This window comes from Tamandua tetradactyla, chromosome 9, assembly GCF_023851605.1.
Source record: "Tamandua tetradactyla isolate mTamTet1 chromosome 9, mTamTet1.pri, whole genome shotgun sequence".
NCBI classification, from domain to species: domain Eukaryota; kingdom Metazoa; phylum Chordata; class Mammalia; order Pilosa; family Myrmecophagidae; genus Tamandua; species Tamandua tetradactyla.
The window spans coordinates 28,818,632-28,929,028 of NC_135335.1; the positions used below are offsets into that span (position 1 = coordinate 28,818,632).

At 46.1% G+C, this 110,397-nt stretch overlaps 2 protein-coding genes and 2 long non-coding RNA genes across 11 annotated transcripts; 2 read left to right on the forward strand and 2 right to left on the reverse strand.

The window, feature by feature from the left end:
- The first annotated feature begins 4,783 nt into the window (after window positions 1–4,783).
- Window positions 4,784–26,128, forward strand: CHST13 (carbohydrate sulfotransferase 13). The gene is made up of 3 exons (XM_077116304.1): window positions 4,784–4,880; window positions 18,640–18,722; window positions 24,289–26,128. Exons 1-3 carry the CDS (start codon window positions 4,784–4,786, stop codon window positions 25,129–25,131), a joined length of 1,023 nt encoding a protein of 340 aa, XP_076972419.1. The 3' UTR covers window positions 25,132–26,128.
- On the reverse strand, window positions 6,814–11,175 carry LOC143646888 (uncharacterized). Its single transcript, XR_013157711.1, has 3 exons — window positions 11,036–11,175; window positions 9,255–9,384; window positions 6,814–7,329 (listed from the first exon to the last, which is right to left on the reverse strand). It is a non-coding gene; the product is annotated as an uncharacterized LOC143646888 (long non-coding RNA).
- Window positions 26,129–29,842: 3,714 nt separating the features above from the next.
- On the reverse strand, window positions 29,843–50,380 carry C9H3orf22 (chromosome 9 C3orf22 homolog). 2 transcript variants are annotated; one of them, XM_077116307.1, is made up of 5 exons: window positions 50,289–50,380; window positions 43,184–43,318; window positions 39,615–39,746; window positions 37,315–37,426; window positions 29,843–29,958 (listed from the first exon to the last, which is right to left on the reverse strand). In XM_077116307.1, the coding sequence occupies exons 2-5, from the start codon at window positions 43,270–43,272 to the stop codon at window positions 29,923–29,925; spliced, it is 369 nt and encodes a 122-aa protein (XP_076972422.1). In that variant the 5' UTR covers window positions 43,273–43,318; window positions 50,289–50,380; the 3' UTR covers window positions 29,843–29,922. The 2 variants fall into 2 exon arrangements, with proteins under 2 accessions (XP_076972422.1, XP_076972420.1); XM_077116305.1 differs by lacking the exon at window positions 29,843–29,958 and having other exon boundaries at window positions 36,924–37,426.
- On the forward strand, window positions 49,937–73,051 carry LOC143646887 (uncharacterized). 7 transcript variants are annotated; one of them, XR_013157707.1, is made up of 4 exons: window positions 50,973–51,377; window positions 56,099–57,324; window positions 67,826–67,864; window positions 71,408–73,051. It is a non-coding gene; the product is annotated as an uncharacterized LOC143646887 (long non-coding RNA). The 7 variants fall into 7 exon arrangements; XR_013157708.1 differs by lacking the exons at window positions 67,826–67,864; window positions 71,408–73,051 and adding exons at window positions 64,832–65,229; window positions 67,169–67,815; XR_013157705.1 differs by lacking the exon at window positions 50,973–51,377 and adding an exon at window positions 49,937–50,692 and having other exon boundaries at window positions 67,826–73,051.
- Window positions 73,052–110,397: the final 37,346 nt, after the last annotated feature.

Sequence of the window (110,397 nt, forward strand, 5' to 3'; positions counted from 1 at the left end):
TTTTTTTTTAATACTGTTATTTTAAAAATTATTGACTTTATTGAAAAAGCAAGGAACAAAGCTTTGTTTAGAAAGAAAAATAATGTAATATTTTGGGGTATTATGGAGATAGATGCATGAGTAAGTTTTCCAAGGAACCAGGGAGGGAAACTGGGGGACCTTGGATAGGGGAGAGAAGGACGCTTTTCCCTATAAAACTCTTAGTACTGTTTGAATTTTGAGCCCACGTGCATGTACTAACTGGAAAAACAAAATAAATAAAATACAAAAGCAGTAAGGCATTGTCTTAGTTTGAAAGCTGCCAGAATGCAATATACCAGAACTGGAATGGCTTTTTAAAAGGGGAATTTAATAAGTTACAAGTTTACAGTTCTAAGCTAGAAAAATGCTCCAACTCATGCATCCAGGGAAAGATACCTTAATTTAAGGAACGCCAATGGGTAAGGAATCCCTCTGTCAGCTGGGTAGTCACGTGACTGGCATCTGCTCTCCCTACGGAGGTCCCTCACTTTGCTTCTCCGGGGCTGGCTTTCATTTCTTGCCTTTCCTTGGCTTTCTTCAGGTTCTGTCTTGCTTAACATCTCATGGTGACGTCTACTGGACTCCAGGTATCTCCAAACATCCGTGTCTCTGTTCTCCAAGTGCCAGCATCTGTGTCTGCTCTGCTCTAAAGTTCCTGCTGGCTCTCTCTCTGTCGGCTCTAAGGCTTCTGCTGTTTCTGGACTCTGTCCAAAATGTTTCCTGTTTTAAAGGTCCCTAATAAACTAATCAAGACCCACCAGGAATGGGTGGAGTCACATCTCCATCTAATCAATAGGTCACCCCCACAATTGGGCATGCCACATCTCTGTGGAGATAATTTAATCACAACGTTCTATGCTACATGATTGAATCAGGATTAACAAGAAACAGCTGAGCCCACAAGATTGAACCAGAATTAAAACATGACTTTTCTGGAGTACCTAAGACAGGCAGGTCTTTGGGCCACTTTCTCTGCCTCTCCTCCGTGTGTGAGCCTCCCTGGGCCTCAGGCTTCAGGCTTGATGTTGTCTGTCTGTCCAGCCTAAGTCAGGGTGCCTGACTTAGTTTCTCAGGTGGTTTGGAGCTGCACGTACCCCAGAAAAACATGTTCTTAGACTTAATCCATCTCTGTGGGTGTGGACCCACTGTAAGTAGGACGGTTTAATGAGGTTACTTCAGTTAGGGGTGGCCCACCCCGTCAGGATGGGTCTTAATTGTTTCATTGGAGTCCTTTAAAAGTAGAATAAAATTGAAACAGAGAGCAAGAAAGCCACAGGAAGCAAGAGCTGGAGGTCAGCAGAGCCCAGAAAAGAATGGAGAGGCCAGGAGGGGCCACCATATGACAAAGAAGCCCAGGACAAGGATTGCTGGCAACCAGCCCCAAGACACCACAACCTTCCAGGAGAAAGCACTGTTTTGATGATACCTTGATTTGGACATTCTTTTAGCTCCCAAACTATGAGCCAATAAATATCCATTGTTTAAGCTGATCCATTGCATGGTATATACTTGAGCAACTATGGAAACTAAATTGCCTACAGGGGCTCCTTCTGTCCTGGCACAGCCACTCCTCCTGGCATCAGCTAGTGTCTGTCACCCGTTAGCACAGCCCTGCCTGGCACCCCCAGTTCAGACCCCACAGGGGTCCTGTGGTAGTTAGATTCAGGTGTCAACTTGACCAGATGAAGGTGCCTAGTTCTGTTGCTGTGGCCATGAGACAATGGCGTGTGGACCTCATCTGTTGCTGATTACACCTGCAGTCGGCTAGGAGGCGTGCCTGCTGCAATGAATGATGTTTGATTTAATTGGCTGGTGCTTAAATGAGAGAGTGCAACGTAGCACAGCCCAAGAAGCTCAGCATACCTCATCTTAGCACTCTCAGCTCAGCCCAGGCCTTTGGAGATGCAACCCCAGGGAAAGATGTTGGAACCCAGAGGTCTGGAGAGAAGGCCAGCAGAGATCACCCTGTGCCTTCCCACATAAGAAAGAAATTCAGTTGAAAGTTAGCTGCCTTTCCTCTGAAGAACTAATGAAATAAATCCCCTTTTATTAAAAGCCAATCTGTCTCTAGTGTGTTGCATTCTGGCAGCTAGCAAACTAGAACAGGCCCCATCTCTGCTGGGTCACCAGCACCTCCAGCTGAATTTCCTGGGTCAGCCTGGTCCAAGTTTCCCCTCTCCCTCTCTCTCCGCCTTCTGTTCCCCCGACAGATACCTGTCTCCAAGCCTCTCCTGGTCCTCACTCCCTCCTCTCACCCCAGCGACTGCCCTAGCCTCTAACCTGGTCCCCTGCCTCCACCTGCTCCCTCCAGCCGGCACACAAGGCAGCAGCCAGAGGCATCGTTGCCCATCACTCATTGTCTCCAAACCTGCAGATGGCTGCTCAGTGTCCTTAAAATCAATCTCCAGCCCAGACTGCAAGGCCCTCAGAATCTGTACCTCCCTGACAGCCTCTCTAATTTCACCCACCACCTTTTTGCCCTCCTGGGGCCTTCTTTTCTGCTCCCTGAGCATGCTAATCTATTTCCACCTGCGTTTGCTGTTGAAACATGAACACAAATTCTTTGGCATTTCTCCAAGGGAGGCTGGGGTACAGCCTTTTGAATCTGGGCCAACCTAAGTGATGCAGTTGAAGGGAGCAGGCATGCGGGTGTGAAACTTCTGTGGGTAGGTCAGGAAAAGGCTGTGCACTGGGCTCCACAGGAGAAGTTTGACTACTCAGGGCCACCCTGCTAGAGAGGGCTCTGCATAGGTGCTCCAGGTCACAGCCCAGCTGAGCTCCCAGCCAGCCTGCAGCACTGACTACCCACTGCATAACAGGGCCCTCTGGGAAGCCCAGGTCAGTCCAGCTTCCTGATGATTGCGGCCGCAGCTGACATCCCATTGCAACCACATGAGACCCGCAGGAAAAGACCCTCCCCAATTCCTGAGCCACATATGAACGGCTGTTTTAAGCTACTAAATTTTAGGGCAATTTGTTACTCAATGGCAGCATCTGGAACACCCCCTAGCGTCTCGGCAATCAATGGCTGTGCCCGTGCCTGGACAGCCCCTCCCCCAGGTACCTGTGTGCCCGGTTCAGAGTGTCAGATGAAGACTTCATTGGGTTTCTTAGGGGCTTTCTAATCAAGGGAGTTTTGAATGTTGTCGTATGCTGTTAACGATTGTCTGCCCGTGTCCTGTCTGAAATACCATGGCTATTAGCTTTAATAAAGCTGGATACAGTTTGGTTTGGGGGATAAAAGGGGGGGCCCTTGGTACCTTTATCAATACACCCATCTCCCAGCCCTTTATCCTGCTTCATTTCCTTCATACCACCGTTTATCGCCTGACGTTATGTCTATTCCCATTTTCCACATCCCACCCCCACCCCCATCCATAATATAAACTCATGAACGTGGGGGGCCCCTTCTGTCTTGTTCTCTCCACTGGCGCCTCAGCACATGCTGAATGAATCGATCAGTGAACACCAGTCACAGTGAGGACAGGAGAAGGCAGAGGGCATCTTCTCAGGGAAGGTACTGAGGCCCCCACCCTCTGACCAAGCATCCACACTCCCCGCCCCCAAACCCAAGACCTTTCCCGTCAGCCTCCAGGACTGGGTCTTTCTCTTGCAAGCCCCAGTAGACATGGACAGACTCCGATGTTATTCTCCCCTTTGTCCACAGGGTGGCAGCCCAGTAAGTAGAGACCCAGACTGAGGATCCCAGGAGCAGAAACTGGTTCAGGGAATACAGATTTCCGGGAGACACAGAGATGCAGATTTAGATAAGACTGGGGTCCTGCTGGGGGCATAGCTGACCAGGAATCCCTGTGGGCAGGAGTCGGAAGGGAGCTGGAGGCCCCCAAAAGCTCTCAGAGGCAGTTGCCTCTAAAGCTAGGACAAAGAGCTTGGGGCTCTATCTGTGAGCCCTGGTTTCCCATTCAACTGCCATTTGGGTTCCAGCACCACCTTTGGGGCCATATCTTCAAGCCAGTAGAACTATTATTAATTTAATATTCTCCTCACATAGACATTTTAAAACCTACATAGACAGACTAGGAAGGAAGCTTTTATATCACCACTCTAACAGAAATTGGGTCACCTGCCACAAACAGGTGGCCTCATGAGATAAATAAAGGATGTCAAATATTTATGTGGCACTCGGGGTCAGGATTCAGGCAGGACCTGGAGACCCAAGCTGGAAAGTAAGCACCTCAGGGTGGGGGCGAGGAAGGGGCAATTTAAAAGCTTGATACTGGGTGTGGTGGGGTTTCTGAGGGAGTCACACCGGGGGACCACCTACCCCCACCCCAGCCTCCCTGGCTTATCTCAGACCAGTCCTTGGGCGTCTGGCATGTAAGGGAGCGCACAGAGAGGCGCACGCTAGGGCAAACTGAAGGCGGCAGGCCGATAGGACCGCCTGGCTCACCCTCGGCGGCGACGGGGCTCCCCACCCGCCCACCCAGGCTCCGCCCTGGGCGCCCTGGACGGCTGCCGCCCTCGATCGCGGGGGTGGCGCGGAGGAGAAGGGACGAGGCCCGCCCGCCCCACCGTCTGCCCTGCTCCCCGGTCCCCCGCGGGTCGCAGGGGCTCGTCGGGCAGACCTCCCCGGGCCGCCGCCGCCCCCCACCCCGGAAGCAGAGCCCTCGCCTCCACCACCCCCATTCCCCCCCGCGCCGCGCGCCTTGGTATGCGCCGCGGGGCGGGACGGGGCTGGGGCCCGGCGGTGCGGGACCCGACAGCAGCGGGACAGCCGGGCGGCGGCCACTCGGAGCCTGGCATGGGGAGGCGCTGCTGGCGGCGGCGCCTGTGGGTGGCCGCGTGTCTGGGCGCCGCGCTCCTGCTCCTGTGCTGCGCGCGCCGCGCAGTGCGCTCGGGTGAGTACCGCGCGGGCCGCCCTTCCACAGCGCACGGCTCTCGGCGCGGGGAAGCCCGGCTGGCACAGACCCGCAAACTGAGGATCGGTCAGCTCCGAGTGTGACTGGCCCGGGCGCGGGACTGGTACCCGGTCGACAACCCCGTTCCTAAACCCCTTCCCTGGATCCCTAAGACGGAGGGCAGAGGGTAGGGGCACCTCCTGTCTCCTCTGGGGCCCCAAGGAGTGAGGGGGGAGGGGTTAGGGGGAGCGGGTCGTTCGTGCGCCCATGCGGCTTCCGGACGCCCCCACCCCACCCCCAGGCCCCAGGGCCCCCGCAAGGGTCTTGCCCCCACCGCCACTCTCCATCGGGAGCTGGTCACCTAAGATCCCCCAGAGAGGCGACTATTGGGCCCTCCTGCACTTTGCCGGGAGACCCAGTGAGATGGGAGTGGTGGAGGGCATTCGGCGGCCCGGGGAAGGAAACCTCAGCTTACCTTCTCCCCTCTCCACCCACTGGCCCCCAGAAACCCCTGGTGTAAGGGGTCCACCCACGTGGGGGGGGAATTTCCACTCCTCCATCCCAGAGAGATGTCTACCTGTGCAGTGGGCACTGCTGCTTCCCACTTAGGTGCATGCTTTCCCACCCCCCCACCCCTGCCACCGCAGCCCTGCTCCACCTGATGCCCACTGGGAGGGACTTGGGAAAGGACGTGGAATAGCTGGGGAATCCGAGGCAGCAGACCAAGCCTAAGAGTTGAGGTAACTGCTGCCACCAGGCATGACGCTGAGTCTTCTCTTGCACCATTTCCTCAAACCCTACCACCAACCTCCAGGGTAGAGGGTGGGGAAGGAAAGCGGAGGTGGGGAGGAGGCTCGATTACTATTCTCTCCATTTCAAAAATGAGAAAACTGAGGCTGCAGGGCTTGGGGGACCGTTGAGGATGGCTAAAGCAGTGTTTCACAATCTGCTTTGTGGTTAAGGCACCCACCACAGCCAACATCCGGCCTCTAATGTCCCACTTGCCTTCTCTGTGGGGCTGGAGGGGAGTGTTGGGGTGGGGGTGGGGGTTCTGCTCTCCTCCCACCCCCAGCAGCAGAAGCTCTATGAGAATCCTCAGAGCCAGAGACCATGGCTTTCTCTGGGTGGCTGCAGCCCATACCCAGACCCCTTACTTGCCCATTGGGCCCCCGGATTGTTGGGCCAAAGGGGTTGTGGGGGAGAGACAGCATCAGGAGTCATTCTCAAGGCTTTGGGTTCCAAATTCCAGCTTTGCCTCGTGCCCACTGGGTGCCGCTGCCCCATCCCTTCCCTTCTCCGAATCTCGGCATTGCCATCCATAAAATGGGTACTCAGTGACTGCTCACAGTGTTTCTGGGCACATGAAATGAAATGGGATTCTTGGCAGAAACAGAAGAGCCTTTTCACCTGGCTGTCAGGATTAGGAGGGATGCTGAGCCCCCACCTGGGGTGAGGGGATTCCTTCTTCGGGTCCCCACCCAACCCTCCCTGGCTGCGTCTGGGGGGAAGGTCAGTGTTTGAACAAGAGGGGGCCTGGTTAGTGTCACTGGGGCTCTGCCTACTAGCTCTGCTCCTCACACGTCCCCTGCATGTGTGGACACAGGTGGCAAGACCTGGGAGCCTCCCCAAGCCCAGGGAGGGAGCTGCAGTTACTCTTTCATCCTCCCTGCACCCTATCTTTGAGCTTGCTGGCTGTCTTGGAGGGGGGTGTCCCTCCTGACTCATGGGGGCTCTCCTCGTGTGTTCGCTGAGCCAATGGGCTTCGTGGCATGGTCTGGGGTGTCTGTGACCCCAGGAGTCTTGGCATATGTGTCTGTGGCTCCTTACGCAAATGTTTGCCCAGTAACTGAGGCAGGTCAGGTATAGGTGTGAGCACAGGTGTGAGAGTCTGTGGGAGTGTGCACCTCTGGAAGTACCTGCCAGAGATGCTGTGACAAATACCACACACTGGTTGTGTTCAGTAAACAACAGGTATTTATCATCTCCGGTTTCGAGGCTGGAAGTCCAACAGCAAGGCAGGATCATGTTTCCTCCAAAGTTTGCAGCATCCTGGTACTTACTAGCCACGATTCTTGGGGATTCTTGGCTTGCATCTCCATCAAATCGTGATCTGCCTCACTCTCTGGTGCCTACTGACTTCTGTGTCCAATTTCCTCTCCTTGTAAGACTCACCATGGATTCAAGTTGGCCCCGTCTAAATAGGAGCTCGGGAGGGTCTGTTCACAAATGAGTCCACACCTTAACTGACAACTGCGACTTCAAAGGGCCCGATGTACAAATGGGTTCACACCTACAGGACCTCGGATGAAGGCTTGAAGGTGTCTTTTATTGGGAGCGTGGCTCTACTCCCAACCCCAGGCGATCTTCTCTGGAGCTGCTGTGTTTGAGCAGGGAGGTCTCTGAGGGTGTGTCTCCCTAGCCATGGAGCTCTCCTGCCCCTTCCTCCATCCTGGGTGTGAGAGAAGAGAAGCAAACCCAGGGCCTTGTCAGCTGGGGATCGTTCTCTATGGCCTCCCACTCTCACAGGGAGAGAGTCTGTGTACAGAAGGCAGAGCAGGTGCCAGGGCATGCGGCTGACATCCTGAGCAGGTAGCCTCCCCCCACCCACCCACAGCTTCCCTGCTCATGCCTAGCCTCGGCCACTGGGATCTGCGGTCTGAGAGGGGGACCCCTCCTTGGCACCTGCTTCCCTTCCCCTTATACTGGGATGGGCCTTTCTCCAAGCTATCCCACCAGAGCGCACATGTGTGCACACACACACACACACACACACACATTGCCATCTCTTAGAATCTTCTGCTCCTTCTAGACTCACTCTGACCCTTTCCCCATGGGCCTGCTTCCAGCCATCATAGCTTTGTGGGTAGCCTTGGACAAGGAAGGGTTAATCAAGCCAGCTCATCCAAGCCTAATCCTCCCTACTGCCCTTCCCCCCCCCCCCCCCCCCCCCACGAATTCTTCCTCCCAAGGGGCAGTTTTTAGGCCTGACTTCAGCAGCCTAAGTGAGGGGTGAGCTAATGATGCAGTTTCAGGCTTAGTGGCAGAGGGAAGGGAGACCTGTGGGCTGGAGAGGGCTTTTCCTGCCACACCCCAACCTCCTGGAGGAGGGTTCTGCTGCAGAGTACAGCCAACCTGGGAGCTGCCTCAACGGGCCCCTGGGCTTCCCTGAGAGTGTCCCCTGCAGCCATGGACCTGAGTCCAAAGGGGGCTGAAGGGGGATGGTTCATGGCCTCTGAAGGTCTCTGGCCTCGATATGTGGGCTCCGAGGTGTGGGACAAATTTCAGACCCTTGTCCCAGGCGAGCATGTCCAGAGCTGTTTCCTCCTTCTCCAAAGTGGGAGGCATTGCCACAGTCGGGCGGGGAACACCCACAGGACTGCATGTTCTCGCCTGGGGCGCCAGCTGCCCCAGGGGGGCTCAGAGACTCTGGACTGATGGGGTGTCTGGAGCAGCCCACCCTGACACCCCTCGGCCCCCAGCATGCCACCATCAATGCTGGCCGAGGGCCCAGGACCCTGGAGATGAGGAAGACACTGGGGGATGTGGGATTGCTTCCAGAACACCCTGGAATTGGGGACGGGGATGGGAGAATGTGGAAGTGGGTGCAGAGCTGTTCCCACCCCTCCACCCATCCTGCCGCATGGCTTCCCTCCTTTCTCCCCAGGCCACACCCCTACTCTTAGAGCCCAGCTCTTACTGGGAGAGGGTGATGTGTTTTCACTGAGGCCTTCTCCCACCAACTCCTCCCTGGTCTCCAGGGGGAAGGAGCCAGGAAGCTCAAGTGGGGACCCTGGCTCATGCTCACTCCCCTCCACCCCCCCCACCCCAGCACATCAGGGGCCCAGGGCCACCATAGACCACTGTCCAGGCGGTGTGCAGTGTTTGTGACACCCTGCAGTGAGGCAGTGTCACAGCCACACAGGCATCTTTAATTTTAAATGAAATGCCAGTATTTTGGTCCTATGCAGAATAAATGCAGAGATGTCCAGTGGCTATCAGCAAGCCAGGTTGCCGGGACTGAGGCAGCTCAGGGAGGCCTGAGACAGGCTTGACTTTGAAGCTGAGCAGGGACTCAGTGGCAGATGCCTCCAGTGCTGCAGCCAGGGGCCGTTGCAGTGGCAGCTGGAAGAGGCTGAGCTGAGCCCATTCCTGTGTCCACCGCCCCCTCTCAGAACTTTGCAACCAGCACAGGTTGACCTTCCTACCCTATAACCTTGTTTAGTGGAGTTCCAGTGCCCTGTCCTGTACAGCCTGGCTCCTTCCCTAATCCCAGCAAGTGAAAAGCCACTTGAAGACTGAGAAACATCCACAGACAACAGCTGTCAGGGCAGACAAACCCAACTCAAACTCGCTCAAGCCAGAAAGGCAACTTACCTGTGTAGACAACTTGAAAGTCCACATGAAGCCACCTTCAGGCAGGGATGGAACCAGGGGCTCTAAGCAGAAAAAGCTTAGACTTGGCTTTTTCTCTGCTGTGGTTTTACTCGCTACCAGTGTAACAATCCTATCCAAAAGAGAAACCATATTTACCAAAGTCCAGGTCAAAGTTCCAGCCAAAGTCCCAAGGATGCATCTCACTGACAGAGCCTGGGTCACCTGTGCCCACCTCTGAGCCAGTTGCTGTGGCGGGAAGGGGTAGAATGCTCTGATTGGCCGGGCTGGGTCACCTGTGCCTACCTCTGAGCCAGTTGCTGTGGCGGGAAGGGGTGGAATGTTCTGATTGGCCGGGCTGGGTCACCTGTGCCCACCTCTGAGCCAACTGCTGTGGCGGGAAGGGTGGAATGCTCTGATTGGCCGGGCTGGGTCACCTATGCCCACCTCTGAGCCAGTTGCTGTGGCGGGAAGGGGTAGAATGCTCTGATTGGCCGGGCTGGGTCACCTATGCCCACCTCTGAGCCAACTGCTGTGGCGGGAAGGGGTGGAATGCTCTGATTGGCCGGGCTGGGTCACCTATGCCCACCTCTGAGCCAGTTGCTGTGGCGGGAAGGGGTGGAATGCTCTGATTGGCCGGGCTGTGTCACCTGTGCCCACCTCTGAGCCAACTGCTGTGGCGGGAAGGGTGGAATGCTCTGATTGGCCGGGCTGGGTCACCCATGCCCACCTCTGAGCCAACTGCTGTGGCGGGAAGGGGTGGAATGCTCTGATTGGCCGGGCTGGGTCACCCATGCCCACCTCTGAGCCAACTGCTGTGGCGGGAAGGGGTGGAATGCTCTGATTGGCCGGGCTGGGTCACCTATGCCCACCTCTGAGCCAGTTGCTGTGGCGGGAAGGGGTAGAATGCTCTGATTGGCCGGGCTGGGTCACCTATGCCCACCTCTGAGCCAACTGCTGTGGCGGGAAGGGGTGGAATGCTCTGATTGGCCGGGCTGGGTCACCTATGCCCACCTCTGAGCCAGTTGCTGTGGCGGGAAGGGGTGGAATGCTCTGATTGGCCGGGCTGGGTCACCTGTGCCCACCTCTGAGCCAACTGCTGTGGCGGGAAGGGTGGAATGCTCTGATTGGCCGGGCTGGGTCACCCATGCCCACCTCTGAGCCAACTGCTGTGGCGGGAAGGGGTGGAATGCTCTGATTGGCCGAGCTGGGTCACCCATGCCCACCTCTGAGCCAGTTGCTGTGGCGGGAAGGGGTGGAATGCTCTGATTGGCCGGGCTGGGTCACCTATGCCCACCTCTGAGCCAACTGCTGTGGCGGGAAGGGGTGGAATGCTCTGATTGGCCGGGCTGGGTCACCTATGCCCACCTCTGAGCCAGTTGCTGTGGCGGGAAGGGGTGGAATGCTCTGATTGGCCGGGCTGGGTCACCTGTGCCCACCTCTGAGCCAACTGCTGTGGCGGGAAGGGTGGAATGCTCTGATTGGCCAGGCTGGGTCACCCATGCCCACCTCTGAGCCAACTGCTGTGGCGGGAAGGGGTGGAATGCTCTGATTGGCCGGGCTGGGTCACCTGTGCCCACCTCTGAGCCAACTGCTGTGGCGGGAAGGGTGGAATGCTGATTGGCCAGGCCTGGATCACATGCCTCTCCCAGTAGCCATGGGCATAGGGCAGCTTAACAGAACCACATGGACAAAGGGTAAAGGAGGTTTGCTCATCAAGTGAAATCCAATGGGGTTAGCAAAAGGGGAAGTGGCAGCTGTGGACCAAATCAATAGACACTCACCATGCTGCTGACCATCCTCAGGTATGGCGAGTAATGTCCAAAGCTCGGAGGTACCTGCAGCCTCCAGAGAATACTGTGAGAAAGCTGGCAAAATGGACAACCCACCAGAGTAGGAATCACTAATCCCATTTTGTGGAGAAAGAACCTGAGATCAAGAGAATGGAAATGACTTTGCTCAAGGTCACCCAGCTACGAATATCCCTTCTACTTTCCAGTGCAGGAGCATTTGAGTTGGGCTTTGAAAGTTGCATAGGAGTTTGCCAGGTGGGAAAACATGAAAAGAGAATGCGTGCAGAAGGAATGGCACAGACAAAAGCATGGGAGAGTGAAATGGCCTGGTGCATTAAGGGAAGTTCTGTGGGCAGAGCTCGGGGTTCATGAAAGGGAATAGTGGGGGTGAAGCCAGAGAGTTACTGTAAGTTGGGGCCCAATCATGAGTGGCCTTGAATGTCAGTCTAGAAGTTGGGGTGCTCTCCCTATGGCCATGGGGCCATCAGTGTTTAAAAGTATTCCTCAACTCTGGGTGAGGCACAGGGATTCATAGAAAAACAGATAGCTTCCTTACAGAGCTGACCTTCCACACTTCCAGGCAATCAGCCCACACTCAAACCAGATGATTTCAGCAGAAATAAATGCTGCGAGTAAACGAAAAGGAATGAGTGTGAACGATCACGGCATGGGGTGCTGTTTTAGGCTGTGACTGCAGAAGCCCTCTTTGTGGAGGACCTGGGAACGATGAGATGGGAACATTTACCCATGTAAAGGTTCCTGGGAAGCATATCCCGGGAAATGAGAGCAGTGCCCCAAGGTGGGACTGAGATGCAGGAAGGCCGGTGAGACGTGTAGGAGGGGTGGCTGGGTTCGGAATTTGCGATTAGCCTTTGGGAAGCCATTTGGATTTGGGGATCCCCAAGGTGGGAGGCAAGGATGGAAGGAGTGGAAACAGGAGGCTCCTCCGAGGTCCCCGGAGAGCCGATGGGGCTGGCCCTGGTGGGTATGGTGGCGGAGGCAGAAACGGTGGCATTCCGATGCATTCTGGAGGTACAGCCGACAGAACTGACACCCAAGAATGAGCCAGTCATTCCAGTAGGTTTGCAGAGTCAGCCAAGAGTGCATTCTCTCTACGCATAGAGGGATTGCTGCTTTCCTCCTGCCCGCACCCCCACCCCAAAATGTGGAATTACTTTTAATCTGTGAAGGTCTTTGGGCAGCCCAGTGGCCAGAAGGGAATGCCCTGAGCCTGGAGCACACAGGCCACCCGGGAGAGCCTCTTGGAGGAATGAATGTGCCAGAGAAGATCCCAGAGGCCACGCGGGGACCCATGCCCACCGCCCTGGCCCCGGTCTGGGAGGGGGGACCCCAGGAGCAGGCTCACCGTGGGCTCAGCGTCACCTGGACTGGCTGCTCACACCAGTCTGCTCTTGCATAACTGGGAGCAAGTAGAACTTATTAACCAGAAACCGTGTGTCGTAATCTTCGATCCCTAGGCTCGGGGGTCACCAAACAGCACCCTCCCCAGGTGGTGATGTTTCCAGTTGCCCACGAAAGGGCTGCTGCCTCTTCACCCCACGAGCAGCTGCACAGCCCTTTCTTTGGCCAGGGCTGGGCTGCCAAGAACAACTGATCACGCTTCTGTGTTTTATGCGTGGAGTTTCACCCACATCTTATTTGGCAGAAGGTTTGCAGCTGTCCAGTCCCTGAATCACGACTGGGTGTCCTTGAGCAGCTGGCTCTCCCCTCCCACCCCCGCCCAGGCCATCATTTCGGCATTGCTTACTCAACTGGAGGAGACCATCAGCTTGTGGGGTGCATTAAGGATAGATGGGGGAGGTTGGGGTGCAGGGCGAGCTCAGCACAAGCAGAGTGGGCACGCACGAAGCAGAAGGACATGGCACCAGTGGCCTGGGTTCCAGTCTGGTTCTGACACATGAAGAAAGCACTCAGCACAGTTCTAGGCACTGAGGAAGCTCCTGGAAGGGTTGCACCATCCCATCGAACCTGTGGGTCCCCAGGCAGCTCCTCCCACTCAGCAAAAGCCCTGTTTCCCCTTTTCTGGCTGCTTGGCTTGGCTAAAGAGCTTCCAGTCCTCACCTCAGAGGGCATCACGCCCACAGGGGCAGGAAACCCCAGGATGCGGGTTGGTGACCACGGCCAGCGAGCATGGGCCTTGTGGCATGGGCCCTTGGGCTCTCCCAGGCTGCCGGTGGCTCACCCCCATGCTGCACACCCAAGCTGCCTTGTTTGGGGCTATTTTAGAAGAGTTTGGGCTTCTGTCTTGTCTGTGGCTCTCAGATTCTGTGACTCTGCCCTTGTTTCCCCTCCATCTCCCTGTCCCCGTTTTCTCTCCTTCCATAACCTCCTGCTGTTTTTGTTTCCTCTTTTCAAAGCAGAAAGCCCCATAGGGTTTCCCATGTGGCCTCTCTAGACTGACCTCATTCTCCACGTCGGACGTAGGACCACTCCTTGGCAGAGCAGGCGGGGGTGGAGGAGGGGGTGCTGCCTGCATGGCCTCTCCTGGCCCATCTGTTCTTCAGTGGCCTTGACAGCAGGCCTGGCACCTGGAGCCCAGCGGAGAGGCTGGGGGGCAGAGGTCACAGGCCAAGAGGAGCTCGGGGTAAAGAGAGGTGGAGGCTGGAGTGAGCAGTGCGGCCATCCAGAGCGGGGGGCCAGGCTCCGGCACTCCCCCGCTGACCCTCCCGATCCTGCCTACCTGCCCTCTGTAGGCCTGCCCATCCCCCTGTCCTTCCCCAGGCCGAGTCTGTCCCTCTGGTCTGTGACTGCCCCAGGAGGCCTGCCATGGGCGGGGGTGGGGCTGGGCAGAGGCCACCAGCCCTGTAATCACAGCCGGCACAGGCTGCTATTCTGGGCCTCTCCCTGGTGCCCGCCTTCCGCCCACAGGACTCCGGGGGTCTGCTGCAGGCACCCCCATTTTTTGCAGGTTGTGGTCTGTCCAGGAAGCCCATGCGAAGGTTGGTGTTTCCAGAAGGCAGGGGGCCTCCATGTCCTGGGGCCCTGGGGTAGATACCAGTCTTCAGGCTTGCTTCTCAGTCACTAGGGGCTCCCTGCCTACAGACCTGAGCTCCTGTTCCTCAATCCCCCAGTCGCCCATCTCAGTGACCCTGGGCCAGCAGCCACAGCCCTCACAGCCTCCACATTCTCACCTGCAAAATGGGGAGAAGGAGTCCGTTCCCTCTTGGGGCTGTGGGATGGTGACTGTGCTAACGGGAACAGCTCAGCTAGCAGTGGCTGTTTCTATAATTTGGTCACTTGCAGGTGGCCAGACATGCCGGCCACCAGCCTGGGGCCTTGCCTGCACTTTGAGGGATCCGGCCAGCATGTCTGCTCACTTTCCGATGACAGTGGGCATTCCTGGAGCATGTCTTGCTGCCAAGAAGACGGCTGAGATCCCCAGACCCCATGTTTGGAGATTGGAGGTCTTCCTCCGTAGCCCTGCACAAGAGTCCTGAGCCCTGACCAGCCCTGACCTTGTTTCAGGAACACTGCCTGGAGTAGGAGGAAGGGGGCTAAGGGATGCAGGACGCCTGGGAGGTGTAGGCAGCAGGGGTCTGGAAAACGGGCAAGGCCAATCTGGCTGTCATTCATTCACTCACTCATTCATTCAGTCAACCTCTATTTATGAGAGCAGGAATGGAATCCAATTCTGGTGACCAGAAGCATCAGTGTTAGAAATGCAGGCTCTTAGGCACTCCCTGCCAGAGCTACTGGACCAGAAACTGGGGGTGTGGGACTCAACAATGTTCCTCAAAGGCCCCCAGGCAAGCTGAGGTCTAAGGACCACGGCTCCAGTTCAGTCTGCCCTCAGATCTGTTCCTCGAATGTCTGAAGTAGTTGGAAGGAAAACGCTTGGCTCCTTTACAATGCCTGTATTCCTCTTGGCAGCATTACAGACTCTCCATTCTGTTGAAAGCAAGGGCCAAGGGTTGGAGAAATATTCATCTTCTTATGAATATATTGTTTTTCTCACATATTCCTGAATGATTGAGTGTCTTCTTCTTAGGAATACTCTATATTCCTAGGAATTCAAGATAGAGTAAACTAGTCACTTGGATACATTTAAATGTGTAACTTAGATGTGCAAAAAACGTTCTCAGATATATTCTTTTTTGTTTGATTTATGAGATCAAACAAAAAAGATATTGAGATATGTAATTCTCATGCCATAAAATTCACTTTGAATGTGTACAATTCAGTGGGTTTTAGCATATTCATAAAATTGTGCAGTCATCACCACTGTATAATCCCAGGACATCTTCATTACCCCAAAAAAGGAACCCGATACCCATTAAGCAATCACTTCCCATCCCCTGTCTCCCCAGTCCCTGGAAACCTTTAATCTGCTTTCTGTCTCTATGGATTTACTTATTCTGGACATTTTGTATAAATGGAATCATACAGCACATGGCCTTCTGTGTCTGCCTTCTTTCTTGCAACATAATGTTTCCAAGGTTCATCCATGTTGTGGCATGTCAGAGAACTTCATTCTTTTTTATGGCTGAAAACTATCCCGTTATATGGATAGACCGCATTTTGTTTCTCCATTCATCAGGCGATGGGCTCTTGGGTTGTTTCCATGTTTTGGCATTGTGAATAATGCTATGAACGCTGGTGTACAAGTGTCTGTTTGAGGCCCTGTTTTCAATTCTCTGGGGTATAGATACCTAGGAGGGGAATTGCTGGGTCATGGGGTAACTCTGTGTTTAACTTTCTGAGGAACTGTCAAAAGGTTTTCCACAGCGGCTGCAGCAGCTTTTACATTCCCACAATGCCGAGTGTTCCAATGTCTTCGCATCCTCGTCGACACTTGTTATTGTCTGTCTTTTGCATTCGGGACAGCCTCATGGGGGTGAAGTGAAGAGTGGAAATCCTTTCTTGTGCTTGTTGGTCTTTTGTTTATCTTTTTGCGGAGAAACGTCTGTTTGAATCCTTTGCCCATTTTTAAAATGGGTTATCTTTTTATCGAGGTCTGTATACATTCTGGATACAAATCCCTTGTCCGCTATATGATTTGAAGATATTTTCTCCCAGTCTTTGGGTTATCTTTTCAACTTCTTGGTCGTGTCTGCATTAATTTCTTAGGGCTGCCCATAGCAAATTCCCATAAATTTACTGGCTTAAAACAACAGAAATTTCTTCTCACACAGTTCTGGAGGCTGAAGCCTGAAATGGAGGTGTCAGCAGGGTGGCAGGCCCTCTGGAGGCCCTGGGGGGAGACTCTGTTCCTTGTCCCTGGGGGCTGCTGGTTTTCCTTGGTGGTTTTGACTGTCACTCCCATCTCTGCCTTCGTTTTCACACTGCCTTTTCTTGTGTTTGTATAACCTCTCTCCACCTCACTGAGGCATTTAGGGCTCCACCTTGATAACTGAGGATTACTGATGAAAGACCTCATCTCATTTTGCATCTTTCCGAATAGGATGACCTCTGTGGGTCCCGGACATTAGGATCTGGATATATCTTGGGATTTATTGTCAGCCAACCACAGTGTCCTCTGAAGCATGGGCATTTTAATTTTGATGGAGTACAATTCGTCTGTTTTTTCCCTTTAGTCACTCGTGCTTTTGGTGTCACAGCTACAAAACCATTACCTGATCTGAGGTAATGAAGGTTTATGCCTCTATTTACTATCGAGAGTTTGGTGGTTTTAGCCCTTCCATTTAGGTCTTGGAGCCATTCTTTAGTGAATTTTTGTATATGGTGGCAGATAAGGGTCCAGCTTCATTCTTTAGCATGTGGATATCCAATTGTCTCAGCACCATTTGGTGAAAAGACTCTTCTCCCTCCAAGGCATTGCCTTGGCCTCCTTGTCAAAAATCAACTCACCATAAATGTAAGGATTTATTTCTGGACTCTCAATTCTGTTTCATTGATCTATGTGTCTAGCCTTATGCCATGCTGTCTTATTTACTGTAGCTTTGTACAATGTTTTGAAATCAGGAAATGTGAATCCTCTAAGTTTATTCTTTTTCAAGGTTGTTTTGGATATTCTGGATCCCTGTGAATTTCCATAAGAATTTTAGGATGAGTTGTCAATTTCTGCAAAAAAAGAAAGGAAAAGGCAGCTGGGGTTTTGATAAGGATTGTGTCATATCTATAAATAAATTTGGCAAGTATTGCCATCCTAACAATATTAAGTCTTCTTGTCCATGAACGTCCCATATTTAGGTCTTTCCATTCATTTAGGTCTTTGTTCATTTCTTTCAGCAATGTTTTGTAATTTCCAGTGTATGAGTCTTGCACTTCTTTTAAATTTATTCCTTAGGGTTTTATCCTTTTAGATGATATTGCAAATGGAATTGTTTTCTTAATTTCATTGTTGGATTGTTCATTGCTATTGTACAGTTATTTTGTATATTGATCTTGTATTTTGCAACCTTGCTGAACTTGTTTATCAACTTTAATAGAATTGTGTGTATGTGTGTGGATTTCTTAAGGTTTTCTATACACAAGATCATGTCATTTGCTAATAGAGATTGTTTTACTTCTTCCTTTCCAACTGCAGGCCTTTTGCTTCTTTTTCTTTCCTAAGTGCCCTGGATAGTATAATGTTGACTATAACTAGCAAGAGCAAACAGTCTTGTCTTATTCCTGGTCTTAGGGAGAAAGCTTTCAGTCTTCCCTTATTAAGTCTGATATTAGCTATAGAGTTTTTGTAGATGCCCTTTTATCAGGTCTCCTCTTTCATTTCTGGCTTTAGTAATTTGAGTCTTCTTTTTTATTTTCTTAGTCAATGTAGTTAAAGGTTTGTCAGCTTTGTTCATCTTTTCCAAGCTTTAGTTATAATTAATCCATAATTATGTTTAAAAATAAGTTCAAGGAGCATATGATAACGAAGTTAGCAATAGCTTCACTGTCTATATCACTAAGAATATTTTTATATTAATTGAATATATTCTGACAATATTCCTTAAAACAATTTTTGGGTAAAAGAATAAAGCAAGCAAACTGTTTTTTCAGCAGTTTTAGGGAAACTGGGAGTGTAGCAATGATAGGTACCACCTCTGCCTCTGCCTCTGGGGCTTCAAGTCCGGCAGACAGATAAACCTGCATTTACCATGAGGTGGCATCAGCGCTGGTGGGGAAGTCCAGGCAGCTGCAGGAGCCCACAGGGGGTCATTTCACCTGGTACACTGTCACCCCTGGAAGCCTGGCCGCAACATCTCCATGGCTGCCCGGACCTTTGTGGCTGCCCACATCGAGGATCTGGAGAGGCTGGACAGATGGACAGTCCAGAGCAGGGCTCCCTAGACATGAGGCTGCCAGGGGTGGGCATGAGAGAAGGGTGGTTAGAGGTGGCTAAGTTTTGGTGGTCAGGGTGCCACGTTCTCTCTCAGCCCCTCCTGCCTGGTGTCCCCAACTCTGGAGGGAAGGACATGGGGCAGGAGTGCCACTAAGGATCCTGTCCCCTGGGCTGTAGCTCTGGCCAGGGCACCCCACACTCCACCCAGGGCGCAGGAGGACACACAGGGAAATATGAATCCTGGGTGTGGGGCAGATGTGCCCGAGGTGAACTGGCCAAGCTCCCCTTTCCCTGCTTCCTGGCCAGTCTGTCTGATGTGCAGTGATGCCTCTCTCTTTGTGCCCCACAGCGTTTGAAAACAAGGACCTAGGCACCGGCTGGCTCAGCGGGAAAAGGCGGAGCCCACTGCAGACCCTCTATGACCTGGACCAGGTAGGTGGACAGCCTCTGTTCCCCCAGAGATGCCTCTCCCTACTCACAGCACAGGCAGCCCTCTGCACAGAAGCTCCCTCTGCAAACCCAGGCTCTGTCCAGCGTATAAATGCCTGGGACAGTGACAAGGACAAATCTTGGGGACAAATTAAGAGATCTGAAGTCTCCCTCTACCTCTCTACCTATCCGCCCACCCACCCGTCCACCCATCCATCCATCCATCCATCCATCTATTCAGTCATCATTTCATCCAATAATAGCTTGAGGCCATGTTCTGTGTCAGGCACTATTCTAGGTTTGGCAAATATAAAAGAGTTTACAACAAACCCTGTGCCTGCCCTCAGGAAGCTGACAGTCTAGCAGGAAGACAGACCCAGACTGTCATTAAATAATCCCTGAATTTTAGTGCCTGCTTCAATAGGAAAGTGTGCAAGAAGCCCCCGGTATTGCATTATTCGCAAGCAAAGTGATACCAGGTGGAACCACACACAGCCCCAAACACTCGCACACACATATACACACAAAGACACACAACTTACAGCTCAGAGAGCCACACGCATGTGGCTCACTACACAGCGGGCACACAGCAGCAGACAGCGTTTCTTAAGCACCTGCTGCATGCCCAGCTCTGCTAAGGCTGCTGAGAATCCCCAGTGATGGACAAGACAGCCAGGTCCCCACCCAGTGAAGCTGACAGGTCAGTGGGCAGAATGCTTTTTTTGTGGATATTCTTTTTCTGGCTGCAAAATGCTAAGCCTCCAGGGTCTTGCCACAAAACACCTTGCTGGACCTCAGGCTGTGGGGGGGCTGAGCTCCTCAGATGCCTCCAGAGCTGCAGGAACTCAGGGCCTTGCTGAGTCATGTCCCACCATGCCCCACACCTCTGTGTACCTGTGTGTGCTCTAAAAGAGAAGGTTGGGGTGCAACAAGAGCTCCAGTATGAAGGTCCTGGTTTAAATGGGAAGAGGAGACCCTCTCTGAGTAAGGGACATGGGAGCTGAGACCTGAAGAGGTAAAGAGGCAAAGGGCAGGGGCCAAGGGCTGCAAGCAGAGAGGCTAGCTTGTGCAAAAGGCCTGGCGATGAGGGGATGTCAGAAGGAGGTATGCCAGCTGAGTCTGGAGAGGTGAGCAGTTGCCCGGCAGGTATAGCAGAAACAGTAGGAAAGCACTGGATGCTTTTAAACCTGGGAGCAACACAGTCAGGCTCACACCTTGGAAAGCTCCCTCAGGGTGAGAGGTGGGGTTGGCTTACTGAAGCCCCAAGGGCTGAGCTGAAGGGGCGCCCAGAGCTCCTCTGGTTGCCAGAGGGAAGGTCATGGTTCAGAGAGGGTGGCTGGCTAGCCTTGGGCCACATAGAAAACCCAGGGCATTGCAACCCTGAGACTTGGGCTCTGCCTCGAGGCCACGCTCTCAGCAGGGCCCTGAGTTCAGGCAGCCCTGTAGGCATCTGAGGAGCTCAGCCCCCTCACAGCCTGGGGTCCAGTGAGGTGTTTGGTGGCAAGGTCCTGGAGGCTTAGCATTTTGTAGCCAGAAAAACAATATCCACAAAATAAGCATTCTGGCTCCATATAATCCAGCAATTCCACTCCAGAATATACCCAAAAGAACTGAAAGCAGAGACTCAAACAGACACTTGTATACCAATGTTCATAGCAGCATAATTCACAACAGCCCAAAGTGGAAGCAACCCAGATGTTCATCAGCAGATGAACAGAAAAACACAGTGTGGTTGCAGTGGGCTATTATTCAGCCATAAAAAGGAATGCAGTTCTGACTCTTGATGTAACATAGGTGAATCTTGAAAGTTGAGAGAAATAATTCAGATATAAAAGGATACACATTGTTTGATTCCACTTCTATGTTGAGATATCTAGAATAAACAGATTCATAGAAACAGAAAGTAGAATAGGGATTACAGGGGGTGGGGGATGGGAAGTTATTGCTTAATGGAATCAGAGCTTCTGTTTGGGATGACAGAAAATTTTGGTGACAGGTGGTGGTGAGGGTAGCACAACACTGTGCATGTAATTCATACCACCGAATTGTACAGTTAAAATTTCATGAAACATGAAATTTTGTGCCATGTGTTTTTGCAATAAGAAGCTGTTTGTTATTTAAGCTGCTTATCACATGCTCTTCAGTGAACGCATCAAACCCTTACAGCTGCTCTATGTGATGAGGACTGTTGCTACCCCCATTTTATAGATAAGGAAACTGAGGCACAGGCAGGTGCCTTGTGAGAGGACACAGTGCTTGTAGCAACTGGGGCTAGTTTAAGAGTCTAGGTAGCTAAATCCAGCCCCCTGGGAGAGACGAGAATTATAGCTGCTAGCTTGAAGCCCCAGACCAGGGGGCACCAACCCTGCTTCTGAGTTCTGGGGACCCGAGTTTGAGCCCATTTCCCTACTTAAGAGCTATGTAACCTTAGGCAACTTGCCTCCTCTGAGCTTCAGTTTTGTCATCTGGGGACAAAGATGAGGACAGGAGTGTCTGTATTGACATCCACAAGGCAGCAAGCAAGGAAAAAGCTGACCGAGGCTACTTTGGCCATTTAGACATTTCGCACGTACTGCTGAGATGTTCAGAGACCAGCAGCCCACGGTAAAACTGCCAGGCAGATGTCATCTAGGGTAGCACATGTCCTACCTTTGTGCCTGCCTTATCCTCCAGGGATTGACTTTTGTCAGATTTGTTACCTCATGGTGCAAAATAGCTGCCTGGGATCCAGCCATCATCTGCGCACAGGAGAGCATCCCAGGCAGCAAGGGAGATCTGGGTGTTTTGTTTTTTCCCTTCAGGAGCCCTACCTAAAGCCTGCCCACCCTAGATCCATCGTAGTAAAGGAAATGGCCATGACTGGCGTGGTCAAGAGCCGGCTACGGTGCATCACAAGGCAGGGCTCATGCCTTAGCACAGTCGGGCTCTGCTGGCAGAGAATGAGCAGGACTGGCAGTTGGGTGGACACCAATGTCCTCTGCCACAAGAGCATGGCAGATTGTCAAGACTCTGAAGCAAAACCTCGACTGGGGGCCCTAGCATGCAGTCGGTGCTCGATAAATGATGGCATTCCTTTCCCTTGCCTTACCTTCTCCTGGCATCTACATGGAGCTAGGCTTCCAAGTCCAAGCCCCACTGAGCTAGCCTTTCAGGGGTTGGGAATGGGATCTTCTGAATATCCCTCCGGTCCTCCCACATCCGTGGCTGAACTGGGCAGCTGCCCCCACAGTGAGATTTTGAAAAAGTTTACATAAGCACATAATAGAGTTTTTACAATAAGGGGACATCTCTCCACCATAGCCTCCCATTCTCCCAGAGACCATCAGGTCCGAGTGTCCTCTGAGACCTGCTCCATCCAGGGCAGGCACAGCCTACAGGCATGGGTATCTGTCTGTCTCCTGCTTTAGCTTTCTACTTTGGAAATTCAAATATATACAGAAGTAGAGAGAATAGTCTAATTAACCCCCATGTTCCCATCACTCAGTCTGAACAATTATCAACTCATGGCTAATCTTATTTCATCAGGATCTCTACCTCCCCCACCTGGATGGATTTTGAAGCAAATCACAGCCTTGTGAATTCTGTGACAATTTCCATATGGGTGTCTAAAAGAAAAGAGCTTCTCCTCCCATCCTTTCTGAAATATTTTTATTCCCTCCCCCACCTTTTTCAAACACAAAATTAAACCCTGGGAAGCATATTAAGCCATGTTCTGCCCTTTAGGTTTCCACATAATGTATCTAGGACGTATCTGGAAGACTACTGCAGGCACCAGAAGCCCCCCCACGCATGCATTTGCACACATGTGTACACACACTTGGGAATGCACACCCACACACACATTTATACATGCATGTGTGTGTACATGCAGGCACACTCGCACTGCACACACATGCGTGAGCATACTCACAGGCACTCACAGATAGGCACGTGTGCACACACATGTGCACACATGCTCACAAACACACAGACAGGTTCTCTCCACTGGCATCAAGCATTCTCACGGAGGCACTGAGCCTGGTGATCCACCACTTGAGGTGCTGCTTTGGGTTCTTCTGAAATGGAAACACTCTGAAGGCTTTTTTAAAAAAAATTCACTCTTTTAAAGTGTACAGTTGAGTATGTTTTGGCATATTCACAAGGTTGTGCAACCATCACCACTATCTAATTCCAGAACGTTTTCCTCACCCCAAAGGAAACCTTTCCAGACCCCTCCCCAGACCCCTGGCGACCATTAATCTAATTTCTGTTTCTATGGATTTGCCTAATCTGGGCATTTCCTATAAATGATATCCTATCATACAGTATTTGTCCAATTGTGTCTGGCTTCTTTCACTTAGCATAATGTTTTAGAAGTTCATGCATATTGTCATATGGATCAGAACTTCATTCCTTTTTACAGTGGAACACCATCCCCTCGGATGAATAGATCACATTTTGTTTATTCGCTCATCAGTTGCTGGACATTTGGGTTGTGTCCACCTTTTGGCTATTGTGAATAACACTGCTATGAACATTGGTATGCAAGTTTTTGTGTAAACATATGTTTTCACTTCTCTTGAGTAGATACTTAGGAGCACAATTCCTGCGTCATATGGTAATTCCATGTTTAACCATTTGAGGAATGACCAGTTTTCCAAAGCAGCTGTACCATGTTCCCTTCCCACCAGCAATGCATGAGGAGCCCAATTTCTCCACATACTCCACAACACTTGCCTGTCTTGCTTTATTATACACTGAGGCTTTTAATGAGATTTTGAGAAATCAAAATGCTTTCCCCTAAGAACTCTTAAGCAAAAATACCCCAGGGTGGGGGAAGGGTTATTCTTTGAAATGGGGACCCTGTTTTGGGCAGCTGGGGCTTGAAGAAAGGGGAGAGGGAAGCTTGGAGGCTATGGCTTGGGCTTCCCATGGCTGGGGTCCGTGGGGGGCAGCAGTTTCCTCTTAATGGTATCTAATTCAAAGGCTTAGCACAGTAAGTGCTTGATAAACACTGGTGGTTGCTATTTCACGGTGGAGTGACAAGCCCAGAGAGGGCAAATTTGCTGTGCAAGCACTGAGGTTAGAATCCATGGGGGAGGGGGGAGGGGAAGGTAGGCAGGGAGATGGGGGTGGGGGATTGAGTCCCAAAGGAACGTCCAGATTCATAAATAGAAAATGAGCTGATTTCACTATTGAGCAAAAAATATCCTGAATTCATGCAAGTAGTCAGGAAGCAGCTGTAAAGCTGCAGTGGATGTTTTGGAATGTTTATATGGAATTAAAGTGACAGTTGGAATACGCTGTCCGAATTTTAGTAAGCAGTCTCAAGCAGATATTTCTGTAGCTGCGCTGAACATACCCTGACATCCCGTCTCGCATGCTTCTTTCACTGGGCTTACTCTGGCCTTCCTAATTCTTGAAGCGGCTGCCCCGACAGGGTATCCAGCATGTTAGGGTTCATGACATGCCTCACGGAGGCCAGATTTTCAGTTTCCCCCAAACCCAGGTTCCCCGCCGCCCAGCCCCCGCGCCCACGGGGCCAGTGCCCTAGTGGGGCGCCCCTGACCCGAACCGCTGTCGCCCGCAGGGCCGGCGCTCTCCGCTGGCCGAAGTGCACCGGCAGCGGCGTGACCTGCTGCGCCGAGCCTGCAGCCGCCACACGCTCCGGCAGCGCCTACTGCAGCCCGAGGACCTGCGGCACGTGCTGGTGGACGACGCGCACGGCCTGCTCTACTGCTACGTGCCCAAGGTGGCGTGCACGAACTGGAAGCGCGTGCTGCTGGCCCTGAGCGGCAGCGCCAGCGGCGACCCGCGCGCCATCCCGGCGCACGAGGCGCACGCGCCGGGCCGCCTGCCCTCGCTGGCAGACTTCAGCCGGGCGGAGATCAACCGGCGCCTGCGCGCCTACCTGGCCTTCCTCTTCGTGCGCGAGCCCTTCGAGCGGCTGGCGTCCGCCTACCGCAACAAGTTCACGCGGCCCTACAACGCGGCCTTCCACCTGCGCTACGGCACCCGCATCGTCCGGCGCCTGCGGCCCCACGCGCGCCCCGAGGCGCTGGCGCGCGGCCACGACGTGCGCTTCGCGGAGTTCCTGGCCTACCTGCTGGACCCGCGCACGCGGCGCGAGGAGCCCTTTAACGAGCACTGGGAGCGCGCCCACGCGCTCTGTCACCCGTGCCGCCTGCGCTACCACGTGGTGGGCAAGTTCGAGACGCTGGCCGAGGACGCCGCCTTCGTGCTGGACCTGGCGGGCGCCCCGCACTTGCGCTTCCCTGCGCCGCCACAGTCCAAGGTGGCCGCAGCGCGTGACCAGGCTGCGCGCCTCTTTCGGGACATCAGCCCCTTCTACCAGCGGCGCCTCTTCGACCTCTACAAGATGGACTTCCTGCTCTTCAACTACTCCGCCCCTACCTACCTGCGGCTGCACTAGCTGGCCAGGGTGCTCAGAGGCCAGAGGGCCGGTGATGGCGAGCCAGACTGCTGGAGATTCTCCTTAAGCAGGTCAGGGGTGTGGTCAGTGTGCATTTCTGACAGGCCCCGAGATGAGATGGTAATGATGCAAATACTGCATCCTGGAAAACCCCTTGCGTTCGTTTACCAGGTCTGCCTGCCCTACCTGGGTCTGTCTCACACGGCAGGGTTTGGGTCCAGCTCACCGCAGCCTCCAGAGGCCTCACCTGAGTGCCTGTCCCCCACCCCACCTGTCCCTTGATGCCTGTTTCCTCTACCTGATCCAGCTGGCGGCCACCTCCCTGGGCCTTCTAGGTGGGCAGGGATTTGATAATCATTTTAATTAGATGATGAGGGAGGCTGTTTGTTTCTCAACTCTGATCTTGAACCTGAACTTGGTACAGCAGAGCTGAGCACAGAAGGCTTGGCTGGGGTGCAGCTTCTGGCCCATCCGAGAGTCCTCACCCGCCCTGGCAGGGACAGCCCAAGCCGAGTAGAGAAGTCCTGCTTTGGCTGGACTCCAGGGACACTGGGCCTGGCTCATATACAGCCATGAACTGCCCTCCAGCTGTGCCCTTCACCGAGCTGGACTGCCTCCTCCAGAGCGGCTGGCCCTGCCCAGACCCCACCCTTGGGTCTCAGACCGGCCGGGCTGCAGTGATCATGTGTGCCAGCAGAGCCCAGAGTGCAAAACAGTGACAGGTTTTCCAGGACCTTGGTGAGCTGGGGAGGTCACATTTTTAAAATCCATGTGTTTCATATGTATTTTCTGATTCTGTAAAATTTATCCCCTCTTGTGTCAGCTGCCCTGCACGTGGGGCAGTGTGATCTGGGGCAGCTAGCTGATCTGCACCTCGATTTCCCCGGCTGCGGGGTGGTAATAATGAACCAGGGTGGTCACAAAGGGCTGATGAGAGTGAAGGGAGAGCCTGGGTCACCTGCACAGCAGACTGCAGTCGTGGGGACACCCCCCTCGGGACAAACAACTTAGAGAAAACCTGACCTTTCATTCTGGCCTGGGCCAGGGAGTAAAGCCCAAAGGAGTCAGCCAACCCCCATGCCTGATACTCCCTTAGATCGTGTGTGTGTGTGTGTGTGTGTGTGTGTGTGTGTGTGTGTAAGAGAAGACAGGTTTGGAGTTTGTAGTCTACACCTCCAGATCCGTAGTTCCTGTCAACAGCCCCAGTCCAGTCAGGGGGTCATCGGCCTGCTTGGCTGGCCACTAGCTGTGGGAGTCCTTTGGGAGCTGGATGTCCCCTTAGTGACGAGTGGAACACAGGGTGTCCTTTCTCAGTTTCCATGGGTAATAAATTAAAATGCCATAATTTTGGAAATAACAGGCTTGAGGTTTTTGTTTTTGCAATTATGGTAACACATACAGAATCTAAAGTTTCCCATTTTAACCACTTTAAGTATTCAATTCAGTGGCATTAATTACATTCACAGTATTGGGCTACTGTCACCAGCACCCGTTAGCAGAGCTCTTTCAGCAGCCCAAGCAGAAACTCTGCACCCATGAAGCAATAACTCCCTCTTTTGCCTCACCCTTGGTGTTCTATATTCTGTCTCTGTGAATGGCCTGTTCTAGATGTTTCCTGTGAGTGCAATCACACACGCTCTGTCCTACAGTGTGATGTCAAGGTTCATCCATGTTGTCACATGCATCATAACATCATTCCTTTTTATAGCTAAATAATCATGCTTAAGTTTCTGAAAAACGAAAAGCAAGAACAAAACTGGGGAGAACAGCCCGGCAGGGATGAGGTCACATCCCAGATGGGGGTGCCCTTTGGGGAAACTGGTGAGCCAGGTCACAAAGGCTTGGTGGCCTGTGAGTGCTAGGCACGGCCAGGGACTGGCATCTCACTCATGATCCCTTGCCGGGCCTGCGCTCACGCAGTCCCCCAGGCTGCCAGGCTTTCCCCACCTGGTCCAGTGCTAAGGCCTGAAGCCTTCAGGATGTCCCTCTCTGACCTCCCTGCCAGCTCACCCTGCTGGTGAGGACCAGGGACCAGTTCTGCTGAACCTGGGAAGGGGTGGCTGCCCCTGGGCACCCCACAAGGCCTTGCCCCAGCCTCGGTTCTGTTCCCCCGTGGGGCCAGGCTAGAGGAGGTGGGCACTGGGGACCTGCTTGACACATCCTGGTGCCACCCAGGAGCCACTGTCTTTGTCCTGAGCTCCCTGGTCTTGCATACTCCCCAGAGGCAGCACACTTACTTACTATTGCATACCTCTGCCAGCTCAGTCATTACACACTCGGATGACACAAAGACCTTTGCTATCACCCACACTCTGACATGACCTATTTGCTGAAGTAGGACGTACACATCCAGATGTCACACCTCAGGTGCATCCCGGGGGCACCATCTGTATCACCCACTCAGTTGCCCCTTGTATGTTGCATGCACGCACACATTTCACACACTCATGAGAGCAGGAACTCTGCCGCCCCTCCCCCACGCACGTGGCCCTGCAGCCACTCAGAGGTCCTGCCTTCCTCTGCGCCCCCCTTCCCGTGCAGCCCGACATCCCCACCCCCAAACCAGTGCAGGGAGCTGGAGGGAGATGGGGCAGCTGGGTTCGCTTCATCCTCTTCTCTGTCCTTGGGGAATTCTGCCCGCGCGCTGTCTTCTGACCTGTGTCCTTTCTGGCTGGTGCCACAGTGTCTCTGTCCTCACGGATCACAGGCTGACTGCCCAGCCCCAGTAGCGGGGTCCCAGCTGGGTCACTGGGTGGCCTGAGAACAATAGGGTCACAGCCCACAGAGCTGGCTGAAAAGGGGTCTCTTCATTTGGCAGGTCCTTCAGGCCAAGATAAGTATTTGTAGAAAACTTTGCACAAATATATACCAAGCATAAACGTGTACCATTTTCTAAATGAATTTATGGCATGAACTGAATGTAACATAGCTTTTCCACAGTTGTCTTTTGTTTCCTAGATTTTCATTTTCTCAGAACTAGATAGCGTTCTGGTGACCGCCCAGGGATCTGGTTAAAGACTTGTTGAAAAATAAGTTTAAAAGTCCTTTTATAGTTCGATATTTTGTTGTCAGGAAAACAGTTCCTAGTTTCTTTTAGTTTTGCGGGGATTTTGTTTGTTTGTTTTATTTTTTCAGTTTTATTTTGTGACTTTTGTCCTTCAGACAGCTTCCTGGGGACGGATGTTCAAGGATTTAAAATTTGGCTAAAATAAATCCCGGGTTCTCTGTAAACAGCATGATTTCATGCGTCATTCAGTTTCATGATTTCAGCCAGAGTCTTCTGCAACTGGCCAAATGGACTCAGGGTAAAGGAATAGCCCAATACAGCGAAAATTGTTGGGTCACAAAAGCAGTATGAGAGCATGGCAAGCACCGGCTCTCAAGGGTTGTGACTTTTTCAGTGATACTGTAATTCCCCTGCAGCTCACTGTAACAAAGGCTGGACACCTGTGGCTTAAACAAGATGGTTTCTCTTACTCAGAGGAAGGTGGTTCAGGACCAATGGGGAGGCTGCTTCCTGGGGCCACTGAGCACCCAGGCTGCTTCTCTTTCGTTGCTCCTCCTCTCCGTGAGAACAAGCCACACTTTCACTTTCCAAGAGAGAGAATATCGGAAAGTTCCAGAGAATAAGGGCACCAGCCTCCTTGCAAAGAAGCCCATTGTGCTTTCTACATTTCATTTCCCCTCACTCCCCTCTGGCCACCACCTAGAGGATGCTATGTCCAGCTGCCTGGGAGGGTGGGAACCATAATCCAAACTAACTCATTTCCCTTCCTCATTAACCATTTCTAGGTAGGTGTGGTAGTTAGGTTCACGTGTCAACTTGGCCAGGTGAAGGTGCCTAGTTCTGTTGCTGTGGATATGAGCCAATGGTACATGAAGCTCATCTGTTGCTGATTACATCTGCAATCAGCTCGGAGGCGTGCCTGCTGCAATGAATGATGTTTGATTTAATTGGCTGGTGCTTAGATGAGAGAGCTCATGTAACACAGCCCAAGCAGCTCAGCATACCTCATCTCAGCACTCGCAGCTCAGCCCAGGCCTTTGAAGATGCAGAAAGGAATCACCCTGGGGAAAGTTGTTAGAACCCAGAGGCCTGGAGAGAAGGCCAGCAGAAATTGCCCTGTGCCTTCCCACATAAGAAAGAAATTCAGTTGAAAGTTAGTAGCCTTTCCTCTGAAGAACTAATGAAATAAATCCCCTTTTATTAAAAGCCAATCCATCTCTGGTGTGTTGCATTCCAGCAGCTAGCAAACTAGAACAGTAGGCTATTCTGACGGGCTTCCAGCTTCAGGCATCTGTAGGGACTCTGTTCCCTTGGGTTTCCTCTGGCCACCAGCACCTGCTTAGACTGAGCAGAGGGACACCCCTTGGGGGAAGCCCTCCCCAGTGTCTTATGGAAGTGGGTGCGTAGATACCCCAACTCTACCCCACAGGTAGAATAAGACCAAAGAGTGGTCTACGCTGTATCTCAGAATTCCCCCTTGGAGTTGCGCCCAAGTGCCCATGGCAGCAGCCAGCACATGGCACCCTCTCGGTTGGCTTCCTGCCCTTCCCTGTCCTCCTTTCCCTACCTCTCTTCAGTTGCTTCCTGGGCTCAGCTCCCTGATGACATACTTGCATGTGTGCCTTGTCCCCCACTTCTGGGGAGACCAGCCTGAGGGCAGAGATTGACCATAGCTTCATTAGAGACATGCTACTTTTCTTTCACTAGGCCCTAAGCAATGGGCAATCAGTTTCATTTTCATCCTCTACGGTCACAACGCTGCCGTGAATATTCTGGTACCCATGTCATCTTGCCAGCGAGCAGGACTGTCGAATAAATCCCTAGAAGAAGATCAAAGAATCAGAGGTCGCAGGTTTTACAGTCTTGTTAGATGTTGTCCCGTTGTTCTAAAAGGAGGGCGCTCCACTATAGGTCCATTCTACATCTAAGGGCTCCCTGCTCCAAAGGAAGAGTTCTGATTTTAACAAACAAAAGCATCCACGGTCCCAGCCCCAGAAGTCCCGGAAGGCTTCTGCCATATGCTGATATGTGTTTTACTGTCATTGTGTTCTCAGCAGGACAGCAAATCAGATACAGATGGCTTCCCTCGCACACCCAGCAAACAGGCCCCCTGTTGCTAGATGGGTCACTGCATGATCATTTTTAATGTTTACAGAATAATTTTTCATGAGGAATAGTGCTACCCTCCACCCACTGTCAAACACTTAGATTGTTTCTCATGTAGCAGAATTTAGCAAAGTATAGCTTCCTGAAAGGTTTATTGTCTTCTCTGAGGATATTATGCACTACAAGCTCTCAGCACAAGGCAGAGATCAATGGATATTCCTTTATTCCCCTTTATGGTATGTCTTTAAGATAAACTCTCAAGAGAGGGGTTATTAATTAAAGACCATGCACATTTTTACGACTTTGGACTTGGGAAACCAGTACAAACTTTGCGACAAACAGCGCAACTGGTTTTGCTCCCATGTGCTGGGATCACAGGAAATCCTACCCAACTCCTATGTTTTCCTTAGCACCCTGGGATCAGAGGCAGTGCTGGTGAGAATATGGGGCCAAAGGAGCTTTAGCCAGCTGCTCGTGAGAGTGCCAAGTGGACCACCACTCTGGAAAGCAATGTGGGGTTAGCAGACCCGGTGCCCATTCCGGAATTCTCGACCAGCTATTTGTCTCCTGGAGAAACGTGCCCATGCAACGGAGGACAGAAACACTTGGAGCAGCTTCATCCATAACAAAAAGTAGAAACGGCCCAAATGTCTGTTGGAAAGACAATGGATAAATGATAGTATATTTACAGTGTAATATTACATAGCTGTAAATAAACTTTCATTATTAGTCTCTGGAATTTCCTGTTGAGTAGAAAAAGAAAGTTGTACGTAGTATAATACAACCTTTTTAAAAAGCAAATATTGTATTGTTAAAAAATACTGGGGGAACCCAAATGTAAGAACCAGTACCATAAAACTTCTAGAAGAAAATGCAAGGAAACATCTTTAAGTTCTAATAATAGGAGGTAGCTTCTTACACTTTACACCTGAAGCACAAGAAATGAAATAAAAAATAGACAAATGGGAACCCCTTAAGATCCAGAGCTTCAGTGCCTCAAAGGACTTTGTCAGAAAGGTGAAGAGGCAGCCAACTCAAGGTTTGGAAACCACATATTAGATAAAGGCTTGGTATCCTGTTTACATAAAGAAATTATGCAGTTCAACGGTAAAAGAACAAACCCAACTATAAAATGGGTTAAAAATATGAATAGACACTTTTCTGAAGAGCAAGTACAGATGGCACAAAAGCACATGAAGAGATGCTCATTTTCTTTAGCTATAAGGGAAATGCAGATCAAGACTACAATGAGATACCACCTCACACCTGCTACTAAACAAACAGGAAATTACACATGTTGGTGAGGATGTGGAGATATTGGTACACTTATGCACTGCTTGTGGGAATGTATATTGGTGCAAGCCACTGTGGAAACAGTTCAGCAATTCTTCAGAAAACTAAATATCAAGTTGCCCTTCTTTGTTGCAATACCAGTACTCAGTATATATCCAGAAGAATCGAAAGCAGTGACATGAACAGACATTTGCACATCAGTGCTCACAGTGACACTTTTCACAATTGCTCAAAGATGGAAACAATCCAAGTGCCCATCAACAGAGTAGTGGATAAACAAGATGTGGTGTATACACATGATGGAATACCGCGCAGCAGTGAAAGGAAATGAGGTACTGAAGCATGTGTCAGTATGGATGAACCTTGAGGATATAAAGCTGAGTGAAATAAGCCAGACACAAAAGGACAGATCCTGCATAATTTCACTATTATGACTCTGGTAAAGGTGATCTCAGAGGTTACACTAGAATATAGCAGACCTACAGGTACAAAAAAGCTAGAGATGGGAAAAAGGCTACTAACGAAGTTGAACCTAAATGCAAGAGAAGGGATAGAAGTAGTGGTAACTAATTAGCAGGGTCATAAGTGACATCACCACACTGAAGGTGAATATGATTGAAATGGGACATACAGTGCCATGTGTCCCACTGATTAAATCTAGTTATAAATAAAATCTCACATGAACTATTTCAAAGGCTCCATATTGGACAAAGAGTCAATATTAGAGGGATATGGGGGAAAACTAAAAACGCATGCTATGGCCAATAGTTAACAGGAAGGCATCAACAGTACCACAGTACCACCAGGGACAACTAATTGGGGTAGGGAGGGACAACTGATCAGGGGTAGGTTTGATTTGATAGTTGGTGACACTGTTTGTCGGTTCTTTGATGCTATGGACCAATGAAAATTGTCTAAAATTAAAAGTACTGCTGATCGTACAACCAAGTGAGGATACCGTAAGACATGGCTTGTTTATTTTGGACATTATCCCTGATGCCCAATAGATGGAGGGAGCCAAAGGGTACAATGACTGAGAAGCAGAATGACAAACTGTGATACATGTATATGATGGGATATGGGGCAGTTACAAACGGAGGAATGTCAGGAGGTACGCAATGACCTGAATAAACCTAGGGACGATGTATTATGCAAAATAACCCAGAAACAAAAGAACAGATATGCTAAGGTCTCTTTCAGAAAACACTTATAAGAAAATTGGAGTCAGATTATAAACCCTTAAGAGCAACCAAACTTAGTCTGAAGTTGTAAATGTATTTCTAGATTCTGAGACACTGAGCTCAGCTGGTATGTTTATCAGCTGGTATTTCCCTGGAACTTTGAATAACTCTGTGACAGCTACAACCCAGAAAGGGAGTGCTACAGCTCTGAAAGTTAGCATGCCTACATACAATTACAGTTAAAGAAACTGAAACGGAGATCAGGCCTCAATTAGAGTTTAAAATGAAGCTAGGCTAACTGGGTGTAAGGTAAATCAGAATACACAGTAGAAGATGACAACGCATGCACTCTAGAGCTTCACCTACTGCATGGGACCAAAGGGAGAGAGGTTTATTATGTCTAAAACCTAATTTTTGGTAGCACATAATCTCAATCAGTCTGCAGTTGCTTCCAAGGAACCTCTTTTGTTGCTCAAAGGTTGCCCCTCTCAATCTAAGCCCAACTCTGCAAGGAAAATTATTACCCTCCCCACTGTTTGGGACATGACACTCAGTGGTGAAATGTCTCCCTGACAACATGGGGTGTGACTTCTAGGAATAAGTTTGTCCCTGGCACTGTAGGATGCACAATGCCTTCCTGACCAAAAGGGGAAAAAGAAGTGTAACAAAATATGGTATCAGTGGCTGGGAGAGTTCAAATGAAGTCACGAGGCTATTCTGGAGGTCACTCTCATGCAAGCTTCAGTTTCAGTTAGCTAGTGCTAATTGCCATGGTTTGCTAAACCCCAACCAACACCACTCCTGTTGACTCTTAAGAACATCTAGGACTTGAACTGAGACTACATCAGGATTTCATGCAAAGTTTGCTTTCCTGGAACCTATAACTCCTGGAAGGTTCCTAGGTCAGATCAATCCTGAAACCCAGAGATACCAGCCTTTCCAAGATTATCAATTGATTATATATCCCATCCTTTAGTGTTGATACACCTTCTTCAACATGAAAAAGTCAGAACAGGCATTGCCAAAAGATCCCTCTACATTTGGAGAGGGATAAGAGAAGAAGGAGGAGGTATAACGGAGAAAATGGGATTGAACAAAGGAGTAAGACTCCTGAATCACTATATTAATATTCCTTCTAGCCTCCAGTGTTTTGGAGCAGCTAGAGGGGAAAAAATCTGATGGTAGAATGGTAGCCCATGACAAACTCTGGGATCTGTTCTGTAACTACTTGAAGTGTGCTTTGAAAATTAACATCTTCAAGATGTTGCTTTTTTCCTTCATTGTTCTGTGTGTGTGTGTGTGTATATATATATATGTTATATTTTATAATAAAAATGTTTTAAAAGGGCGGGCCACAGTGGCTCAGCAGGCAAGAATGCTTGCCTGCCATGCCAGAGGACCCAGGTTCGATTTCCCGGTGTCTGCCCATGTAAAAAAAAAGTTTTAAAAAATGGGAGAGAGGGATGTGGTGGCCTCTGGGGGAAGCAGAGGGTTGAGCAGGTGGAAAACTCTTGGAAGAGTCTGCTTCCCAAGCTCACATCTCCATTCTTTATTATCCTGTGTCATACACACATATGTCACTGGATTCTTTTGCATGGATCAAATATTACATAATTCTCAACATTGGGGTAAAACTCCTTCAGGCCTAGGCAATCCAAATGGAGACAAGCCTGGCTCTGACCCCAAGAGGAGAGGACCCTGGGGCTGTCTGTGCCTCACAGAATGAGGAGCTGCCGCTGGGAGCTGGGCCTCCACCGTCACACACAGCGTCTGAGTCTGGGCTGCTGTGAGCCTGCTCCCCACCCAGGCCTCCGTGCTCTTCCTTGGAGAAGGGTGCTGGGGCCTCCAGGGGTCCTGTATCCTGGTGATCTTTTGCACCCAATTCCCAGGAGCACCAAGATGGCTTGAATTTTGCATGCCAATTTAGACATGTTTATTGTTCTTAATCCCCATTCCTGTGATGAGAACTCACTGTAAGTAAGACCTCTTGAAGATGTGTGACACAACTGAACGAGGAAGGGCTTAATCCAAACTACTAGAGGTACAAGAATAAATTCAGACAGAGACAGAGAGCCCAGGGGGAAGACAGAAGCCAAAATTCAACAAACCTGGAAGAGAAAGGAGAGGACATTGCCATGTGACACGAAAGCCAAGGAACCCCAAGGTTTGTTGGCAGCCAGAAGCTACTGACCCTAGGAAGATGCAAGCCTTCTAGCCTCAGAAGTGGTAAGCCAATAAATTCCTGTTGTTTGAACCAACCCATTGTATAGTGTTTGTCATAGCGGCTGTGAAAGTAAGATGTTTTCATTTGCTAAATGCTGCTGGAATGCAATATACCAGAAATGGAGCAGCTTTTAAAAAGGGAATTTATTAAATTGCAAGCTGACAGTTCTAAGTCCATAAAAATATCCAAACTAAGGCATCCAGGAAGAGATACCTTGACTCAAAAAAGGCTGAACTGTGAAGGCACGTGCCTGGCATCTGCTGGTCCTTTGGCTTCTGGTTTCGAATAACTTTCCTCAGGGGCTTTTTCTTTCTGCATCTCCAGATGTCTCTCTTTGTGTCAGCTCTGAAGGTTTTTCCAAAATGGTTTCCTTTTAAAGGACTCCAATAACATCCCACCTTGAATGAGTGGAGATGCATCTCCATGGAAACCATCTAATCAGCAGGTCCCACCCACAATTGGGTGGGTCCCATCTCCATGGAAATAACAATCAAAAAATCACACCCAACAGTTTTGAGTCAGGATTGAAGAACTTGGCTTTTCTGGGGTACACAACAGTTTCAAAACAGTACATAAGACAAGCACCATTGTGCACTGATTTCGGTGTCTGCCTTTTGCCAGCTGGGAACAGCTGTCCCCTTTACCTCCCCCAGGGCCAGGGTGGGGGCTCCTGTTCAACCCTCTAATCCCAACGGACCTCACATCCTCTACTTTCTGGGATAAGGCAGCTGCTTGTCCACCCCCTAAACACAGCTACCCACTATCCTCTCCAGAGTCCCCAATGCCCTCTCCTCCAGGCAAAGGAATACATTTAGTGTCCCAAATTGTATTTGCCCTACCCCAAGGCCCTCCAAGGTGACTTTCTATTCCCCTCTTTGTAGAACAAAGAGTAAACAAAAAAACTCTTAAATTTTCAGCAGGCGTTCTGCTACATGGTGTGCTTAGCATGCATTCCAGAGGGATCTAATTTCTAATTTTTCAGCAGGATATGAGTGTACCTGTTTTATCTCACACCACTTCCCTGTAAATTATTTGCTGCATTTGTAATGCATGAACCCTAGGGTATTATATCCATGTATTAACATTTTAGAAAGTGGTGTGCGTCCTCCTGGTCCTGTGCCCAGGCCCCTCATTCTCATTGCCAAAGGCAGCCTTTGTTACCTGTTGCTCACACACACACATGAACGCACACACATATATATACACATCCGCAGGTGTGTACACACACACACACACCATTTTCCAACTACACGAAACAGTAGTGAATTAGATATACGCTTCTGCTGCACTTTTAAAAAAAAAACCTGAATATATCTTTCTAGATTGTTCCATATCAGCACATAAAGAACTGCTCCTTCGTTTTAATAGTTACCTGGAATTTCAGGGTGTGGCTGCAGTAGGGGTTAAACAGCCCCTGTTAATGGCCTTTTTGGTGGTTTCCAATCTTTTGCTGTTTCCAACAGCACTGGAATGAGGATTATGGGTTGAATTGTGCCGCCCCACTCCCCACCCCCGAAATAGGCATGTTCAAGTCTCAACCCCTGGTCCTGTGAACGTGAGCTTTTTTGGAAATAGGGTCTTTGAAGTTGTAGTAATGTGAGGCCACACTGGATTAGGGTGAGCCCAAATCCCATATGACTGATGTCAGTATAAAGAGAAATTTGGACACACAGACAGATACCAGAAAAAAGGCCAAGTGAAGATGGAGTCAGGAGAGAAGGTCCTGAGGATACGGAGGCAGGGGCTGGCATGCAGCAGCTGCGAGCAAGCCAAGGGACTCCGAAGGTTGCCAGCAAACAACCTGAAGCTGGAGCAGGCAAGGAAAGTGTCTGCCCTTCAGGTTTTGGAGGGAACGTGCTGACACCTGGATTTCAGACTTCTGACCTCCAGAACCATGAGACGATTACTTCCTGTGGTTTTAAGCCACACGGTTTGTGGTTATTTGTACAGCAGCCCCAAGAACCTAAGTCACATATCTTTGTCCAAATATCTTTACTTACATGTGTGAGCATATCTTTGGGATACATTCCCAGGAGGGAGGTCCCCACTCTCTTTTAGCCCTCACACAAACCCTGCAAGATACAATTTTGTCGCCCATTCTGGGGATGAGAACGTGGGAAGGTCCCAAAAGGCAAACTGATGAGTCCAGCTGGATGTGGTGTTTGAACCTGGGTCTTGGGCGAACAGTTTATTAGTGGGTGCTGGTTCCTGGGGATCCCGATGGTTCCTAGTCTGAGACGGCCATAAAGCCTGGCCCCCTTGCCCTGCAGTGGAGTCCAAAGCAGGCCAAGGGTCTAGGAGTGGCCTCTGGAGGGTTCCAGCACCTCGTCCCTCGCAGGGCTTTGGGCGCTGGTGTGACGGAGGGGCAGTACCTGGGCTCCTTGCCCCGGGAATCGTTGACGCAGCAACTTCATCTCCCAAGGGCTGCTGGTTGGCGGAGGCAGGCAAGGACTCGGCAGCGCTGTGAAATCTGGAGACCCGAGCCTAAATGGGAGTCAAACAGAGCTTGCTGGCTGGCCCTCAGTAGTCCTGACCCTCTGAGGCCCTTCCGACCCGGGGCCTTAACCGGGATCTCTGCTCCAGCTGACCTCCCTCGGGCCCCACCCGCACAGAGCCTACTGCTGCCCAAGGATAACCCAATATCCGCAGGTCACCACCATCCACCCAGATGTCCGAGCAGAAATCTTGCAGGACCCCTCAATGCCTCCTAAGCCCCCATCTTCACATGGTCCCCGAGCCCTGCCGTCCCTAACCATATGCATCTGAGCGCCCGCTGGTAGGTGCTCCTCCCTAAATCACGGCCACCGCCCCACATGACCGTACACTCATGCACCTCTCCCTGGCCTGCAGACCACCTGCCCTAATCCGTCTTCTCTAACATAAATGCAGGTCGCGGGTCTGGTCTCCCCACCCTCCTGCTTCCCAGGCCTCAAAGCTGGCATTTAACCACCCTCAGTGCTCTAGGCCCCTGCCTTTCCCCTATCTCAGTCGTCCTGAGAAATAGCACTTCAAATTCCCCCAGTGGGTCAGTATTCTCTCACCTCAGGACATTTGCACATGCCGTCTCACCGCCTGGAGCATCTGCAAGGTCTCTGCTCCTCACCCCACCGCCATGCTTCCCTTTTCCTCCCCTTCCCTGAGCCAGTTTTTCTCTGTATGCCTCCCTTCTCCATTCTTACCTGCCCTGTCATGCCCCAGGTCTGTATCACCCTGGCCTCTGGCCCTCTGATAGGGGGAGAGGAGAGGACAGGGGTACACCTCTTCCCCTGCTCCCCACAGTCTTGTTACATAGCCGCATGCCCACTCCTGAGCTCACAGGTCTAGGGGTGGGAAACATACCCCAAGCCTTCTGGCCCTGGGCAAGCCATATTGCTGGGTCCTGGGTGCTGCCCTGCTCTTGCTTGGTTCCCTTTGCCTGCCTCTACCTCTGCACATCTACGTTCAAAGCCCTCTGAGGAACCCACTGCCTCCTACAGTCCCTATTGCATTTGCAAACAACCTGCTCAGCTGATCCCCTAGGCAAAAGTGGAATGAGATCCAGGGACTACCACCCAGCCTGGGCCCTCTGTCCCCACCCATTCCTCACTGCCTACCATGGAGAGGCCAGGAGGCCTGAGAGCAAGGCAGCAGGGCTGAGTGCATACCAGGTTTAAGTGTGCTTTCCAGTGTTGCCACGTGTGTGTCTGTGTTCCTGTCTGAGGTGTCTGCATCTGTTCGTGAGTTTATATTGTTTCTCTGGGTGCGCTTTTCAGACATGATCTTTGTGACTGTTCAAAGGTGTGTCATTCAACAATGGATATTAGCCAATGGGAATAGATAATGCCCTTAGCCCCCAGTTATGCCCAGTGTTAACTCTTTCCTTCCTAGATAATTGCAAAGTAAGGGGGTGGGGACCAAGGCAAGTAAGGTGGGGCGGGGGTACTATCAGAGGCTGGGGCTTTACCAAATTGTCAGTGGAAGGTCTTTAATTTGTTAGCAGTCGGTTTCACCATCCCAGTTTGCAATGACCGGATAACAGCCTTGATCTGAATCTCTGTTTCTTTATTTGTCTGTTTAGAAGTGAGCACATTTATCTGTATGTCTTTAGTTTCTGTGTGTGGGTCTTTCCAACTGTGTCTGGGTCCGGGTGCCTGAAGGCGTCTTGCCGTGTGCCCCACCCCAGCGTATGGGGCCGTGTGTGTGCATGTGGGCGTGCCTGGTGGAGGTGGGAGTCTGCTCGGTCCTTGGGACTCTCAGACTCTTCTCTGCCAGCGTTTCCACCATCAGTGCAGCACTATCATGGAGGCTGCCCCAAGGACCCCCAAACCCACTGGCTCTCCTTCCGCGCCTCTGACATGTGGAAGGAGTCCAGCTAAGCTCCTGCCCCTTCCAGGCCTGTTTCCCTACCTGGGCAACAAGGGGCCATTTTCACACGGGAGGCCCATGCATTCTCACCCAGAAGCTGCTCTGCCGTGGGAAACACCATTGCACCTTATCCCCAATCCTGGCCTCAGTTTCCTCGGCCCCCAAGTGGAACATGCTGAGAGGATGCTCTGCAGTTTGGACCAAAGGCCTGGCTGTGTGCGTGGTCTGGGGGAGGTGGGGGGAGACAGGGGTGGTGGCTCTCCCAACCCTGAGCCCAGAAGCCCTGGCCATGCTGCAGGGCCGGCCCCGCTCAACATGGGGGACTCACCCTCGGACTGGAATGGACCGTGTCGGCACCAGCATCTTCTGCAGGGGCAGCTGCTCCTTCAGCGAGCTGTGAATATTCAAGACCTCCCAGGGCTGCAGCAGCTTTGAGTTGGGTTCCATCAGCCACGTGAACCTACAACAGGCCCGTGGCTGGCACCATGGACGGCCTGCAGCCATCAGCCTCATAAACATGGCTCTCCTTCAACCGGGAATTTGTATCTGCCAGGGACCTTTCTAAGCGCTTTACAAATGTTAGCCCATATATCAGCTCACAACCATGGTGTGAAGCAGGTGTCGCTGCCCCCATGTTACAGATGAGGAAATTGAGGCACAGAGAGGTCAACGGCCTTGTCCAAGGTCACATGCTAGAAAGAGGTGGAGCTGGGCCTGAGCCCAGGCAAGTGACTCCAGAACTACACTCTGAGCCACTGCAAACAAATATCCTATCCCCGAGGGCCCCCAGAACCCCAAGTTTTAATCCAAAGGCCATATACCACAGAGCACCCATTAGTTACATCTGGCCTCATCACAATGGCTGCAGCATGGTGACAAGTTAAGGGTACAAGGCCATCCGTTGCACCTCTCAAGGTGAGGATGAGGACAGGTGTACATCCTGCCCAGCCGCAGGTGCACAGCTTGGAGGCGGTGGGCTCTGGGAGGTTTTGCTCACAGCAGCCTGGCCTGAGAGGTGCCTGGCACCCCTCCCCCGGTTGGCTTAGCTCCCCATTAAAGTGAAGGAGCAGAGTAGATCCCGGGCAGGGGAGGTTGCTGCGGGAGGATCAGGGTGCTTGGAGAGGGGCTGCCAGGGCAGTGGGGGCAGAAATAAGGGGTGCAGACATCTGCAAGGCCTGAGCTCTTCAGAGGCCTCATCAGAGCAGCAGCGATTGGCACCCAGGGCAGCCACTCAGTGTCCAGAGTTGACCCATGGGCTCCCAGGAATGAAGACGGCCACATTTATGCATCCATTCCAGCATGCTGCACACACATGGCCATGTCCAGGTCATGGCCCTGGGGAGCAACACTGCTATTTGGGGGGAGGGGGGGTGAGCATCAGAGGACAACTGCAAGGTCAAAGGACATGCATGTCTAAAGACCACAAAACTGAATTCCAGAAGAGGAGGACACTATAATGTGTCTCCAGGGAGACAAGATGCCCTACACCCTCACCCAGGCTCAGTGTGGTCAACCTTTCCCTTCCTGCCAACTGACTAGGTGGACAGTGGTTTTACTGGCATTTCCCTAGAGGCTTGATGAGGCAGACCCCTTCCAAGGGATTTCAGGCAGGAAGGGGTTGCCCATTCCTCCCTGGGGGGTGGATAGATGTTTATAAAAATACCCTGTCTTTCCTTACTGACCTTAGTAGTTCTCTGGATATGAGCCTTCAGTTAAGTGTGTGACTAATGTCTCATTCCACTCTGGGTCTTGCCTTCTCTCTTCCTTGGTGGCATCTTTTAATGAATGGAAATACTTGACTTGAATGGAATCAAATGTATCTGTCTCCTCTTGACAAGGCAGGCCTTCTATCTTGCCCAGGTGGGGTCTCTATATTGGCCAGGTGGGGCTTCTATTGACTAGGTGGGGCTCCACTCTTCACCAGGTGGGGCCTCTATATTGGCCAGGTGGGGCTTCTATTGACCAGGTGGAGCCTCTATATTGGCAAGGTGGGGGTTCTATCAAGCAGGTGGGGCTCCACTCTTCACCAGATAGGGCTTCTATATTGACAAGGTGGAGCTTCTATCCTAACCAGGTAAGGCTTCTATCATCAGGCAGTGTCTGGCGGGGGGCTCCAGGCTTGAGGAGATCCCCCACTTTGTCCCTGACTGTCCCCCCACCCCCACTCTATAGCTCTTTTGGTCCACTGCAGCACTCTACTCCCCACCTACTGCCCCCTGGCCTTCCCCTCCCTCTAAGCAGACATGCAGGAAGTGAGACCCCTCCAATGGAGTGACATTTTATCTAGGCCCATAGTACTTCACTACAAGGGGCAGGCTCCACTGTGGGCACCAGTTCCCGGTCCTGATAGGGCAAGGGGTTTTGTAACTGGGACACTGCCTGGCCTGTTGCTCTCTGCTGGTTCATAATCACTGGGAAGCTTTGCAACTACTGACACCAACCCAGACCAATTACATCTGATTCTTGGGGAGGGGTGGGTGGGTAGGTGTTTATAAAAATACTCTTCAAGTGGTTGGATGGGCAAGTTTGTTTTATATGTGTTTCCACAATTCAAAAAAGAATGAGCAACTAGAGACAATGACAATCAAATACAATACATGATTCTGGATGGAATCTAATAATGGAGGAGAAAATGCGCAGAAGAACATTATTGGGATATATTAAAAAATTGGAGTATAGACTGAAAACTTCATAACAATATTAAATTCTTAAAATTTGATCACTGTGCTTAAGGTGGTTAAATAAGTGAATATCCTTGTTTTTAGAAAATGGACATAGACTTATTAAATGTTCCAAGTAGTAAATGATGTAATCAACCTATTCTCAAATGTTTAGAAGCTAGATATATAGAGATGGATGGATGGATGGATGGATGGATGGGTAAATACAGATAGATTGGTGATAGATGGATAGGTAGATAGATAATTAGATAAAAGAAGGGAGGGAGAGAGGAAGGAAGGGAGGAAGGGAGAGAGAGAAAGAAAGAAGGAAGGAAGGAAGGAAAGAAAGAAAAATTATATGGCAAATGTGGCAAGATGTTGGGGGTGTGCTGGTTTGAGTCGGTTTGTACCCCAGAAAAGCCATGTTGTTCTAATCTGATCTTGTGGGGGCAGACCCATTGTGGGTGGGACCTTGTGATTAAGTTGTTTCCATGGAGATGTGACCCCGCCCACTTAAAGTGGGTCTTACTCAGCTTGCTGGAGTCCTTTCAGAGAGCCCCAGGAGAAGCCAGAAGGACCCGCAGGAGCTGAGGAGCCATTTTGAAACCTACCCAGGGGAGGACAACAGACGTCACCATGTGCCTTCCCATATGACAGAGGGGCCTGGATGCCAGCTGCCTTTCCTCTGAGAAGTTATCCTCTTGCTGATGCCTTAAACTTGGACATTTTCATGGCCTTGAGCTATAAATTTATAACCTAATAAATTTCCTTTATAAAAGCCAATCCATTTCTGGTATATTGCATTTCGGCAGCTTTAGCAAATGGAAACAGTGGGTATGGGTATCTGGGGGGAGGGGCTTTTTGAGTTCTCTATATGGGTTTTGTATTATTTTTGCAACTGTCCTGTAAGTTTGAAATTATTTTAATTTTATGAGACCAACTCCTCGGGTGAGTCCAATGAGAGAATCACTGTCCCAGGAAGAGGCAAGTTACAAGAGGCCCGGACTCACGGCATCCAGTCCAGACACAGAGAAGGCCCAGGAATCCCAGGCATCTATCTAGAGATCCCTCAACTTGGGTTGGGATGTGGGGGGTGGGGGGTTGGGAAAGAAGGCAGATCCCAGACTGTCAGCTGATTTCCCAGCAGAGAGACCTCCTCCCAGGTCCAGCCTATGTCCTGGGGGTACCAGTGAGTTCCGCGACCAGACTTGGCCATTGGGGGCTGGGTGTCTTGTACCTGTATGGAACCTTCTGGGCAAATCTCTCCTGAGCCTTGATCCTATCCTTCTTACACTGGTGATACTTCTTAGGGTTCTTGGAGTCCATCGAGGAAGGAAGCAAGGTTAAGCTCTGAGGCACCTTTCAGCCATGGCTAGGAAACAGGAGGAGGTGTATCAGAGCCCAGGAGATTTGCTCCCAGCTGAGCTGGAGGAAGTGGTGGGAGGGACCCATGCGTGGACCAGGACTGGGGCCAGTCAGTAGCCTCTCTCCAAACCAACCCCATGCTTGTCTGCAAAATGGGCAGAGCGGCGGGGACCTACCTCTCTCTCAGGGCAGTGTGAGGGCTGGGTAATGCTGGCCTGTGCCCAGTGCCCCCCCTCTCCTCCCCATCCCATTCTCCAGTTACACATGCACTTGTGTGTGCTTTTATGTGAGTTTATCCTGAGTCCATCACAAAAGGGAAGGTGTTTACCCTTCCCTTTTATCCCAAATTAGGACGGCATGACCCCCACCCACTCATCAGCATGCATGGTGGAAACGACCCCCTTCTCCCCCAAAGCGCAGCCCGGTAGTTTCTGGAACTCCATCCACCCTCTGCCTCCTTGCCTGGTCCTCAGCTCGTGCCCACCCCGGACCATGTCTCCAGTGTGCCAGCCAGGAGACAAAGCCAGACCACCACTGTCGCCCACCATGAGCAGATTCTCCCCATTGCTGGGCTCTGCTCTCCGTGGGGCCAGATCCCCAGGCCCACAGGACCACATGCTCAGCAACCTCAAGTCAAGGTTCCCCACCCCCACAATGGGAGCGTTCCCCACCCGCTAGCTCCAGTGGCCTTCTGTTGCCTGGGGCTTCCATGCAGGAGTTCTCTGTTGATACAACCACTGGCTTTGCTTGGAAGACCCTGCAGGACTGTGAGATGAGCTAGAGTCCAAGGTTCCGGTCGCTGAGCCCAGTGGACACCCAGGGAGCACCTCACTGGGAGGCCAGACATGAAGCCTGCTTCTTTTCCTCCCACCCACAAGGGCCCTGGAGACACTGCAGCGGGAGCTTGCAGTCGAGCACAGGGCTCTGTCCCAGGCTGGCATAAGAGGCCTCTTTGCTACCTGGGGCAGGGTGTTCAACCCTCGTGGCACCTAGGGGGCTTTAAAATATAGTCCAGGCCACATCAGGACCACAGGTGTGAACTTAGAGGGTGCCCAGGTGCTCCTTGGATGTGGGCAACCTGGGAAAACCAGGTCATTTCCACTGATGAGCCACAGCTGGCTGCCCTGCCCTGTGCCTGTGACTCCATCCCCCACCCCCAGCCCCTTCCTCATTTCCTGCTTGTTGCAAAGACCCTGAAGTCGGGGTGGGGGGTGTTGCCAATACTGAAAGTACCTGGATTTGCCCCTTGTGTAAGAGGCATTGCAATCCATCAGACAATCAAAATAATGATCTAAAAGCTTATATCTATCAAGAGCAACAGTAAAATAGCCACAATGACCCAAATTCTCTCTCTCATCCACAGGCGGAGTTTGTGTCCCCACTTCTCGGACCTGGGCGGGCCCTCAGACTTGCTTTGGTCATAGAAGGGAGTGGATGTCCCCTCTGTGACAACCCCAATCCAAGCCTCAGGGGGCCCAGCACGCGTTCACTCTTTTTTTGGAGCCCTGCCCAGCCTCTGCGTGCACAAGCCAGGGCAGGACAGGTGGGACCACCCCAGCCCAGCCAGCCCCAGTGGACCTGGCAGCTGACAGCAAATGCACGGTCCACTAGGAGTGACCCAGGTGGGCCCAGGCAGGGAAAGCACCCAGCTGGCCCACAGACTCGGGAGCACGAGCACACGGTGGTTTGGGACGGCTCCTTGTGAACACAGCATTATCTCGGCAATACAGAACTGCCACAGACACCACCCAGTGTTCTGATTCCTTGGGGTGGTGCTTTCGGTGATGTTAATTTTTATTTTGAAATAATTATAGATTCACAGGGAAATGGAAAGAAATGCACCTTTCCCCCAGCCTCTCTCAGTGGGAAAAACTCACATAACTTTAGACCAATGATCACAACTGTAAAATTGACATTGGTACAACCTAGAGAGCTATTCAGATGACATCGGTTATACATGCACTTGTGTGTGTGTGTGTGTGTGTGTGTGTGTGTGTGTGTGTGTGTGTGTCAGGCTCTGCAATTTTATCAGACGTAGCTTCAGGCAACCAGCACCTAGTTAAGATACTTAAATGTACCACCACCAAGAAACTTCTTCCTTCTGCTGCTAAACCCATCATCTCCTAATCTTAACCCCTGGCAACTCTTACTCTACTTTTGTCTCTGTGATTATGTTATTTTATGAATGTTTTATAAATAGAATCAGGTAGTATTTTAAGGTAAATACAATTTTATTATTTCTTTATTTTTTTATTCAAGAACTTATTTATATTTGTAGTACTAATTGGTGAGGCACATGGCTCTGCCTCTTTCAATATGACACTACTACTTAAACACCCACTAATGCATTACCATCACCTCTATCCATTCCCATACTTTTAAATTCAATCTTGTTAACTAGTCTGTACAGATCAGGTAGCCATTCCCCCTTCTCTAGCTTCTATCTCTCGCTCTCCTATATACCACATTCTTATAGTTTACATTATAGGTCTCTTGAGTTTACATTTCCCAGTAGGTTCCTATTCGCAAAATGGTACAGAATCTTTGTGTCTGGCTTATTTCACTCAACATTATGTCTTCATGTTTTAGCCACGTTGTCATGTGCTTCATTTCTTCTAACTGCCACATAATATTATCTCATAGGTATATACCACATTTTGTTTATTCATTCATCAGTCGATGGGTACTTGGATTGTTTCCATATTTTTGCAACTGTGAATAATGCTGCTATGAACGTTGGCGGGCAAATGTCTGTTTGTGTCACTGCTTTCAGCTCTTCTGGGTATATACTGAGTACTGGTGTTGCTGGGTACGTAGCCTTTTGAGATGGGCTTCTTGTACCCAGCATCATTTTCTTGAGATCCGTCCAAGTTGCTGTCTTCATCAGACCTTCGTTCCTTTTCATTGCTGAATAGTATTCCACCGTAAGTACCACAGTTTGTTTAGAAACAAACGTAGCCTATTGAAGGGCATTTGGCTGAATACCATTTTTTTTAGTGCTTACAAATAAAACTGCTGCACAATTCGTATGCAATGTCCTGCATGAAAATAAGTTTTCATTTGTCCAGGGTAAATGCCTGAAAGTACACTTGCTGGGTCAGAGGGTAAATCCATTTTAGTTTTAAGAGGAACTGCCAAGCTATTTTCCAGTCTGTACAATTTTACATGTTCACCAGCAGTATATGAGTGGCTCTGCATTTTTAATGTACCCCAGGTGAATATAAAGTGAATTCAGGTTGAGACTGGGTTAAGATCTCACCACTGGTGTTTCATGTGTTATCAAACTGCCAGATCCTTACCCTCCAACTGCTTATTGTAATGTGCTTTCACTGTACAAACCTATCTCATTTCATTGACTTTGCATTATTGCATTCACAGATACTGTGTTTTTACAAATTGAAATTTTGTGGTAACCCTGTGTTCTAGTTTACTAGCTGCTGGAATGCAACACACCAGAGACAGATTGGCTTTTAATAAAAGGGGATTTATTTTGTTGGTTCTTCAGAGGAAAGGCAGCTAACTTTCCACTGATGTTCTTTCTTACATGGAAGGCACAGGATGGTCTCTGCTGGTCTTCTCTCCAGGCCCCTGGGTTCCAACAACTTTCCCCGGGGTTACTTCTTTCTGCACCTCCAAATGCCTGGGCTGAGCTGCAAGTGCTGAGATGAGGAATGCTAAGCTGCTTAGGCTGTGCTACATTGCGTTCTCTCATTTAAGCACCAGCCAATTAAGTCAAACGTCACTCATTGCAGCAGACACGCCTCCTAGCCGACTGCAGATGTAATTGGCAACAGATGAGGTTCACGTACCGTTGGCTTATGTCGGCAGCAACAAGATTAGGTATGCTCACCTGGCCAAGTTGACAAATGAATCTAACTAACACACCCTGTGTCAAGCGGGTTTATTGGTGCCATTTTTCTAATAGCATGTTCTTGCTGCATGTCTCTGTCATATTTTCATTAAGGCCTTTAGACATAATGTTATTGCGCCCTTAATAGACTACAGTACAGTGTGGATGTAACTTTTATATTCATTGGGAAACCAAAAAATTCATGACTTGCTTTATTGCTATATGTGGTTTGTGGCAGTGATCTGGAGAGGAAACTGCAATACCTCTGAGGTATATCTGTAGCCTTAGCAGTCATGTGCCGACACGTTACCTTAACACCTTGCTAAGACCATAGCGACAGCTGCAGCCCCCGGAGGTGGCAGGTGAGATCCCACGGGGCAGCACAGAACTCCTTGTCCGTGCAGCTCTGCAGGCTTCTGGGACTGGGTTCTCGTGGCAGGAGCCCAGGTGGGAAGCAGGGGGTCCTCCTCTCTCCTTGGACCAGCACTTTCCAATAAAACTGCCTGCAGTGATGGAAAGATCCTGCATCTGTCGTGTCCAATAGGGTAGCTACAAGCCTCGCACAGCAATGGATAGAGCAAGCATGACTGCAGAACGGAACTTGTTTTACTTTTTGCATTCAATTCAACAAATTTAAATATCTGTATGCTGATATTCATAGCAGCAGTATTCACAATAGCCAAAAGGTGAAAGCAACCCAAGTGTCCATTGGCCAACGAATATATATATAAACAATATGTGGTCTATACATGCAATGGAATATTATTCAGCTGTAAAAAGGAGTGAAGATCTGATGCATATGATAAAAAGGTGGAGGCAACCCAAGTGCCCATCAATGGATGAATGGATAAACAAAATGTGGTATATCATGCCATGGAATATTATTCAACAATACAAAAGAATGGTGACCCAGTACATGCTACAGCATGGATGAAACTTAAAAACATCACATTGAGTGAAGAAGTCAGACACAAAAAAGACAGATATTCCACATAAGGGAAATATCTAGAAGAGTCAAATTCAGAGTCAAAGTAAATCAGAGGTTACCAGGGGCTTGAGGATGAGGGAAACAGGAGTCATTGCTCAATAGGTGCAGTTTGTTTGGGGTGGTGAAAAAGTTTAGGCAATCGATAGTGATGAGGCAGCCCAACATTGTGAATGAAATTGATTCCACTGAATTGTATACTTAGAAATGATTAAAATGGGAAATGCTGTTAAATATATGTTGCCACAATTTTTTTTTAAAGTTAAATAGACACCTGTGACAAGTGGTGGCTGCATTGAACAGCCCAGCTCTGGGCGGTGGGGCTGGGGCTGTGCCTGCTGTCCCTCCCAGGGCAGTCCCAGACTAGAGCACAGAGGCCTGAGCCCTTGGCTCCATCCTCTTTCTCACCTGTTTCTCAGGTCATCAGCATAACCCTAATGCTTGGTGTGCTGGTTTGAAAGGATTTATGTACCTTAGAAAAGCCATGTTTTAATCCTAATTCATCCTGTGGGAGCAACAGTTTCTTAGAATCCCTATTCAGTACTATTGGTTGGAAACCAGATCAGGTTATCTCCCCTGAGATGTGACTCACCCAATTCGGGGTATTAACTTTTGAATAGAGGAAGATGTGACTCCACTCATTCCAGGTGGGTCTTGAATACGTTACTGGAATCCTTTAAAAGAGGAAGCCTTTTGGAGAAAGGTGGAGAATGATAAGAACAGCAGAGACAGGAGCGCTACAGAGTCCACCAGCCAATGACCTTGGGAGATGCAGGATAATGCCCCTGGGGGAGCTTCATGAAACAAGAAGCCTGGAGAGCAAGTTAGGAGACATCGCCATGTTCGCCATGTGCCTTTCCAGTTGAGAGAGAAATCCTGAACTTCATCGGTCTTTCATGAGTGAAGGTAACCTCTTGTTGGTGCCTTAATTTGGACATTTTTATAGACTTGCTTAATTGGGACATTTTCTCAGCCTTAGAACTATAAACTAGCAACTTATTAAATTCCCCTTTTTTAAAAGCTATTCCATTTCTGGTATATTGCATTCTGGCAGCTAGCAAACTAGCACACTTGGGTCTCTCTGTCTCTAGGAGTTCTCAGCTCGCCTTGTGGCCCAAGCCTGTAGCAGGGAAGATGAGGTGGACTTTGGGTGGCCGTCTTGGGCAGAGCTCAGAAAGTGGGCCTTTTTCTAGGCCCAGAAATACCACCAACCCCATTTGTGGCCTTTCCCCAGTCTGCCCCACCCAGATGTCTTCCTGGAACCCAGTGAGCAGCCCCGTCACCCACATCAGGCTGAAGCTCTCTGCACGGCACTGGCTCATGCCAGCTTCCAGGGGCTCCTGCTGGGGTATCCTTGGCTTGATGACACTGGGACCCGTTCCCCAGGCTCAAACCCACAGCCTTGCAGCTACAGACTCGGATCAAATCCTAGCTTGATCTTTCGCTATCAGTATAAAATTCAGGCAAGCTGCCAAATCTCTGGCCTTGGCTTTGCCCACCTTCCTTCCCCCCAAGCTAACAGGTGAGGTCCAGGACAGCCAGCTATTTCATGGCTGATGGTTGTAGAAACTTCGCAGGGCACCAGGCTCTGGGCCAAGCTCCAGTGACCTTATCTAAGCATATGTCAGGCTCTCTGCACAATCTCATTTAATTCTCTACTTGATGGAGAGTGTGATATCATCATCCCCATTTTCCAGATAGGGTAACTGAGACTCCCAAAAGATTCACTGCTTTGCCTGGTGTTCATGCAGCTAGTGGTGGGTTTCAGGGTGGGCAGTCCAACCATCAATCTATGCTTCTACAGCCTCAGCCAATCCCGGAAAGGGTGGAGTGACCACAGGAAGGACAGATGGGCCAGAGGAAGCAGCCAGAACCCAGGCACCCCACTGGGCTTCCCCCCTCCCCATCCTGTCCCATCTTCCTGGCAGTGACCATGATCAGAGAACCCTGGAATGGCCCCTGCCCAGGAAGGTGCTGGGTGTGAGGGTAACTGAGCCCCCTTCCCCAAGCCTGATCGCAGCAGGAGTGAAGACTCGGTCAAGGCAGCCAAGCAGTCTGATGGTCACTGGCAGGCTCAGTCAGATGGGGAAGGCACCAGCCGGGAAAGGAGGGAATGCACCCTCCAAGTGACAGACTACTCACAGGCGGGCTTATGTGATGCCAGAATTGCTGTCACTGGCCGTGGTCCTGGCAGCCATGCCGTCACTGGAATTCTGGCCCCAGGGCCCTCAGCCTCATTGTGACATCAGAAGCCCAGGGGGTCATAATCAGTGACATCACCACCCCCGGCCCCTGGGCTCAGACTGCAGCGTGAAACCCCTCTGGTTCAGAGAATTGCCTCTCTAACCCTCAAGCATTTGGGCCAGGGCTGTCGGGCATTTTCAGCTGCAGAATATCCACATCTATGCACTTTATAGAAAAAAAAAAACCTCTCTTCATTCAGATCCCAGAAACCAAAGAAAGAGCCCAGAAGTAGCCCCCAACTCCTTCTGAGTACAGACAAACTCCGTTTCTGGTTGACCTGGACCCAAGCCCCTGGTGCAGCTGTGAGTTATCAGTCAGATCTGGGCTGGGCCCCAGCTTTGCTATTAACCTAAAGTAGAAACAGAGAGGGAGGGAGGAGACAGGTTGGACGCAGAGCACTGGACGTGGCAACCAGTGCTGTCCGGGCAATTCAGGGGATATTTTAAAAGGGAAGTGATGTGGGATTTTGCCTCGGGCCAGAGACTGAAGAGCCAGGGCCCTTATTATGGCTTTGCAGGAATGTGAATTCTGAGCAGACTGGCCAATTCCTGCAGCCTAAATTTTGGCCCCCCCCCCCCCCGCCCCTGCGACTCCGACTCTCCCCTGGGTTAGGGAACCCTGCCAGCTCTGTGGACAATAGCCTAAAGTGAAAAGCAGGAAAGGGCGTGTCTGACATCAGGAGCCCTAATTGGAGCAAAGGGGACTGAGAGTTTGCCCAGGAGATTGGGGTCCCTCTGAGTTCTTGCAGGTGGTTGGGCTCTGGAAGAGATACGGTTGGAATGTCATCTCTGCCCCAGCTTGCTCTGTGACCTGGGCAAACAACTCCTCTCTGAGCCTCAATTAAAGAATGGACAGCCCCTCAACCAAGCAGTAGCGAGGTGTAGGAATGAGAACTTACCAAGGATCCTTGTGTAGCATTGGCAAGATGCCAGCAATTCTCAAGGAATGTGAGTTGGGCTCCAAGAAGTGACAGATCTATGGGGCCAGGTGGGATGCTCTATTACTCTTGCTTCTTATGCTTCTCTCCTCCTTCTTTGTAGCCTGATCATTAGACACTAAGGAATGGCAAGGAGGTTTGCATGGCAAAATCCCAGGGGGGCAAGGAGAGGTTAGGAGGCAGGCCCTGGGTCTGACGAAGTTGGGTCTTACAGGCTATTACAGAAAGTCCATCTAGTGTCCAAGGAAAGACCTGACAGGACTAAATTGGAGTTTTGGAAACACCTCTCTGGCGGCAGCATGGAGAACAAAGTGAAAGATGCCAAGGATAAGTGAAGGTAGACCAGGTGACCAGCAAAGGCAGTCACTCAGGCATGGGCAGGACAGGTGGTACCTTGGAGTGAGGTAGTGATGGGGAATGGAGGGAAGGTCCTGGATTTGAGAGGGAAGAGATAACATGAACACATATTGGTGATAGAGGTTATGGGAGATTCAGATGTGATTCCTGGGTTTCTTTAAGTGCCGCTGGAAGTGGGTGAGAAAATGAGTTCAGTCTTGGTTGCACTGAGTTTGAGATGCCTTTGTGTCAACTAAATGGAGATGTCCCTCCACTTACATAACTGAGTCATGTTCAGAAGGGTGAAGTCTGTGCTTAAGACAGTAGTTTGGCATATCAATAGTAATTGAAGCTAATCATCTGAAGGAGAGAATGTAGAAGGTCTGAAGAGGGCATTTGGCTAAGCATTTGAATACTTCAATATTTCATGATCAAGGAAAGGAGGAAAAGCTTGTGAGGGGACAGAGAAGTTGAACTGCATGATGACACCAAAGCCAGGGGAAGGCCATGTCTCAAGAACTATGTACTGGTGTTGCTAATGGGCCAATCAAGACAAAAACTTAGAAATAACTGTTGGCTTTATAGTGGAAAACACAGACCACAGGGGCTTGAGGATTGAGAAGGAAGTGAAGGAGTTTAATCAACTGTGGGGTGACTCTTTCACTTCTGCCATCCTCCCCAAGCCATTTTCCATTGCTCTCTGCCAACCCATCACCTAAGACTTCAGCTAGTATTGCTGCGTAACAAGTTGCCCATAATTTAGCAGCTTAAAACAAAGCCAATTATTTTGTCATAATCTCTGGTGGCTCTTGGCCTTGAGAGGGCTCAGCTAGCTCTCTCACTCAGGATCTCCCTTGTGATTGTAGCAGACTGTGGCTTGGGCCTGGGGCCCCCATGTCAAGTGCCTGGGCTGGAAAGACACAAATAGCCAGGACAAGACAAGCTGGCACCTCTTGAGTGACTCCCCATATAGTCTCTCCACATGGAGACCTACATGCAAAAGAGTGAAGGTGGATCCCTACCTCACACCATATTAAAAAATAACTCAAAATGGCTCAGACACCTAAAGATAAGAGAGCTGCAAAATTCTTAGAAGCAAACATAGTGAAACATCTTCAGTATGTGCTAGGCAGTGGTTTCTTAGACTTACACCAAAAGTATGAGCAACAAAAGAAAAAACAGATGAATGGGACTTAATAAAAATCAGGAACTTTTGTACATCAAAGGACTTTGTCAATGAAGTAAAAAGATAACCTGAAGAAAGGGAGAAAATATTTGGAAGCCATTTATCTGATAAGGGGTTAATATCTGGAATAGATAAAGAGCTCCTGCAACTCAACAACAAAAAGGCAGCCCAATTAAAAAATGAGGATAAGACTTAATAAATATTTCTCCAAAGTAGATATACAAATGGCCAGTAAATACATGAAAAATGCTCAACATGTTAGCCATTAGGGAAATGCAAATCAAAACCACAATAAGATACCACTTCACACTCACTAGAATGGAAAAAAAAAAACCAGAAAACAGCAAATGCTAGAGAGGATGCAAAGAAATAGAAGTCCTGGTTTGTTGTTGATGGGAATGTAAAATGGTGCAGCTGCTGTTAAAGACAGGCTGGCAGTTCCACAGAAAGCTAAGTATAGAGCTACTATATGACCCGGCAATCCCACTTTTTGGTACACACCCAGAAGAACTGGAAGCAGGAAACTCACACAGATATTTATGCACCAATGTTCATAGCGGCATTAATCACAATAGCCAAAAGGTAGAAGCAACACAAGTACCCAGCCACAGATAAATGGATAGACAAAATGTGGTTCACACATCCAGTGGAATAATATTCAGCCATAAAAAGGAATGAAGTCCATACATGCAACAACAGAAACCTTGAAAACATGTTCAGTGAAATGAGTCAGACACAAAAGGACTATATGATCTCAGTGAAATAATTAGAATAAGCAAATTCATAAAATCAGAAACTAGAATACAGGTTACCTGGAGCAGTTCTGGGGAGGGGAATGGGGAGTTAATGCTTAATTGGTACAGAGTTTCTATTTGGGATGTTGGAAAAGTTTGGGCAACAGATGATGGTGATGGTAGCCCAAAACTGTGAGTAATGAATGTGGTAATTAACACCAATCAATTATATTTTTGAAAAGGGAAATTTTTGTTTGTGTATGTTATCACCAAAAAAGCCATAAAGCTGTGCAACACGAAAAGGGAGCCCAATGTAAGCAACAGGCTAAAGTGAGTAGCATAATTATAATATAGTTTCATCAATTATAACAAAAATACCACACTAATACAAAATGTTCATAATAGAGAAAGCTGTGTGTGCAAGGGGGGTGGCATTCAGAAACCCTACTTTCTGCATGATTTTTGTATAAATTTACAACTGCTTTAATAAAAAACATTTTTAAAGAAAGAACGTATATGACGCCACTACAAAAAGACAAACAACCTAATTTAAAAATGGCAAAGGACCTGAATAGACATTTCTCCAAAGAAGATACACAGTTGGCCATGAGAGGATGTTCAACATCATTAGCCTTTTGGGAAATGCAAAGCAAAACCACAGTGAGGTACCACTTCAAACCCACAAGGATAACTATTATTTAAAAAAAAAAAAGCTTTGGAGAGGATGCAGAGAAACTGGAACTCTAATGCACTGTTGGTGGGAATGTAAAATGGTGCAGTCTCTGTAGAAACCAGCTCGTTGGTGACATAGAAAGTTAAATATAGAACTACCATAGGACCCAGCAATCCCACTTCTAAATGGGAAGTGAAAATAGGGTCTTAGACAGACACCTGTATGACAGTGCGCATAGCAGCATTATCCACCATAGCCAAAAAGTGGAAGCAAACCAAATTGTCCATCAACAGATGAATGAATATACAAAACTGTACTCCACACACACGATGGAGTATTATTCAGCTGTAAGAGAGAATGAAGTTCTGAGACCTGCTGCAACATGGAAAAATTTGAAAACTTTGAGCTCGGTGAAATAAGCCAGATACATAAGGACAAATATTTTATAATATCACTCACAATAGATGTCTAGAAATAGCAAATCAGCAAGAGATAGAAATTAGATAAGAAGTTACAAAGAATGGGGGAAGGGGAGGAGGGGGCATATACATTAGGTACGTTGTGGATTGTTTGTAAATAAAACTAATCTGTAGAGATTACAAACTTGCTGCCAGTGAGGCAGATTTGGTTCACAGATATGCTGTGTTGGGCCACAGAGGATTTATATTTCTTTTTTTTAATTACAAAAATTAAGGGTTTACAGAAAAGTCATGCAGAAAATACAGAGTTCCCCTCTTACCCCCTCCTCACACAGTTTATCCCTGTTATTAACCCTTTGCATTAGTGTGTTGCCTTTGTTATAATTGATGAAACAATATTACAATTATATTATTAATTTTAGCCCATAGTTTACATTAGGCTTCACTGTGTTGTGCAATTGCTATTTTTAAATTTTTATTCTAGTAACAAATATATAACCTAAAATTTTCCCTTTTAACCACATTCAAATATAGAATTCAGTGCTGCTAATTGCATTCACAATGTTGTTTACCATCACCGCCATCCATTACCCAAACTTTTCCACCCCCCAAACAGAAATGCTGCATCAGTGACGCATTCACGCCCCATTCCCTACCCACACCCCAGCCCCTGGTAACCTGTACTCTACTTTCTACCTCTATGAATTTGCATATTGTGCTTATTTCATATAAGTGAGACCATACAGTATTTGTCCTTTTGTGTCTGGCTTATTTCACTCAGCATGATGTCTTCAGGGCTCATCCACATTATCGCATGCATCAGACCTTCATTCCTTTTTAGGGCTGAATACTATTTCTTTGGGTATATGTACTACATTTTATTAATGCAATCGTCAATTGATGGACACGGTTATTTCTACCTTTTGGTTATTGTGAATAAGGCCACTATGAACACAGGTGTGCAAATAAATACCAGTTCTAGTCCCTGTTTTCAATTCCTTCGAGTTTATACTGAGAAGTGGGGTTGCCGGGTAATACAGTAATTCTATACTTAACTTTCTGAGGAACCACCACACTGCCTTCCAGTGCAACTGCCCCATCTTACATTCCCACAGGCAACTGACGAGGGTTCCTATTTCTCTGCATGCTCTCCTACACTTTGTTATTTTCTGTTGTTTTTCAATAACAGCCATTCTAGTGGGTGTAAGATGGTATCTAGTCGTGCTTTTTATTTCCATTTCACTAATGTCTAAAGTTAGCTTCAGTGTTTGCAAAAGACTTTAGTAAAAAAATAAAACAATCCCTGGCTTCTTTAAAATCTTTGGGAGTTCTGACAGTGGCAACAGTGAATGAGTACAGCCTTGTCCCTTTATGGGGCAATCTTTTTGTTTTTCCTGACACCTGTTCCGCTTCACTCTTTTAGGTTACTTACGGCCTCAAGAGCAAACAAATTTGAGAGTACTGATTTAAAAAGAAATTGAGCCTGACTCCTAAATAGATTACTGGACAGACAATGAGTGACGCGTGCTGGGCTTCTGAGCTGTGTCCTGGAAACCCAAGTAGGGGGGCGGCTTTGGCGAGTCTAAAGAAAAGGAGACTGCCGCCCTACCCCCCGACGTACGCCTCCGCCCCAGCGCACCCCATCCCACTCCCCAGAAGCCTCTGCAGCCCGCACTTGGAAACCGCTCTCCATGACGCCATCGTGTGGTAGTTAGCGGGAACTGCAGCAATGGTCTGACGGCAGGCCCTGGGAAGATTTACTGCCCTCTTCCTAGGTCTGCGGCCACGGCTTGAGATTTGGACATCAGAGGGAGGGGGAAGCCCAAGGACAGAGACACCAGGCTCTTTATTAATAAAGAATACAGGGTCTGGAGTGGTAAGCTGGACAAATGAGAGCTGACACCACGCTTGCCTCAGATTCTCGGGAGCGTCAGACCCACCGAGGAGTAAACAGATGTTTGCCACATCTCTTCGGGGAGAATTGTATCCACCACGAAACAAAACACGGGAAAACCTGGCTTTGTCCTGTTCAGTACTTTTCACTTTAAATTCATTTTTTCTGACCTTACTACCGTGACCCAGGCTTTTTGCCTGAGTCATAGGGTTTGTTCCGGAAATAGCAAGAGATCAGGAGACCCCTCACCCACCTACCCACCCACCCACTTGCAAGGCTGCAGGAGAGGGGGGGAAACCAGATCCTGGGACTTTGAATCTTGCCCTAAAGTTTATTCCTGGACTTTGTGCATCATCAGAAGGAAAATTCGAATTGCATGGTGTTAAGCACAGAGACCTGAATTCAACTTTAGAGGCTGACTGCCGTGTTTGGGGTAGAGGGACTGGTAGGCGGCAACACAGAGCAGCAGGTGAGAGCCAATGAAAGAACCGCACCCAAATTTGGGGATAGGTTTGTGACCATGGGAGCTGGGGATGTTTGATACTGTGGAAACTTTCTCTCCTGTGTGAAGTCTGCTTGTGACTTCACAAGTTTCATTGGTGACCACAGGGCCATGGCATCAACCCTGGCTCCTGTGGTGACGGCTGCCTCAGCCAGGGGAGAATGCTGGTCCTGAGTCCAAAGCCTCATCACGATGGTGATTCATGAGATCTAAGGACCCGGTGATGGGAACATCAGCTGTCGGAGAAAATTAGGTAAGGTTCTGGTGTCAGCCTGCCAAAGTGATGGTGCCCAGGTATCTGGTCAGGCAAGCACTGGCCTGACCATTGCTATAAGGATATTTCGTGGCTCGTTGATAAATCAGAAAGCTGGTGTATTGAATCATCAGTCAGTTAATTGCATCTATGACACCTGCAATCTACTAAGGTGCATCTCCCACAATGAGATAATCCAATCAATTGAAGACTTTTAAGAAAGAAGAGAGACTCGCTGCTTCTTTAGCTTTGAGCCTCTCCTGTGGAGTTCATCTAAACCATTCATCGGAACTGCCAGCTTCACAACCCACCTTATGGATTTTGAACCCTTCTATTCCCACAGTTGCATGAGACACCTTTATAAATCTCATATTTACAGATATCTCCTGTTCTGTTTCTCTAGAGAACCCTGACCAATACAGCTTGGTACTTAGAGTGGGGTGGTTCTTGAGAAACAGAATCTTAAAAATAGGTTTTTACAATTGGCTTTCTACTCTGATGAGACTCAGAGTCACTAATGACTCTGTTTCCAATAATCAAGATGGCACTAACGGTCCATGGGTGAGTTGGCAAGAGAGAGAGACGAATATCACCATTAGATTCTGCTAATTGGACACTTCTATGAGGAAAGGCTCTGGGTGAGAGGGTCTATGACACCTTTGCAGAGTTTTGTGGACTTAAGAGTTATAATGATGTTGGCTAGTTGTTGGAGATACACTGGATACAGTGATGGAGGAAAGGGATGAGCTGAAGGCTTCAAATTTGCAACTTAAGTGCTATATGAATTATGTAAAAGTTTCTGTGTTTGCCCTGAAAGAAAATCTTATTTCCTGTGGTTGCGGACTTGAGATGTCTTAAAACCAGACACAAAGCTTCATTGTGTGAGTAGCAGATTTACAACGTAAACTAAAATCTCAACCTTGCAGGGTGTCAGCTGTTACAGTAAGGGCTTTGATTGGAAACGAATGGGATCCTGAAAGTTAGGGTGGGGATATATGGCTTGATAATTACAGTGATGGGGAGATGGACTTTGCTAGATAGACCTGTAATGGACTGCTCAGGAAGCTCAAGAAAAGAGCTTCCTGACCTCCAGCCTGCCTTGAGGAAACAGCTTCCTGGCCTCCAGTCTCCTCAGAGGAGTCTGCCACCCAACCTCCAACTAAGGAGATTAACCCTTCACTGCCTGCTAACCCTATAACCACCTCCCCAGGGTGGTTTCCCTGGGGAAACAGTCCTTACTACTCTGTCTGGAGCAACTAATCCTGTTTCACCAGATGACATTGTAACAGAATGCCGAGGTAATGAGCTTGAGAGACATTTCTATTTCTTTTCATGACCCTACCCCCACCCCTCTTTTCCTCAAGACCTGTTACTAAAGTCCCAACAGGCCCCCAAAAGTCAGGTACAAAGTGTGACCCATGAGGAGGTACACTACACTCAAAAAGGTACGCAAGAGTTTTCCTGTCTGTGTAACGAAAACCAGGGGAATATGTGTGGGGATGGATATTAAAGGTGTGGGATAATGGTGGAAGGAATATAAAGTTGGATCATATTTATTGATATGGGCCCACTAAGTAGAGATTCTGCATTCAATGTTATAGCTCAAGGGGTTAGAAGGGGCATTAACAGTTTGTTTGGATGGTTGGCTGAAACATGGATCAAAAGGTGGGCGACATTATGTGAGGTTGAAAGGTCAGAACTGCCCTGGTATAATGTAGATGAGGGGATGTAGCTGCTTAGAGAGAAGGGAATGTTAGAGTGGATTTATCATGGAAGACCTGAGCACATACCCCAGGAATGTCCAGAGGATGCATCTTTTAACAAAACCTTGAGAAATAAATTTGTGACTAGCGCCATCATCCCTGAAGAGTTCTGTAGTTGCCCTTCTTTGTAGTTCAGATATTACTGTGGGAACTGCTGTCACTGAGCTGGAATCCTCAAACACGATGGGGATGATCAGATCCCGAGTTGGCAGAAGTCACGTGATGACAGTTACTCACCATAGACAAGGTTGGCATGGCCACCATAATGGTCAGCAGACTCAAAGCAGCAGTCAGAATAATCTGACTCGCAGAGACTTATGGCATCAGCTGGTAGATCATGGAGTACTTTAAGTAAAATAGAAGGCAGTCTACTAAATTCTTGTTTGAGCTGTATAAGCAGAAGAATTCTAGGTCAAGTGAACAGAAGTCTGACTTGAATTGCAAAAAACAGAGAGTTATCGCCCCTTAATCACTTCCAGACTTGAGACAGTTTACAGATCCAGAGACCCTCAAACGAGGGGAGGGTCGGACACCCGTGGGGAAGGACCCTTTTACACTGCCAGAACTTTCTGCTGTTATTCTTCTTCCCAGCCTTCCCCAAGGAGACCTATGGCCTTTTACCAGAGTGACCATGCATTGAGGAAAAGGAAATGATAGATATTTCAGATTATTAGACTCTGGTTCAGAAGTGACATTAATTCCAGGAGACCCAAAACGTCACTCTGGTCTTCCAGTCAGAGTGGGGGCTTATGGAAGTCAGGTGACGATGGAGTTTTAGCTCAGGTCCATCTCACAGTGGGTCCAGTGGGCCCCTGGACCCATTCTGTGGTTATTCTCCAGTTCCAGAAGCTGTAATTGGGATCAACAGACTCAGCATGGCAGAATCCCCACATTGGTTGTCTGACTCGTGGAATGAGGCCTATTATGGTAGGAAAGACCAAATGGAAGCCACTAGAACTGCCCCTACTTAGCAAAATATAAATCAGAAGCAGTATTGTATTCCTGGAAGAATTGCAGAGATTACTGCTATTCTTAAGGACTTGAAGGATGCAGGGGTGGTGATTCCCACCACATCCTCATTCGACTCTCCTATTTGGCCTGCACAGAAATCAGATGGGTCTTGGAGGATGACAGTGGATTATCGTAAACTCAACCAGGTGGTAACTCCAATTGCAGCTGCTTTCCAGATGTGGTATCACTGCCTGAGCAAATCAACACATCACCTGGAACCTGCTATACAGCTATTGATCTGGCAAATGCCTTTTTTCATTAGCTTAGTAAGGACCACTAGAAACACTTTGCATTTGGCTAGCAAGGCCAGTAGTATACCTTCACTGACCTGCCTCAGGTGTATCAACTCTCTAGCCCTATGTCATAATCTTGTCCGCAGGGACCTTGGTCATTTCTCCCTCCTACAAGACATCACATCGGTCCATTATGTTGATGATATCATGTTGATTGGAACTTGTGAGCAAGAAGTAGCCACTACTCAAGACTTATTGGCAAAGCATTTGCAGGTCAGGAGATGGGAGATAAATCCAACAGAAATACAGGGCCTTCTAACTCAGTGAAATTTTTAGCTGTCCAGTAGTGTGGGGCATGTTGAGATATCCCTTCTAAGGTGAAAGATAAGTTGCTGCATCTGTCCCTTCTTATGACCAAAAAGGAGGCATAATACCTAGTTGGGCTCTTTGGATTTTGGAGACAACCTATTTCTCATTTGGGTGTGCTACTCTGCCCATTTATCGAGTGACCAGAAAAGCTGCTAATTTTGGGTGGGGACCTGAACAAGAGGAGGCTCTGCGACAGGTCCAGGCTGCTGTATAAGCAGCTCTGCCATTTGGGCCATGTGATCCAGCAGATCCAATGGTGCTGGAAGTGTCAGTTGCAAATAGAGATGCTGTCTGGAACCTTTGGCAGGCCCCTATAGGAGAATCACAACACAGACCCTAGGATTTTGGAGCAAAGCCTTACCATCTGCTGCAGATAACTACTCTCCTTTTGAGAAACAGCTTTTGGCCTGCTACTGGCCTTAGTAGAGACTGAATGCTTAACCATGGGCCACCAAGTTACCATGAGACCTGAGTTACCTATCATGAGCTGGGTGTTGTCTGACCCACCAAGCCACAAGGTTGGATGTGAGCAGCAGCACTTCATCATAAAATGGAAATGGTATATACGAGATAGGGCCAGAGCAGGTCCTGAAGGCAAAAGTAAGTTACATAAGGAAGTTGCCCAAATGCCCGTGGTCTACAGCACTCTTGCCACATTACCTTCTCTTTCCCAGACAAGACTATGACCTCTTGGGGAATTCTGGACAGTCAGTTGGCTGAGGAAGGGTAAAGTTGGGCCTGGTTTACAAATGGTTCTGCACAATATTGCAGGGACCACCTGGAAGCAACAGCACTACAACCCATTCTAGGATGTCATTAAAGGACAATGGTGAGGGGAAATCCTCACAGTAGGCAGAACTTAGAACAGTGCATCTGGTTGTTCATTTTGCTTGGAAGGAGAACTGGCCAGAGGTGCATTTGTATACTCACTCATGGGCTGTTACTAATGATTTGGGTGGATGGTCACAAACGTGGAAAGAGCATGATTAGAAAATTGATGAGAAAGTGGTCTGGGGAAGAGGTATGTGAATAGGCCTTTCTGGATGGGCAAAGAACATAAAAGATATTTTTGTCCCTTGTGCATGCTCACCAGAGGGTGACTTTAGCAGAGGAAGGTTTTAATAATCAAGTGGATAAAGTGACCCATCCTGTGGATACCAGTCAGCCTCTTTCCTCAGCCACTCTTGCCATTGTCCAATGGGCTCATGAGCAAAGTGGACATGGTGGTAGGGATGGAGGTTATGCATGGACTTGGCAACATGGACTTTCACACACCAAGGCCAGCTTGGTGTTGCAGAGCAGCAGAGACCGACATTCCCCGAGGTGATTAGCCTGCTACCTGGTGGCAGGGTGATTACATTGGACCACTTCCAACATGGAAGGGACAGCAATTTGTTCTAACTGGAATAGACATATACTCTGGATATGGGTTTGCTTTCCCTGCATGCAATGCTTCTGCAAAAACTACCATCCATGGACTTATAGAATGCCTTATCCACCGTCATGTTATTCCACACAGCATTGCTTTTGATCAAGGAACCCACTTCACAGCAAATGAAGTGCCGGAATGGGCACATGCTAATGGAATTTTCTGGTCTTACCATGTTCTCTGTCATCCAGAGGCAGCTGGGTTGATAGAACAGTGGAATGGCCTTTTGAAGACCTAATTATGGTGTCAACTAGGTGGCAGTACCTTGTAGGGCTGGGGCAGTGTTCTCCAGGAGGCTGCATATGCTCTGTATCAGCATCCACTCTATGGTGCTATTTTCCCCATAGCCAGGATTCACAGGTCCAGGAATCAAGGGGTGGAAATGGGAGTGGCACCACTCACTATCACCCCAGTGATCCACTAGGAAAGCTTTTGCTTCCTGTCCCTGAAATTTTAAGCTCTGCTGGTCTATAGGTCTTAGTTCCAAAAGAAGCATGCTCCCACCAAGAGACACAACAATGATTCCATTGAACTGGAAGTTAAGACTGCCACCTGGACACTTTGGGCTTTTCATGCCACTGAATCAACAGGCATGAAAGAGGATTACTGTTCTGTCTGGGGTGATTGATCCTGACTATCAAGGGGAAATAAGACCAGAAATACACAATGGAGGTAAAGAGGAGTTTTCATGGTATACAGGAGGTCACCTAGGGCGTCTCTTAGTGCTACCATGCCCTGTGAGTAAAGTCAATGGAAAACTGCAATAACCCAATCCAGGTGAAACTACCAATGGCCCAAAAATGTCAGGAATGAAGGTCTGGGTCACCCCACCTGGCAAAGAATCACGGCCAGCTGAGGTGCTTGCTTAGGGTAAAGGGGACATGGAATGGATAGTAGAAGAAGGTAGTGATAAATATTACTACTACCACATGACTAGTTACAGAAACAAGGACTGTGATTGTATGAAAATTTCCTCTCTTTTGTTGTGAGTTTGCATTTGTACATAAGCAAATATCTTGTTTTCCTTTTATCATATGACATAAGTTGTATTGTTCATGCTATAGTATTTAAGCCATAGGATATGAAGTTTAAGAGTGAATGTTACCTATGGACATTCAACTTGTAGTGCATTTCCAGTTGTACGCAGGACAGTTGAGTATTGTTAGGCAAAATATATGTCTGTTATTGTGTTCTATTTGGCAATCAAGCATGTTTCAAGGTGATGTGTATAGCTGCCAAGTTGTCAAGGGGTGGACTGTGGTGGTTAGGTTCTGGTGTCAACTTGGCCAAATAATGACCCCCAGTTGGCTGGTCAGGGAAGCACTGGCCTGACCATTGCTGCAAGACTATTTCATGGCTGGGTGATTAAATCATCAGTCAGTTAATTGCATCTGTGATCCAACTAAGGCAGGTCTCCCACCAACAAGATAACCAAATCAGTTGAAGACTTTTAAGGAAGAAGAGAGACTTTTTCACTGCTGCTTCAGCCACTGAGCTTCTCTTGTGGATTTCATCAAGACCCTTCATCTGAGCTACCAGTTTCACAACCTGCCCTGTGGATTTCTGGACTTCCATTCCCATGGTTGCATAAGACACCTTTATAAATCTCATATTTACAGATACCTCCTTCGGGTTCTGTTTCTCTAGAGAGCCCTAATATATTGTCCAACCTCTTTTCCCCAAATGCACCAGTGAAAGGTGATCCTTAAAATGGTCAAGATAGGCTGAGCTTGTTTTTCTGCATTCCGGAAACAGGTAGTTGGGTCATCGTTGCACTTGGTTGGCTGGTCCTTGACATGTTGGAGGTGGTCCAAGAAGCCACTGATTTTAAGGGGAGAAAGTCTGCAGCAAAGTGGCCATGCAGGTTGCAGGGACATTCATTGTGCCTTTACATTAACTTGGCAGGAAGTTACCAGAAAACAGAACCGTTCAAGTAACCACAGGTGTTCACAACGCAGCAGGAAGAAATATCAGCTGCCTGACTGGGAAGTCTCTCTTCAAGCAGCCCTGAATGAATTGGACTAACACACTTCCAACTGATACACTTGGATGTTGTATTAGTCAGCACTTAGCAGCTGTAACCAAGAAGCCTCCCAATACAATGGCCTTAATTAAACAGAATTGTGCATCTCCATCTTCTAATCATGTAAAGATGAATGGTCTAAGTAGGTGGAACTACTCTGCCCTGGGAGGTCATTCAGAGATGATGGTCCTTCCCTAAGTGCCTGGTTGGGGCTGGGTGGCTCCACATCTGACTTCCAGCCCATGGACAGGGAGAGGAGAGGGCAAGGAGGGCAGGCTATTTCATTTTTAAGGACTTGAAGTAAAAGTCGCAACATCACTTCTTTCATGTACCATCAGCCAAAAACCTAGTTACATTCTCCCCCACCCCAGGTGCGAGGGGAATTGGGCAGGTGATCTCTAGTTGAGTGGGTTCTATGTCCAACCAAATGCGTTGGTGAGACTATTTCTAAAACAAAGGAAGGGAGAATGGCTTTGGAAGGAACTGGCAGGAAGTTGTTCTAAAATGACAATTCACCTGTCCCAGAGAGCTGGGTCTGAGGTTTCTCAAGAAAACGGTGGGACTGAGGGTCAGAGGCTGGTGCTGGGTACTGACCCTTCCTAGAAGCAGGAGTCTTGTGCCTTTTGGGAAATAGAGAAGTCCAAAGTCAAGGTATCATCAAGGCAGTGCTTTCTCCTAGGAGACTGTGGCATTCTGGGGCTGCTGCCAGCGATCCTTGGTCCTTGGCTTTTCCATCACATGGCAGTGCATATGGTGGTTTCCCTTGGCTTCTCTTTCCATCTGCCTGTAAAGAACTCTGGTAATCTGGATGAGAGCCCAATCTGATTCAGTGGGACCACACCTTAACTGAAAGGACATCTTGAAGAGATCTTATTTACAACAACTCTACACCCACCAGAATGCCAACCAAGATTATCAGCATGTCCAAACTGGGATACACAGTTCAATCCGCTACAAAGGGAGAGCTCCCAGCGGAGAGAGTCACTGACCTTGACAAGACAAGCTATTCACCAACAGTCGGATGAGGTCCACTGGTACCTCTGCGCTACAGGAGGTCACCGTTCAGGACAGAGGAAGGTAAGGAATTAGAGGCAGAAGGGTGGGGAGTAAGAAGGAAACAGGAGTGGCCTGAGCTCTATGCTCACTTGCCACTAGGCTCAAACCCAGGGGCCCTGAAAGGGACAAGGCCAGCAGGGGTGGGTCTAGGGGAGGAGCCAGGGACCACTGAGGAGCCCAGCCCTCACTCTACCAAGGTCTTGAAAGCTGGCAAGAGGGGCAGAGCTGCAGCCACTGGTTCTGCTTCAGCTCCCACGAACGTGGCAGTGGGGACTCAGCTCTTAGATGGAGGCCCCGAAGCCAGATTTACCAGGTTTGAGTCTTGCTCCTAATACTTACTAGCCATGTGACTTTGGGCAGGTCATGCCTCTCTCTGAGCCTCACTGATGTCATTTGTACACCAGGGATTGTAGTAGTTCCTTCTTCATAGGGTTGTTATGAGGAAGAGAGAGGGTGTGCCATGCTTTGTCACAGGTCTGGCACACAGCCACTGATCATATCATTGCAGGAATGCAGGCAGCAAATCAGCCCCTGGGGGTTGTCCCTCTTACCCTTTATATTTTTTTTAAAATATTTTGATCAGCAAATCCTCCTACACATACAGTCCATACATGGTGTACAATCAATGGCTCACAATAGCATCACATAGTTGTGTATTCATCACCATGATCATTTTTAGAACATTTGCATTGTTCCAGAAAAAGAAATAAAAAGAAAAAATTCATACATCCCATACCCCTTACCTCACCCTCTCGTTGACCCACAGTATTTCCATCTACCCAATTTATTTTACCCTTTATCCCCCCATTGTTTATTTATTTTAATCCATATTTTTTTACTTATCTGTCCATATTCTGGAATAGAGGAGCATCAGACATAAGATTTTCACAATCACACAGTCCCATTGTAAAAGTTATATCTTTATACAATCATCTTCAAGAATCAAAGTTACTGAAATACAGCTCAACAGTTTCAGGTGCTTCCCTCTAGCCATTCCAATACACCATAAACTAAAAAGGAATATCTATATTATGTGCACGAATAACCTCCAGGATAACCTCTCAACTCTGTTTGAAATCTCTCAGCCACTAAAACTTTGTCTCATTTCTCTCTTCCCCATTTTGGTCAAGAAGACTTTCTCAATGTCATGATGCTGGGTCCTGGCTTATCCCAGGAGTTTTGTCCCACATTGCCAGGGAGATTTACACTCCTGGGATTCATGTCCCACATAGCAGGGAGGGCAGTGAGTTCACCTGGGGAGTTGGCCTAGAGAGAGAGGACAATCTCTCATCCTTTTCCAACACTACAATGTGCATAGGTCTATTGGACTCATGATTTGTAGTTCATCGTTGGTGTTGGGTTGAATTATTTTATGAGTTATATATGCATATCTTTAGAGAATAGGTCAACTATCAAAGACCTCCTTCTTTATCTGACAACGTGGTCAGGTACACACTGAAGATCCCACAGAGAAGAATCTCTTCTCAATTTGAGAAGCTGCTCAAAAGACTTGATCATAGGTCTTCATTAAGTATTTTCTCACACTGGATCATGGCTGCATTGGACAAAGAATGCTTTTCCAACACCTTGCAGATGTCACCAATAGCTCAATACACATCAAAGAACAGATTCCAGAGCTAGCATTGGTTGGCTGCTTGAAAAAAACATGACTGAGCCAAAGGCTCTTACCTCATTATCAGGCAGGGTTTGGCAGGATGTAAAAGGCTGCACATCCCTCGGGGGCAAGTGAGGGAATTTGATAAAGATACTTAGTTTCCTGGCTGCTATGACAAATATCACACAAGGGTTGGCTTAAGGAGCAGGAATTTATTGGCCTATGGTTTTGGAGGCTGCCAGGCTTGTTTCCTCCTGAGGCTGGTAGCATTTTTTGGCTGCCCAGCAATCACTGGGTTCCATGGCTTTCCTTTCACATGGTGATGTCCTCTTCTTTCTCTTCCAGGTTCTCAGTAACTTCCAGCTTGCCTCTATAAGGGCTCCAGTAATAGTTGATTAAGACCCATCCTGACTCAGTTGGGCCACACCTGGACTAAAAACAACATCTTCAAAAGGTCCCATTTACAATGGGTTCACACCCACAGGAATGGAAAAAGAACATGCATTTTTCCGGGACACATAACTCAATGTGCCACACAGGCATGATGGGACCCCTGGGCTGGTGGCAGTGGGAAGCTGTTAGCACCCCTAAGCCTGAAGGAGGGTGTGAGCTAGGGCTGTAATGTTCTCAGCAGTCTCCCCAGAACCCTTTCTCCTGAATTCCAGTCCCAGAGATGGCAGTGCTGAGTGCAGAATTATCTGCAGTGTCCATCTGGTCAGTTCTCAGCTTTGCTGGGGCTACTCGGGGTGGGGGGTGGGGGCCTTTCTCAGGTCTGCTGAGTTAGTTACCAGCCATCTCTCCAAGCTCCAGCAGCTAGATCCCAGCTGCTGTCATTTCATGCTTCCCCATTCTGGTGGGTCTATGCTTTAAAAACACACCCTTTGCATTTTTAGTGGACTTTTGTGTAGGGAGCATCATCACATTGGATCTCAATCTGCCATCCTAATCCAGAGGCCCACTGTGTTTTGCTATAGTAACTTTTCTTTTATTTTTTTGCATGAGCTGGCACCAGGAATCGAACCCGGGTCTCCAGCATAGCAGGTGAGAACTTTGCCTGCTAAGCCACCATGGCCTGCCCTGAAGCAACTTCTCTTTTGTAGTTTTATTGATATAGTCACTTTCTATTTGAGACAATTAAGATGGGTTTTCTATTTATAGTCATTACAGAGTTCCCTTTTTAATGTATTTAAGTACATATTTATAAAATTTTAGTTGATTTTTAATAGCATTACCACATAAGCAGTACAGGTGAAAAGTGACTGCAGCAAAAATCATGAGTGAAAGAAGTTTGAGAAACATAGGGCTAGATGAATTAAAAGGTTTTAAAAATATTTCTTCAGTGGAATGATTTTGTAACCATTAGGAAAGTGTACAAAGAGACCTAAATAAGTCTTCAAATTTGTTTGCTTTGAAAACCCACATGATTATCTTAGTAGACACTGTGATGATTTGAAGCTTTACATACATCAGAAAATCATGTTCTTAATCCATTCCTATGGATGTAAACCTATTGTGGGTGGGACATTTGATTAGGTTATTTCAGTTGAGGCATCCACAGATGGGTCTTAATCCTTTTACTGGAGTCCCTCGTAAGAGAATGAAATTCAAAGACTGACACAGAAGCTGGGAGAAAGCCACAGAAACACAGAGGAAGCCACTGAAGCCAGAAGCTGGAAGCAACAAAATCCAAAAAGAAGGAAGAGACCAGCAGACGCTACCACATGCGTGGCCATGTGACAGGAGTCCCGGATTGCCACAGCCAGTCTCCAGGAAGAAGATATCATTGTGATGATACCTAGATTTGAACATTTTTATGGCCTCAGAACTGTAAGCTTATAAACTAATAAATCCTCATTGAAAAGCCAACTGTGTTAGTCAGGGTTCTCTAAAGAAACAGAACCAACAGGAGATATCTCTAAATATGAGATTTATAAAGGGTCTCATACAATTATGGGAATGGAAGAGTCCAAAATCTGTAGGGCAGGCTGTGAAGCTGACAGCTCCGATGAAGGGTCTGGATGAACTCCACAGGAGAGGCTTACTGGCTGAGGAAGCAGTGAAAGAGTCTCTCTTCTTCCTTAAAAGCTTTCCACTGATTGAATTACCTCATTGTAGGAAGCACGCCTTAGTTGATCTCGGATGTATTCAGCCACAGATGCAATCAGTTGACTGATGATTCAATACACAAGCCATGAAATATCCCTTCAGCAATGGTCAGGTCAGTGCACACGGGACCAGACAACGGGGCACCATCATCTGGCCAAGTTGACACCAGAACTTGACCATCATGCCCACCCATTTTACAGGATCTGCATTTCAACCACTTTGGCAAACAAATCAGATATAGAAAAGCAATGGGGAAAACCCAGCACCCATTCACAATAAAAACTGTCAATGAACTAGAAATAAAGAAGAATTTGCTCAACCTGATAAAGGACAGCTATCACAAACCCAGAGCTAACAACCTATTTAAGAGTGAAAGACTGAATGTTTTTCCCCTAGGATCAGTAATGAGGCAAAGATGTCTGTTGTGACTACTTGTATTGTATTTATTTGACATTGTACTGGAGGTCCTAGCTCATCAGGAATCAGTGTTATCAAGAAAAAGGCATCCAGATTTGGAAGGAAGAAATATAACTGCCTTTATTTATAGAAGACATGGACATGACTCTGTGGAAAATTCTGAGGAATTCATAAAAATAAAAACTGCTAGAACTAATAAGCTTATTCAACAAGGTTGACACAAAGATCAATATACAAAAATCAACTGTATTTCTATATAAAAGCAACGAGCAATCCAAAAACGAAATTTAGAAAACAACTCCATTTATAACATCAAAAAATAAAATAAAATACTTGGGACTGAGTTTAACCAAAGTGTGAGACTTGTACACTGAAAACTAAAAAAAACATAATGTTAGATTAAAGATCGAAATAGATGGAGAGATGTCTCATGTTCATGCATAGTAAGAATCAATAATGTTAAGATGGCAAAACTCCCTGTTTTAGTTGCCAAGTTGACAAAAGCAGTACCATAAAATGGGTTGGCTCTTAACACTGGGAATTTGTTAGCTTACAAGCTTATAGCTTCAAGGCTTAGAAAAAGTCCAAATCAAGGCATCATCAAAGTGACGCTTTCTTACTGAAGACTGGCTTCCAGCAATCCTGGACTACTCTGCCACATGGCAAGGGACATGGTCTGCTGGTGTCTCATAACTTGGTGGTAGGAACATATAAAGATACAACCACTTTGGAAAACAAGTGGGCAGATTCTGAAAAAGTTAAAAAATAAACTCTACCATACAACCCAGCAATTCTTCTCATTTCCCCCCAAGAGAAATGAAAATACATCCACACAAAAACTTGTACACACACTGTTCATAGCACACTGTTAGTAATAGATAAAGGGTAGAAAAAGCCCAAATGCCCATCAAGTGATGAATGAGTAAGCAAAATGTGATGTATTCACACAAATGAGTCTATTCTTCAATAATAAGGAACGAACTACTGATCATGCTACAACATGAACCTCAGAAGCACTATACTAAGGGAAAGAAGCTATGCACAAAAATAAAAAACTACATATCGTACAGTTCTAGTTCTATGAAATGTCCAGAAAGGCAAATCTCTATAGAAAGAAAACAAGATGACTTGTTGCCTGCGTCTGGGGAGGGAACAGAGATGCCCGCAAACCACCATGGTAGGTCTGTTGACATGATGGTAAGGATCTAAAATTTGACTGTGGGATGGCTGCATATCTCTGCCAACATTCAGCATCATTAAATTGTACCCTTAAAACAGGTGATGGTTAGAGTATATAAATTATACCTCAATATGGCTTTTAGAATTTTTGTTTGCCTGGAAAACATCAGTGAGTATGTATGTTTAACCTTGCCTCAATTAAAAGGTTTGTTTTTATCGTAATGAAGGGTGCAAAGTTCCAAATAGGTGGGTTTGGTAAAATTCAGGTCGCAGCCTATTAGTGTACCAGGTGACAGCCCATCTAAATTGAAGGGAAAAACTTAGAAATGCATTTGTTTAAACTCTCTGTTAAAGAAACACATAGTCAATATAGAATTTTGGGCAATTCTGAATATTAAAAGTTAAAATATACACCAACCCACTAACCCTAAGGAAACTAGCAGCACCCTGCCTGGGCAGGGAAGAGGGAGAACTTGGAACCCAGAGAGCCCCACCAACACATACCCCCACCAGGCTGGAGTCCTCACCCCTCATTGTCCCAGGTGCCTCATCCAGAAAAACTGAAATTATAGCAGCTTCTGCTTCCTTGGAGGCTGGGAAGGTTAAATCAGATAGTGCTGTTACCTGGGTCACAGTGGATGCTGTTACTATTAAATAATAATACAGTATGTTTCTTTAGTTTGCACTCTCAACAGTAGAGATTATGCTGCACGTGATGGCTTTTTTAATTACTAAATATTATCCACAAGCACTGTGCTGGGGGTTGACTCACACCTCCCACAAAAGACATGTTCAATGTCTTAATCTGTGTTTCTGGGGGTCTGAACACACTTGTAGTAGGATTTTTGAAGATCCTTCTTAAGTGAGGCCATTTTGAATTAGGATGGGCCTCAACACATGTGGCCAAAGTCTTCATAAGGAGAGGAAATCAAATAGAGACACAGACAACTGAGCAGGAGAGGAAGCCAGAGGAGAGCTACAAGCCACAGAACCCCAAGGATGGCGGCGAGTCAGAACCACAATACTGCAGGCTCTGGGAGAAGGCGCGGCCCATCAAGACCTGGATGTTGGGCTTATGGCCTCCAAAACCAGAAGCCAATAAATTGCCATTGTTTAAGCCTTTCATGGTGTAATATTTGTTATAGCATCCTTTGTAAACTGAGATACATTGCTTAACTTGGCTGAAAAATTCCAACCTGTGGAGGGACTTTCATTAAGAGTCCTTGGGGGACTGGGTAGAAAGGAGGAAGTATTCAACTTCCCCATTTGGAGAATTCTTGATATCCTCACAAGTAGTGGGAACAATCAAATCAATAGGCTGAGCCCTCAATCTTGGGGTTCGCCCCTATGAAACTTAATCCTACAATAATTCCTATTTATAATTATGCCTAAGAGTCACCCCCAGAGAACCTCTTTTGTTGCTCAGATATGGTCTTTCTCTCTAAGCCAGCTTGGCAGGTGTCATGGTCAGGTTCATGTGTCAACTTGGCCAGGTGGTGGTGCCTGGTTGTCCAGTTGGGCAAGCACTAGCCTATTGCTATAAGGACATTTCATGGATTTAAATCATGATCATGTTGGCTGCATCCACAGCTGACTGCATTTGTTATCAGCTAAAGGGAGTGTCTTCTTCAATGAGTGACACTTAATCTAATCACCAGAAGCCTTTTAAGGAAGATTCAGAAGACACAGTCACTCTTCCTGCTTAAGCCAGCCAGCCTCTCCCGAGAGTTCACTGAGGACTTTCATCAGAGTTGCCAGCTTGCAGCCTGCCCTACAGACCTTCAACTCTACATTCCCACATAAGGCACTTATAAATTTTATATCTATGGATATCTCCTGCTAATTCTGTTTCTCTAGAGAATCCTAGCTAATACAGCTGGTGAACTCTCTGCCCTCCCCCCCAACATGGGACATGACTCCCAGGGGTGTAAATCTCCTTGGCAACATGGGACAGAAATCCTGGGATGAGCCAGGACCCAGCATCAAGGGATTGAGAAAGTCTTCTTGACCAAAGAGGAAGAGAGTGCTGAGACAAAATAAAGGTTCAGTGGTTGAGAGACTTGAAACAAAGTCAAGAGGTCATCCTGGTGGTTATTCTTATGCATTATATAGATATTCTTTTTTAGTTTATGGTGTATTAGAGTGGCTGGAGGGAAGCACCTGAAACTGTTGCACTGTGTTCCAGGGGCTTTGATTCTTGACGATGATTGTATAAAGATATAATTTTTACAATGTGACTGTGTGATTGTGAAAACCTTGTGTCTATTGCTCCTTTTATCCAGGGTATGGACAGATGAGTTTAAAAATATGGATATAAATAAATAATGGGGACAATGGGTAAAATAAATTGGACAGATGGAAGTACTAGTGGTCAATGAAAGGAAGGAGTTAGGGGTATGGATATATGAGTTTTTTCTTTTTCCTTTTTATTTTTTTCTGGAGTGATGCAAATGTTCTAAAAAATGATCATGATGATGAATACGCAACTATGTGATGATATTGTGAGCCACTGATTGTACACCATGTATGGACAGTATGTGTATGAAGATTTATCAATAAAAATATTTTAAAAAAAAAGAGTCCTTATAGAGGATAGACTTCTTGAGGTGTTATAGAGGATGGACTTCTTGAGGTGTCATCGATGATGGAGGAGTAAAAGTATCTGAGGACTGGATTTGTACCAACAAAGTCAGAAGGTGTCATCTATCCTTATCTCTTGGCCCAGCAATTGTTTACTTATGTGGGTGGTTTCCTAGGTTCAGAGATTCATTCTCTATAATTACTTTAATAACTGAAATTAATATTTAAAAGATTAAGTATTTTTTCAACAAATATTTACTGGGCTCCTACTAGGAGCTGGGAACACAGTGCTGAACAAGCCAGGCATGGTCCCTGATCTCAGGGAGACAGATAGAAACCAAACACCCAGCAAAAAAATTCAGCAGGGAACAGAGAAGGCATTCATCAGGGAAAGAGGTGAAGGAGAAAGCTGCAGGCAGAGGGAGCGGATTGAGGAAGCCCAAGACCTGGCTGGCCAGATGGCCACTCACCATGGACAGAGAATTGGGCCACAAGGCTCAAAGTCCATCACTGACTAGTATGTGACCTTGGACACATTGCTTGCCCTATCTGTGCCCCAGCTTCCCCACCTGAAAATGGGAATAACAGTGGTCATGCAGAGGAGTCAATGGATATACCAAAGTCTTCAGGTGGTGCTCACCCACAGGCAGTGCTGTATGAGTGTTTGCCCTTCTCACATGCCCCAGGAACAACAGGGTGTTATTTTAGTTTCTTAGGCTGCTCAAGCAAAGTCCATTCAATGGGTTGGTTTAAACAATGAGGATTTATTAACTCAGGGTTTTGAGACTAAGAGAAACTCTTAATCAAGGTGTCATCAAGGTGATGCTTTCTTTCTGAAGACTGCCGTTCTGGGACTGGCCACGTGTAATCCTTGGTCCTGGGCTTCTCTGTCACTTGACAATATGCAAGGCAGCATCTCCTGGCCTCTCTGTTCTCCTCCAGTTTCTGCTGAATTTCAGCTTCTTTCTTTCCATGGCTTTCTGTCACTCTGAGTTTTATTCTGCTTATAAAGGACTCCAGTAATAGGATTAAGATCAGTTCTGATTGAGGTGGGCCACACCTTAACTGAAGTAATCTCATCAAAAGTTCCTACTTCCAATAGGTTCACACCCACAGGAATGAATTAAGTGTAAGAACATGTCTTTCTAGGGTACATAGCCCCAAGCCATCATAGGCATCTTTAAAGGACATTCTGCTGGAGAGTACCATAGTCAGATTTGTGGATACTGTAGGCAGGGTGAAGACTGGAAGGGACAAGAGGTATGAGGCAACAGAGAGGTTTGTTGAGGGTGGTGAGGAATCCCAGTGGGAAATGGTAGGGGCTGGGATAGGAGAGTGGTGAAGACATGGGGAAAAGCAGGAAGATTCAATAAGGATTTAGGAAGTAGAACTAAGAGGCTGGACAGGGAGCTGGAGGTAGAAGAAATGTCAAGGATGGTTCCCAGGTTGGGGCTGGGTTGCCGTCCACAGAGATGGGCAAACCTGGTGGAGAAGTTGACAGGTAGGACAGCATGTTGGTCTTAGACATGTTGAGTCTGGAGTGTTGGGTGCAGCAGGAAGCCAAGGATATCTGGAGCTCTTGGCTCAGGTCTGGACTGGAGATTTCACTGGGTGAGGAGCCCATGGATGGGATGGTCTGGGAAGAACAGAATGCAGAGAAGGGGACTGAGCTGTTGGAGGAGAAACACACAGAGAAGGTAAGAAGGGGTGCTCAGGGTCTCTCCACCTTAGCACTGCTAACATTTGGGGCTGGGTGATTCTCTCTTTTTGGAAGCTGCCCTGTGCATTGTGGAATGTGGAGCAGCATCTCTGGCCTCTGCGGACTAGATGTTCATATCAGTCACACCTTCCTGACTGAGACAACCAAAACACCTCCAGACATTGCCAGATGTCCCTGGGGGAGCTCACACTCCTCAACCCCCCATCGCCATTGCCAGGCACTCCTTAGGCTTTGGCTGACAATGACAGCTACAAGTCCACTCCCCAGGCTCCAGCCCTAGGCTCTGAGCCCACCCTCTTCTGCACACTGGCTGAACCCACCTGCCCCCTTTACCCCCTTCGCACATCATTGTCATCATAACATGCTGACCTGCCCCAAGGTGGGCCTCTGTTCCTCCCCATCTCCTGTGCCAGGAACCAGGGCTCCACAAGCTCCAGGAACCTTTTCCCCAGATTTCCCGACCCTTGGCCCTGGGCAAAACCTGGCTTTGTCCTGGAGGTAGGCCTTCTCTGCCAGCTTCTGGCCAGAGGTAAAAGATGTAGATGACCAAAAGACAGCAAACCCAGCTCTAGGACCATGTGTGCCTCCAAGAAGGGAACCCTCTGGAGAGAAGGGAAGTCCTTAGCTCTGGGTCATCTTGCCCTAGGCTTGCTCTTTGCTTGTTCCTTATGTGCATGCCACAGTGGGCAACTCTTTCCTCTCTCTGGACCTCAGTTCCCTCCAATGGAAATCAGGGTTGTTGTGGGATTAAATGAGACAAGAGTGGTTCCCAGGTTTGGGGCCGGCTACATCTATTGCTGGGCAATACTGGACAAATTAATGAAGACAGGAGGAGGATGGAGCTGCCCTTACTGGTGTCACAAGTTTGTGTGTCCCAGGCCCTAGCAACCCCCATACCTGAAATCAGGAAGTTCACCCAGCACTTTGTGCCCTCCAGGACTGTCTAACATGGAGTCTGGGGGCAGGAGTGGCTGCTGGGTTGCAGGGAATGAGCACAGAAAAGGGGATCCAGGCTTGGAGAAAAAATATGGGACTATTAAACCTTACCATCAGGGAATCCCCTGATACTGAGTCAGACTTTAGGGACACCCAAATCAATAGGCCACACCCTCAGTCCTGAGGCTTACTCTTGCGAAGCTTAGGTAGGTAGCAGAGAAGCTTAGCCTACCTATAGGCATGCCTAAGAGTTACTGCTGGAGGACCTCTTTAGTTGCTCAGATGTGGCCTCAGTCTCTCTAAGCCCAACTCTGCAAGTGAAATCATTGCCTTCTCCCTCCATGTGGGGCATGATATTCAGGGATGAAAGTCTCTCTGGAAGTGTGGGAGATGACCCCCAGGAATGAGACTGGCCCTGGCACCATGGGATTAACAATTCCATCCTCACCAAAAGGGGGAAAAGAAGTGTAGCTAATAAGGTATCAGGGACTTCCTGGAAGATGGCGGCTTAGTAAGACGCGCGGATCTTAGTTTCTTCTCCAGGACACCTACTAGGGGAGTAGAAACGATACAGAAAGCGCCCAAAGCCACAACAGAGATAAAAAAGACAGCGTACCCCATCCTGGAACGGCTGGCTGGCTGAGAGAAGCAGCTCGGGTGAGATCGCCGAGGCGCGCGGGCCTTACCGGGCGGGGTGGCAAGCGGCCGGAGTTACTCCCTACCCCCTTCCCAGGCCGGCTGGGAGAATTGGAGAGGTGGTCCCCTGAAACAAAGACGGCTGGCGCCCACACCACGCGCAGCCCCCGGACCAACTGAGAGAATTGGATCGGAAACCCCCAGGCCGCGGAGAACGGTGACGGGTGGGGGAGGCCCCTTCCAAACCCGTGACTCCCGGGGAACGTGCACTCTCTCGGGCGGGCCGCTGCTGCTGGCGCCCTCCCGCCACGCTTCTTGCCCAGGGCCGACTAGGAAATTCGGACGGGCTCTTTCCCTGGCTGCGGCGACCAGCAACCCTCCCTGCGTTCGGACCCCAGGCCGGCTCAAGCCGTTTCGGCTAGCGAACCCCCAGGACGGCGAGAGTTTTCCAAAGTTTAAGGTCCCACAGCACCTTTTACTGGTGGGACCCGCAGACAAACGTGTGCCACGAGCGCCACCTACTGGGCAGGATAAGAAAAACAGAACCCAGAGATTTCACAGAAAAATATTACAACCTTGCTGGGTCCAACACCAAGAGAAATCTGAATAAATGCCCAGACGCCAGCAGCAGAAGATAACTGTCCACGCTCAAAAGATTGAGAATATGGCTCAGTCAAAGGAACAAACCAATAGCTCAAATGAGACACAAGAGCTGAGACAACTAATGCTGAATATACGAACAGAAATGGAAAACCTCTTCAAAAATGAAATCGATAAATTGAGGGAGGACATGAAGAGGACATGGGCTGAACATAAAGAAGAAATAGAAAAACTGAAAAAACAAATCGCAGAACTTATGGAAGTGAAGGATAAAGTAGCAAACATAGAAAAAATAATGGATAGCTACAATGATAGATTTAAAGAGACAGAAGATAGAATTAGTGATTTGGAGGATAGAACATCTGAATTCCAAAAAGAAACAGAAACTATAGGGAAAAGAATGGAAAAATTTGAACAGGGTATCAGGGAACTCAAGGACAATATGAACCGCACAAATATACGTGTTGTGGGTGTCCCAGAAGGAGAAGAGAAGGGAAAAGGAGGAGAAAAACTAATGGAAGAAATTATCACTGAAAATTTCCCAACTCTTATGAAAGACCTAAAATTACAGATCCAAGAAGTGCAGCGCACCCCAAAGAGATTAGACCCAAATAGGCGTTCTCCAAGACACTTACTAGTTAGAATGTCAGAGGTCAAAGAGAAAGAGAAGATCTTGAAAGCAGCAAGAGAAAAACAATCCATTACATACAAGGGAAACCCAATAAGACTTTGTGTAGATTTCTCAGCAGAAACCATGGAAGCTAGAAGACAGTGGGATGATATATTTAAAATACTAAAAGAGAAAAACTGCCAACCAAGACTCCTATATCCAGCAAAATTATCCTTCAAAAATGAGGGAGAAATTAAAACATTCTCAGACAAAAAGTCACTGAAAGAATTTGTGACCAAGAGACCAGCTCTGCAAGAAATACTAAAGGGAGCACTAGAGTCAGATACAAAAAGACAGAAGAGAGAGATATGGAAAAGAGTGTAGAAAGAAGGAAAATCAGATATGATATATATAATACAAAAGGCAAAAAGTTAGAGGAAAATATTATCCAAACAGTAATAACACTAAATGTCAATGGACTGAATTCCCCAATCAAAAGACATAGAGTGGCAGAATGGATTAAAAAACAGGATCCTTCTATATGCTGTCTACAGGAAACACATCTTAGACCCAAAGATAAACATAGGTTGAAAGTGAAAGGTTGGGAAAAGATATTTCATGCAAATAACAACCAGAAAAGAGCAGGAGTGGCTATACTAATATCCAACAAATTAGACTTCAAATGTAAAACAGTTAAAAGAGACAAAGAAGGACACTATCTACTAATAAAAGGAACAATTAAACAAGAAGACATAACAATCATAAATATTTACGCACCGAATCAGAATGCCCCAAAATACGTGAGGAATATACTGCAAACACTGAAAAGGGAAATAGACTCATATACCATAATAGTTGGAGACTTCAACTCACCACTCTCATCAAGGGACAGAACATCTAGACAGAGGATCAACAAAGAAATAGAGAATCTGAATATTACTATAAATGAACTAGACTTAATAGACATTTATAGGATATTACATCCCACAACAGCAGGATACACCTTTTTCTCAAGTGCTCATGGATCATTCTCAAAGATAGACCATATGCTGGGTCACAAAGCAAGTCTTAACAAATTTAAAAAGATTGAAATCTTACACAACACTTTCTCGGACCATAAAGGAATGATGTTGGAAATCAATAATAGGCAGAGTGCCAGAAAATTCACAAATACGTGGAGGCTCAACAACACACTCCTAAACAATGACTGGGTCAAAGAAGAAATTGCAAGAGAAATTAGCAAATACCTCGAGGCGAATGAAAATGAAAACACAACATATCAAAACTTATGGGACGCAGCAAAGGCAGTGCTAAGAGGGAAATATATTGCTCTAAATGCCTATATCAGAAAAGAAGAAAAGGCAAAAATTCAGGAATTAACTATCCATTTGGAAGAACTGGAGAAAGAACAGCAAGCTAACCCCAAAGCAAGCAAAAGGAAAGAAATAACAAAGATTAGAGCACAAATAAATGAAATTGAAAACATGAAAACAATAGAGAAAATCAATAAGGCCAGAAGTTGGTTCTATGAGAAAATCAACAAGATTGATGGGCCCTTAGCAAGATTGACAAAAAGAAGAAGAGAGAGGATGCAAATAAATAAGATCAGAAATGGAAGAGGAGACATAACTACTGACCTCACAGAAATAAAGGAGGTAATAACAGGATACTATGAACAACTTTACGCTAATAAATACAACAATTTAGAGGAAATGGACGGGTTCCTGGAAAGACATGAACAACCAACTTTGACTCAAGAAGACATAGATGACCTCAACAAACCAATCACAAGTAAAGAAATTGAATTAGTCATTCAAAAGCTTCCTAAAAAGAAAAGTCCAGGACCAGATGGCTTCACATGTGAATTCTACCAAACGTTCCAGAAAGAATTAGTACCAATTCTCTTCAAACTCTTCCAAAAAATCGAAGTGGAGGGAAAACTACCTAATTCATTCTATGAAGCCAACATCACCCTCATACCAAAACCAGGCAAAGATATTACAAAAAAAGAAAACTACAGACCAATCTCTCTAATGAATACAGATGCAAAAATCCTCAATAAAATTCTAGCAAATCGTATCCAACAACACATTAAAAGAATTATACATCATGACCAAGTAGGATTCATCCCAGGTATGCAAGGATGGTTCAACATAAGAAAATCAATTAATGTAATACACCATATCAACAAATCAAAGCAGAAAAATCACATGATCATCTCAATTGATGCAGAGAAGGCATTCGACAAGATTCAACATCCTTTCCTGTTGAAAACACTTCAAAAGATAGGAATGCAAGGGAACTTCCTTAAAATGATAGAGGGAATATACGAAAAACCCACAGCTAATATCATCCTCAATGGGGAAAAATTGAAAACTTTCCCCCTAAGATCAGGAACAAGACAAGGATGTCCACTATCACCACTATTATTCAATATTGTGTTGGAGGTTCTAGCCAGAGCAATTAGACAAGAAAAAGAAATACAAGGCATCAAAATTGGAAAGGAAGAAGTAAAACTATCACTGTTTGCAGACGATATGATACTATACGTCGAAAACCCGGAAAAATCCACAACAAAACTACTAGAGCTAATAAATGAGTACAGCAAAGTAGCAGGTTACAAGATCAACATTCAAAAATCTGTAGCATTTCTATACACTAGTAATGAACAAGCTGAGGGGGAAATCAAGAAACGAATCCCATTTACAATTGCAACTAAAAGAATAAAATACCTAGGAATAAATTTAACTAAAGAGACAAAAAACCTATATAAAGAAAACTACAAAAAACTGCTAAAAGAAATCACAGAAGACCTAAATAGATGGAAGGGCATACCGTGTTCATGGATTGGAAGACTAAATATAGTTAAGATGTCAATCCTACCTAAATTGATTTACAGATTCAATGCAATACCAATCAAAATCCCAACAACTTATTTTTCAGAAATAGAAAACCAATAAGCAAATTTATCTGGAAGGGCAGGGTGCCCCGAATTGCTAAAAACATCTTGAGGAAAAAAAACGAAGCTGGAGGTCTCGCGCTGCCTGACTTTAAGGCATATTATGAAGCCACAGTGGTCAAAACAGCATGGTATTGGCATAAAGATAGATATATCGACCAATGGAATCGAATAGAGTGCTCAGATATAGACCCTCTCATCTATGGACATTTGATCTTTGATAAGGCAGTCAAGCCAACTCACCTGGGACAGAGCAGTCTCTTCAATAAATGGTGCCTAGAGAACTGGATATCCATATGCAAAAGAATGAAAGAAGACCCATCTCTCACACCCTATACAAAAGTTAACTCAAAATGGATCAAAGATCTAAACATTAGGTCTAAGACCATAAAACAGTTAGAGGAAAATGTTGGGAGATATCTTATGGATCTTACAACTGGAGGCGGTTTTATGGACCTTAAACCTAAAGCAAGAGCACTGAAGAAGGAAATAAATAAATGGGAACTCCTCAAAATTAAACACTTTTGTGCCTCAAAGAACTTCATCAAGAAAGTAGAAAGACAGCCTTCACAATGGGAGACAATATTTGGAAATGATATATCAGATAAAGGTCTAGTATCCAGAATTTATAAAGAGATTGTTCATCTCAACAACAAAAAGACAGCCAACCCAATTACAAAATGGGAAAAAGACTTGAACAGACACCTCTCAGAAGAGGAAATACGGATGGCCAAGAGGCACATGAAGAGATGCTCAATGTCCCTGGCCATTAGAGAAATGCAAATCAAAACCACAATGAGATATCATCTCACACCCACCAGAATGGCCATTATCAACAAAACAGAAACTGACAAGTGCTGGAGAGGATGCGGAGAAAGAGGCACACTTATCCACTGTTGGTGGGAATGTCAAAGGGTGCAACCACTGTGGAAGGCAGTTTGGCGGTTCCTCAAAAAGCTGAATATAGAATTGCCATACGACCCAGCAATACCATTGCTAGGTATCTACTCAAAGGACTTAAGGGCAAAGACACAAACGGACATTTGCACACCAATGTTTATAGCAGCATTATTTACAATTGCAAAGAGATGGAAACAGCCAAAATCTCCATCAACAGAAGAGTGGCTAAACAAACTGTGGAATATACATACGATGGAATATTATGCAGCTTTAAGACAAGATAAACTTATGAACCATGTAATAACATGGATGGACCTAGAGAATATTATGCTGAGTGAGTCTAGCCAAAAACTAAAGGACAAATACTGTATGGTCCCACTGATGTGAACGGACATTCGAGAATAAACTTGAAATATGTCATTGGTAACAGAGTTCAGCAGGAGTTAGAAACAGGGTAAGACAATGGGTAATTGAAGCTGAAGGGATACAGACTGTGCAACAGGACTAGATACAAAAACTCAAAAATGGACAGCACAATAATACCTAATTGTAAAGTAATCATGTTAAAACACTGAATGAAGCTGCATCTGAGCTATAGGTTTTTGTTTTGTTTTGTTTTGATTTTACTATTATTACTTTTATTTTTTTCTCTATATTAACATTCTATATCTTTTTCGGTTATGTTGCTAGTTCTTCTAAACCAATGCAAATGTAATAAGAAATGATGATCATGCATCTATGTGATGATGTTAAGAATTAATGATTGCATGTGTAGAATGGTATGATCTCTAAATGTTGGGTTAATTTCTTTTTTTCCGTTAATTTAAAAAAAAAAAGAGAGAGAAGGGATAATTGGAGATGAAGGGATACAGACTGTACAACGGGACTGGATATAAAAACTCAGAAATGGACAGCACAATACTACCCAATTGTAATGCAATTATGTTAAAACACTGAATGAAGCTGCATGTGAGGTATAGGTTTTTTGTTTTTGTTTTTTTTGTTTTTTTTTCTTTCTATTATTGCTTTAATTCTTATTCTGTTGTCTTTTTATTTCTTTTTCTAAATCGATGCAAATGTACTAAGAAATGATGAATATGCAACTATGTGATGTTATTAAGAATTACTGATTGTACATGTAGATTGGAATGATTTCTAATTGTTTTGTTAATTCTTTTTTTAATTAATAAAAAAAAAAATAATAAGGTATCAGTGGCTGAGAGAGTTCAAATAGAGTCAAGAGGCTACTCTGGAGGTCACTCTTATGCAAGCTTCAGTCAGACCTTGCTACCTATTAACCTTGCTACCTGCCAACCCCCAGACAGGACCATTCCGGCAAATCCAAAAGAACACCTAGGGCAAAATATAAGATCCTACAAGGGTTCCATGACTAGGGTAATTTTCTAAAGCCTAAACCTTCAGATTGATCCCTGGACCAGACAAGTCCTGGAATGCAGAGGGCCCAGCCCTTCCAGAACATCAACTAGTTCCATCCCTCATCCCTTATTATCAACAGCCCTTCCAACATGAAAAAGTTACAATGGGCATAGCCCCCAAACCCCTAAAGCGTGGGAGAAAGATCAAAGACGATGGTGGAGCTATACAGAGAAGGTCAGGTTTAACAAATGAGTATGAGTGCTGAATCATTATACTGATACTCCTTTTAGCCTCTAATACCTTAGAGCAGCTAGAAGCAAAAACGTAAAATTGTGAAAATGTAACCCATACCAAACTCTGAAATCTGTTCTACAGCTAATTTTTCCGATGTACTTTGAAATTTATTGCCTTTATGTATATATGTTATTTAAAGAGAAGGAGGAGTATAACAGAGAAGATAGGATTTAACAAGTGAGTATGATTGTTGAATCATTATATTGATATTTCTGTTAGTCTCCAGTGTCTTGGAGGAGCTAGAAGAAAAACAAAAAATCATTGACCAAACTTTAAAATCCTGTGGAGGGCCAGGAGCAATTAATCAGGCCCAAGCAGGAGCAATCAATCAGGCCCAAGCAGGGAAAGTCCCCACAACATTGGGGCGGAATGTCCCCAAGAGTTAAACAATAACCAGTGTTAAGAAACTGTAGGAATGGGATATGTTTTAGCAACGGCTAACGGCATTCTTCTGCTTCTATGAACCGCTTGCTTGCTAGCAACTGCAAAAAAAAACCACAGCATGATTTTAGCCTTTTTAAGCACACCTTGAAAACCTCTGGGGGCTGCTCTCTGAATCCTCTTTCTTGGAGGTTTCTGAGGCAGTCGCCAGCCGGCTAATAAAGACTCCAAATTGGCTTGCAGTTTTGAATTGCATGGTCTCTCTTTCGGTGCGCCCCACAACAATCCATTCTATAACTACTTGTTAAAATGTACTTGGAAAATTTATTGCTTTTTTGTATATATGTTATATATCACAATTTTAAAAAGTTAAAAAAAAAGAATTTCCTCATATATGCAGAAAAGAGAAATGAAAATATCAACAATATTCCAAGTGAATCATGGCAATATAATTTCCCTCCTCAGTTCATTCAGTTCGAATGAACTGGTCAGCAGTCCACTTTCATGAAGCTAGCTGCTTACAGACTAAAAACATCCCTGGTTCTGGTGTGGTCTGAAAGCTGTCCAAATGACACTAGCCCAAAAGTCTGGATCCAAGAGCCTATTCTTTGGCATATCACTAAATTAAAGTACCTATCACAAGCTTTTACAAAAAAAAAAAAAGTTTAAAAAGTGATAAAAAAATGGAAAGAATTTGGCTAGATAATAAGAGAGAAGAGGTAATAGTAAGAAGATGTAAGAAGCCAGAGGAAAAGTGTCAACTTGGCCAGATGATTATGCCCAGTTGTCTGGTCTGGTGTGCACTGGCCTTGCTGTTGCTGCAGGGATATTTTGTGACTGGTGTATTAAATCATCAGTTAATTGATTGTATTTGTGGCTGATTACATCTGCACTCAACTAAGGCATGCCTCCCACAATGAGATAATCCAATCAGCCGAAGGCTTTTAAGGAAGAAGAGAGGCTCTCACTGCTTCTTCAGCCAACGAGCCTCTCCTGTGGAGTTTGTCCAGACACTTCATTGGAGCCGCCAGCTTCACAGCCAGCCCTGCCAATTTTGGACTCTTCTATTCTTGTGGTTGCATGAGACACCTTTACAAATCTCACATTTACAGATCTCTCCTGTTGGTTCTGATTCTCTGAAAGACCCTGTCTAACACACACCGTCAGCACAACCTGGACCAAAAATGTCAGGGAAGGCTTTGGGCCAAGAGCCTGGCTTCCAGGATGCCAGGAATTGGGCAGGATGAGGAGGGAGGCCACCAAGAGGCAAAGAAAGAGGAAGAGAAAGAGCACAAGTCAGAAGCAGGACATTCAAGGACCAAAGGCCAAGCCCATTTTGCTTTTTGCAGACAGAATGGCCCCTACCAGGGTGAGAAACTCTTTGGGTTTATAAGCAATCTTTTGAAAAGATATGGGACATAGCCATTCTAGGCTCCCAAGTAGCTGTCTCCCACAGTTAAATAATCCAACATTAATGGATGGCTGAGCCACAAAGGGAGGGAAACTGAGGTCGTTTGGCATATGCTGTTCCCAATAGGTTGGGTTGGATAGGGCCACTGAAGCCAAAAGCTGTTTTCCCAGGATTTCTCTTCTCTGCAGAAAGTTGCCATGAAATATTTAGGGCCCCTTTCTTCAAAGGAAACCACTGTGTTAAAGCTCGAAGGGTGAGAGAGGTCAACTGAATGGAGAGAATCTGTTTGGATCAAATGCTCAAGAGGAGTGTTTGCTAAGAGCTAACTCCCTGAGTTTCCGTAGAAACCCCTTCCCCTATGCCAACCCCGGCCCTGTTCTTTGAGTGGTTGCCATAGCAACCAGAAATCTAGCAGCATTTCCCTGTTCAAACCTGGATTTTCTGGGGAGGTCTGTGCTGGGTAGGAGTGGAGGAGTTGAAGGACGATGTGTTTCTGAAGCACAGACTTTCTAAAGGGCTGTGGAACTCACATATCACAGGACTGGAACTACAGCTGGAAACATTCAAGAATCACAGAAGTGCCTAGGTGAGGTTGGCCCCAGGAGAGGCCAAGGACGCGAGCTTGGAGGAGGACTGGGTCTAAACCACCCTACTGGATGAGTTCCACCCTCTTCCTGTAATTTAAACCAGTGTCCTTATTGTTACTAAGAGCATGTACTCATCCTTGGAAAAGACCCTACTTAGTCCCAGAAAAGCTTAAATGGGTCTGGACCCCACCCAGCTTGCATCCTTGAGGATTCAATAAGGTAAAGGATGTGGGTCCCAGGCACCAACTGGAGCCTCCCCGCCCCCTAACAATTCAGGTCCCTTGACCTGACTCCCAGTTTTGCACACCTAGAGCCCATCCCTGGATTTTGGCGAAGGCCTGGCAGGTGTATGTTCTCCTGCTCCTCATTCTCCGCTCTCCACCCATCAACCTGTCCCAGCAGGCACCCCAAGGACACAGAAACTTCAGGGCCAGGACGGAGGGGCCACTAGGAGGGTCATATCTTGGAACACCCCTAGTCTCCTGGCTCCTGTCCCCCATTTCCACACCTCCTGTCTCATTCTCACTGGGAATTAACTCCTTCTTTCTATTATACTCATACCCCCAGACTTCAAAGCCTCACTTTTCACCCCTACCCTTGTCAGAGTATTTCTCCAAACAAAAAGGGGTCCTGAATACAGGTACATGCTGTTAACAACAACAGCAACAATTATCGCCCCACCATAACAAAAAATAAAAAGTTTAGGGCAGTACCTGGCCCCTGTGAGTAAGCACTCCACAAGCATCAAGGCTAATTTCATCACATATCAAACCCGCAGGCTCCTTGCTGGCCCTGCTTCCTCCACAGCTTGCACTAAGGGTGGCATTTTCCTGGGTTTATTCCTCACTCCTCTTCTCTCTCTGACGCATCATGATTTTAAACATTGCCTCTCACTTCCACCCCTGCAACTTCCCACGTCCTCCTGGACATCTCCTCCCTGCCTCCAGATGCTGTCCACGAGGACAGGGGCCCTCCTTCATGACTGCTTGATGCTAGGCACCAGAGACATACATGGTCAATAAATATTCCTTGAAGGAATGAATGGATGGATGGATGAATTCTCCTACCTCCAGCTTCACAGGCAAAGTCCCATTTTATGGGAACAAAAAAGCAAGACTAGGAGAAATACATTTAACAAATATGGCAAAATGGTTAATATCACTGACATTTTAAAGTGCTTATATGTATTCTTTTTAATCAACTTCTACGATGAGAGACGTCACATAAGAGGAGACGCAATTACCACCACCATGGTGGTAGATGTCTGACATTCTCATTAGGTCAGCACCCCACACCCCAATGTAGGGGTGCACTTTTTGGTGGCATACTGCTTGCCAAAGGAAATCCTGCAGGGAACCCCAATTTATGGAAGAAGCACAGGCAGTGAAAGAGGATTCTCAAGAAACCCAACATCACGGGCAAATACACTAATAATGACTAAACACAGCTGCCATGGACCAGGTGCTATTCTGAGCTAGGAGCTAGCAGATTCGGGTTCCCAAATGTGCTCCCACACCCTGCCCAGCCTGGGACACAGAGGGGTCCCCCACAGACCCAGCAGGGAGACTCGAGGACCTCAGCGGCGCCTGAGAAGTGCCTCTCCAGTGGAAGATTCCTTTGGCTGGGCAGGGCTTGGGGGACGCCAGAACTTTGTGGACCTCACTCTTAAGTCCCAGGGTCCTTCAACACGCTGTTCAGGGACAGACCCGGGGGAGGACCTGGGGGTTAGGGGCTGCTCAGTCCAGCCAAAGGCTGTTTCCTGCGCCCTCCGGTGGTCTCCGCTGGTATGACCAGTGGGCTTGAGAGGACAGGCTTGTCTTCTCCTGAGGCCTCCATGGACCAGGGCCCTGGCTGAGGTCAGAGACAGAGCCCCCCACCGCACTCCCAGAAACCCCTGCATCCCTCACCAGAACCCACTGCACGTTCACTTGCCTGTCCCCACTCCGTTCTGTTCCCCATGCACCTGCAACCAGGAAGACCTGGGGAGCTGACCCTTCCTGAGAGTCCACCATGCGCCTGGCGCTCTTTAGAATCCCCTTCAGGCCTCACAACCATCCTGTGGAGGAAGCTCTATGGCCACCCCCACTTCACAGAGAAGGGAACAAGGCCTGGCGAGATTTAGTGCTGTGTCCAGGTCACGTCATGCAGGGCGGCAGAACCCTGTGCTCAAGGCGGCCTGGCTCCTGAGCCCACATTCTAACCACAACGCTGAAGAAGTACAAGATTCTGGCCCCACGAGATTGGATTAGGAAAAAGAACATGACTTTTCTGGGGTACATTAACAGTTTCAATCCAGTTCAGTGTGCTTCTTTTGTTAACGGCAATTTTAATGAGTGGAAGATAGTAAAAATGACCCTTTCCCCCCCAAAGTTAAAACTTCCTAATACATGAACATGAATCTATGTTCACATGAACTGATTAACATTCATTCACTCTGCCAAGGCAGTGAGTGGGGAAAGCTGCATTAGGAGTCCACAGCCTGAGGTGGGAAGCCTCCTCCGTGGCCTGCTTTCCATGTGACCGTGAGGGGCTCACTCTCCCTGTGTATAAATGCTTCCTCTTCTGTAAAGCTACCTCACAGCATCAGTGTGATAATTAGATTAGATAAATAAATGCACCAAACAGAGCTTTGGCTTATTGTAGAATTCAATATTCATTCTCTTCCTTATACATAGCAAAAATAATTTCTATCATCAACTATTTCTCAGTGTCTGATATTCCCACTCAACCATGTGATTGAACCAAATTATTGAAGCTGTTTTATGTACCCCAGAAGAGGCTGTATTCTTTTAATCCATTCCTGTGGGAAGAGACCTTTTCTGGGACCTTTTATTTCAGTTGAGGAGTGCCCCAGGTTGGCTCTTAATTCACTTAATGGAGTCCTTTGTAAGAGGACAAAGAGGTGAAATTAAGAGAAGCTTATAGAGAAAAGCCATGGAGAAGCTAAGAGAGGACACAGAAGCTCAGAGAGGAAGCCACTGGAACCAGAAGCTGAAAGCAACAAAACCTGGGAGAGAAGACCAGAAAATGCCGATCGTGTGTCCTCCCACATGACAGAGGTATCCCAGATACCTCAGATCATTCCTTCCATCTCTTGTGGGACTCACCGTGGCTTCAGAACCAGTCCTGTTAAGGGCAGTTTCCTAGGGTCTGTCCCTCAAAGCAGTCTGTCTTCAGTCTCCAGGTATCATCCTATTGATGCATTGAGTTGAACATTTTCACAGTCTGAGCACTGTAAATCGTAGGTTAATAAATCCCAATTGTAAAAGCAAGTCCATTTCCGGTATATTGCATTTCAGCAGCTATAGAATAACAGAACAATCCTTTGAGGGACAGACCCTAGGAAACTGCCCATACAGGACTGGGTCTGAAGCCACGGAGAGTTCCACAAGAGATGGAAGGAATGAAGGCGATTTAACCACACTGGACCCTTGGCTTTGCTACTCCTCCACACTCTCCAGACTGGTTCATGGCTGTTGATGACATCAAGTTAACTCACCTGGCTTTTCATATAAGTTAAAGAAGTCATATGTGTTACTGCCTGACACAGGCATCACAGACCTCTGGTGAGCTTCTCCTGAGAATGGGGTGAAGGCAAGTTATATGATGCAGAAAATTTTTCCCACCCAGCATCATCATGCAACCTCCTAGGGAAAAGCTGATTCAGTAGTTGATGGTCATTAATTTCATACAGAGGAAATGTTTGGGTTTGAAGAAAACAATTTGGGGCAATGGAATCACCGTGCGTTTGCCCCAAGTGGGTGCACAGAATTTGTTTCCTTACCACATCCCACTCAAACAGCAAAGCAGCCTGAATGTCCAGCAGTAATTCCACTTGGAGATTTATACCACCAAGCAAATGAGTTCAAAATTGCCATCCTGTATGTACCCCAAAAGTGGAAAGTTCTTCCTGGAAAATCACAGTGAATTAAAAAAAAATCTCTACTCCCTTGGCAGGTAGTTTGATAAAATAAATAAAACCAAGTTCATTGTTTCTCCAGAATGTAATAATCATGTATCATCTTGGAGATTTAGGGGGGATGTGAAAAGAGGGAAGAAATCTGAGAGGCCTCTCCCATAGGTGAGTTGGAACAAGCCATTCAAGCTCAAAGGAGGGGGCACAAATAACAGAAACAAAACTGCAGCTAGAGTTGGGATGCTAATTCCCAAACTTCCTAGGAGAGAGCTCACTGGAACCAAAGAATTAACCCTCCAGCATACTATCAGTGCTAATGGGTAGGAGAGACAACACAGCCACGGTCTATTAATGGGTAGAGATGCTGTAATACAGATGCCCTTAGGATCAACTTAAGAACACATACACACACACACACACACACACACCCTTCTGGCCTGCTGCTATACTGGATTTTTATCTCTCTTGATTCCTCCTCCTTTCAGCCACGATACCTAGAAACACTGGAACCATTCTCAGTTTCTCTCACTGTATACCTTCTTCTCACTCAACCAGTGCTTGCTATTTAGTAAACATTTAATAAATACTTTGGCGTTGATTAAAAAATCAACTTTGAAGTATAATTTACATGTAATAAAAGTTACCCATTTAGGTATTCATTTTGGTGAGCACTGACAAATTTATAGAATGCTGTAGCCACCACGACAACCAAGATTTTGCACTTTTCCGTAATTCCAAAAGTTTTCTGGCACCCCTTCCCAATAACTATCCCACATCCCCAGGCAACAACTGAGCTGCTTTGTCTGTTCTAGAATTTCAAACACCTGGAATCATATAGTATGTACTTTCTTAGCTTGGCTTCTTTTGCTCAGCCCAATGATCTTGAAATCCATCCACCTTGTTACATGTCAATGATTTGTTCACTTTTATTGCTAAATAGTATATCATTGTATGAATACACTGATGTTTGTCTATCCTTTCACTTTTTAATGGACATGTGAATTCTTGTCAATTTTTTAGCTATTATGAATAAAGCTTGTGTGAATATTCATATTTGAGTTTTTCTATGATAACTAGGAGTTGAATTGCTGGGACATATATATGGTAAGCAGATGTCTAGCTTAAGGAGACACTTCCAAACTGTTTTCCAAAATGGTTGAACCATTTTACATTCCTATCCGTGATATGGGAGTTCCTGTTGCCCCACATCCATGTCAACATTTGATACTGTCAATATCAAATATTTGATATTTTAGCCACCCCAGTGGGTCTGTACTGGTATCTCATTGTGTTTTTATTTGTATTTCCCCAAATAACCTAATGGTATTAATTATCTTTTTACTAGCCATCCATATATGTTTTTCTGTAGTGTCTGCTCAAATATTTTGCCCATTTTTTATTGTTATCTTCTTATTATGGACTTATAAAGATTCTTTATATATTTGGAATACAAGTTCTTTCATTAGATATATTGCAAATATTTTTCTCCTAATAGATGCCTGGCTTTTCCTTACTCTGGTGCGCTCAATCAGAGGTCTTTAATTTTAATGAAGTGCAATTTATCATTATTTTCTTATATGATTCATATTTTTTAAATACTACCTAAGAAATCTTTGCCTACCCTAGGTTCAAAAAGATTTTCTATGCATTCTTCTAGAATTTTTATAGCTTTAACTTTTACTACAATCCATTTCAAGTTAATTTTGTTTATGGTTTGAGGTAAGGGTCAAAGTTCTCTTTTTTTCCATATGGATATCATATTAGTACAGCAAAACCTTTCATTTTTTTGAAAATACCATAATTTTCCCCATTGAATTACCTTGGCACCTTTATCAAAAATCAATTGACAGGGGCCAAGATGGCGGCTTAGCAATGTGTGCATTTTAGTTCGTCCTCCGGAACAACTACTAAAGAACCAGAAACAGTACAGAACAGCTGCCGGAGCCACAATAGTGACCAGACACACAGTGTACCCCAGTCTGGACCAGCTGGACCAGCTGGAGTCTCCGGAACTGGGAGTTCCCCAAGCCGCCGTGGCCGGCGCCCCTCCCCCACAGGCAGCTTCCCAGAGGGAAAGGAAAGACACTCTAACAGTAGCAGGGACTGAATCCAACCAAACACCAATTGTGGCATTAATAAACAAATTCTGACTACTAAAAATAGGCCCCCAGCTCAGGCGAAACTGGTCAAGGTGGAGGTCGCTTATTGGGCTAACTGAAAAAGAGGAAAGGGGACGAAACAGGTTTTTGTGGCTATTTCCATGGAGGCTTGGCTGCCTCTGGATTCAGCGGTGGGACTACTCAGGCTATAATTGCCCAAGGAATAGGCAGAAACAGACTGCTTTCAGGACTATCTCCCACATGTGCCTTCCCCAGGGGAGGGGTGAAGCCCAACTTAGGTGGAATCCCTCTCTCAAGGAATTCAGACCTCAGGGCTTGGCAATTTGAAGCCATTAAAACCAGCCTACAACCTCTCCTCTGTCTCCACCACACCCCCAGCAGTGAGAGCCTTCCAAAGTTAAAGGAGCCACAACATCTTTTGCTGGTGGGACCTGCAGACAGACAAGCACCACATACTGGGCAAGATAAGAAGAACAGAGCGCAGAGACTTCACAGGAAAGTCTTTCAAGCTGCTGGGCCTCACCCTCAGGGAAAACTGATGCAGGTGACTCCTTCCGCCTGATAGAAGGCCAGTTTAGTCCAGGAAAACCCGGCTGGAGTCTGTAAAACCTATGTAGACCCTCCTAAGGGTGGTGAGGGAAAAGGCACCTTAAAGCAGGACAAGAAACAAGAAAACGAGAACTGAAAAATTACCCTCTGTTAAACAAAACTTAAGTTAGAGGCCCAGAAAAAGTTGAACTGAAGGTCAAAGAACAGATAGACAACAAACTCATCTAGCAAGAAAAACCTAGGTAAGATAAGTGAAAACAATCTCCAGAATAAACTAATTAAGGTAATTAAATGTCTAGACACCAGCAAAAAATAACAAATCACACCAGGAAAATTGAAGATATGGCCCAGTCAAAGGAACAAACCAATAGTTCAAATGAGATACAGGAGCTGAAACAACTAATTCAGAATATACGAACAGAAATGGAAAACCTCATCAAAAACCAAATTAATGAATTGAGGGAGGACATGAAGAAGGCAAGGAATGAACAAAAAGAAGAAATGGAAAGTCTGAAAAAACAAATCACAGAACTTATGGGAATGAAAGATAGAGTAGAAGAGATGAAAAAAAACAATAGAAACCTACAATGGTAGATTTCAAGAGACAGAGGTTAGGATTACTGAACTGGAAGACAGAACATCTGAAATCCAACAAGAAACAGAAACTATAGGGAAAAAAAATGGAAAAATATGAGCAGGGACTCAGGGAATTGAATGATAATATGAAGTGAACAAATATACATGTTGTGGGTATCCCAGAAGGAGAAGAGAAGGGAAAAGGAGGAGAAAAACTAATGGAAGAAATTATCACTGAAAATTTCCCAACTCTTATGAAAGACCTCAAATTACAGATCCAAGAAGTACAGCGCACCCCAAAGAGAATAGATCCGAATAGACGTTCTCCAAGACACTGACTAGTCAGAATGTCAGAGGTCAAAGAGAAAGAGAGGATCTTGAAAGTAGCAAGAGAAAAGCATTCCATCACATACAAGGGAAACCCAAAAAGACTACGTGTAGATTTCTCAGCAGAAACCATGGAGGCGAGAAGACAGTGGGATGATATATTTAAATTACTAAAACAGAAAAACTGCCAACCAAGAATTCTATATCCAGCAAAGTTCTCCTTCAAAAAATGAGGGAGAAATTAAAACATTTTCAGACAAAAAGTTACTGAGAGAATTTGTGACCAAGAGACCAGCTCTGCAAGAAATGCTAAAGGGAGCACTAGAGACAGATACGAAAAGACAGAAGAGAGAGGTGTGGAGAAGAGTGTAGAAAGAAGGAAAATTAGATATAAAATACAAAAGGCAAAATGGTAGAGGAAAGTACTACCCAAAGAGTAATAACACTAAATGTTAATGGACTGAATTCCCCAATAAAAAGACATAGACTGGCAGAATGGATTAAAAAACAGGATCCTTCTATATGCTGTCTACAGGAAACACATCTAAGACCCAAAGATAAACACAGGTTGAAAGTGCAAGGTTAGGAAAAGATATTTCATGCAAATAACAACCAGAAAAGAGCAGGAGTAGCTATACTAATATCCAACAAATTAGACTTCAAATGTAAAACAGTTAAAAGAGACAAAGAAGGACACTATCTACTAATAAAAGGAACAATTCAACAAGAAGACATAACAATCATAAATATTTACGCACCGAACCAGAATGCCCCAAAATACGTGAGGAATACACTGCAATCACTAAAAAGGGAAATAGACATATCTACCATAATAGTTGGAGACTTCAATTTCCCACTCTCATCAATGGACAGAACATCTAGACAGAGGATCAATAAAGAAACAGAGAATTTGAATACTACAATAAATGAGCTAGACTTAACATTTATAGAACATTACACCCCATGACAGCAGGATACACCTTTTTCTCAAGTGCTCATGGATCATTCTCAAAGATAGACCATATGCTGGGTCACAAAGCAAGTCTCAACAAATTTAAAAAGATTGAAATCATACACAACCCTTTCTCAGATCATAAAGGAATAAAGTTGGAAATCAATAATAGGCAGAGTGCCAGAAAATTCACAAATACGTGGAGGCTCAACAACACACTCTTAAACAACCAGTGGGTCAAGGAAGAAATTACAAGAGAAATCAGTAAATATCTCGAGGCGAATGAAAATGAAAACACAACATATCAAAACCTATAGGATGCAGCAAAGGCAGTGCTAAGGGGGAAATTTACTGCCCTAAATGCCTATATCAAACAAGAAGAAAGGGCAAAAATTCGGGAATTAACTGTCCACTTGGAAGAACTGGAGAAAGAACAGCAAACTAACCCCAAAGCAAACAAAAGGAAAGAAATAACAAAGATTAGAGCAGAAATAAATGAAATTGAAAACATGAAAACAATAGAGAAAATCAAAGACCAGAAGTTGGTTCAATGAGAAAATCAGTAAGATTGATGGGCCCTTAGCAAGATTGACAAAAAGAAGAAGAGAGAGGACGCAAATAAATAAGATCAGAAATGGAAGAAGAGACATAACCACGGACCTCACAGAAATAAAGGAGGTAATAACAGGATACTATGAACAACTTTATGCTAATAAACACAACAATGTAGATGAAATGGACAAGTTCCTAGAAAGGCATGAACAACCAACTTTGACTCAAGAAGAAATAGATGACCTCAACAAACCAACCACAAGTAAAGAAACTGAATCTGTCATTCAAAAGCTTCCCAAAAAGAAAAGTTCAGGACCAGACGGCTTCACATGTGAATTCTACCAAACATTCCAGAAAAACTTAGTACCAACCCTGCTCAAACTCTTCAAAAAAAATTGAAGTGGAGGGAAAGCTACCTAATTCATTCTATGAAGCCAACATCACCCTCATACCAAAACCAGGCAAAGATATTACAAAAAAAGAAAACTACAGACCAGTCTCTCTAATGAATATAGATGCAAAAATCCTCAACAAAATTCTAGCAAATCAAATCCAGCAACACATTAAAAGAATTATACATGATGACCAAGTAGGATTCATCCCAGGTATGCAAGGATGGTTCAACATAAGAAAATCATTAATGTAATACACCATATCAACAAACCAAAGCAGAAAAATCACATGATCATCTCAATTGATGCAGAGAAGGCATCTGACAAGATTCAACATCTTTTCCTGTTGAAAACACTTTGAAGGATACGAATACAAGGGAACTTCCTTGAAATGATAAAGGGAATATATGAAAAATCCACAGCTAATATCATCCTCAATGGGGAAAAATTGAAAACTTTCCCCCTAAGATCAGGAACAAGACAAGGATGTTCACCATCACCATTGTTATTCAACATCGTGTTGGAAGTTCTAGCCAGAGCAATTAGAAAAGAAAAAGAAATACAAGGCATCAAAATTGGAAAGGAAGAAGTAAAACTATCACTGTTTGCAGATGATATGATACTATACGTCAAAAACCCTGAAAAATCCACAGCAAAACTACTAGAGCTAATAAACAAGTACAGCAAAGTGGCAGGTTACAAGATCAACATTCAAAAATCTGTAGTGTTTCTATACACTAGCAATGAACAAGCTGAGGGGGAAATCAAGAAACGAATTCCATTTACAATTGCAACTAAAAGAATAAAATACTTGGGAATAAATTTAACTAAAGAGACAAAAGACCTATACAAAGAAAACTAGAAGAAACTGTTAAAAGAAATCACAGAAGACCTAAATAGATGGAAGGGCATACCGTGTTCATGGATTGGAAGACTAAATATAGTTAAGATGTCAATTCTACCTAAATTGATTTACAGATTCAATGCAATACCAATCAAAATACCAACAACTTACTTTTCAGAAATAGAAAAAACAATAAACAAATTTATCTGGAAGGGCAGGGTGCCCCGAATTGCTAAAAGTATCTTGAGGAAAAAAAACGAAGCTGGAGGTCTCGCGCTGCCGGACTTCAAGGCATATTATGAAGCCACAGTGGTCAAAACAGCATGGTACTGGCATAAAGATAGATATATTGACCAATGGAATCGAATAGAGTGCTCAGATACAGACCCTCTCATCTATGGACATTTGATCTTTGATAAGGCAGTCAAGCCAACTCATTTGGGACAGAACAATCTCTTCAATAAATGGTGCCTAGAGAACTGGATATTCATATGCAAAAGAATGAAAGAGGACCCATATCTCACACCCTATACAAAAGTTAATTCCAAATGGATCAAAGATCTAAACATTAGGTCTAAGACCATAAAACAGAGGAAAATGTAAGGAGATATCTTATGAATCTTATAATTGGAGGTGGTTTTATGGACCTTACACCTAAAGCGAGAGCACTGAAGAAAGAAAGAAAGAAATGGGAGCTCCTCAAAATTAAACACTTTTGTGCATCAAAGAACTTCATCAAGAAAGTAGAAAGACAGCCTACATAATGGGAGACAATATTTAGAAACGACACATCAGATAAAGGTCTAGTATCCAGAATTTATAAAGAGATTGCTCAACTCAACAACAAAAAGACAGCCAATCCAATTACAAAATGGAAAAAAGACTTGAACAGACACTTCTCAGAAGAGGAAATACAAGTGGCCAAAAGGCACATGAAGAGATGCTCAATGTCCCTGGCCATTAGAGAAATGCAAATCAAAACCACAATGAGATATCATCTCACACCCACCAGAATGGCCATTATCAACAAAACAGAAAATGACAAGTGCTGGAGAGGATGTGGAGAAAGAGGCACACTTATTCACTGTTGGTGGGAATGTCAAATGGTGCAACCATTGTGGAAGGCAGTTTGGCGGTTCCTCAAAAAGCTGAATATAGAATTGCCATATGACCCAGCAATACCATTGCTAGGCATCTACTCAGAGGACTTAAGGGCAAAGACACAAACGGACATTTGCACAACAATGCTTATAGCAGCATTATTTACAATTTCAAGAAGATGGAAATAGCCAAAATGTTCATCAACAGACGAGTGGCTAAACAAACTGTGGTATATACATACGATGGAATATTATGCAGTTCTAAGATAGAATAAACTTATGAAGTATGTAACAACATGCATGGACCTTGAGAACATTATGCTGAGTGAGACTAGCCAAAAACTAAAGGACAAATACTGTATGGTCTCACTGATATGAACTGACATTAGTGAATAAACTTGGAATATGTCGTTGGTAACAGAGACCATCAGGAGATAGAAATAGGGTAAGATAGTGGGTAATTGGAGCTGAAGGGATACAGACTGTGCAACAGGACTGGATACAAAAACTCAGAAATGGACAGCACAATACTACCTAACTGTAATGTAATTATGTTAAAACACTGAACGAAGCTGCATGTGAGAATGATAGAGGGAGGAGGGCTGGGGACATAAATGAAATCAGAAAGAAGATAAATGTTAAAGATCAAGATGGTATAATCTGGGAATGCCTAGAGTGTATAATAATAGTGAAATGTACAATGTACAAATTTTAAAAATGTTTTGGCATGAGGAAGAACAAAGGAATGTCATTATTGCAGGGTGCTGAAAATAGATGATAATTAATACTTTAAAATGTCACCTTATATGTGAGACTAAAGCAAAAAAATGTTTATTTGTTACAAAATTTAGATTTTGACTAGAGCATTTCCTAATATAACTCATGTAGATAGTTTGATTGAATGTCATAAATACTTGGAATCTCAGGTAGCACATGAGATTTTCTTGTTGTCCAGAGTGATCCCCTGATGAATCCCAGAATGATTTGATCAGTGATTGGAAAAGTATTTGCAAGCCCCCTTCGGGGAATGGTGCAAGTGGGGAGAAATTCAACTTCCCCAAGTTGAATTCTGGATATTCTCACAAGCAGTGTGGACAACCAAGGCTATAGGCTGAGCCCCCAGTCTTGGGGTTTGTTCACATGAAACTTAACCCCACAAAGGACAGGTCAAGTCTACTTAAAATTTAGGCCTACGAGTCACCCCCAAGAGAGCCTCTTTTGTTGCTCAGATGTGGCCCCTCTCTCCAGCCAACACGACGTGCAGTCTCACCACCCTCCCCCTCTCTGCGTGGGACATGACTCCCAGGGGTGTGGACCTTCCTGGCAACGTGGGACAGAGACCCTGGCATGAGCTGAGACTCAGCATCAACGACTGAGAAAAACCCTAGAATGAGCTGAGAATTAACATCAAGGGATTGAAAGAAACTTCTCGACCAAAAGGGGGAAGAGTAAAATGAGACAAAGTGTCAATGGGTGAGAGATTCCAAACAGAGTCGAGAGGTTATCCTGGAGGTTATTCTTACGCATTAAGTAGATATCACCTTGTTGTTCAAGATGTAGTGGAGAGGCTGGAGGGAATTGTCTGAAAATGTAGTGCTGTGTTCCAGTAGCCATGTTTCTTGATGATGACTGAACAATGATATAGCTTTCACAATGAGACTCTGTGAATGTGAAAACCTTGTGTCTGATGCTCCTTTTAGCTACTATATCAACAGAAGAGTAGAATATATGGAATAAAAATAAAAGGGGGAACAAATGTTAAAATAAATTCAGTTTGAAATAGTGGTAAATGAAAGCGAGGGGTAAGGGGTATGGTATGTATAGTCTTTTTTTTCTCTATTATAATTTATTTCTTTTTCTGTTGTCTTTTTATTTTTTTCTAAATTGATGCAAATGTACTAAGAAATGATGAATATGCAACTATGTGATGATATTAAGAATTACTGATTGTATATGTAGAATGGAATGATATCTAAATGTTTTCTTAATTTTTTTAATTAATAAAAAGTTTTAAAAAAATCAATTGACAATATATCTGTGGGTCTGTTTCTATTTCATTCCATTAATCTATTTATTTATCCTTACACTTATTATAGCTTTATAACAAGTCTTAAAAAGAGGTAAAGTCACTAACTTAATTTTTCAAGATAGTGTGAGCTATTTAGAGATCTACTTCATTTTCATATGTCTTAAAATCACTATTTCACAATTTATTAAGATAAAAAGACTGCTGGGAGGTCCCAGTTTCAAGATAGAGCAGCACACTTCACCCTGTCTCTCCCACTGAATGCAGCTATAAAATCCAGATAGAATGCATGGAGAAATATTCTGAGGGCTTCAAAATGTAAACAGTAGCAGGTGGATTGGGGATGAAAAGAAAAGAGAATTCAAAATGCCACTGAATCAGCAGTAAGACTGCCTTCTGTTCTCTTGTTCCATAACTCCTGGGCTCAATTCCATACAGCCCAAATTCCCAAAGCCAGTATGAGAGAAGACAGAAAACTCTGGTTGAAGCCCTCTAGTTCCAGCTTGAGGAGTTGAAGACGAGGTCCCTAGTGCTCAGAGAGTAGGGAAGAGGCTCATTTGACCATTTCTCTTTTCTTTTTTAATGTTCTTTGTTCTCGCATGTCCCTGGCTCTGAGAGGAAGCAGGGTCTTCACTGTAATGGCAATGCTGAGCCTGCAGGAGCTGCTACCATGTCTGAGGTACAATGGCCAGCTGAGTAGAAGGGTCACAGGCTCAGGGCCTGAGAAATCCTCTGTTCCCAGGCCAGCTCGGGTGACAGTCAGCAACTGCTGCTCTGAGGGCATATAGCATGAGGCAAAGGAGGAATGTTTTCTTGCAAAAGAAACTCATGGGCAACTTATGGCCATCATAGGTGATCCAGAGACTTCAGAAAGCATGAGAAGAGGTTGATAAAGCCTCTACAGTGAAGGAGTCTACCTGGGAGGCACTAATGGGAGTGCTATTTGAAGAGATTCTAGCACCTTTTTATTGCAGTGGTTCCATCCAAGATGGGCCACAAATGGGCTAGGTAAAAATTGTAAATGAGGAATATGTTGCCTCCAGAATCCAAAAATTTCTAAAAAGAAGTGGATCTAGTTTTAAGGGTATGGTTGCTGAGAGGGTGAATTCAATAGCTGTTTCTGACTGTGTCGGGGATGGATTACCAAACAATTTTCAGAAATTTAACCAGGGCCTTGCACTATGCATGGAGCAATGACTAAACCCCTTTTTGTGAACTCCCATGTGAATGTTTGCATGTCCCGAATGAGTTTGTCAAATGAATTGTCTCAGAAGAGTATGCCGTCAGTGTGATGTCAGACCTGTGCTCCTGGACTGAAAGCTGGATGTGGTTAAGAGCTTGCGTGCAAAAATGGTATACAATGGCAAGGCTGTCCAGGACCCCAGGGTTAGCCAGGTGTTTTGGTTTGCTAAAGCTGATACAATGCAATATACCAGAAATAGACTGGCTTTTGACAACGGGGATTTATTCGCTTATAAGTTTACAGTCCTAAGGCCATGAAAATGTCCAAATTAAGGCATCGACAGGGCAATACCTTCTCTCCAAAGGTTGGTTACCTGTGAGTTTGGAATCTTCTGTCAGACAACAAGGCACATGGCAAAGTGTGCTAGTCCTTCTTTCCTGGACTTAATTGTTTCCAGCTTCTGGCTTCAGTGGCTTCCTCTCTGAGTTTCTGCATGTTACTCTCTTTTAGCATGTCTCTCTTAGCTTCTGTGTATCGTTCTCTCTAAATTTCTCTGGGGCATGTGTCTGTCTATTATCCTCTTATAGAGGATTCCAGTAAGAGGATTAAGACCCACCCTGGGATACTTCTCAGCTGAAATAACTAATCAAAAGGTCCCACCCATAATAGGTCTACACCCACGTGAACAGATTAAAAGAACATGATCTTTTCTGGGGTAGGAACATCTTCAAATCATGATACCAGGTAAAGGCGTATTCTCTTTAGAGATGAAGGCGAACTGGAGAAGAGGCTGTCGAACCTATTAGCCAAATCTATAATAGCAACACATTTACCAGTTGTTGGTTAAATGGATTCAGTAATTTCAGCGATATTGGGCATAAATGGGTGGGCATGATTTTGGGTAGAATCATGGCATCAAGCTGCAGTAATCTACCATGATGCAGATTGAAGAAGCCTTCCCTACTGAAATCCAGGCCAAGCTGGGCTGCTGGATGGAAAAGCAGTGGGGACGATGACCCATTCACTAAGCAGGCCTTGTATAATGGGTTTCAATTCTCAACCATCCTGTTTTAATTCACCATGGGCCCTATTAACTATTCTAATTATAGAACTGGGGGAAAGGTCAATGGGATCCCATTTTTTTTAAGCCAATTTGGAAATTCCAAAGACTTAATTTAATGTGTTACTCATTGGTTCAGCATGTCTGTGCCACAATAAAATGTTTTAGGGCAACAGGTGCTAAGACCACAGGGAATTCAGGCAAACCAATAGCTCTGTTTGCTAAAGTGAGGCATGCCTATTTGCCTGTTTTATGTTCAGTAATGCCCTGTGCCGGTGTGAAAGGATTATGTACCCTAGAAGAGCCATGTTTTGATCCTGATCCATCTTATGGAGGCAGCCGGGTTTTTTTAATCCTTATTCAGCACTGTAGGCTGGAAGCTTGATTAGATTATCTCCATGGAGAGGTGGCACATCCAATTGTGGGTATTAACCTTTGATTAGAGGGAGATGTGGTTCCACCCATTCCAGGTGGGTCCTGATTAGTTTATTGGAATCCTTTAAAAGAAGAAACATTTTTGGAAAAAGCTTGAGAGCCCATGCAGCCAGAGACCTTTGGAGATAAAGAAAACTCCCCTAGGGGAGTTTCATGAAACAAGAAGCCTGGAGAGAAAGCTAGCAGACATCGTCACATTCACCATGTGCCTTTCCAGTTGAGAAATCCTGAACGTCATAGGCCTTCTGGAACCAAGGTATCTTTCCCGAGATGCCTTAGATTGGAAATTTCTTCAACCTTGCTTTAATTTGGACATTTTCACAGCCTTAGAACTGTAAACTTGCAACTTATTAAATTCCCCTTTTTAAAAGCCATTCTATTTCTGGTATATCACATTCCGGCAGCTTTCAAACTAGAACATGACTATAAGACTATAGGGAATACTTTATTTAGTAGAATCCTCATGTATAACTATAATTTTAGCAACAGTATTAAGGCCATGAAGATGTGCCAATCACTATTCTTCAGCAAATGTTAAAATTAATTCAGAACATCTGTTGAAGATCTGCAAAAGGCCATCAGTGCTCTTTTACCTTCCTGCTCTATAGATTCTTTTGGTAAATCTCGGATTTCCATTTGGGCCAAATTGTGGACCTCTGTTTCAGTTTTTTTTTCCTCTCCCTGTATTCAGGTCCCTCCTTCCCTCTCTCCTTTCCTCCTTCCTTCCTCCTTCTCTATTTTTGGTGGTCGACCAGATATACTTTGAGGATGGGGTTTTCTCTACCCTGCTCATATGTGTAAGTTTCTTCCTCTAAAGAGCCTCAAATAAACATCATCAGAGTTAGGGGTCTCCCACATAGAAATGGTTGAATTCACCCCTTTGGCTGTGCCCCAGGGGTGCCAAGGGAAATTTTCCCTATAAACCTAAGGATCAGGATCATATCTGGCAATAGAGGAATATGCAGCCACAGCATCAAAAGCATTTTGTGGGGTTCCAGCGAGCCATCTGCTTTAGGAATGTGTCTTCGACATGCCCTGCTCTGCCTCCCTGGGAGAAAAGACCTGGCACACCCATATATCTAGCCAGGCAATCAGTCTTTCCCCTGAGCACTCCACAGAATGGGGGCCAATGGCTCATTGAGACACAAAGAGTCAGATTCATTCATGAGCCTGGGGTCAATTATGGCTTATGACTTAATTGCGACACAAGATTTGTCCTGAGACACAATGACAGATCAAGATGGAGAAATACAACCCAGGACTCCTTTAAGGAGAGCCCCAATTCCATACTCCTGTCCCTCAATGCCAATTATCAAGTTAGGTCAGATAAATCTATAACAGAGGCTCAGCAGAACTCAACAAATGCAGCGCAAAGCAACACAGCACAAAAACACAAGCTTTGCAGAAAGCAGCAGCCCAGTAGTTAGCTACACCTGTGGGCAAGCCAAAGCAACAGAAGACACCCAGTGATTGCCCAGTGGTGATGATCTGAATCTCCTGCTTGTTCCATCAATGCTTACAACTACCCTACAGACACAAGATGGCCCTCTCCCACCTCAAATGTGCCTCAGTTATCGAGACAGATAGTGCCATTCATACACACCAAGATGATATTAAAACGATCATTACATTATGAGGCTTTCTGGGGAGAGCAGAGGGTTAAGGGTTAAGGTGGTCCAAAAATGGCCTGAGAAATCAGGGAAAGGAGACTGGCTTGCAGTTTTAGATGGTTGTTAGGAGGTGGGATGATGGCAATGGGTCCCATGCATGGGCAGAGACTAATGCGACTAAAATTTCCTGTTGGTGCCAAAGGAGGAAGCACTGGGCTTTTGTTTGGGCTTCCCCCAATGTGGAACTTTGGGAGGGAGGGAGGAGACACAAACGCTGTTAGAAAACGGAGTGGGACTCTTTATTACACCTGGTATATTTAAACCATTCACATTTTCAGAGACTGGTAGATAAAACTGGATTAGTAGCCACCATGATTGTAACTGATTTTTTACCGACCGCATTTGTTCTTTGTTTCTGTTTTCTGTCATCTCTGGTTCTGATTGAGCATTTCATGAAATTCTACTTTGGCTCCTCATTTCACATATTACTTATTTTAAAAATTTGATGGTGGCTCTGGTTTCCAGTATACATTTTTTTTTAAAGGAAAGTTTTGATTGTTTTTGTTTTTTTTGGCATGTGCAGGCTTCGGGAATCGAACCTGGGTCTCTGGCATGGTAGGCAAGAATCCCACCATTCAGCTGTCCTTGCACCACCCTCCAGTATACATTTTTAACGGTCAAATAACATTATACCACTTTTTGTGCTGTACAGTTCCTTATAACAGGGTGCTCCCAAGTTATCCCTCCTGTCCCTTAAAGCACTGCTGTCAATGCTTTCACTTACTCTGTGATCACCCAATACACTGCTACTTTTACTTCAAACAGGTATCTCTTAGACCATTAAGAATAAGAAAAATTAAAAATGTTCTTTTCCCTTCTTGCAGGAGATATCTGTTGGTGATGAATTCCCTCAATTTTTGTTTCTCTCAGCAAGTCTTTATTTTGCTTTCATAGTTAAAGACTAATTTGCTGGACACAGAATTCTAAGTTGGAGGGTTTTTTTTCTTTCAGCATTTAAAATATCACTTCAGTCTCTTCTTGCTTACATGATTTCTGATGAGAAGTCCACTGTAATTCTCATTTTCTTTCCTCTATGTGTAAGCTGGTTTCCCCCCACCACCCCTCTGGCTTCTTTCAATATTTTCTTTGTCTTGTATTTTTGCTGTTTGAATACTACATGCCTAGGTACAGGGTGGCGTGGTTTTGGTATTTACCTTATTTGGTGTTCTCTGAGCTTCCTGGGTCTTAAGTTTGGTGTTTGTCATTAATTTTGGAAAGATTTCAGCCATTATTACTTCAAATACTTCTGCTCCATTCTCACTATCTACTGGTATTTCAATTACACACGTTAATAATACCTTTTGAAACTGTCCCACAGTTCTTGGATGTTCGGCTCTGCTTCTCTTTTTCTCTTGCTTAGTCTAAGTACATACTTATCAATTTTATTTATCAAACAGCTTTTGATTTAATCAATTTTTATTTTTTGTTTTTCATATCAATTATTTGCACTTATTCTTTCTATATTCTACTTTTTTGCTACATTTTCAATATCAATCGATGATCCTTCTATCTATCCATCCATCCATCCATCTTCTGATTAGTCTACTTACCAATACACTTTCTGAACATTGAGTATAGGTTGCATACATTACACTACTTGAACACTAAATACATTTCCTATAAACATTTCATAAGAACAAGGATATTCACTTACGTACCCACCTTAAGTGCAGCCATCAAGTTCAAGAACTTTAACGCTGATACAAAGCTTAGTCTGTATTCCAGTCTTTCTTATGTCCCAAAAATGTCCTTCTCAGTTTGTTCTCCTCTCTTGTTAGAGCCCATTCAGGATCATACATTGCATTTGTTATTCTCTCTTTAGTTGTTAATGTTGTGGGAACATATAAACAACATGAACTTCCCCATCCCCACCTCTCCCAAGCACACCGTTCAGTGGTATTCGTCGCATTCACCACCTTCCATTACTAAAACTTTCCCATCTCCCCAACCCGACACCCATTACGTATACTTTGTATTTAAATAACCACTGATTTCTTTATGCTTAATGATTGCATGGTATAATTTCCTACTACTTTTAATTATTCAGCATTTTTACATTTAAAGTGTCTTCCTTATAAAGCGCATATATTTGCATATTCATTTTTTAAACCCAATGACAAAATCTCTTTTTCGTTTACAAATAATGCAATAACTGATCTGTTGTCTATTGCATCCAGTAAAATATTCTTTTCAGCTATTGCAAACAGTTAATGCAGTAGGTCTGCTTTGCTCAGCTCTTGTTCATCTTTGTAGCCATGGCAGTGATCCTTGGCCAAGATCCAGGAACTAAACTTCCAGAATATTCACATGGATACTGGTTAATGATATTATACAAGCCTGAAGTAGTGGGTCAGGATGAATCAGGCTATCAGTATGTTTAAAGGAAACTGGAAGATTTTTGATGTGCACTTGGTGCCTGGTTCAGGGTACACACCCTGGATGAACTGCAAGACCTGAATGGGTTTCCCCTGGGTGGAGATTCAGCACGTGTCTTTGTGATTCACTGTTGGAGAAAAGAACACTCAGCCCTCACAGAAAAATAGAGGACTTGAGAGCCTATGTATAACCTCTCTGACCTTGAGCTTACTTTTTCTTCTGTGCCTATACTTCACCCTTTGCTATAATAAACTTTAGGCACGAGTAATACTTTACTTTGAGCCATGTGTGTCCTCCCAGCAAATCCTGACTAGTTAGTAGTCGAGGCATATTTTTCTTCTCTACAAGGTCTATTTGGTTCTTTTTAATATCTTTCATTTCTCTCATTATGTTCCTATTTCCCTTTAAGAGCTAGCTTGTACAGTTTTAATAGCGGTTTTGACACCACATACGATAGTTTCATCATCTCTGACATTTCTGGGTCCATTTCTATTCACAGATTTTCCTTCTGGCTATGAGTTACATTTTGAGGCTTCTTGGCATATCTAGTAATTTTTTAATTGAATATTAGACATTGTGGTTGTTGTGTTATATTGTTGAGTGTTTGCAGTCATCTAAAGAGTGTCACGCTTTTTTCTGCAGTTACTTCTGGGTCAGTTTGATCCCATCGAAGCCTACTTTTAGCCTTTGTGAGGGCGGGTCTAGAGAAGCATCCAGACCAGGTACAGTTTAACCCTGCTATTAAGGCATGCGCCTCATGGGATCAACACTAAATGCCTGAGGGGACCACTGAGGACACCCAATGCTCATCAGAACTCTAACTTTTCCTTGCCTTCTGGGACCTCTGGGGATTGTTCAACTTACCACTCCCCATCATTTTTGCCTGGCCTTCCAGAATTGCACTCCAAGGATATGTGGCTTAGTGCTCAGCAAAGACTCAAGGGGACCCTTGTGCAGACTCCTGGGGCTCTTTTTCAACATGGCTTCCACTTGTATCTCTCCAACTTCCAACTGCCTCAACCTTCCCGAACTCCAATCTCCATCTCAACTCAACAAGGCCATCAGACTCTGTGTTCTGACTCCTTGACTCTGTAGTCTGAAAAATTACTGCCAAGCAGAAAGTTGGGGTGACTAGGGCTTGCCTCATCTGTTTCCCTTCACTCAGGGATCAGTTCTGTGTGATTAAGTTCAGCCCTTGTGATTCCACCCTGACTGAAAGCAGAAGTCTCAATAAATATCTGGTGCTCTCTTGCAGTAAAGTCCTGGCTATTCTCCCTGCTACTCCCTGCTTAGAATCACTGGGTGGCTGGCTCTCCAGGGGAAAATAAAACCAACCATAACATGAAAAACTGTATAGAACTCAAAAAGAGATAGTGCATTAAACCATCACATACAACAAATTATATAAGCTTAAGCTGCTGAGACAACAGCTCGCTCAGATCCGTATGTTCCTAGAGAAGCCTATAGTAATTAGAGTTCAATATGGTCTCTTGTAGTGTAAATTCTAAAATTAAAACCACTGACTTCCAGCAACTAGCCTAGTTTACATCTGACTAATGGCTGTCCAGATCCACTGACTAACATCTGCCCTATAACTACCCCATGTGTCATGGTCAGGGACATGTGTCAACTTGGTCAAGTTGTGGTACCTGTTTATCTGGTTGGGCAAGTGCTGGCCTGTCTGTTACAATGAGGACATTTCATAGAATTAGATCATGGTCAGGTCAGCTGCATCCACAGATGATTCCATTTGTAATCAGCCAAAGGGGAGTGTCTTCTACAATGAGTGATGCTTAGTCTAATCACCGGAAGCCTTTTAAAGAGGATTCAGAGGAGAGAGGTTCCATTCCTGCTTCGGCTGGTGAGCCTCTCCTGTGGAGTTGGTCCAGACCCTCCATCGGAGTCGTCGGCTTCACAGCCTGCCCTGTGGATTCTGGACTCTGAATTCCTGCATTCTCGTGAGACACTTTTATAAATTTTGTATTTACAAGTGTTCCCTGTTGGTTCTGTTTCTATAGAGAACCCTAACTAATACACCATGAATAATCCCAGCTCCCCAAACTCTGCAACTATCTTTCCATAACTCCCTTTTAAGATGCTACTGGGATTCTGTCAAGGCAGTTCCCTTCCTCACTAAGTTTAATAAACTCAGCTTGGGATGTAGGCATCCTTTTATGTTAGCTTTCATGGTTACGGATGCTCTAAGGAAATTTTGCAGGGACCTCTCACTACCACAGCCCAGAACCACTGGCTCAGAATACACTCCACTGACACCCCTTGAGGTTTCCTGCTTAGCTAGGGCTTCCTAACTAAGGAATCTGCTATAATGAGGTACACTTAGTGCTAAGTCTGAGGTCCGATCCCTTTTTGTTCAATTCCCAAATCTACCTGAGGTTTATTTTCTCAGCCCTAGGAATCAAGTCCCTTAGGACACTTTAGTTCTAATCTGATTGGAAATGTACCAATTTTAATTTGCTTTGGTGAACATATTATATATCTACTGCCATATAACAAATTACTCTAAAATGTAACAGCTTAAAAACAAACATTATCTCACAGTTTCTGAGGACTGGGAACCTGGGAGCAGCCTAACTGGCAGGTTGCAGTCAAGCTGACAGCTGTAGTCATAACTCATCTGAAGGCTTCAATGGGGGAGTTTCCATTTCCAAGCTCTTCTGGTTGTCAGCAGATATAAATTTCTTGCTTGCTTTTGACTGGAAACCTCAGTTTCTTGCCCCATGGGCCTCTCCATGCATGGGCTTCCTATGTCGGCTGCCTTCTCCCAGAGCAAGTAGTCCAAGAGAGAGAGTTCACAAGATAGGGCAAGTCAAGCTGCAGCCTCTTATAACCCAATATCATCACTTCTGCTGTGTGTACAGGCCAAAACTGGTACAATGTGGGAGGGGCCTACGCAACGACACTCCTACCAGGAGGTGAGGATCCAATGTGGAGGCTGCCTACCACAGCCAAAGTCTACCAAAAGATTGGCTTACGGGCAGGCCACGGTGGCTGAGCAGGTAAGAGTGCTTGCCTGCCATGCCCGAGGACCTGGGTTCGATTCCCGGTGCCTGCCCATGAAAAAAAAAAAAAGAAAGAAAGATTGGCTTGCCAATAATCTAATAATCTTCTCATCTGCCTATCTATTCACAATATTGTATCCATAAGAATTTTCCTTAATAGGGCTTTGGTTCATCATCATGGAACCAAGATGCTACATCAATGTGCTATGAAATGTTGGGAACTGAATGTTATTCAGTTCTTAAAAGCCCGTGAGACAGGCAATGCTACCATTGTAATAAACAGGAAATACTACACTTAATAAACAGGAAATATTAAGCAATTTACTGTTATGTCTAGGAAGACTGTATATCATTCTGCAAGCCCTAGGATGCTCCCAGGTCCCTGCTTTTTGTGAACTGGCTCGAACCTCCCTTTCCAGCTTAATCTCCCATATCTTCGCTCACCTCGACTACTCCCATGCACCAATCCCCAAATATTTTATGCATTAAGGCTGTTGGGTTACCTGTGTTGGTCCCACAGTTAAAATACTGTTTTCCCTATCCCTATACGAGACCAATCTTTAGAAATTGGCTTAGCCCAGCCTTTATAGCTCAGCCCATGGCAATTCCATAAATACTCCATGTGTGCTTGAATGTGTTTTCATGTTGGGTGCGTCTTCTACATTAAGTTCATTTATCAAGCTAACTATCAGTGCTATTAAAATCTATATTTTGGGCCATGCAATGGTGGCTCAGTGGCAGAGTTCTCACTTGCCATCCCAGAGACCTGGGATTCGATTCGCAGAGCCTGCCCATGCAAAAAAAAAAAAAAAAAAAAAAAATCCATATCTTTACTGAATTTTTTGTCTGATCCAATAGATTACTGAAGTATATTAAAATCTCTACTATACTGGAAGATGTCAATTTTTCCATGTAAATATATATGCACTGGCCTGATATCAGATATGTACAAGTTTATCTTCCAGGTTAAGTGTATCTTTCACCATTATATATAGGACCCAAATTTACTCCAGGATAGAAGACGAAGGAGGAGAAAGAAATGGAAAAGGAGAGGCAAGAAAAGTGACAGGGAGCCAATTACAGATATAGAAAGTTACAGATAGGTTTATAGCTAAGTCTTCTCTCATTGCAAAGAGAAGATAATTAGCCTTTCCAGTGATCTGTAACCTACAGAATAGTTACAAATTCTTTGGGTGGTTTATTTTCTCCAACTCATGCCAGTGAGAAGACAGGCAAGTTTCTCTGCTGTTCCTTTCTGTAAGGCAAAGTTTGTTTTTCTTTCATCCTTCCATTGATGGTATTGGGGTCCCAGCTTTACATGGTTGTTTCCTACAGGAACCACAAGTTGAGCACGTCTGGGCTTTAGATTTTTTGCCCCATGCTCTGTGCAAAACAGAAGCTCAAGACTTCCAGGGATCTTGGTTCCACTTCATTTTTGGGGTTCTAGAAATCCTCAGGGGTGTGAATGTATATGTGTGTGTAGTGCTCAACGATGACGTTAACACAATTTTTTAAAAAATATTTTATCTAGTCCTGAATCAGTTGAAAGCATTATTCAGACCCTTTGCATATTGCTTCTGATTTTTGTAATCTATCCTTCACAATTCAACTCAAAGGTAGCTGCTTCCATTAAACTCTGTGTAGTTACCCCACCCCTACCCACATTCAATGGCAATCAATAACATCTTCTTGTTTCCAGTTGCACTGTTTCTACCTCATTTATAGCAATTACTACACCCTGCCTTACTTTTTAGACAGTTACATTTGTATTTTTCTCTCTCTA

What these genes read in the sequence shown, in the direction of transcription:
- CHST13 (XM_077116304.1), top strand. Translation starts at nt 4,784, where the DNA reads ATGGGGAGGCGCTGCTGGCGGCGGCGCCTGTGGGTGGCCGCGTGTCTG. An exon ending in GCGCCGCGCAGTGCGCTCGG is followed by an intron (nt 4,881 to 18,639) that starts GTGAGTACCGCG and finishes TGTGCCCCACAG; the next exon opens with CGTTTGAAAACAAGGACCTA. An exon ending in CCCTCTATGACCTGGACCAG is followed by an intron (nt 18,723 to 24,288) that starts GTAGGTGGACAG and finishes TGTCGCCCGCAG; the next exon opens with GGCCGGCGCTCTCCGCTGGC.
- C9H3orf22 (XM_077116305.1), bottom strand. Translation starts at nt 43,272, where the DNA reads ATGGACTCCAAGAACCCTAAGAAGTATCACCAGTGTAAGAAGGATAGG. An exon ending in GCCCAGAAGGTTCCATACAG is followed by an intron (nt 39,747 to 43,183) that starts GTACAAGACACC and finishes GGCCTGTTGTAG; the next exon opens with GTTCACGTGGCTGATGGAAC. An exon ending in CGGTCCATTCCAGTCCGAGG is followed by an intron (nt 37,427 to 39,614) that starts GTGAGTCCCCCA and finishes ACTCCCATTTAG; the next exon opens with GCTCGGGTCTCCAGATTTCA.